General features: G+C 39.8%; 3 protein-coding genes and 2 long non-coding RNA genes across 9 annotated transcripts in view; 2 read left to right on the top strand and 3 right to left on the bottom strand.

The window, feature by feature from the left end:
* The first annotated feature begins 1,171 nt into the window (after nucleotides 1-1,171).
* On the top strand, nucleotides 1,172-60,918 carry RASGRP3 (RAS guanyl releasing protein 3). Of its 3 annotated transcripts, none has more exons than XM_027641680.1 (17): nucleotides 1,172-1,339; nucleotides 30,225-30,417; nucleotides 31,921-32,023; nucleotides 32,645-32,707; nucleotides 33,824-33,955; nucleotides 35,256-35,403; nucleotides 37,398-37,571; nucleotides 37,979-38,095; nucleotides 38,386-38,661; nucleotides 45,338-45,415; nucleotides 49,338-49,454; nucleotides 51,662-51,777; nucleotides 52,552-52,699; nucleotides 56,189-56,225; nucleotides 58,715-58,840; nucleotides 59,310-59,674; nucleotides 60,182-60,917. In XM_027641680.1, exons 2-17 carry the CDS (start codon nucleotides 30,348-30,350, stop codon nucleotides 60,188-60,190), a joined length of 2,079 nt encoding a protein of 692 aa, XP_027497481.1. In that variant the 5' UTR covers nucleotides 1,172-1,339; nucleotides 30,225-30,347; the 3' UTR covers nucleotides 60,191-60,917. The 3 variants fall into 3 exon arrangements, with proteins under 3 accessions (XP_027497481.1, XP_027497482.1, XP_027497480.1); XM_027641681.1 differs by lacking the exon at nucleotides 1,172-1,339 and adding an exon at nucleotides 12,700-12,810 and having other exon boundaries at nucleotides 49,341-49,454; nucleotides 60,182-60,918; XM_027641679.1 differs by lacking the exon at nucleotides 1,172-1,339 and adding an exon at nucleotides 12,700-12,810.
* Nucleotides 60,919-68,250: 7,332 nt separating this feature from the next.
* Nucleotides 68,251-86,151, bottom strand: FAM98A (family with sequence similarity 98 member A). The gene is made up of 9 exons (XM_027641546.1): nucleotides 86,055-86,151; nucleotides 85,752-85,830; nucleotides 82,718-82,866; nucleotides 81,029-81,163; nucleotides 78,022-78,206; nucleotides 75,732-75,812; nucleotides 74,305-74,421; nucleotides 71,613-71,780; nucleotides 68,251-70,109 (listed from the first exon to the last, which is right to left on the bottom strand). Exons 2-9 carry the CDS (start codon nucleotides 85,802-85,804, stop codon nucleotides 69,363-69,365), a joined length of 1,635 nt encoding a protein of 544 aa, XP_027497347.1. The 5' UTR covers nucleotides 85,805-85,830; nucleotides 86,055-86,151; the 3' UTR covers nucleotides 68,251-69,362.
* Nucleotides 86,152-86,431: 280 nt separating this feature from the next.
* LOC113946232 lies at nucleotides 86,432-88,497 on the top strand. Its single transcript, XR_003527358.1, has 3 exons — nucleotides 86,432-87,298; nucleotides 87,847-87,996; nucleotides 88,396-88,497. It is a non-coding gene; the product is annotated as an uncharacterized LOC113946232 (long non-coding RNA).
* On the bottom strand, nucleotides 87,640-88,400 carry LOC113946233. Its single transcript, XR_003527359.1, has 2 exons — nucleotides 88,292-88,400; nucleotides 87,640-87,853 (listed from the first exon to the last, which is right to left on the bottom strand). It is a non-coding gene; the product is annotated as an uncharacterized LOC113946233 (long non-coding RNA).
* A 7,127-nt stretch (nucleotides 88,498-95,624) lies between the features above and the next one.
* ZNF318 (zinc finger protein 318) overlaps nucleotides 95,625-118,451 on the bottom strand; it is a 29,064-nt gene continuing 6,237 nt past the window's right edge. The window contains exons 3-11 of one of the 3 annotated variants that reach the window (XR_003527355.1): nucleotides 112,705-113,338; nucleotides 110,076-111,500; nucleotides 107,591-107,690; nucleotides 106,545-106,831; nucleotides 103,126-103,329; nucleotides 102,550-102,649; nucleotides 101,405-101,523; nucleotides 95,991-101,018; nucleotides 95,625-95,682 (exon numbers count right to left, since the gene is read on the bottom strand). Coding sequence is in view for 1 of the 3 variants with exons in the window: in XM_027641217.1 (XP_027497018.1) it covers nucleotides 98,349-101,018; nucleotides 101,405-101,523; nucleotides 102,550-102,649; nucleotides 103,126-103,329; nucleotides 106,545-106,831; nucleotides 107,591-107,690; nucleotides 110,076-111,500; nucleotides 112,705-113,338 (5,539 nt within the window). In the remaining 2 variants the exon portion in view is untranslated. Of the gene's footprint in view, nucleotides 95,683-95,716; nucleotides 101,019-101,404; nucleotides 101,524-102,549; nucleotides 102,650-103,125; nucleotides 103,330-106,544; nucleotides 106,832-107,590; nucleotides 107,691-110,075; nucleotides 111,501-112,704; nucleotides 113,339-118,451 lie in introns of those variants that run through there. The other 2 variants (XR_003527356.1, XM_027641217.1) reach the window with 2 other exon arrangements.

Genomic DNA, 118,451 nt, shown 5'->3' with positions numbered 1-118,451 from the left:
AGCAACATCTATCTTTTAAGTCTCTACCTTCCCCCTAAAATAATCACCAATCCCAAACCATACATTAGAGTCTTCAGTAAGCACACTGCTATTCTGTCATGAAACTAACATTATAAAGACCAGCAGAAAGGTTTTTTACGGCTATTTACTTAATCTGTACAAAGTGAAGGAAAGGCATGTACCTCAGATAGTGGAAAATGTAGGGAGAGGGCAAAGAGATAAAAAGAGAAGAAAGTACCATACTATATTCTCTTCTTGACTGAGTATAATGAGAAAATGGTTAACTGCTTTTTTCAAGCTTGACAGAACCTTAGAAGATTTATATGTAATTTTAAAACTGAAAATAATTAAATCTGAAAGTTCTGATTAAAAAAATCAAAATAATTAATTTTTTTTCTCAAATTAATTCATAAAACATATTTGAGGATTTTGGCGTAGTTGCTATTCAACAGCTATAGCTGCACAGCCATCCTCATGGAATACATGCATGACGATCCTATTTTCCTGAATGTAAACACACTTAGTTTGCTTAAACACTTCCAGTCTGCAGGGTAAGTTTCACTAAGGAAGCAAGTACTCAGATGAAATGATGATTCACAGACTTTAAATATCATTCTTAAGCATGAAAGATTTGCACCTCCTATAAGATATATTTTGTCTTCTTAAAACATGTTAGCCACCTTTGTCCTCTTTTCTAAGCCAAAGAATATCTTTGGTCCAACTCACCAGTTTCAAATATTTAATCAAAGTTGAATACTTAGAGGAAGTAATAATTACTCAAGAGACTAAAGCCTATTGCTACCCTGTCTCTTCATTTTTTTGTAGAGTACAAAAGATGACATCCTAGCATGTTTTTGAAAAAGTATTTTCCTCATGAGAAGAGAACTGTGCCTGCAGAGCAATCTTTCTAAATTCTTTTACTTATATTAGTGGGGAAGGGCAAAAAACCCTAAGATCTTTCCTTTGTTTAAATGCATTTCCTGCCTTCCTTACTGCTATAGACTGTGTTGTGGCAGTCCTATTTATAGTCCAAAGAAAGGAAAAAGCACCACTGGAGGCAGGAAAACTAAGTTGGGAAAGAATAGAAGGAAGTGTGGTTGCCATTTAGCCAAACAATCTAGAACTAATTGAGCTCAAAAGAGCCCCAGCCTCAGTGAAGTTGCTGGGAGTGAACAGAGCACAGTCCTGTTTCTCTCTTCAGGGCCCTGCCAGGGCTACTGAGCATGAGGGTCAGGTACAGGACACTGTTGGGCAGCAAATAACCTCAGCATCTCAACACTGTGAGAAGAACCCTTTCAAAAAAGGAGTGTGCTGAAAGTTGGATACCTATCAAATTAAGGTAAGTGTCTCCTTCTGGTGTTTCTGCTTGCTGCATGCTCCAGGTCTTTTCAACCTGGTAAATGAAAAAAGAATGGGCTTTGGAGAAGGAATGGCATCTGACTTTTAGATAAAATTTGGTAGGATGTCTGATTTTTAGAAAAAGAAATCTGAATTCAGTTACAGATTCCTCAAAGTTTTCTTAAGCAAAAGAAGCTTTTGTCATATATCCATAACATAACTTTGCTGTTTTTCTCACTTTTGTCATATTCATCTTATAATCTGTGATTAAGTACTAGAGAAATGTTGATGGTAAATATATACCCTGAAGGAAAATATGAAGTCAACACTGCATTAGGTTAAAGATTTAGAAACAGAGAGAGTGAGGGAGAAGGACATGTAATATATATTTATGTATATAATCTATAATGGAATAATTTAGTTTTATGAGGTACATTTGAAGGTAGAAACTTAGCCAGAATTAAAGTACACGAAAGTTTCTATAGTGTTGGAATTTATTATGCAGGTAATTTGTGTGTGTGTGCATGCATGTACATAGAAATAAAATACTATACATAGATACCCATTTATATTATGGGGTTTTGCATTGCAATATGACATCTTGCCATTCTGAGGTCTAATTTAAACTGACAATAGAATGTGAGTGGAAATTTTTAATCTACTTATTTTCAGATAATATACAGTTATACTATCATGACTGCATGTGTAAAAAGCTCCATTTTAAGACAGGTCAGTGTATAGAGATGATATTAATTCACTGAGTTATCATCAATAACACAGACTTTTAAGAGGGAAAAACTGTGTTTGATTTCTTCGATTTCCAGCATGTCCTTTGCACTTCTAACAAAGGAAATGCTGTTGTGATTTGAAGGCAAGAGAATAGAATCTGTAGTATACTAGATTCAGGATTTCATCATGCAAATTCTATCTTTGAATGATCTATGAGAATAACCTTTGTATTAGTCTCATTTGTGTTAACACATTACCTCTAAGTATATGCCATTCAGATTATTCATTTGTTATTCAGATGTTGTTTAGTATTAGTGGTTTATGGTAAAAAGTTGCTGGTGAGTAAAAAGGAAGTGTGATGTGTTGTTATTCTACTGTATCCCCATAGGATGCTATTATGTTTAGAGTCTCCTATTGTGACGATAGCAAGGCAGGATGTCACCCATGTAGGTGAAAAGCTGCGATAGGACAATTGTAAACAGCAGCAGTCAGCTGAAAATCTGATCCAGGGAGGTGCCAAGCAGCAATTCCAATGAAGCAGATGTTAGTCCATGCCCATGAAAAGGATCAGGCCTTTCTTTGTCTGGTTTCAAAATACTCAGTTATTTACAGTAATTCTCAATTCTAGGAGACTATAAGCCTATTCTTGTGAAGAATTAAACACCCAAAATGGTAGTAAAACTAGAAGCTTGTACAGGTATTTGCAAGAGAAAACTCTTCAGACTTCAATTTCAGTAACTAGCATAGCATGCTCTCATACAGGTAATATTCCTTGTCTTCAATCTCAGTTACTGATTCCCCTGCACAAAGACTGAGCACAAACAAGCAAACAAAAAGTCTTTTAATTTAAAAATTTAAATTAAACTGTGTAACCATCATTTTACTAGATGAACTTTTGTAAAACCCGTAGGCTGGAGGGAAGGAATGGAGGCAAATCTGCAGATCAATACTCACCCAAGCAAAGAAGCATTTAAATTTCTTGTGTTAAATAAATACAATCATTCCATGAGATGTCAGTTGCACAGCAACTGCAGTACAACTCAACAGTACACACTGTAACATTCAGATTTATTTAGGTCAGCAGCACTCACCACATTATTTTGAAGGTTGGTATCACTGCACGAATGTAGCAAAACAGAGATCATTCCTTAGCTATAAGGAGAAGATCATTTACAAATCAGCCAGTTACAATGTAATTATACAGGAAGAGGTGATTAAAAAATGTACTAATGCACTTTAACATTTCCTATGGAAAAGATATTATAGTTACTACTCAATAAATACCTAATTAATACTATTAATAAACATACACATAAAATGACTTGTTTCTAAACTACAAGAGTTCACATGTTCATGAGTTCAAAGTTTGCAAACTGAGAGATTTGTCCTGTTCATTTCAGAAGGCCTTAGAATGAAATTTACACCCCTACACCTTATAAAATCTTACCACCTGCTAAGACCTAACTACTCTGCAGGAGATTCTTTCTATATAAATGCTTTTGAGTGTTCACAGGTACTAACAGGGTTGCAATTATTAAAGCTCCATGCTAAAAATTAAATATGAGAATTTGATATATCAGAAGGAAGTTGTGGTTCACAGGCTTCCTGATCTGACATTATGTTGCCAGGTGATATAAAGAAGTCTAGGGTTGTCAAATAAATGCCTCAGTCAGCTGTCACTAGTATGTGAACAGCATGGGCTTCTTGTTCCAGGAAAGCTGACTGACTTAAAGAAAAATCACATGACAAAAAATAATGCACTTTGGGTGACAAGCCATGCCATGCTTTCATGAAAAGCTGGCTCAGGTTTAGTAAGATTTATTATTCCTCATGCAATTGCTCTGGTGTAAGTATCCTAATTTCTCCCTAAGCCCCTATTCCACTTTACCAGATGCTCTTACAAGGAAGCCTTGTCCTCCAAGTCACGGTCAGACCCGCTAACATTACTGGAAAATAAGAGCAGAGATTTAGAAGTATGTCTGTTTGGGGCAGTCAATGCAAGTACAGTATACAGTTGTCTCACTCAAAAAGCTGAATTAGGGAGAGGGAACATAAAAAGAAACCCAGTTAAAACACATTAAGAAATCAACATTCAATATTGGACAGCATCAAAATAGTCCTACAAAGAGAAGGAGCTGCTCAACACAACAGAAATGTTAGTGCTAAAACATCATTTCTTTGATAATATCTAAAACACCCAGCTCATAACTATGTGCTGAATAACATCCTGACTCATGCAAGTGTTTATGCAGGTGCTTAAATTTAAGCATATGAGTAGACCCATTGATTTCAAGCCAAATTATTTCACCAGGCTGATAAAATTTAAAGCCTGGCAGATCATCTAGTCTGACTTCAAACACAGCATGTTAATTCTACTATTCCTCTTATCCAAAACTCAAAAGCTTGTCTGCTTACAACAGAACAATATGGATGCATTATGTTCAAGATCAAATTTTAAGGGGAAGATCATTATGTTCTGCACACATGAGTAGTGACCCACAACAAGTGAGAATTGTTCAAGTTGACACAAATTCCTTGCCTCAAATGGGAATTAGATGTTACAGGCTTTGAACCAACTTATGCACAAGGGTGAAGGTCAGTGTGTGTGTGGAAGATGGACTGTTTCTCCCAGAAGTCTATGTGCTATCAGAAAAAGCCATTAACTTTATTTTGGTTTCTTTCCTACTCTTTTAGTAGACTAGAAGAGTACTGTTGTGTAAGCAAGGATGACTAAAAAAGCTGCTTTAAAATCAATCTTTATGGCAAAGTGCAGTTATATTTTTTGCCTTCAGTTCTCTCATTTCCCAAAGACCATGTGCAAACTGTGGTACAAAATAAGGAGCTGTTGTTCAGAAGCAGAAAAAACACAGATATGTTAATCAAATGGAGACATACAGCAAAAATTAATTTTTCAAATCTCTTATCATCCATTGATGGGAGTTCAGACAGTTCAAAAAGACTTACTGTTTGAACAACAGACAAGAGAAAAAGTGAGAGACTTGACCTGGGACCTGCGTTACAAGGATCAGTTATAGTGGGTTTGTATTGCATGAACGCATAGCAGCAGAACAGTGTTACTGAAGGATACTTACAACATACAGTCATACTGAAAAACAAAGCGGGAGGATAAGAGTGTCTTGGAGTACAAGTCCTCCTTGTCAGTAACCATGTAGGTATCTTCATGTCTTGGGTTAGCACAGAAAGTCATGTTGGCTGTGAGTATTTTTTACTTTATCTTCTTCCTATTTACACTGAGTTTCAGGGTTGGTAATCTCCTTGTTACTTATTAGTATAGTATTTCCTGGGAAGCAGAGGGGTACCCCAGGGGAAGGAGAAGCCTGTCCCAGCTTACCATAGAAGGGGAAAATGGCAAACACTGTCTCTCATGTAGAGGTAGATTCAGTTCTCAGTTCTTCTGTGAACTTACTGCAGCAATTTGTTCTCATTTCTACACTGGATATCATCTCTGAAAGGATCCTTCCCAACCACCCATTTAGTAATGGTTGCAGACCCGTTTATCACAATGGCTCCCAAAGAGACTGTGTGAACTCAAGCACCTGCACAGTGCAAAACACAACCCTGCTGTAACAGTTCTGTAGTGCAGGACCACACATCTCCCAGAGAATGAAAATGCAAAGTGCCCAGTCTGTTGCCAATATTGCAATGAAGTTATGCCACGTGGTCAAGACAGTACAAATGTGGTAAACAGCCGGAGCAGCTACAGTATGATACGAAGTGTTGAGGGCAGTCTGCTTGAGCAGCGTGGTTCAACCATATGCCCAATAATTCAACTGGGGAGACCGGGGGGGAGGAGTTTAAAGTCAAGCTAACAGATGTGGCATTGTCTCACTAATTGATTGATGACAGTTTACATTATGAAGCTGTAGGTTGCTTGAGTTAGAGAGCACAAAAATTAATGTGTACAACATCTTTGTTTAGACAGCTCAGTATTCTTAGAATCTTTTATATTCTAACACACTTTATTTTTCCAGCATGGTACTTTATTGTTATTTTGGATTATTACTGTAGCACGATTATCTTGGGAGGCTGGAGACAAAGATAAATCTTCAAAGATCAGCTGGCTCATTACTAAAGGGAAAACTGAAATAGCATTCAACCTCAACTGAACTACAAAATATTCTTTGTAATTTCAGAAATGGGAAGAGGAAAGTGAGTGGATCAATGCTGAATTCTTCTAAGCTGCTTGACATTCCTCCCAGTCATGGCTAGTCTCTTCTTTCTCTCTCAAAACAAGGAACCTTCATACTGCCTTCATATGATGCTGTGGTTTTATACTGCAACACAGCCTTTATTTCCAGCACATCATTCTATTACAGTTCTATTCGTTCACATCTATACTATTAGAGTAAGAAGGTAATTGTCTTAAGCAATGATTGAAACCAAAAATAAGATAAAAAAGTAGGATCATGTCCTCATACCATTAAGAGACATGAAACTGGAACTAACAACAGAAAAAGGCCCAGATTCAAACAAGAGTAATAAATCCAGCAGTTATATATAGAGACCTTGGCCCCAAGGGGCTCTGTCGCACAAAAATATTAAGTGTTCTGACTATAATAAGCAAATCTCCTCACAACTAATGAGCATAGAGGCAATAGCTTCTCACTCATCTTTGGGCTGGGTACTTCATAGAGCACAGAAAGCACAGATAGATCCAAATTCACTCATCTCACAGTAAGCTTGGAAGCATGAATCCTGGGACCTTTGCATGCAATGCATCAGATTTCAGACAGGCTGCTTGATAACACAGGCAAACTGATAAACATTCTGTGTATTGGACTTAGTGGAGATCCTGTCTGACAGTTCTATGAGGTTAGGCGTTTGTGATCTGTGCCTCATTCTAGAAAGCAAATACAAGCCTAAAGTGCTCCCTACAAGGGAGTAGTGCATTAATTTTTAATATTTTGATGGAAACTGTTAAAAAAATTTTTATTTTTTTTCTAGGGAGAGTAAGGAAACAGGGCTTGTTTTTTTACTCTTTTCTGCGTCTTTTACTTGATTCCATTGTTTTCACTCTTGTAATTTCAGTGCAAATGGACTATGTTAAGCTGCAATGTGGAATGTATTGCTTCAGGCTGATACTCAGATACTCAGTATGGGCTAGTGCTGCCTCACTGAGAAAAGACTCTCAGAACCAAGAACCACTGTGACATCAGTGGTGGCAACACGTTCATGAAAATTAACAAAACGGAAAAAACATTTTTCACTATTTATGTGTAATGCAAATTTGGCAGAATAGCATTCTCTCTGATGTAAGTTTTGAGTGAAAATCATAATCAGAGATGATTTCTATAAGACAAACTGAAAGTAGTCGAACTTACAAGAGAGAGGAATAAAATACAGAAATCTAGCTACTTTCTGTAAAACAGAAATCAATCCATTATAAAACATATGTTCACTGACTTGAAAACTTTCTGTGCAACTATCATTTCACTTAATGTCTGAGAGAAGATGTAATGAAGAGCTCTGAAAAAAACGCTAGTATCATACCCTTGGTCACTTGTACGCATTTGTACCAGCTGTGGAAAAACACATACTTCCTGGAGATTTTTAAATGGTAAAGTAATTACTGATTAGTTCAAACTTACCAGATGCAGAAAAGAGAACAAACTGAGAGCCGCTGTACATTTATCATTGCAGCAATGCCCTCTCTTTGATCAGCACATCACTCACCATGAGGATGGCTGGAGAAAGCTAGGAAACAAATCTCTTCTAAATGCCCATGTCTGTTTAGCAATTTTTAACTTCAGACCAATCAAGACAGTATTGGAAAAAACAGCCTTTATGACAGGTTTGGTTTTGTGCTAACTGGTGATACTGCATCTAGGTCTAGACTTACAGTAACACACTCTTCAAGCTCTGTTTCTGAAATAAGCATTTCCACCCTGTGGAATACAGCTACTCAATCTGGTTGATAATAGACAGTGAATGGCTTTTGTCCTTTGGTTTTCTGGGGTTTTTGTAAACAATCGTGAGTATATTGTTACTGCCACAGAAGAGGTCCTTAGCACCTGCTTTGACTGCATGGCATAATTTAACCCTATGTCTTAGTAAAGGAGATGCCACTACTCTTAAGCATTCACAGTGCGGAATAACTTGTATTTGACAGTCCACCTCTGTACTTCAAGGTGAAACAAAACCAAGTAAAGGGAGCTGGAAATAAAAATCAGTGTCGTCTTACAATAACAGTAACAATTTTAATAATTAAAATTTCTTACAAATGTTGATATAAGGAAGAAACTATAAATTTCCAGCTTCTCTATGAATACATAGGCTCCACCTATGGTGCATAATTGCTGATATAAAGGAATGACTGATTTCAAGGGTCATACCTAGGGATGCCCTAATTCGATAACTTATCTTAGCTCTTGCTTTCTTAACTATAACACTTAAGGGTGTACCCTTAACTATGAAAGGGGAGGTACACTGTGCATTTGCAGTACTCCTGTGCCCCCTAGAGCATTATGTTGAAGAACTTGGGATTGACTTACACTGCAAAGGATGTAACATAGCCTATGGATGTTTAAAACTGAATTAATGCAATGTAAGGTTGAAAGCCTTACATGCAGTATTTTCAGCAAAATTTCCTATTTTGTATGCCCCTATATGTCCTTTAGCTGGCAACTTTGTGTATGAGTTGGTGGACTATTTATAGCAGTTCTTATAATTGCACTTAGGTATTTATAAAACATCCTGTCTTGTGAGGGCTTCCATGATCTGCTTTCATTCACCTGTGCTGATAATGAAGGCTATATAATATCTGGGACTGTGAGGCAGACCAGTAAATCAGGCAGTTTATCTGTTAGTTACAGGTTCCATATATTCTAAAAGGCTGAAGTCAAACTGCAATGCAGCCATTTAGGAAACAAATGGCTACACACTTGCAGTAAATATAACCTGATATTTTTGTCCCCTAAGAGTCTTATCTCCTGTTACATAAACTCCAGAAGAATATGTTAACAGAAAAAAGACATTTTCAGGCAACCAACAAAACAGCCATCCATAGTTGCCATATGCCGAAAATAACTCCATAGTCCAAAAATCTGCACAATATCAAAGCATTGATGTTGAGATGAGCTCTCTATAAGTGATCAATTTATAAATGAATACACCTACAGTTAATTAAATTACAGATAAGCACCATATAGTATGTCTAAAAAAAATAAGTAAGAGAAACAACAGTTAAAAAGAAGCCATGAAATACAGCCTCTCCTATAATAGCAAGAGGATCTGGATCCATTTATCCAACATCGATAAAAGCAAAAAACTTCTTAATCTCAACCTAAACCAAAATGGGCAACTGTTCCATTCTTTAGTCCTTGAAACTTTTCTAAAAGCTACCCATACTATTTGACATTAAAAATTTAATCTTACATTCACATATCCCTACCACAATTCATTGCTAACTGTACTAATTTTTTGTTGTTCCTTTTCAGTATTTCTCCCAGCATGTCTGAGAAAAATATAGATTCATTTCTTAATTTTCATTTGAGGCATTAATGGCCACATAGAAAAAAATGTACTCTTTTCAATCCAGTCTTCAATTTTTTTCTCAACAGAAAAAGAAGGCAATATACTATTGTGCACCAAACAGCAAAGCTTTTGTCATAGAGAAGATACCATCTGATAGGTGTAAGACCACAACATTTAATTCATTACATCTGCGTTAACTACCTTATCTTCTTTTGTATGTTGGTATTTCTCCAAGTAAGGAAAGGACAACAACAACAAAAAACCAAAACCAAAACAAAACAAAAGAAAAAAACCCACACCACAAAACTTTTAAGACCTTCATTTTCAGGACTCATATCCAGATTATTTCTCTGTTCTGTTTCATGATGGCTTAAAACTGTCTGTCTAGCATGAGGGTAGATAAACTTTTTCCCACATAAACCGCAATCAGTTTATGGCATTTTTTACTGAGCCATGAAAAAAAATTTATTTGTCTACTCATTTCAGAAAGTACAAAGGCTCCTTTTCTCTTTAGGGAGTGTATCCCAAGTTGTTTGCGGAATACTGTCATTCAGTCATTATCAGCAAATTATGTTCCTGTGTGGAGCATAACTACCAAATAAAAACAAGATAGCTATTCAATGCAGACTGATGACATTGTACTGTGTGCTATTTCAAATGGCCCAGGTACTACCAGTATTTAACCAATTTTATTAAAGGGTCCTGATAAATATAAAAGAGTACAGTTGATACTGTGTTATCAGAAAAATGGATGAATTAACAGAAATTGTATTTGTGAACTGGTGGATTGTTATGGAACACATTTCAATCATGTTTTCTTCAGTATCAGAAGGGAGTCAATTTCTAACAAAGTTTATAAAGAAATTTAGAAATAATTTTAAAGCTGCATATAAAGTTCTGTTACCCTTGATCTCAATTACTTTTAGGGGAAATGAAATGGCATTTATCAAAGACAACTCATTTGATCAATTGGCGATGCCCTAAAGCACAGTAAGTACCTTCTCCTTTCTCTGAGCAAGGCTGGGTGTTTATACCCTGTTCTGTGCCCGGGGGCTGCTTGAGCTTCCAACTCAGTTCTGCCAGGGCAGGTCTCAGTCCCTCTTTGGAATTGCCTTCCCTCTAGTGACCTAAACTTAAATGAACTCATTGCTCATGGGTTTATTTCTGATTTTTAAATTCATAGTTTCTACAACCTCCACTTTTAAAGCCCCCTCAGCAAGCCCCTGGGTCACAGCACCCCACGGCCTGTGACATCCTCTTTGGAACTTCCCAGGACAGCCATAAGGAGCAGCTTGTTGATATCTTGCCCAGCAGGTTGTGCACCATGACAAAACGGACCCACACACCTGCAGCAAACATCTGCTATTTCCCAGGCATTCCTCCTCCCTCTGTACGGACCCACTTACCCACACAGAATGGAGGCTGTGCTGAGCTCAAGCCTCTCAAGCAGGAGCCCCCACCTCAGGGCCCCAGTGCGAGGGTTCTGAGGCGACTACAATGGGGACCTGGGGACTGCTGGGGCTACCATGGGTCTGGCCGTGGCACTCGGGGCCCCTTCACCTCTCAGGATGCCAACGAGACCCTCCAACGAGCTGGGTACATCCATGCCTGGCTGGGTTGTGAGAGTCCATTTAACATGGAAAGTTTATCCTATGAAAACATGTTTCCCCGGAGTACTGAGAAACAGGAGAAGCCTGCAAAAGCAACCATGGGTAATTAGCACGAGGGCTTCTTCCCTGCTCCAGGCTACGCTGGCAGCACTGGTGGCTGCATGGTTTTGTAAGCATGTGCCAGTTTATATAATATGAAGAACTGGTTTAAGGTCAAAGGAAGCAACGTGAGTTACCCTTTGTTGCTGCAGCCCTCATCTTCAGGGGTTCGCAGGCTTTCATCAGATTCTGACAAATGTGCTGCCTAGATATGATATTATATTTTAACAATTTTAGCAACAGACACGTGGCTCTGAGCAATTCCTCAAATGTGTTCAAATCTCAGTTGCAGCACTAATTGTGGGTCACTTTGTATTTCAGAAAAATACCCTATAATCCCTTTTGTAATCTGAACTGCGCAGTCTTGCAAGATCTGGATTGCTTACCAAACAATAAAATACCATTACTACATCCTATACTGAGGTGTGACAATTACCTGTGTCCTGTCAGTCTTCCCAATTTAAAGTACTGCTAGACTTTCAGCACAGTATATCCTATACGTGGGATGGGAATTTAAGAAATTCAGAAAATTGTGTTTTGCACCTTACCCTCAAAATCCCATAGACTGCATGCCTTTGTTCTTAAATATCTAAATATCTTTAAATATGTGACCAAGCTAAAGGGAATTAGGCATTGAGCCTAAGCTGAATTTCAGTAATGTGACCCTGGAAAATTCCACCAAAATCTGTTCCTTTCTTGACTTCAGTGTTTCTCCTTCATTTACCCTACATCTGGGAACATGGGGATAAGAATGCTTTCATTTCCTGTTTTGCTCTCTCTGTTTGGACTAATAGTTCCACCTCAAAGGGTCTATCACATTCTGACTATACAATGTCTGCCCCATGCTGCAAAAATGCTAGATAAGAAAATTAAAATGATCTCCAGTAGTAATAAGATATTCATTGCTCTACTGTCCAAACACAGAAGGTAGTAATGTTGCCCCTTAAGGAAGTACAACTAATCCCACAAAGTGGGATTGTTCACATATTTTTCATGATCTGTGGAATAATCTGGTCTTAAAGACACTATGAATACCACAGTATTTTAAATTGTCTTGCTCCCGAGGTTTTAGGATTTTTAGGTTTAAACTCCTATATTTAAACACAACAAAATGTGAAGTCAGAAACAAACCTGAAGTAATCAATAGGGATGTGTTTAATTTTCCATTTGTGCTGCCCCTAGTGTCATTTAAGGCTTATCTGCATTTGGTGTTAGTTGGCTAAAAAAAAACCAGGAAAACCCCCAAACCAAAAAAACACTAACAAACACCCAGAAGTTTTGGAGCACATAGTACCATGTTCCAGTCAAATGCTTTAGCAAAGGCTGCTGTTATGAAAAGGATTTTCTAATAGGGGGAATAATGATCTTCAGATTCTAACCTCCTGGCACGGTAGTGAGATTTATCAGGAGGGGCATGTGACTAGTTAAGACACACAGCCCCAGCTTGAAGGAAACAGCTGCTCATTTCATGCTTTAGCACTTGGCAGCTGGACAAGGAAGGGTGATGTTTGCATTGAATACCTCTGCAGAACCAGGCACAGTAAGTGATTTTCCCTGTTTTTGATTTTTTTTTCCTAAACTGCCACTGCTTTCCTATTTTCATCCTAGACCTTTCGTAAAAACACTTAAGGATAAGGCATATTTTTGAAACTTCATTGATGAGCAGTCATTCATGAGCAGTCATATTTTTCTGATCTGTGATTAACAACAGCATTGTTTTTGCTCTTGCAGGAACCAGGCAGGTACAGTGTTTTGTCCTTATACTAGCCAGGTAGGGAAAATGGTGCTTATTTACTCAGATGACGGAGTGAGGAGGCTGTTTATGACTGTATTTTCCTTTCTTGGTAGGCAGTGATACAACAAATATAGAGCAATTTCAGTGTTTGGCTTAAAAGAATGCATGTAAGGAATTGACAGAGGTACTTCCTCAAAATAGTGTGATTAATCTGAACAAAGTTGGTTGTGACTGGTTACTTTTTGAGGTTGAATGCAGAGATTTTTTTGGAAAGAAAAAGGTAGAAGTGGAGAAATACAGGAAGACAGTGAAGATGCACTTATTAAGATATTATTGAGTCATTCTGGATGGTAATGCGTAATAAGATTGTGAAGATTGAAAAAAATCCTCCCTAAAAACAGGGATGGAGTCTCCTACATATCTCCAAGTTCTTAATTAAATTTATTTTTGGACACTTGCATTTTCTGTGGTTTTGTTTCATGAATGATTGATTTCCCTGTCTGATAATTTTTGACTGTTACGGTCTGAAGTTTTCTTTTAAAATTGGAGTATGGGATACATCAAAAGGAACTTTTGATCAATTATTTACATAGAGGTGAACTAGGGTTTTTTGGATGAAGATTTATGCAGAATGCAAACAAATGAAGGAGTGATGGATCTTGATAGGTGATGAGACTGAGGGATGCCAGGTGCTTTGGGGAAGTTTAAAGCAGGACAGAGGTAGAGAGCAGCAGGGTCCTGTTGAGGAAGGTCCAAGCATAAACACTGCCAGGTTGCATGCAGTCCCTCCTTTAAAGGTGGGAAGAATAAACTTTATTCAAAGACTTCTCACATAAGAAAGAGAAACTTTATTTCTCTCTGAAAACTTCATTTTTTCTTTTAAACTGTAGTTTATGGCTTTGTCAGTTAATTCGAAATTTTATAGGAGAATGTCAACAGTTTCAATTATCCCAAATTTAGAAGTCTACCTAGCTTCCTGCCTGTTTGTGTCTCCAAGGGTAGACTACCTTCGAACCAAGAACTGAAGTACTATCAGTTATGGTTACACTGCAGCCCTCCCACACAGATACCATGCAACATCATGAATGGAGCAGGCCACTGGGTCCTGAGGTGCTTGGCTTTGTGCTCAGGAGCCCCTGGTCCCCTGGGAACCATGGCAGCAGTTGGGCCCCTCCAGCCTTTTCACATCTCCATTCCTTGTGGGGCAGAGAGAATAACTGGTCCACTGTTGCTTTTTATTCTGATCCCAGAGTAAGTTTGTTTTTTTTCAGAATAGTAGGCATTCGGCATTTTGAATACGACTATGCCACAGTGTGCTCGTTTCCAGACATTGTACTTTGTATTTGTAATGAGTGATCTCAGTTAAACAAACAGTCCAGTCAGATGAAAAGAACTGTTGAAGGAACGTGCTTTGAAACTAAGATAAACCACAAATCCACCAGAAAAGAGATGTAAGCTCAATCTATTCCTGCTGTAACTTCTTCTTCCCTGTCTCTGGCACAACTGCTGTGCCAGTGTTGGTGCAAAAGGTTGATGTAAAGCCATATGGTTCTAAATCACCTGGATTATGAGCTACCTCTTGTGCAGCTGATTTTGTTCTCAGGCAGCTGTGGTAATTAAGTGTGGTATATAAGGGGCAAAGTGGTGATTACATAGTAAACATTAGATAACTGCAGTGCTGAGCTTGTCTTCAGGTAATAATGTCTGAAAACACATTGTCGCAGTGGTAACTGAATTGTCTCAAAGAAATGTGGCAGGAAAGCTTAGTTTTGTGCCTCTATACTGTTGATTATTAAGGTCGCTTACAGACAAGGAGAAAAGCTCATCACTTGGATCTGCAAAGTGTAAGATAAACAACTCTGCTTTATTTACGACTTCCAGTTGTCATTACTGTGTCTAATTTTGAATGAAATTCAAGGCTCACAACTAGACTTTTAAATCCTCTGTCCATAAAATAAAGAAAACTTGATCAACATTACAAGATTTTCAAGGGTGCAATTGTTTCAATCCTTATCACCAACCTGTTTTGGTAGGAATACTCTGTTAAACACACAGTATACTTTGAGAAATGAGTGCATTACAGTCTTAAGGCTCTCCTCACTTTTTGGATTTTCTCATTAATTCCAACTGCAATATCTATTACTGCAGTACCAGTCAGGGAACACTACTGGGGCACACATTGATTTTGCATTTGATCAGAAGACACAGCCTCTGTACCAACACTCTTTTATATTATTTTACAATATCCTTATCTCATAAAAACACATGCTCAGCTTTTTAAATATACACACCCATTATGTTCATGTAAGTTGAGGCAGGTCTGCCTAGACATGAAGCACAATAATTAAATTTTAGCATGCTTTATTCAGGGAAGTGCTCTGCCCTTGACTTTCCCATTGATGAGTCTCAGTACGTAACAGAAGGTGTTCATCCTGGAATTTTTTTTATTACATGGTTGAGGGGATTGAGTAACAGCGTGAGCATTGCTGTCCCTCTGCAGAAGCTCAATATATATCCATATCACTGACAGCATTGTAAGGTTCCTGTTAAATCTTTTTACTCTGAGGAAAGGATCAGGGCAGCCTTACAGTTCTCTGAATGGGTATATTTCTGCTCTATATCAAAACATCTAGCTAAAAAATAGCTGCAGTTTTGCTAGCCCACCTCTCTGGTTGAAAATGCCATTATACAGAGGAGCCACTCCCAGGATGTTCCTGAAGAAAGAGAGGAAACTACTTTTAAAATACTGTAAGGGTACTTTTGTGGTTTTCTTTTTTTCCTAAGCTGTCCAGGCCCGGCTACAGTACATTTGTACAGGTACTTTAAACAAGTTGCACTGAATGTTTTCTGTTAACACATTTATGGTATGTTCACTTTTCACTGCTCAATTTGACAAACGTGTTTTCACGTTGGCCCATTGTTATAAGTCAGGAATAGCAATATTTTATACATGAGTGTTTGAATAAAAAGTCTGAAATAAATTCTCAGGTCTTCTGGGTTTTACTCTTTGTTGATTTTGTCTGTGTTTTTTCTATTCAATGTGAATAACCAGTGCAGTAGTACTTTTTCATTAATATGTTTGCTTATAACATACCTAAAAACCACCTGACCACGAGATTAGAGATATTGCGACAAGGGATAACTTTTCTCTTTTAATGAAGGTAAACAAGACTTGACTACAAGACTGGTAATATCAACAATACAAAGACTAATCCTGCAAACACATAGCTATTCACTGAGCTGAATTCATGAGAGGTCCCATCAGAAAGTTCAGCTAACCTCTGCGTGTGTACGAGGTCAGGATCAAAGTGTAGGAGTGTGGAAATACCCACAGGAGTGATGTTTACAGCTCAGCAGAAAACACAATTACCCCTGAGAACTACTCTGGTTGTTTTGGTGGCCATCTGCTATCTCACTTCTCTGAATAACTTCTCCCCTTGACCACATTCAAATAGGTGAAATGGTTTGACTCTCTCTACAGAGTACTCTCCCACCTGTGATTTATGCATATGTTCTTTACTAATGATTTGGAGTTTCTCAGGCTAGGGGAGAAGGCTTCAGCACCTCAAGAACCTGCCAGGCATAATCATATACGGAAAATTAGTGAAACCTGTGCTATTCTTGTTCAGATACTCTATTTTCTGTTCCCACAAACAGAAAATAACTGTATCATCTTAAATTAACACAAATTTAATATTAGTGAATCAGCAGAATGTCTGCTTTGGACTATGACAAAAGTCATACCAAGCTCAATATACAGTAGCTTATATATATATAGACATATATATAAAGTGTTATATATACCAATATATTTCCATATACAACTCCTTCCACTGCTGTTAAAACTGCCTCTCTTTTCAAACCCTTCTATGGAAACCTGTTGCAATCAAAGCAGCAGTGGGCTTGTGTGAGAGAGGCCGGAGTGCAGCAAGTGTGTGCGCAGGAGCAGGATATCCAAGATGAACAAGGATTTTCCATCATTTTTGAAGCATATGTTGCTCCCCATGCCTGAAACAGGTTGGTGGTTTTTGATGTAGAAATCAGTCTTAGAGGCTAGAATTTAAGTAAGTCATTCATGATATCATCAAATAGATTGAAGATGACTTATATAGGGTGTATCTGCATGCTTGCTAAACATGTTGATAAAGCTGCCTTTGACACATGACCATGCATATATTCTTTGTTGTGATGCTATACTCTTGTTCATGTTCTTTAAAAAGATGTAACATTTCTCCAGCTTAAACTCTGGTCTCACTAAATTGAATTTCCTTAATCTGAAATAGCATTATTACAGGTAGACTTCCACTCATAACCTGTATTTCACTTAGGCTCGCCCAATCTTGGTGCTGGTTATTGTAGCGTGTTTGTTCTGCAGTGACCCAGAATTTGAACCCAGAGCTGGTTCGGAAATTTCTGGTGTTGTTAGTGGGAAGTAAAAAAATCAGTTTATGCAAATACACTATTGATTACCAGTGGAGAAAATTACATCAGAAAATCCTTGCTGAATTAGGGCTGGAGTCAACTTACCGTCTGGATATATAGTGATTTTTGTCATCCAAATCAGAATAGCCATTACATTCCAGCCTTATCACACTGTTCATAAAATAGCTTCCTTAAAAGACTAAAAATAATCTCCTCTGCCAAAGACATCTTGCCTACTTTAGCTTGCTTACTCATGTTCTGCTTTACCAAATTCATGAACACATACTTCCGGGAACAGCTGCCACCCTTCCTAAAACTCTTGGTTTCCAGGCCCTTCCCTTATGACTGTCCATGTATTTTTATCTTAAGTAGGCACTGGGGCAGGAACTAGAATTCACTTCCCCCCCCTCTTCTTGAGTGAGTGCTTTTCCCCTTAAATTATAGTCATGCTCTTGCTTGCTTTCTCCATGTAGATCACTATTTCATGTAACACTGGTGTTCTGAGCATGGTAATTCTGTTCTGTAGTTTCAACCAAGATAATGGAAGATTTTAAATCCTTCCATTAATTGGAAGAGTTGATTCTGTATCTCTCATAGCTTTAAGGAGTGTTCAGAGGTCTTGGGAAAAGAGCTTGGGCATCGCAACTGCACCTATCTAGTACAGGCTTGACATGCTGGATGTGATTAAAGGATGCTTAACACAGAGAGAGGAGTTTCGTGTGTACAGATCACAAAAGAATTTAGGACTGACCTAAACAGGGAGCTTCTTGATGTTGCTGACTTGGACTTTAACACTGAAAATGCAGGAAGAGGTTACAAGCTCTAGGCAGTCACCTTCTAAGGTGACAAGGTGAGAAGTGAAAGGTCAGGCTGAGAATCATACCGATGGAGTCAGACCCTAGAACTAAAAGGGGGCCGGGATTGCAGAACTAAAATAAGAGAGGTGGTTTTCAGATTAATGTATCTTAAGGAAAAGCTCTTTTGCAATTTACTTCCTGTCTGTGTTTCAAAACTTGCTCTTTTTGGAATTCTTGTACTGATTTAACTGTATTGAATAAGAAATTGGGGTAAACTTTGACCTAGGCATGGTTATCTGGTATATTAGTGCTTATAGAAATATAATTTGCTCCTGTAAGTAAGCTTGAAAAGGATGGAACTGCTTTGAAAACTTGGCTATAGTCAGTCTTTCAATGTTAAATACTGGGGCAGGGAAAACAAGTTCCTAAGCCTCTATGTCAGCTTTTAAATCAAGATCTTCCCAACGCCTTCCAGCTTTTAATTACCTCTTCTTACTTGACCACATTTTTCACTTCATATTAGCTTTACTACATAGCCACATTGTTAATTTTTTAACAATTATTGGAGTTTAGCAGATCCTTCAAGAAATTCTGATGAGCTGCTTAAATTTGATAAATATACACTAAGGAGTAAATAGTTATGAGTTTCCTCTATAAATACAAAGCAAACAGGTTTAGGTGAATTTAATAACTGTCTTTCAAGTTGCTTGGGGTCGCCTGAACTGGCCACTGCAAAGGCATTATACTACCAATTGACTGAAAGGGTTTTATCTACACAGCTAGAAGTACACTTGGTGGAGTATGTGATTCTCAGCTGTTGCAGCCACAGCAGCTGCTCTTGTTGCTCTTCAAATAATGCTGAATCTTTGGCATACGTGAGCTTTAGAGAATTAGTGTTGTATCTTAAGACATGAGCGTTGCAAACTTAACCTATGGGTTTTGGTAAAGTTTGTTTTTCTGAAGTCCTATTGTAGCAGTGTGTTCCGTGGTTGTGGAAGTGGAATATTTGTGTAGCTGCAAGCCTGTGTTAAATATTCTTTCATACAATAAATATATAACTACCAAAATAATATTAGCAAAATAAAGATCAAAGTTACTTGTTTGATGTATTACTTATTAAAGCAGGAACTGTAAGATGCTTTTCCTCTTTTTTTCTTTGAAAATTTTTTCTACACTGCTCCTTCCCCTTTTTCAAGTTGTCATGCTGTTCTGTATATTTTTATATATAGCACCTTCTTATGTTACTCTCCTTTTAAAGAAGGCATTTAACTTGTTGGCTGCAGTGTCTTATTGTTAGGAAGGTATGTGGTTATTAATAAAAGCCAGTCTGTTCCAAAAGCTTGGATACAGGAATATAGGAATTGTGGTGACACTGTTCTCATATCCTGTACTCTGTAGACTTTTTGTACCATAAACAGTTTTAGAGGTTTGCTGTGTCTTCTTATGGTTGTACTAACCAGTGTGTGCTTCTTAGTAGATTGCTTAGTGAGCAAAGAAGGTTTAGTCAGCTCACTGGTGGTTGCTTTGTTACCTCTGAAAAAAAGTACAAAATCCAGTCAAACACATTAAAACCAACCAATAATCTCTTTCCTGTCCTTCTCTGTTGGAGGCTTAGCATTTCGAAAAACTCTGAACTGGCCTAAGAAACACTGTATCACTGTGTTTAAACTACTCTCTTTGCATCATTAAGAAATCTGACACTGCCGTTGTTTCACCCATCTTCCCAAGGGAAACTCATAAAAAATAACTACAGGTAAGAAAGTGTAGTTTCTTATGTATTTTGATGTCCAGCATCTGCTGACAGAATTTTATAAGGAAAGATACTGGTTCTCTCCTGATCTCCAGGTTGTGTTTTCAGTCCACCAGCCTTTTGGCACACCAGCTTGCCCATGAATCGTGAGTCGTTGATGACTTCTGCAGCTGCAAAACCATAGCATCACACAAGCCAGGCATCCCTGATTCATGTGAGTGTGCAGAAGACAGCAATTAGCATGAGCTCCTAGGATCACACAGCAAGTCTGTCTACTGTCATGCGTGTCTGTCAATGTTTTCTAGTGTATTATTTCAATTTGCAATCTCTCTTTAAAGAGTGACTGCTCTCAAATGAATGGGCAGCTACCACTAGGGATTGAGAAGGGTTACTGGCCATTAGCAACTGGTCCAGCCTCCCTCGTTGTCTGGGACCTATTAACAGGTCTGCAGGGAAATAGCAGTTACATGTGAAATATTTTCTATGTTCATCAAAGGGAAAACAAAGAATTATCTGATTAGAAATGCACCATAACAGCCAAATGGGAAAAAGGAGCCAAGGCTCTGTCCTGCCCCTCTGTCCTTTTAACTCTGTCTTACTCCATCTCAGACATCCAGCTTCCCATTACTTAAGTCTCTGAAAACCTCTTCCTGCCTTTATTGTTTTGCCAGTTGCTGCCTTCAATTTACTGCACTGATAAGTACTTCCCAGGCTGTAAATGTGTGGTCGAGATATTTCTGAAGCCAACCTATGTTTTGATTGTAGTCACAGGAGGAAAAGTCAGCTGAAAAACTGCTTTCACTACACGGAGAGGCCTCTCCTCACATGGGACAGGTATAGGTTGTGAATTCACGGGGAGAGATGTGATGTAATATATGGACTAACAGCGCCAAAGCAGAAAAAATAAACAGGCACTGAACCTCCCCTTTTCGAAATGTAATAGCCTTCCTTTTGGTAGATGTAAAGTAACTGCAGTTGTTCTTCAGTTTGGGGAAAGTCAGAAATCAAAGTGAGAAATCAGATACGGTCATCAATGCTGGAAATAGCAGGTAAGTAGGAGGTGTTGAATTCTCCCTACTGGTTTCTGTGGCTGCAAATAATGATTTTGTCTTACCTTGATACAACATAGCTGCAGAGATGGCCAATGAAAGAGTGTGTTTTAACATATTGCTTTTTCAGACACTTAGCTATAATCTCTACTGTTTGGGTGACCAGCACAAACTCATAGAGCTTGATAGGGTTGAGAAGCTCCATAGGTGCCTGCATTCCTGTGGTATAATTGTAAAAGGTGGTACAGATGTTTGCAGTGTGGCTGTCTGCCAGTGGGGAATAATTGGAAATTACAGAATTAGTGAAAAAGCTACTTCTGAGGAAAAATCAATTTGGAAGCTATAGGTTTGTCAGACTGATAACTTGATATACAACTTACTGAATTTGGATATCTGGGTTACATGCTCTTACATTTCTTCTTTGTCTTAAAATTGATCGAAAAGTGGTGTGAAACTGAAAACAGTGCTGACTCTTAAAATTGTCATAACTCTTGGAATATTCAACAATTTCAAAAAGTCAGTAACCAGGGAATATGCTAGTATAGAAAAATTTCGGCTTAGTTACAAATAAGACAAAATGAACTTTGTGTGGGAAAAGGTAGATCTCTCAAATGAACATATCAGAAGCTCTAGGTGAATAGGGCCTGGGATCTTTTAGTAATCTAATTAATAAGTAAATGTGATTTTTCTAGCTTGTCTTTAAGGGAATATAGCTGACTAATGTAAATAATAATAAAATATTAAAATATTTCATAACAGATATTAATAGCATAAAATAACATAACAGGTAATAAATATATGGGGGGGTTGTCTGTCATAAGTAAAGGGTTTATTATTTCCCCATATGTTTTTTAAAATAACTAAAACCCTCTTTTTTTCTTGTGATGGTCCAGCCTCACTAAAGGCATGTGACAGTGTAACCAGTCAAGAATACATGCTGATAAACTGGTTTTTTCCACTGACTTGACTAGATTAACAAAGCAAACTTACTCTTGCAAGATGCTATATACAAGTCTATGAATAGAATAAATATGAATTATGTTTTGCCAAGAGTTTCTCTGAAGGCTTATAGGTCTTCATAGTTAGACCATGTGAACTCTTACTGCTGTTGCTGTCCTCTCCCAGTGGGTTACACTTTGGTGCTGGAGGTCTCTAATATGTCTGAAGGGCAAAGATTCTCAGAAGAGCTGCATCCCCTGGTGTCATGCACATTAATCAAATGTCGTATATTTGTAATTTTATTTTTGCTTTACTGGGAATAGCAAAACAACTTTTGTGACAAATCCACTGAGAAGTATCGCTGAAAGTTTTCCTTCTTTCGAAAACAAACTAACGTCTTCCTTAGCTCTCCCTTTTAACCTGATGCATTCTGGGCAATTGTACTACCTTGACCCATAGAAAGTGGAAGTAAAATGTCAACAGCATAGTACATGGAATAACTCAAGGACGTGTGTTCAGATTTTACTGCCATTATTAACTGGAGTTACAGAGGCAAATGCCAACAAAGTAAATACAGGAAAAAAAATATAGAAGTGGATGGCACAAAGCTAGAATATGGTAGATAATCAGTTGCAAAAAATGTTAGAATTGCAATTGAGAATGAAACCTTTGTTGTTTTTACAAATCCAGTTATCAAGCTATCCATTATTTTAGGGGGGGTTATAAGTGAGGGGATTTTTTTTTCCTGTTATCTCTGAAATTATCCTGGTTATATTTCACAGAAAGAATGCTAAACAAAATGCTATCTAAGCAGCTCAAGCCTTAATCAAGTTACTTGATGATTACTAAAAGTATTTGGTCATGTGACTGTTCATTGGCATTCCTCATGATTTCTGTAAGCTTCTCTTTATGTTAGGTCAGCATGTATTGTACCCCACATGCTAATCAATGAACCTATACAAGATATTATATGACTCTGAGCTAACAGCTTGGTGGTCCATATGAGTGGATCTGTATAATCACTTGGTTTCTTACTCACAGCCCTATTCATTTAACATCTATTCCCACAGAACGATAAATGTTTAGGGCCTGAAATAGTTTAAAATACCCTTCTATGTTAATTGGGTGACCCATGATGACCTGAAAGTAAATATTTATCTCAGTGGAGCCGTCCTTCAAAATTAAGCATAGTAAAATACATTCTGAAAATTTGTAACTTGAATACTTTTTTGCTAAGGCACAAATACTCACCCCTTAGAGGCTATATTGGATGTAAATAGCAAGGTTTTGGCAGCAGAGGGGCTGCAGGCATGGCCTCTGAAGGAGGAGGCCAGGTGCTGCCCTGTGTCGGACACAGCCACTTCCAGCTGTCTTTGCAAGGGACCCAGCATGGCTGAGCCCATCAGCTGAGTTGGTGGCACCTTCGTAAAAACATATTGAAGAAAAGGCAGAAAATTCTGAGGGGGAGGGAACACAGAGAGAGCAAGGGAATGGAGAGGAAGAGGAAACTACATAGGGAATAACGAGGTCAGAGGACAGGGAGGTGCTCTGTGGCAGAGCAGGTACTTCCCTGAAGAGACCGTTGCCATTGGTGAATTCATGCCAGAGCAGGTACAGCTCTGAAGGGACTGTGGCCCATAAAGGACCCAGGCTGGAGCATAGGACAAGAGTGAGAAGGAAGGAGCAGCAGAGAGAAACTGCTGACTATTGACCCTGACCTCCTGCACTGCTTATTGTCGCACTGAAGGGACTCAGTGTAACCTGCAGCAATTGCAAGGGAGAAAGACAGGTGTCTGGAGTGAAGTTTAGCCTGTACTGTTTCCCAGTACAAAAATCAGTAATTAAATATTTATGTTAATAGTCAAGGAATTAAGTTTTACAGTGATTACACTGGCTTTTGGTTGGCAAATGAAATGGAACAAGTAAAACTTTACCTGTGGAGTCTATAGAGCTATAGAGTCACTGATTTCCCCTGTGCAGTGTCTGTTGTTAGTAAGAGGATTGGCTTTAGTCATCCACCAGCAGTGTATGCTTAATCATCCCCCTATCCTGTCCTTTTTGCAGACGTCCCACTCTGTTTAGTGTCTTCTGAAGTTCTCCTTTGATCCTGAAAAAGAGTGAATCTAAGCAATAGGGTGCAGACATTTGCTGTGGTTTATTGTATAACTACTATCTGAAAGTGTGTAGAAAAGGTGAATGAATATTGGGAAGTCACATCAGATGAGCCCAATACTCTCACGAGTCATTTTCATTCCTCCCCTGCCCCCTCACCTCCCTTACTTCATGGAGCAATGGTACAATCTCTCCCTTGTTCTGTGTCCTTGCTCCACATGACAAACATTATTGGAAGCCAGATGTGCTATCCTGCAGCCAGCTGCATGTGATGTTGGCGTCATGGACCGGGACAGAAGTGGCGGTATTAGGCTGCCTTATAGCCCAGTATCACTACCCTTTCCTACCTAGCACAGCTTCATCATGTGTCAGATACTGGAGAAACTTGATCATGTATATCACTTGCTCAGAGTTTTCCAGAAACAGATTGTTCATACATTAATAAATAAACAGGTACTGACCAGCTACAGAAAATACGTGATTCCTGGGAGAGAATAAACTTCAGGAACCATGCAGTATGCAATTTAAGACCTGTGTTGACTTGGGCCCAAACACGTCTTGATTGCACTTGTGTAGGCAAAGATGCAGCACTTACATGTTCCAGCTGGGATTCTTATTATGGTAATTACTAACTAATATATGTGGAGACTAATCATAAGAAAGGGTCTTACCACAAGAGCCTCCACTACAAGGTAGCAGGTGAACTCTGTCCTGAAAAGCTTGTCCTGGACATAAGATTATGATAGAAAAAGTTATAGCAAGGAAAATTACCCTTAAATCTTCTCATGAGACTCTTGATTTCTTCTCAGCTTCTTTTTCTGCATACTGCTACTGATTTGATTTCCCTGTTCAGCTGCTCACCTTTAGCACTCCTCCAGCAGCCAAGTGGTAGTTGTTTAATGTAAGCATTCAGTGGAGTGTTGTGTGGGCTCCAAGGAGGGGGAGATGAGGGAAGGTCTGACTTAAAGCCCCAAGAATGTCCTAATCTTGTAAAGAATATGAGTCTTGTGTGTGCAAACCTCTGGAAAGTTTGTGGATGAAGTGAGACTCATAGAGGTGCCTCTGTGTCAAAGTTGGACTGTTTGAGTGTGGTTCTATTTATTGTCCCTAAGTAGAAGGAAAATAGCTCACTTTTAATTAATGGGGAAAATACTACATATACATTTACTTCGGCCTTGCTAAAAAGCTGTTTAAATTTCATTTTACTAAATAAATATTACTCTGTATGTCAAATTTAAGCCTATTTAAAACCAAATTATTGGGTTAGCTTGAATCTGTAACCAATATAACTTGCTTGAAATCCATGTAAGAGTGCCCACACAGGGATTTGTACTGGCTTGACATTTTAATATTAGTTAAACTGCTGTAGCTTGTAGGTGTGGACGTCCCCTTAGTGGTCTCCAGCAGTAATAGTGATGTCTTTTGGTTTTACTAAGGACAGAAGACAACATTTAAAACTTGGCTTCATGCTGACACCCTGTTCATACCATTTGGTGCTTTTGCACAAGACCACAAGTTTGCTGGCAGGGTATCCTGCTTCTTCTAAAAACTAATGTATTACTCTTGACCACATCTGTCACAGGAGCTCACAGCCTAGACGTTTGTTTTAAGTTATCTGTCAAGACAGTCCACAATAGCACCATCTCAAGACTTTCAAAATGTTGAACAAAAAATGGAATTACACTGCACAAGAGTACTAAGGAAAGCCATCTGATTAAAGTAATTGTGTACATGTGGCAGTCAGGGCGATGGCAGGACTTGGAAGGGACTCTCTGTTTTGTAGTTGAGTCCATAACAAACTTCTAACTTCTGAGCACATCACTACAGATGTTTCTGTTTTCCCCCTTAGTAGGAATGTGCATCCCATAAAAGAAATATTTCATGAAATAAAGCATGACATGCCTAATACCCTCACTTGGTTCACAGGGATATTATGGTTGTATCTACTACCTAAATAAAGGGAGTCTCTTAGACAAAGCTGTTAACTTCAAGGGAGTGTTAAGGCCTATATCGACCATATTTCTGCTGTTGAATCCTTCACCCATTCCTGACTATTGCTCTGAAACCCCTTTCTGGCACTGGGAGGGTTACTTACAGTGGAGACTGTAATTTTAAGTGGCCTGATAAAGAAATGAGAATGGGTGACTGTGGAGGATTCTGTGCCTCCCGTGTCCTTAACAGCCTCTGTTAACATCAGTAAACCTAGTTGGATTTGTAATTCCATTATAAGGGAAATTTATTTTTCATTATAGTGTGCAATCATTCCCTGACATATTGAGTGAGTTCTGATTTTCTTTTCTAGCTTTAACGAATCCTCCTGAAACAGCCAGATGGCAATGAGATATTTCAGAGTTACACTGGGAAGCAGCTGGGGGCAGAGATTCTCTAGGTTATTCCAACTACGCCTTTGGAAATCAATTTTTTTAATGATAGCCACATATTCCAAATGTTTTTAATTCTTTATATGTAGAAAAACTCTGCTATGATTTTATTTTACTTTTATTTTTTTGCTTTTCTTGCATTGAACCATTGATGGAACGTAATTTATTTAATTTATGTGGATGACATTTATAATTGTATTTTCCTCATCCATCTCTGCAAGTGTGGTTGGATACTACTGTGGCACGATACAGACAAGTTGTTTATTGTCCTAGTAGAACAGCGGTGCTTAATCGTACAAATGATGTAATGTTTGTGGTTGGTGGAGTCTGCAGTCAAGAGATGTGATAGCAGGTTTGGCTCAGACCCAGTCAACCAGTTCTTCATCCAGTGGAAATATTTTATTCTTCTTTTAGAAGTACTATTAGAATAATACTCTGACCTTTAGGGATCAGATAGGCTGTTTAGAGGATAGTACTGTAGTGTCAGGACCTAGGTATGTGCTACTTAAGTAGTTGTCACATAATTGAAAAAAAACCAATGCAAACCTGCAATTTTGCATTGAGAATTACTTGTTGATTACTACATGGCTGTCTTTATACTGTTTTCAAGAGAAGACAGAGATGATACTCTTCTATGCTTTATTATGGAGGATGGTAATACTTACAAAACTGAAAAGTCAGATCAAATCTTTTCCATTCCTACATTTCATGTTCAGCAATTTTCAAGGGATAGACAGAAAATGCAATAGCTTTTCTCCATTTTATTTTTAAAAGAGCTGATTAAAAACTATTTTATTTTTTTCTCTTGAAAAAAACACTAAGTCAGATGAAGCTAGATAGCTGGCTCTGTGAAAATCATGCCAGTAATTTAAGCACTTGGAGGATGATTTTGGGATGGACAAAAAGAAAAAACATGCCCAAGGTGGGATTCTAGCAAAAGTTAGCTGCCAAAGTGCAAAGCTGTGATCTTGAAAAACCCTACTCAGCTGCTGGCTAACTCTCAAAGTAAGTAAACCAAGCAAATACTCTACTTACCTTTTTTTCCACTTTAAATAAACAATCTTGGAAAGAGACTGAACCTAGGGTAACCATGGCTCGTGTGGCCTGACCAGTAAATTAGAGAGTCGTATATCTCTGGTTCACTTCAGAAAACTTTAGGTTTTGCATGATAGCCCAGCTCTTGCAGGAAGGGTTGAGGCTGCTCAGCCTACCCCCAGAGCTAGCTGTTACAATGCCTTCTGCTACAATGCAGAGAACAGGTTCAAAGCCGAGGACCAGAGCCTAGGTGTGTACCCACCTCCCCCTTTTTCTTAGATGAGTGCTCTGACTGCTTACTGACGTGTGAAAGGATTAATTTCCCCTCAATTCGTGGCAGGTAGGAGCTCTGTGTGATTTCTGGAAAAACAACGTTCTATCAAGAAGTGGTTCTGCACCACCAAGTTCAGAGGAAAGTGCTTTCTTCTGGCTAGGAGGAAGGGGCAGGATTTAATGCTTGTACCTCTCTGCTTTAGTTTTCTGTCGGCTGACTTGGCCTGCAGCACTGTGTGTGCACTGGTGTATAGAAACTCACTGTTCAGTGAGCTGTGTTTATGTCCTCCAGGGTCCTTCTCTCAGCTTCAAGGAAAAGAGCGTCATGCCTAAATCCATTGTTGGATGGGATCAGAAAGAACCTGGATGTAGGAACACATTGAAAAATAATCGCATGGAATCATAGAATTGTTTAGATTGGAACAGACAACTTTTAGATCATCAAATCCAACTATCAACCCAGCACTGCCAAGTTCACCACTAAACCATGTCCCCAAGTGCCACATCCACACGCTTTTTAAATACCTCCAGAGATGGTGACTCAACCACTTCCCTGAGCAGCCTGTTTCAAAGGAAACCCTTTCTGTGCAGAAGTTTTTCCTAATATCCAATCTAAATTCCTCTCCTGGTGGAACTTGAGACCATTTCCTCTCATTCTGTTGCTTGTTACCTGGGAGAAGAGGCTGACCTCCACCTCACTACAACATCCTTTCAGGTAGTTGTAGAGAGTGATAAGCTTTCCCCTCAGCCTCCCGTTTTCCAGATTAAACAACCCCAGCTCCCTCAGCTTGTCCTCATAAGGCTCGCATCCTTGACTGAATGGTATATTTTGAAGGTCTTTCATGCAAAACACTGCTGCATACTTAGAGCAACCTCAACACCACAGGACTCTGAAGTTGGGTCTATAGATAAATATTCAGTGCAGGACACTTTTCCAGGTGCTAGGATGCAGTGCACTGTACTGCTAGAGCATCCCTGACATGTCAGTGGTCTAAGTGGATCAGATGAGCAGCTTCCATATGCCAACTCTGCCTAGGGGGTTGAGAGACTTCACTGATGGAGCTGCAGGCCAACCTCTGCTGTTTGGCCTCAGCACCTGGCAGCCAGTCTGGGCATGGTGAGCTCAGTAGTGCAGACCTATCCTGAATGAGCAGCAACTTCTCCTCCTTCTGGGAGGTGGAAGTTGTGTCAGAATATGTTGGCCCTTCCTTTTGCTGAAGAAGGAGCATACCTGCCCATACCGTGGGTGTGAGCTGGTGGCTGAGGTGGCAACAGCAGGGCCAGCAAAGCTGCCATAGCCTGGTGTCACTTGGGTGGCTGGACCACAGTGGTGTTTCCAGGGTTGCAAGCTGAGAGAGACCTAGCTCAGAGAGCATTGTGCTCGTTTGAAACATCAGCCTTTGGGAGGGGTCAAGGTGGGTTAGTAAAAAGGATGAAGGATGCCGGTCCTACCAAGACTGAGTTTGCAGTACAGGGTCTGTGATATGGTGGGTTTGAAAAGTTTGGTATTCGTGGATGAATTAAAGCAGGTATATTGTTCATTAGTGCTTTGTATGACCAACATTAAAAAGTTAATGTTACAGGCAATGACTTCTGAAACTGAATTTCCCAAACTCCTGTATTGTTTCACTTCAAGGACTCTTTTAGTTCTACTCTTGGGTTTTTTTCCTAGAGAAGATGCTGGATGTACTTTTTATTGTTTGTCACATTTCAAAAACTTGTTGTGGTCAGGCACTAGGGCGGCTTAGTCACAGATGGACAATAAAATACTGATTTCTTCTCTTTTTTAAATAAAGCCTGTAAAGTTATTACTGAAAACTTGTAACAAAGTATTCTGTGCATGGATGTTTGATATTTAAATGCATAGAAGATGTACAGTTAAATTTAGAAGTTTCTGTACATGTTCAGTTTTCAGTGACTGTTCAGCTACCGCGGGAAGATTTATTTTAAAAAGCTTCAGGGGCTGATCTTCAGGTCCTTTAAAAAATTGCCTCCTAGTTTAATGTTTGCTATGAACTTCATTAAACACTTATGCAGTCTGTGCCAATTAAGACCATTAGCATTACCATGAACCAGTAACCTTAGGGGAAAAAATGGTTATGCTTAAAAACATAAAAGCAGGGTTATTACAAAAAGTGACTTATCAAGTGTAAATAAGAATGACCTGAACAAAATGTGCGTCATTGTATGTGCATGCCCTCATTTACCATCTGGTTTCTGTTTTATGACCCTAGCTGCGGATTTATTTTGTGCTAGTGGACAAACAATTGGACAACACTTAGAAACACAAGTTGGAATGTAGGAAAAACTTACAGCAATCTTTCACATGCTCTGTATCATGTGGGGAAAAAGCAGTTTGCAGAAAAGATGAGTTGAACTGTAAATATTGCATCCTGATAAGTCTTCCATATAGTTGTAGAACATATAGTCATATAATTATGATTTTTTTTACTTTCCTCAGATTTTCATTGAAGTCCAACTAAGAATGCAACCAGCAAAATAAAGCGAAAAATCTAGGCATCTGAAGAAGCATCCTTCTACTTGGTGAAAATGTCTCTTATTTTTTGACAACTATTAAAGGACAATGGGGTCAAACACACTTGGGAAGTCTGCAACATTAGATGAGCTTTTGAACACTTGTATTGAAATGTTTGGTATGCTTTTTCAATATTTTGTTTTCTTGTTCTTGAAATTAATCTCATAAATATTGCTGTTCTCTAATTTAGCCAGTCTTTCTCTTGGCAAACAACATTTCTATTCTGCAAAATTTTCCATGTTTCAATTTGTCCCAGAATCACACAAGCCAGAATTTTAATCACATGCATACTGTATTAAATTTTCTTAATAAGATAATGCACAATGGTGGGTATGGTGGTTTTGAAAATGCTGGCCTTCACCAAGAGAAATGTTTTGTTGAATTATTCAAGGAGTTATTTCTGGCATTGATCTTTCTTTCTGGCATTGTCTTGAGTAGTTACACAGCTGTGTTTCTGACCAGTCATTTTTTCAAAGGTTTTCTGAATTATCATGCAATAATTGGCAAAAGTATGACTTAAGGCTCATGTAATCTTTTTACTCTTATTAAAATGCGATGTACGAGGTCTGAGGGAAAGTGATGAAAAAGACCTTGATCCATAACACCATTAATCATGATATATATCACATTGCAGTCAGATGAGTTCATGGATGGGCTTAAATGCTTTGAAGTAGAACTTTGATTCACAAAGCTACATTTAGGTTGTCTTGAGATACAGGACAGGTCTTGATTGGAATGAGGTATTAATTTTTTTCCTGTGTGGAGAGAAACAAGTATCTAAAGGTGAGAGAGATTAAATAATTGAGGGATGGATAGATCTTTCTACTGACTGCAATGAACCCCCAAATATCCACTTCTGTAGACCACCATCAAACTTGTTGTTCTAGAATTTAATGAAAATATTGACAGAGCCCATACACTTGTTGGCTGTTGGAAATAGTGACTCGTCTTGTAGACATACACTGTTGACAAGTGTAGTCCATGTGTAGTTCCTGTTTCATACATCATATCATCTACAGTCTTCTAATGACAGACAGAGAATAATCTAACATTGCAGATGTTGGGGAAGACTAATGGTAGTCCAGCCTGCCAGGGAATAACCCTTTGTGTAGTTTCAGTGTCTACATTGCAAAGACACAAGGGTCTCTGTAAGATAGCTGGAGATGGGACCCTTGGCACAGATATGAGGTGCTTTGCCATTGCATTCCTTGATGCAGATTCCTTTTTTAACAATTTAATTGTTAACTTAAAGCTATAAAGCTGCAATAAAATAAATATTGGAAGTGGGTATATATAAATCATCTCCCCTCCCTTTTGGTGGGCTAATTTTGGATCTATTCTGTAGATTACTGGCAGTGTCTTTATATAACATTTAGCATAGTGCTGTCCATGCCCTGTGTTTTTAGCTATGACCAGTTATCTACACTGTTTAAATAACCGTCACTGCATTCTAGCAATAGTTACTGCTAAAGGAGCATTTTTGTGCTTTGCTTTTTTTCCTGCCTCTTTGGTAGATAACGAGCCAACATTTTAACTTTTTATCCCTTCTATCTGACTCTGCTTGAAGAATAAAAGCTCCCTTCTGTTATAATGTGGTTAACTCATTGTTTCTCTTTTGCAGATGACAAAGGAAACCAGTGCTCCAGCCATTTACCAAGAACCTTTCTTTTAATGCATCGTTGGTATCTGCCTTCGACAGAGCTGGCTGGCAAACTCCTGTCCACATATCCTTTAACAAAGTGTTGCAAACCCACATTACATCATCAAAAGCAGATTGTTTCTGTGACTGCATGTAAAAATATGTCCATTAAATAGTGACAAACAAGGTTTAGAGGTGAATTTTTTTCAGCCTAAAAGATGGAAGTTTATGAGCTTCTTTATGCTACTGCTTGTAGAGTTTTTCCATATGTACAAGAATATTGATTCATACTTTGCATTAACTTTGAATAACTGCAAATATGTGGCCGAGATAGCTTTTCAAATGTATCACAGCAGGCTGGAAGTACTATGAACTATGATTGGTATCTAAGCACTTACATGTGATTTTTACCTCTTAAATCATAAGTATTATCATATTTGGTTAGCCAGAGCTGGCAAGAAACCTTTCAACAGGATATTCAGAATAGTAAAATAGAGGCATTTTTGCTAGGGGAAAAAAGTTGGCAGCCAGAAAACAGTCTTTTTCCCTAAGATGCTGTGAAAGTGAATGAAATATCAGAGCATACTGTGTTTTTTTCTAGAAGAAAAGATACTGGGTTTAATTCAACTGGTTTAGTGTCAGTCTCCAGTGAATAAAAACAACATTACTGAATCAAGGCACACAAAGCTTTCTTTAATTAGCATACATATAGAGAGGCCAATGGGGAGAACTGCAACGAATTCAGATTGAAAATCTGCTACTTCATGAGGTAAATGCACTTCTGGTCCTCTAGCATTTTGGTTTTATGCTTCTGCTAATACTATCAACGTAATTTAGCTTGTTTGTGGGATTTTTACTTGATCTCTAGTCTGCAGTGAAGAGTGAATTTCTATGTGTTGAAAATAACTAAGTTGAGCCATCCAACTTTTAAAGACACGTAACAGCATTGAGCTAAAAAGCTGACTGAAAACTTGTGCTGTGATTTATCTGGCGCATAGATGTGATATCTCTTAGAGGGAGAGAGGTTCAATGCTACACAGAGGAGAGACGTCTTTTGCCTCCAGATGTAATCTAGTGTGGGAAAGGAAGATTGTTTCTGGACTTCAGTTCATGCAACCCCTACATAATTTATGATGACAGGAGTGTGTTAGTAATGCCAAAGTTGTTACAGGTTGGTTGTGTTCTGAACCTTTCACTGACTGCTCTGACCTTGTTTCTGTGGGAAAGCTTTCATGTGTTAGGCTGTTCTTGTGTAGGAACACTTCCCTGTAAAACAGAAAGCATGAATTTTGAAGTTAACATGATATAACCTGCTTCCTTCAAACAATTCCTCCCTGAGAGGAAAGGGGAGAGGAGTTATGAAGAGCAGAACTGATAAAGCCTTTTCCATGCCCTCTTAAAGCAGAGGAGGCTTATATGGTTTACATGTAAGCTTACATGGATTACATCTGGTTTACACAGTTATTGGGGTAGAATTGCCACTCAAATTCACGTTTTCATTTTCATTGAAAAATCTCTTCTGAGCAAACAAAGTGTCTCACTTGAACAAGGGCTAAGTGCAAGTGTCATTTGGGTGTTCTGACAGCATGAGTTAAGACATTTTTGTCTTAACTGTGAGTCACCTGAGACATCATTTTAATTTTGCATTTCAATAGAACGCTGCTTCGTTGTGCAGTGGTAGGTTAATTATAAGATAAGGTGACTTTTGCCACTTCAGTGTCACAGATAATTACAGAAGCAATAGGATGAGGTAGTCTGCACTCTGCCCAAAGACAAGTGGGTCTGAAATGTGTCCTATGAAATAAAATGTATGTATATGTATGCAGCCACTGAACGTTATGCCTAAGTCCCTGGGCATCTCTTAACTGCTGTCTATGGATTTCAGATACTGGATTTTGGAATTTCCTGCGGAGTTTAACTTGGATCTTGGGCTGATTCGTTTGACTGAAGAGTTTCGAGAAGTAGCCAGCCAGCTCGGATATGACGATCACATCCATCTTATTGATATCTCCAGCGTGTAAGGATGTCATAAGCTACAACATCTTTGTGTCTGTAACAGCAAAATTCTAGTTCTGTGCAAAATATAAAAATATTAAGGGCCATCTTGATCCTGAAAAATCAAAAAAGTAGTTGCAAAATATATTGTCTTTAAATCTGAAGCTACTAAAAATTTGAAATTCTAGTTACAGTTTCACTGTAAAGAGAAGACTCATCTATGTGTAAGTTTTTCATATAAACAGGAAGTAAATTATTTTCCTGACAAAGCTAGTGCCAATTAAGTGATTAAAGTTACTTTTTTTTCTATACAGAATAACAACTAATACAGTGACTGATATGCTGTGTAAATCTTAGATTTTCTCAGGGAAGCTTTTTTGTTCTTTCATCAGTAATCTGTTATTTTTTTGTAGTGGCTTTCTGTGTACTTCTTTTCTATGATTTAACTGGATAATCTTTAGCATTCAATTTTGTAGCTGTATTGCAGCCAAATGATTACACTACAATTTCCTTGACATTCTGAAATAAAAGTTACCTTTTAAAAATCACCAGGTAGGCTTTTGTATCTCACCTGATATTCTAGATTTTCTTTTAGAATATGACATGTGTGTGGTGATTTTTCTTTGTTGAAAAATGTCCTAATAACCTGGAAGGACAGCACTACTAATGTCAGTGAAGGTTGCAAGACTTCCTTCAAGAACAGTACCAATGAAATCACAGGAATATTGCCTCTTGAATCTTTATTTTAAAATATTGACCTACTTAACATTAAAAATTAACCATTTTTAAGGATAACATCCTTCTGCTATTTGAAGTGCTTTTACTGTATATGGGTAGGAATTATTCCATTGCTTGCAAGCAAATGATTTGCCTTTTTCCACCCACTTCTTACTGTTTTGTTAGTTGTTTGGCTGTTTCTGTTGTACCATTATTTCAGGGACCTGTGATCTTACAGAGTGAAAATTAATCCTTGATGTTATGCAATTATATTTTTATTCTGTATCAGAATTTGGTGTGAACTGTTCTGGTATTTCCAAAGCATCTTTAATTATGGCTTCCTATACCATGGGGAAAAATTAGTTGTCCTTTTGTTGTGCTAGAAACCTGCTATTATTTATCATTTGCAGTAGTGCATCCAAAACTCTTTGTTTTCTGTTGTGCTCCTGAAAAGATCTTACTCAGAGTGTTTGTTATGTGCTGGATGTCACAGATCAGAAAACTCATGGTCTGTTTATTGGTAATTTTACACAAATATGTTCCACCTGTGGGCTACACTCACCTATACCCAAACAAGATTGAGACTTTTACCTATTCTGTTGCAGTCCTTCCTATGACTGGATGAGAAGAGTTACACAGAGGAAGAGGATTTCCAAGAAAGGAAAAGCCTGCCTGCTGTTTGACCATTTGGAGCCCATTGAGCTAGCTGAACATCTCACTTTTCTGGAGCATAAATCTTTTAGGAGAATTTCTGTAAGAAGCCTACAGCTTTATCACTTGCAATTAGGAGCCTGTCTTCAAGAAGTGTTCACGTGCTTTAACATTTATGATTTTTTTTTTCTCAACATTCCAATGTAGTAAATCTTCATAACCCCTCATATGATGTACATAGCCATGGCTGCACCAACACTTTCTAGACCTTTTTCATAACTGATGCTTTTGGTGACAAAAGCTCATTTTGTGGAGATATTCTGGGCAAAAATTACTGATAAAAGCTACAGTAGCCATGTCACAGCAATTGATTAATAGTATTGTCAAAAATATTAACGTGTTTTCTTTTTCCCTTTGAAGGAAATAACTAATTACTGTTCAGAAAACAACAGAGTCTTTGCAAAGAATATTTTAAGAGACTGAGATACACATTGTCCTTCTGTAGTCTCTGTTCACTCCCAACCACTTATTCAGAAACTGTCCTTTCATCTGCCAACTTCAGGTTGGGAGGAATCTCAGGAGGCCTCTAGGCCAACCCCCCGCCCAAAGCAGGGTCAGCTCTGAGATAGACCACGTTCCTCAGAGACTTAGGCAGTTGGGTCTTGAAACCCTTGAAACTCTGCAAGAACAGAGGCTGCACAACTTCTCTTTCCTACTTCTACCATATAGGCACTGAGAGAAATTCAGGTACAGTTGCTTCTTTTCACATAGGATTGTACATGGACAAGAGGCAAAAATGGATGAAAATAAAAGTAGAAACTATAACAAAATGAATGTGTAAGCCAAATGCCAAAAAAAAATGCTGATTTCTGCTGGTAGATATCCATATGGAAGGGTCACATGATGCCACTGTATTTGGTGGCAAATGCAAACAGTAAGTCCTCAAGATGACAAATGAGATTTTTTTGAATGTGTTTAGGAGCATGAAAGAAATTGAACTCCAAAGCTAAGAAAAATATATGAGGTTTTTTGTTTGTTTTGAGAGAGGAAGGAAAAAGAGATCAATGAAGACCTGAGACCAGCCTAAATAGAATAACTTTTGATGTAGTTTAATAATGTTCAAAGGTTAATTACTCTAGACTTTAAATCATGGGAAAACACCCTACCATTATCTGTGCAATGCTAACCTCGAAGAAGGAGGGAAGGACAAGAAAAAAGGCATGGATTTCTAATTAGATTTAAGAAATGTTTCAATTCTTTTGGAATTCCAGAAAGAAAACTCAAACTTGCAATGAATTTTCTTTTTTTCTTTGCTGTTTCTAGTTTGTCTCTTAATTCTTTAGCTTGAATTTTGCTGTCTCAGAAGTTTCTCTGCAACCAATGAGAGTTAATTATTCTTGTACTACTTGTTCTCTCAAAGATATGTAATTGTAGAACGTGATTAGTCTGAATTCTGTCTTTGTGTTTATCTATTTAAAAAATAAATGGAGAAGGAAGGACAGTGTTAACTACAACAGTAAACATTTAAAATTATCTGAACACTAAAATACTGTTTATCTGCAGCTCTGAGACAAGCATCTGCCCTTGTATGTCCTCTAGCAGGGTGGTTTTGATCAGCTAAGACCAAGAATCCCATCTTGCCTGGCACTGCTAGCAACTTCCTACTCAAGCTAAAGTTATGTCATAAGCTACTGCAAATCTCTCTTTAAGGGACAGTTGAAAAATGTTTTCTAGACATTTAGGGAAATTTAATTCTTGGGAGCCTATAGAGTATCATGCCTTGAGGATGTCAGAATAAAATGTTGTGCTGAGTAAAATATGGGAAAGAGGAAAGCAGCAATCATGCTCATTATGCATACACAGGTTTCTATATTTCCTGACAGGCAAACAAGTTGTGAGTTGACATTTAAGTAAGAAATGAAACAAAAAAACAACAAACAGCTTTTAAGAAAGACCTGTTGTGCAGTGGGGTCTGATGACCCTGAGTCACGGTCACTTTCTAAATAAGAGGAGCTTTAAAAAGAAAAAATGATCAAAGTTTCAAATTGATTCTTCTATTGTCTGCCATTTTACTGAAAATGCCTTTTCTCTATTAGTTCACAGACTACCAAAGCTATGTGATCCATGGCTGCTTGGAGAACAATCCTACTTTGGAGAGATCTATTGCTTTATTTAATGGTATCTCCAAATGGGTCCAGCTCATGGTTCTCAGCAAACCAACACCCCAGCAAAGAGGAGAAGTAATCACAAAGTTCATCAATGTTGCACAGGTAAGTCTTGCATATGAGTATTTTTATTCCAGTATAAAGCAGTAATATAAATAAAGATTGCAGTAAACAAATTAGCTGATGCTCTTTGTGCTGTCTCCTCAGTGAATAGCCTGTTCAGCATCACCGAAGGTTATTTGTTCAGGTGTGGCATGTCTGCATTTTTTAACTAGTAGACGTAACTATACAACAGTTTTTCTTTGTTGTATGTTAGGTGGCAACTCTCACTATTGTGTGTTTCTTGTTGAGCTGAGCTAAGTAAAAACCAAAATGCAGAACTGTTCTGTTGCATCCCCTGATTTCTGCTTTGGCCATGATAGGTTGTCTCCTTTAGCATGTTGTGTGACACTAAATAGCTGATACATTTATTTCCTTAACTTTTAAATATGCATGATCAATCTCTCCTGCAGAAGCTCCTTCACCTGCAGAACTTCAACACACTTATGGCCGTTGTGGGAGGTCTAAGTCACAGCTCTATTTCTCGCCTGAAAGAAACTCATTCTCATTTGTCTTCAGAAGTCACAAAGGTATGGTGAACTCCAGAATACGGACATATTGAGCCTAATATCACCTCTTTGAGGTCTAGTGGGTTCTGCACTGCAGGTGTCTCACCAGCACAATACTTGGATCATGGCAGGGCATCCTAAAAGGTACTTTGGTTGCATTCCTCTCAGTGGAGCAGGACAAGCTTTAATTGCCTGTGCCAGAGAGGGAAATAACACTGTCGACAGCCTGACATGAGATGTGCTCATTGAAAACAGATTAAGGGAATGTTATGAATGCTTTCTCAGAGACTTACTTCTCTGGCTGTTTGTAGGACTGGAACGAAATGACAGAACTGGTCTCTTCCAATGGAAACTACTGCAACTACCGCAAGGCTTTTGCTGACTGTGTTGGCTTCAAAATTCCTATTTTAGGAGTCCATTTGAAAGACTTGATTGCTGTCCATGTCATTTTCCCTGATTGGATAGATGAGAACAAAGTTAACATAGTGAAAATGCAGCAGCTTTCCATCACCTTGAGTGAACTGGTTTCCCTGCAAACTGCTTCTCATCATTTAGAGCCTAATATGGATTTAATTAACCTGCTAACCGTAAGTATTGAACATGTTTCAATTCACTGCTGTTATTCAGATGTTGAGTGTCAGTAGGAATTTCATATCTATAAAGGTAAGTGCATATCATTATCCCAGTTTTGAAAAAGAAAAGGGAGAGAATTCAAAACAGAAGCAAGTTCGCATGAGAAGTTAATGAAGTCAAAGAGAGTTACTGTACTATGTGATGGCTGGAAGCACCAATAGTGTTGTTATAAATTAATTATTTTAAGAATGACAGAAAGAGGTCTGTATTTATGTTAGAAGAAGCAAAAACTAAGTTCTGACTACTTAGAATTGAGTCTTATGTCTCCTGTGAAAGAGTGGGTGACATGTTGACATGGACACACAAGTGAAATTTCAACTTGAGCATCATTCTGTTCTTGCTCCCCTGTGCTTTCCATGTGACACAGTACCTTTCCTATCCAGTAAATAAAATGTTCTTGAATGTTTCTAAACAGCCACTGCAACTCCTCCTCCTTTCCCCTCCCTTTCCCCCTTGTTAATGAGGACATTTGAGGAGGTTTGAAACTTGCATGCACAAGTTAAAAATAAGAATTTGAATGTCACATTTTAAACCAAAGGAAAGCGAGATCTCAAAAAAGCTGTGTAAAACTTTTTTTTTTAACTAAAACAAAAAATGCCATTTTGAGAAATATTACACTTTATTCCAAAACGTATTGAAGTGTGGAGCCTGAACCCTCAGGCCAAATCCTGTTCCTATTGAAATGTAGTTATTTTAGCACTGGTCTCAACTGCAGCAGTGTTTGATTCAGCACCACAATTTGGTCAGGTCATGGGCAAAACCTAGTATCTTGGAATTAAAAATAAAACCTGTGAAACTTGAAGAATAAATCATACTGGTTTTTATAAAATAATTGATCTTGCAAGCAAATAAAAGTTACCTGCTCACCTGAGAGTAGTCTGAAAAATGTCATGTTAGATAAAGGCCTTTCTTAATATGTCATCAGTTCATGCTGTTTCTGTTCTTGTTATTTAATTTTGTCTTTCAGATCTCTAATCCATACAAGAAAATTTATTTGCTTTCCTTAAATCACTGTAATGCTTCAAAAAATAAACTCAGAACTAAACAAGGTCTGTGTGTAAATAGGGCAAATTTGAGAATTTTTCCACTGTTTGTTTTGTTGTATGGCATGAACTTCTTGAGACCATGTTTTTTCTCTTTTAGATGACAGAGAAAAATCTAGATCAAAAGCCAGGGAAATAATTTTATTATCTCTGAATAGCTGTTACCAAAACAGTCAATGTCTCAGTGTTGTCCCCCACTTCCTGGGGAGGTGGGAACCAAATTCCAATTTTTCCTCAATCACGTCACAGACTGGAGGTGACTCTCATTACCTAACTCATTATAGGTAAATGCTTTTACTGGAAGTCACACTGGGAGGAGCCTTGGATTTTTTTCCTTCCATACCTTACTTCAAAATACTCTAAAATATGCATATCTAGAAAGTAAGCAGTGGTTATAATTTGTGATGGGTTTATGCTGGAATTGATCAGGTACAGAACTTTACTCTATGGAGTCTGACAAATATGAATCTGAGCTACCAAGTTGGTGTGGATATACCCATGGCTTCATTGTAATGAGGATCGGGAAAATTTGGAGGAATAGGAAAACCTTTCTCCAGTTGCACCCTTTGTGGAACAAGTCCTAATCCTGGTTAGCTGGGCAGGGAAGAGAAACACCATATGTTGACCACTGCAGTGCTCCCTTAATTTAAATTTTAGACTATAAAGGCAGACATTTATTGTCTTTTTTTTTGTTTCTTTACTGATTGAGAGTTGATTTCTTGTGACAGTCTTCCCCTTCCTGGTCATTTCTTACAAACTTGACTGTGAGTTGGGGGGAAGTGGAACCTCAGGCTTTAGGGAACTGAGCAATAAACTAGTAAGTCCAGAAGGGCAGAAATTAGACAATGTGAAGTGAGAGATGGAAACTGAACTGCTGCTGCCACTTTCATTAGCTGTTCTCTCTTTTTGGTGACAGGCTGCTTTCCAAAAGGAGCAGAAACCCTGAAGGTTCATATCCATCATTGCATCAACCTGAGTTCATATAGTATATCTAGTTTTCCTTTCTGAAAAAGAAATATTTTTCTTGGGTTTTTTTGTTTTCACCAAAATGACAGGGATCTTATTTGTATTTTTGTATTTAATTCAGTGTATTTCATTTACCACGAGAAGTAGTTGTGTACATGATGGGTAGTTCAGCACTTAAGATGCTCTGATATATTAATTCATAATATAACTGCTGGTTTTGTTATATTTGAGCCATTCTGATTGTAATAAATGAAGTTGCATGATGCAATGTTGATTCAAGACCTGATCATGGGCTAGAATTAACTTGTTCTGCTTTTCACCTGTTAGCGTGATTCCATGGTTGTACCTTTATGTGATGATGGTGACAGCCACAGATATCTAGGTAGACAGCTGTGGGTGTTCTAAAACCTTTCCAGGGTAATTCTCTCTTCATATTAGTCACTGGAAGTGTGGTTGTCTATCAAGTACATTTGATAGTGTGGGAGTTTTAATTTAAGATGGTGACTTCTGGGAAGGAAAAAACTCGCATTTTTACAAAAAGTTCCAGAGTTTTGGTACGTATCATAATATGAATATTCTTGTTTTTCTTCCAGTATGTAGGTTTTGTCCTCATCTGTGCATATGAATACAATACCTTTCTTTTTTTTTTACAGTGGTCTCTCAAACAACATAAGTCCAGTAATAATGGACTTACATAGTAGATTGAATGTTTCTGTCTATCTTTTTGTTAAACAGAACGTTTTAAATTAGAGGCTGGAGTCAGAGAAAGAGGAGAAGTAAAGGATTGCAACCTAAACTGACAACTACTGACAACTAAAAATAGTTGACCTTGCTACGTGTAAACGGTCTTTTAGCAGATTTAGCCTCCCTTGCTACCAAAGTCATCTTGAGTTTTCAGAACCTGAAGAATTAACTATTCTTTTTATTCCTAGGTCTTCCCTCTCTAATTTAAACTGTAAAATTTTTTCACATCTTTGCCTTATTTAGAGAAACTCCCTTTCAAATCTGGTAAAGGCGTCTAAATGCATAGATTGATTTTTATTTGCATGTGAATTGGCTGACCCAACTATTTGTTCAATTCTGCTGTTTTTCCATTAAGCAGCTTCTATCTGGGCAAGCTTTTAGTAGGTGTCTTGTCCTGATAAGCAATGTGTAAATCTCTTGCCTGGCCTCCCTCCCTTGCAGTGTTGCCTTTTACACCACACTTAGCAAGTGCTAACAGCCTGGCCTATGCTTGCTTGACAAGTAAATCACTGGGTGCTGGTTTGCTAGTCCAACAATTTGCACAAAAGGATTAAATAGGCCTGTGGGGAAATGCCCTGTTTCTTCTCTTCCTCAGTGATGGAGCCTCATTTGCTCTGGGGGAGCTGATACCTTTCAAGTGGTTTGGAAATGGTGATTGGAGAACCTCTGTTAAGAGCTATGAAGGGAGAGCTTGACTTAAAAGCTGGAGTGAAAGCCTGATGGTAAACTTCAGGCCACCTGGTCAAGGGGCTTACAGCCATTTTTCAGATGCTATTGTGTGTATAGACCAAAAGGGTGAATGGGAAACAATAGGTCTCTGGCTTCAGTGGTAGCTGCTGAACGATCAACGATTTGGAAAGTTGATCTTCTCTAGTCTTAAATGTCTGCACACAAACTTAGAAGTCTGCTTCCCCCCATCCCCAACCCTCTCCACCCCACCTCATCTTGTTGGCATAAAAGATCAGCTTCTGTCTCAAAGAATTTTAGTTTTGAACAAGTGGCTGAAAGAAGCCAACATTTTGCATGGAAGTTAACATGCCACAAATAAGGGAAAAGTTTGCTGTATGGACAGCAGTGACATATATACCAAGTTTGCCAGCATAGGAGACTGCAAAAGCCAAGGGAAAAGCAAGTCCTCCCTTGTCTTGTGTAAATAAGTCTGTGTTACGTGGGCAAGCAAAGTAAATGTGTCACAACTTAGCTGCCAGTGAGCCAGAGTATGTTACATGAAGATGGACTCACTTCTTAATGCCTGCTTGCTCTTTGTCTGTGTGGTTATTCCTCCTTTCTTGCCCTATTGGCCACACTCGCTCCATCTCCACCGAGTTTGTACTTGATTCTGTACCACTCTCTGGAATTCAAAACATGGAGCTAAGAACTGGTAAAAGAGGACCTAGCCATGAGCTTGGCAGTGCAGCAGAGAGGAATAACAGCTCTAATGACATTTTTGTCATTAGAAAACTTATTTTTCATAAGGATGCTTAAGGGATTTCCTTACCTGCTCTACAGTATTTCTATGTTGTTTTTATTTCACAATGTGAATAAAAGCCCATGAGTAAATGTTTCATCACTTTCTGCAGATTGGATCTCAGTCTCTCAACTAGACCACAATGTATTTATACTAACTGTGGTAGAACTTATTTGGTGCCATCATTTTCCCCTCACTATTTTTAGGTCTCAACAGCTATTTATCAAACCCTTTCTCAGAGTATATGCAAATGACTGGAAAGTCCCAGTCATTTGTACAGTCTAGTGAAGAGAATGAGAAATACCTAAACAATCAAACTGAAAGTCACCGCCCCTAACTTGTGTTCAGTAAGTTCCACTTAGAAAAAAAAAAAAATCATGTATTTCTGATCACTCCCCTACCCTTCTCAATCCCCTCAAAATTGCTTGGAAAAAAATAGGACAGCAATGGAAGTCAAATTAGAATGAAAACTGCCACTCGCTGAAAAGGTTGTCCCAGGAAAACTCTTATTACGGTTTATGCATCAGAGCAAAATGGTAAACAAAACATAAAATATGTGCTCATGTAACTGCATAGTCATCATGCTTGTAATTTTTTTGCTAACGTATGAAAGTTCTGAGCTAGACAACACCTTGTCCACTGTGTGTTTACACATCGTGCCTAATGAAGCTGTAACCACTGCTTATGAGGTTGCATAATTCAGGGAAGAGGAGATACAAGCTTGTCAGTAAATACTGATGCATTTCCACTCCCAAATCCGCTGCCTGTTCACCTGCCCTGCTGAGAAAACTGTGCTCTTTCATAGGAACAGGACAATGCCTTTTGAACTAGCAATTCTGCTCTCAGTCCCAGCCTGACCTGATAGTATCACGTGCTCCAATTGAGTTCTGCTTATTTTATACCACCAAGGACCCTAAGAATACAGTCACTGAATAACTAAGTACATGAACAATAATTGTTACAGCAGCTACTGGTTCTATGTTATCTTTAGGACAGGCCCTTTCATAACCCTGTGGCAGCAGCATGCTGGATGGGAAAAGGAACCTGCAGGATGCACAGACTTTTGCTGTGCCCGTAACCAAATTACAAAGCACAAAAGCAGCATAGTATTACAGCTAGACAGAATTATTAATTCAATCTCTAGACATCTCTAAAGCCATGTGTTCACTCTGGGAACCTACCTGGGGAAGGGGCACAGGTTCTGTCTTACTCATTGCATAAAATTCTGTCTAAAAATACTTGGTTCCTAGAGTTCCTAGAGTTGGTTCTGCAGTACAGTGTTGCTGGTCCTGCTTTTTACTTACTTGGTACTTCCAGTTCTTTAAAAATAACCTTCTATCACAGTTGTTTTGTCAACTGCAATTCCATCTGCCGGCTCAGGAACACGCTTTTAACAGAATCTTTGCTTAACAGGGGATTTGTAAGGTGGATGATAACTTCAAATCATGTCAATTACTCCAAAGCCAATTCATGTAGGCACGTGACCACAGGAAACATGTAATGTTTGTTTCCTCTCATTGCAAAACATTAGCTGCAGTACTTTTCTCCTTCATCACTCCAAAAGAGGAGGAATTTATTGCAGACCTGCACCAGCACAAGACCCCCATCTGCCAAAGTAAACCAGAGAGATTCACCCTACTTAAAGCATAGTTATGCCCCTTCTTTTTTCTCAATAAATCTTCTGGGTGAAGAATGAGAATACAGAAGAAAAATCTTTCATTTATCTAAAAATACAACCTGAAAAGCAATTTGCCTTACTTGCTAAGAGGAGATCAGGAGCAGGCCAGGCTGAGCTACATGGGATTGGTCCTGCTGGAGCACCTTGCTGCATCAACAGCGGTAGCAAACCCAGCTTGCCTCTCATGGGCCTGTGTCAGTGCCCTCCCTGTGTTCCAGAAAGGACTTTTTGCACGGGCTGATCTCTGCAGAAGAGCTGCAGTGCTATAACCCTTCTTCAGGAATAACATTTGACTGGAATACGACATGAAATCCTTCCAGCTTAGCCCCTCTACAACTATTTTCCTGAAGTTTTCGCATTCAACAGGTTATTTCTCTGAGATACCTCATGACAACGGAGCTGCTAGAAGAAAGTGGTTTGCATAAGGGTGGTCTTTGGGGCCAATGTCCCTCTTTGTATAAGGTCGGCATGCAGCCCCCCTCAAAGTGTGAGGATGAGAGTTGTAACAGGCCTCGAGCACAGTACAGACATGAGCAGCAATATGTGTGTTATGTTAGCTCTGAAAAAATCTGCTTTTGCAGCAGCTGCATGCAGCTTTGGCATGTATACTGAGCTCTGAGTAGGAAAACTTTTTGTTTAGCTTCAGAGGAAGGTATAGCTCTATTTACAAGCCTGTCATATTCGACCCAGTCTAATAAATAATACTGGTTTTCCCTCTTTCTTGCACATAGCTGTCTCTGGACCTCTATCACACTGAGGATGATATCTACAAGCTCTCACTGGTGCTGGAACCAAGGAACTCCAAATCTGTAGGTCATCTTTTACTACATTTTGACATACTGCTTATTTTGTCTGCATGCAGTTGATTATTTTTTTAATGATGGTTAATGTGTTATTCATATTCATATAAAGTGGGGTGTTTTTTAGTGTATTCTATACAAGTGTTTTCTATATAAGCTTTATGGTTGTATAGAAAATACAGTTATTATTTATAGGTTTTAGTGCACAATGGGAGAAGTAGTGGAACATGCCAGACTTCATTATTAATTACTTTTCAACAAAACTTCTGCAAGTCCTTGAAAACAGAGTTCTGCTTTAGTTATAGATATCTTTTGTAACATCAATTACTTATTGTGTGACTCTTAGTTCATTTACTGGATGACTATGCACTTGTATAAAATGACACCAAATTAAAAGATTTGTTTAAGATAAGGCAAATAATTAGCTGTAATATTTTAAAACTGTGTGTTTAGGTATAATCACGTGTATCTTGGACTCTCAAGTAGTGTTCAAACACATAAGAATAGATATTACTCTTTTTTTTTTTTATGTGCAACTAAAAATAATACTGCATTGGCACCATTTTCTTTATTCTTCATAAGTCTGAGAATACAGATAAATCTCATAATTACTAGTTGAATTTCACTTAAAGTGTTATTCTTTCTTCCACTGCCAAAGTTTGGGAATTTCTCTTCCCTCTGAGCATCTCATCAAGGCATTAACATTTTTATTACCTATCATATCCAGCATATATTGCTCTCAGGCTGAGCTCTCTCAAGTCTGTTACCAGTAGAAACTGAGGGTGGCTAGAAGTGCTTCACAGAGTGTGAGAGCAGAGTCCAGTAGGCTGAAGTCATGCATTACAGTGCTTTGTAAGGTTTTGAAGTATTCTTAAAAACAAACAAGGAAGCAGAATCCCTTAATTTCCAAGTACAAGGTTTCTCTGGGGTTTAAGATAGTTTATCATTCTTGGAGACCAGTTTGAGGACTATGTGTCCGCAAATGATGATGAGCAACAGTTAATGAATATTTCCATGGCCAGCACTAGCTCAGATTGAACACTTGGAATTTCGTTACTGAGTCTCCAGTCATTTTGGATATGATTTGACCACAACAGTTCCCATTTATTGCAATCATTTTGGATCCCTCATGCTCTCATTACTGCTAGTAAAGTTGAAGTGTTACAGCCGTATGCTGCAGAAGGACTAATGTGCCACTACCGTAAATGAAGAAAATTATCATGTTGCTGCTTTGATCTCCAGCCTGAGCTTTAAGCAGACAAAAGCAATATAAACAGTACTGCGAGCTTTAACAGTACCAAGCAATTGTGGTACACTTCTGCATAGGGATCAATGAATAACCAGTGACATTGAGCTGTTGCAGCACCCTGATGGGTAAAAAGCTGCAGCTGAATCGACAGAAGCGGGAGTATTTGAAGCATACTTCTCTTTGATGGAGTGCCAAAGCACACAAGCTATATTAGAGGGGAAAGAATCTGTAGAGCTTTTGTATGTGGAAAAATTTGTCAAAGGCAACGTGGCAGCACAGATATATCACTCCAACTGCTCCTTGATTTATTGTTATATGGTACCACTCCCACGCAGGTGCACAACAGAGGAAGTGCCTCATGCTGCTGCAGTCATTTTCAAGGCAAAAGTGGAGCTGATCCCTTAGCATACAAGTCTGCTGTCAACAGGGACTTGAGCAAGATCTTCTTTCTGCTAAAACCGTGAGGAGAATTTCAGTCAGTATAGCAGCCTAAAATAACACTGAAGAATGACCACCAGCTGTAGTATAGCATCTCCCTGTTACAGTGTCCTGCTTTTCCCTGCACATTAGTGATTTTCTTGTTGGGAGTTCCTACTAGTACATCTGTGGTCTACAAGACAACTCTGCCCGGTGCAATTACGCCACTGAAGACACACTTAGATAATTTTTTTATTTTTCAATAGAATTTATGTCAATACCAAAATACACAGATGAAAATACTTTCTCAATCTACAATCCCATTATCCCTGTGTTCGTGAAACAGATGGAAGATACAGTGAATCACAAACAGCATGAACAGATTCAGTGTTTCTGAACATTCAATAAAATCAACTTAGTAGTATCTGGACAGCTGGTTAGCACCTTTCCTCATAGCATGCATTTCAAATACATAAATAAAATCATGGCTGTTCATATAAGTCTATGAGTGAAATAGAAGGAACCAACATTTCTCTTTGGGTAGTGGGCGGTAACATGCAGTTTTCATTGCAAATTGTAAAAAAACCCCATAAAAATTGAATGAGGCTTCAAATGAAATATCCCAGAAGAAAGAGCAAGGCTCCAGTGGGTTCAGACTCTTTCTGCCACTGTGCACTGAGACCAGCAGGTGATAAAAGCTCTCTGTGAGGACTTGGTAGTCTAGCACCATGCTGACACTTTTGATACAGATGCTTTGAGTGTCATCTCTAAAAGACTGCTGCATTTCTCCATATTTTTAAAGCAAAAGCACCTACCAGCATGTTGGTCCATCACTGTGTGGTGACATTAATTTTTGAATTAAAATATTCTGCCAGTGCTGTATTCTGCCAATACAGGTTCACTGTATTTCTTGTTGCAATAAATTCTTTTGATATAGGTATCTTTTATTCCCAGACTTACTTGTGCACATTTGTATGGGTCAAAATCCATTGAGGCACTGATAAAAGCTGTTCTAACAATTCAAAAAGGAAAAGCCAAATTAATAAAGCAACCCACTAACAAATCCTTCTTTTCTTTTCCAACCAAATACAGCTGTGACCATTTTCCATCTTGATGTCAAAGCCTACAATACCATTGTTATACACAATGATAACTGTAACATCTTTACATGTCTTGTCTCCCTCTCAACTCACACCAATTTAAAGGGCGATAGATGAGACCCAGGTTCTTTGCTCATCAGCTAACACCGGGGCCTTCTGAGACTGTGGACTCTCTCCCTTCTGATCCAAACCATGCTGAACTTTTTCTGCTTGACGCTGCTTCACTTGCTAGATGGCCAGTGGCAGATGCAGAAAAAGGCCAATACGCCTTACAGCTTTTTTCATGCTAAATGATTATTTTTGAATCCTTACCTGAAACTGTGTTCAGGTTTGTCGTACATTTTCCTCTTGAAGAAGCTGAGCTGTATGCCAGAGCTACTCCCAAAGCACTGTAGTGGTGTGGAGGGAGTTGAGCTGTGAGTTCTGTGCATCAAGTGAGCTGTCAGCTACTGTTTTGTCAAGACGAAGCTGTTTTGAAAATAAAATAGTCTGGCTGGTGTTATCTTCAGAGTAAGTCAAAGGTTAACCCCTTTCTACTCAGACTGTCTAAATGAATTAAGCTGTGCATCCTGGCACATCTCAGCTACAAAACAGTGGGATTGCTGAGCACAGTGCTGCCCCTGTTTCTGCATCCTGCTCTCTTCTTGGTTCATCACAGAGCAGAAGCATTAACTTATTCAGTCTATGGCAGTCCCTCATATGATTCTTGGGCACAGTCCCTCTGGCAGGGAGTTGAGGGCAGGCTGCGTTGGGGTGGAGAGTTCCTCAGGGCTTTACTGGGAAGGAGAAAAAGCAGGTTTCCGGGCTTGTCCATTTCTGATGCTATGTCCAGAGACCCTTCATCCTTCCCTCTTACTCTGAGTCTTGTTGCTGTTGAACTGCCTGGAGATGCCTGTGAGGAAAGTCTGGGTTTGCTTCTTAGTTCACTGGGTGCTGCTGCTGCTTGTGGTGTAGCTGCGAGGTGCCACAGCAAGCCCAGCTGAAGCTGTTAGTGGAGGCAGGCAACCTTCTAAAACCTTGACCAGTGTTTTGCTAAGCACATTTTTACAGCACGGGGACTCCTGCAGTTTGTGGTTGTAGCTCTGACGTTTAGAACTGCTTTTAATGGGAAATTGAACTTCTTTATTCATATTTGAAAATCCTTGCGTTCTGATCCATCTCTCAGCAGCCTACCTCCCCGACGACCCCTAATAAGCCAGTAGTGCCACTGGAGTGGGCATCTGGAGTGGTACCAAAACCTGACCCTACAGTCATTAATAAACACATACGAAAACTGGTGGATGTAAGTATTTGGCATAATATACTGGTCAAAGAGAACAATGGCTTTGATGTTTTCATCATTATAATTAATTTCAAGGTTATCAAGAAGTTGTTATGGTTGGGGTGAATTTCAGACATGTGACAACAAATTTGAGCCGTTACTGATACATTCAGAAATATTTATTTTATTCCTGTAATCATCAATGGGATTAGTAAACAGGTTTCTGGATGCAAAGGAGCAGACTTTCAGAAGCAGTCAAAATGTTGCTGCTGTTCAGTAGGTTTGTATAGCAAATATAAATTTGAAGGACAAAGTTGAGTTTTTTCCAGCTTTAGCCATCCACTTCATGTCTCGTAACAGACTACTGGAAACAAAACTATTCAGAAACAAGGTCTCACACATTAATAGGTCCAGAGAAATTTTCCAGAAACCCTAGTTTTGATTTTTAACATGCTGTTATTTGACTGTCCGGAGCCCAAATGATGATGATGCATATTACATATGATAAAGATAGCATTGTCTTGATGTTACTTTAAAAATGTGGACGTGAGTTCTTGCAGATCTTCCAGATTCAGTTTGGAAGGTGATGTGTTGTGTTAGCTAATGCAAAAAAACCCAAACACTACCAGAATCCTTTGGAGAGAATGAGTGCTGCTGTGTTGGTGTATAAGGGACTTTTAGTGACGTGAGCAGCACGTAGACATATCAGGAATGTGTTGTAGATAATGAAACAAGATTTCCTTCTGCTTTTTACAAATTGATAACTAAGTCTGAGAGGAAGTATTAAATTCTGACCCCGTCTGTGTTACAGATCATTAATTGGGGTTGTGTTGTTAACATAACTTAAACAAAGTCTTAGTTCTCTCACTCAGATTTCAAATATGTCTTGTAGTTTGCTTTCTGTACATGATCTTTTTTTAAAAAAGTTTAATTTTTCTTTTAATGTGGGATGCCAGAAATGCATATGCTGTTCCTGTATTGCTTTTTTCAGTGCCATATGTGTTGATAAAAAAAATCAGTCCACATGCAAACCTCTCTTTGATAGCTTGTTTAAATAGGAAGTCTATCACAACCCCTTAACCTTTCCAGAATGGCTGAGTGGGGGGTTGTGCTTGTTCCTATGGTTGGGGGAAATTTCACAATTTTGGCCTGGTTCAGGATATATGATCTTGAGTTTGACAGGCTTAAAACATGGTCTGGGGCTTTTACGGGTACTGCTTACTAAAGGGCTCACACCACTTTGTACAGCTGTTTTTGTTTTGCCAATGTTTGCTGTTTACTAGCTGCTTTGAGTTGTGCTTTAAGGCGTTGTTTTTATTACAAAAAGTGTTGAATGCTACTCGGGTAGCTTTGGTTCCTTCTTAGTGATGCATTTTTGAAGTCTGCCAGTCATTGGTTACAGGTCTTTTGATAGATACTTAGAAATTGGTTTAATTGGGTTCTTGTTAAAATAAGGATAATGCAAACACCTTTCAGAGGTCTCAGTAAATTAATTTAGGGTTTTGTCAACGAAATTTTAATCTAATGAGAGAGTTTGTACTTCACGATATGTCTTTCAAATAGTCATGTTGACTTTGACACTCATGTTTTTCTCATTAGCATCACACCACTGTAGCTTTAACACCCCTTGCACATCTCTGCAAACAGTAAGACAGAACGTAGTAATTCTTCAGCAGCTAAAGAAGGTTTCCATCACTTTATGTGACCTTTTAAATTTGATCCTGTGTCTGTTTTTACTTAGTGATGAACTGGAGTGGGTTGATGGAAGGGAATGGTTGTTAGATCCAAAGTGCTTGTGATCTGGAGGTCAAAGGATTAGTAAACAAATCGGACTGAAAGAGTACTGTGACACAGTAGAGATGACCAACTAGTAGTGAAGTCAAAACCATCTGCAATACTCATGGGAAAGCTGCTTTTGTGTTGGTGTTGTTTTCTTTCTTTCTTTTCTTTTTTTTTTTTTTTTTTTTTTGTGATTAAAATGTATACTTTAGTGACATTTCCAATAAAGAAGAAAAATAAAGCAAGAACAATTATGTGTGAAGAGCTGTGGAGGACCATCACTAGATAAATACTGAGGTCAAGTTTTCTTTAAAAATTAGCCACTTTTTCCCCAAGAGTCCAATAAATATGGGTGCATCAGAGCCTTGTAATTACATGGTTGAAGAAGCTGTTACAGATTCAGGATAGGCTAGATATTAGTACAACAATCTTTTTTTTTCTTTTCCCAGTCTGTCTTTAGGAACTATGATCACGACCACGATGGTTATATTTCTCAGGAGGACTTTGAAAGTATAGCTGCCAACTTCCCCTTTTTGGACTCTTTCTGTGTTCTGGACAAAGACCAGTAAGTTTGGAGATCTATTTAGGTGGTTTGGTTTTTTTTTCCTCAATTTAAAAACTCATGGAAACCAAATATTTAAGAAACAGTGTCTCTCAAGTTTCTTGTGTCTGACAAGATCACTGAAGGCTGAATTCTGTTATCATTTAAATTCTTATCCTGTAGTCAGTTCTTTAAGTCCATCCAGGTTGGAGTCCCACTGTACCTGGTACTTTAAAAATAATTTATGTAATAGCTTAATGAAGAATTCCTGCTGGGACTGGGTCAAAACCCTAAAGTACTGCTAAATTACAGTGAAAATTCTGTATCCAGACCAGGTATCAGACTGATGAAACAAATAAGTTGTGTACAGGAACATGAGTGTATGTAGCAGAGAGAGGGTAATAAATATTCTAGGAGTTACATATAATATATATTTCCTAGGCAATTGGGCTTGATAATTCTTGTTGTCCAGAATGTCTGGCTGTGAAGGCTTCTGGTCAGAGGCATAACCTCTTGGTCTGTGTGAGCAGTAAGTCAAAATCCTTCATTTAATAGCCTGGCCTGTGCTCTGATACCATGAACAGGTGAGAAAACAAGGTCTGAGCTGTAAGTTCAGTGTTTGTTGTTTAAAGAAAGATAAGAACCACAAAGGCTCTAATGATTTTTTCCTGCCAGGACTGTTGCAGCTCTTTCAAAGAATGTGCTTTGTGTGGTGCATGCTTTCTGCAATGAGAAAACTCTGAAATGTCCATGCATTGAGCAGTGACAGGTCTACTCTACTTTTTATTTCCCTAACAGAGATGGTCTTATAAGCAAAGAAGAAATGATGGCTTACTTTCTGAGAGCTAAATCACAGTTCCAGTGTAAAATGGGACCAGGGTTTATTCATAACTTTCAGGAAATGACCTATCTTAAACCAACTTTCTGTGAGCACTGTGCAGGATTTGTAAGTATGTTTTTAATAATAGTATATATTAAAAACAATTTTTATCCTTTAATGTAGATGGGGTGAAACTGGCTCCACACATTGCTAAAGTCCCTTGGCCAAATAATATCTCATGTCATTTAGAAGCACAAAACACATACTCATGTTTTAGCTGTGCTATCCAGTTCTGATTTAGTTGTTTCTGAATACTGGCATTTGTAAGAATTTCTGTTGCGGGGGTGGGGGAAATAAAATTACATTAGTTAAAGGATATTAGAGACTATACAAATGGCTTTACTTGGTTTATCTTAAGTTCTTTAATTTGGCTTGATTTCCTTTCTAAACAAGCTCGAGGGAAAATGGATGTCTGGAACAGAGGATGTAGATGAGGCAAAAGCCACTCTTTCTCAGGAAATTGCACATGGCAACATAGCTATGTTCATAATTCTCCAAATGGCTGTAGCAGCCCTAATTTTTTCTCTATTGAATTAACAGATCTAGTTGGTAAAGAAATCAAAAAGTACTTCCAACAGTTGTATACAATAAGAATTTTTTAAATTTATTTTTTGGGGGTCTTTATAATTTGCTTTTCCTCTCAGCCATGGCTTACCAGATGCCACTTATTAGAATGTTCTGTACGTAGCTGGGAAATGATTGGTTTTGTGGACATTTGTGTTGCTTGTAAACCTCCTCTGAGTTTTCCACTTCAAACCAAGTATATTAAAGAAAAAGGAACCTCTATGATAAAAAAGTTACTTTAATGGACACATTCACCTGCAATCGAATGTCCACATTTTTCTCAGCTAAAGCAATAAGGGCAGAGGGCCCTGTCCTCTGCTTACATGTGGCTCACATAACAGGGTGTGAACTCAGACCGTGTCCCTGCTCTCCAGAATGGATCTGTCTCTGCTATCAGTGGCAAAATCTCCAGCTTTATTCCATGAACTTTTCCACTAGGCAATATTTCTTCATGGTTGAAAGTAACAGCGATAGCATTGATAAGTGCAGAAATGTGCATCCTTTCAGACCGGTTTTGGTGTTCCTGCTCTTGTCCATGCTCCCATCTTCCACTCGCTTCTTTTGCAACATGTTAGTCTTGTCCAGATTCTTGTGGTCTCTGTCGCAACTGGTGCCACTGATCAAGGCCATGGGCAAGAGGGAATTCCACGTATTTCTGCTATAGCTGCCAAAGCTTTGGAGGTGACATGGCCAGTGCTGATTCAGGAGTGTGGTGGTGGGCTCTGGAGCTGACAGCTCCAGCAGACCAAAGGGGCAGGGCCAGTCACTGGCCGGAGCCTATAGTGTCAGGCTGCCTGCAGCCTTGGGAACACGTCATTGTGTTCATGTTTGGAAGGCTTCCATAACAAAGCAAGGCCTGAGGACTGCCCTGTAACATCCTTTCCACCAGATATTTTTCTCCTGCATCAGTTTGCTAATTGGCCATTGTTGGATTTTTCACGTCTCCCTGATTACACCCAGTGCAAGAATACAAATGAGTAAGGGGTTGTACAGGAAATGGAAATAAGGTCATTTTTCCTGTCAACTCACTGAAGTCATTGGCATTGTTCTGTGGATGAGTTGGACTGACAGGACAGGAACCGACTAAAAATCTGCTGCGTATTTGTTGTGCAGTTCAGTGCTGCTCATCTGCAGGTGGAAACCTAATTTCAAGCTGATGCACTGATTCACAGTCAAAATAATCTGCGCTGACTGTGCTGCAGGATGAATTGACATGACAGCACAATGCACACAATTATTAAAATGATATGAACTTTAAAGGTCAAGTTAAACCTAATGCCATTAAGCAGCACAAAACTGATATGCCCATGGCCAGTCTCAGTTCCGTCCCACAGCTTGAGTTGCACCACATGGCAGGGTAGGTGACCGGCCATCCCCCTAAGCTTTATGATCTGAATTTGCACATATCCTCTTACCTTGGAGCTGGCTCAAGTCAACTTTGCAGCGGAGCTGCATTAGACAGATTCAAAACTTTAGGTCACAATTCATGACATGACACTTCAGCTAAGCTTTCATTGTGGTGTGTAACCACAAGAATGATGCCATATTTGAGTAGGAGGAAGGTACAGAGCTAAGAAGGTGAGGAAAAATCTCTTTGGTGGGAACAGATTAGAGCTTAAATTAAATAAATAACAATCCACATCTTTTACAGTGATCCTGTAAAAGAGACCTGGGAAAATAGGTCATTGCTGCTCTTTCAAGAAGGACTAGGGTACTCCACTGTCACTGCCTGACCACAGCAACTGCATTCACTGTGTATTAGCAGGAGAAGAACAAGTAGCAGTCTTTCTGTGGACCCTTTCCACTGTTGTCCTTTCTGTTCTTTTGTTCACCATTCTTCCACCTTGTCTAATCCATTTTTACTTTCCTCAGGACCTCATTTTTCCTTGCAAATTCTTTCGGGCAGTATATGGGATGTTTTTTCCCCCAGAATCTTTCCGTTCTGTTTATTTTACTCTTTCCTTTGTATTCTGAATGTTCTCCAGCTCTTCTTTTTGAACCTTTCTTTAATGACTATATTCAGGCCCTGCTCTCTGTGCATGGATTCTTATAAATCTGTTGAAGAGCCACATGCAGTTTCAGCTGCCAGGATGTGCTCACCCTCCTTACTAATGTTTTGAATGAGTTCAGGAAAAATAAACACCACGGTCCCCAGTTTTTTTCCTTTAATGTTAGAGTTAGAAAAATTGCCCTTTCCTCTCTCTGCCTCTCAGAGTGGAAATGCTTGTTTTTATAATGCCATGGCTGTAGATACAGCATTTCTGAGCGTATAGAAAACAATTTGCTAGGGAATTTTCATACTTCCAAGCAAACCTGCTCATGTTGCAGTGAAAGTTCCCCAAAAGTGGGACCACGCACACACACTGGCCCTCAGAATTTCAGTATTTGGTTGTTATGTATGTCAATACAGCTTCTGAGGGGAGGCAAAGATGGAATTTAGCGGTTTTTCTGCCTGTTTCATTCTTCAACTGATGGGGTTTTTTTTAATGGGAAAAGTCAGGTGGGGAAATTATATTGTTATGGCTAGGTGTGCTGGGAACCAGTATGGGAACTAAGAACCTAATTTTTATCCCCAGTGGCATTTTTGTCTGCTGTGTTTGAATGTCATAGGTCATTTATGTATCTAGAGAATGGATGTACTCTGGCAATTCTCCTGCATATAACATTAAGTGAGCCTAGAAACAGACTGTGCTCTACTGGTTTCACTAAGCTTGATATGATGGCAATTTTTCATCCATTCCAGGAAGCAAATGTCATCTGTGTCTCTCCTCCCCTGGTAGTCCCATTACTACTAGTAAGTAGCAGAAGTAAGGGAGAAGCCACACAAGTCTTATCACAATTAGAGGGGGAGGTCTGTCTAACAGGAAGGGTGTTAAGAGCAGTTGTATCCTGTTTGTGCTTTTGTAGCCATTGGTACTTCCTCATTGTGACCTTGTTTTCCTTCCAGCTTTCTTTTCTGATTCCTTGACGTTCTTTTGTCTTCCTTTGCAGCTCTGGGGTATAATCAAACAAGGCTACAAATGCAAAGGTAAATAAATATTACATGGATTTTTTTTTCAAGCTGTAGGTGGTGGGTTTTAGCACAAGTCATTCAACCATACCTTTAACTAAAATGACATATGGTCAACCAAATCTTGCATCTACACTTGGTATTGTCCATGAACAGTCACTGCTGGTACACTATGAAGTGTATGTTCTTACTGCATTAGAGAAAATAGCACTGAGTAGGAACACACAAGTTCTGTGAGCTAAAGATCCAAAGCAGCCACTGACTCCACGAGGTGTCACTTTCTACCAATGAAGACCCTGCGTCTTGGAAAACTTGGAAAACACTTGGAAAAAGAGTGTTCTCTTCTAACACTGAGACATCCTAAAATATATCCCCTGAGATCCAGGTCAGGGAAAAGCCTGATGGCAACACTGTTTCTCATGTACATCAACGTGCCTGTAATGAAGTCTTAACTGGCCTCGCGCTAGTGACTGAGCTAGAAACAGAGAAATATTTAATTCCTAGACTGCCCAGCAGATCTCAACACAGAATTTTCTCCAGACATGCAACTTAAAAAAAAACTCCTAGAGCTCTTATGTCCCTCTCCCTTACCTTCATGTTGTATTTCTTACACAAATCTCATACCATATTGAGAAGGTCAGACCAAAAAGGACACTTTAGTAGTCCTCATTGGCTTTAAAATCCTGGAACTATTTATTTCTCATACAGCCCAGCTCTGGCTGAAGGGCACTGTTGTAGCTGCATCTCAGTTACTCACAGGGGAACATTCACATTGGGGCTTCATAGTTATATTTGTATGTACTCTTTTCCCTTGGTCCTACTTCAAGAATGATTAAGAATTCGCAGTATTGGTTTTTAAGACACATCGTGTTCCTGTCTCTCTTTCCATCCGTGAAACTCTCTTTCAGAGACAGGGGTAGGAGAAATGTCAGTGGCTAAATCAACATAAGTAATTCAGCTATTCCTGATCACTGTCATCTGCATAGCTTCAAAAGGGCTGGTTGCACTATGTAGTTTTACTAGTAGGATGAGGGAAGGAAGATAAGGTTTTGTCACAGCAACCTGTAAACTCAGCTTGAGATCTGAAAGCTGAGCTCGTCCTGCATCACTGCCTGTAACAACGGCCCAGTGGAGAGTGAGTAAAAGTGGTTCTGTACAGTCAAAATTATAGGCAATGGAGCATGAAAGTAAGAGAGCTGAGCTGCTGGCTCAGATCTTAAAGTAGTCAAGCATAAGGGGTGCCTGTCCTTTGTTGCAGCATCTGCCAGCTGTTCCATATGCAGCACTGAAGTGTGGCAGCCATTAGGGACACTTTTGGCCTTTGAGCACAGAACTGTTGTCTTCTATTTGAACATGTGACACTGTGCTCTGACACAGCAGGGAGAGGGAGTTCATCTGTTCAGGTCTGCTGCTTACCCCAGCACTGTGGGTAATGAGATAAAGCTTGACTGTGTGGTCTGCAAATGACAAAAGAGGTCCTCCACATCAAGAAAGATTTTTGTTGTATCTGGGCGGGAGGGCAAAGGGAGTGTTACCTTTAGGACAGAGAAAATCACAGTTGGACAGGCACTGCTGTATTAGTCATATGAACAAGGTGATGGCAGAAACCAGAACTCTCACCCATCATGCTAGAGCTCCTGCCCTGAGCAAAATGGTTCTTATAGCAGAGTTATAAGCACAGTACTTTGGCAGTGGCTCACTGAGAACAAAACTGGCCTATAGAGGAGCAACAGAGAAACAAGGAAGATGGAAATTTTCAAACAACAGAAAGGGACAAAAAGGAGAGAGAGCCTGTGTTTTGGGCACATCCTCCACCCTTTGGCCATTTCTTGCAGATGAGATCCATACTGCCGTCACGTTTCAGATAATTGTACCTAGTGATGAGTGTATCTCTAGTGATGCAAATCCCAGCAGAAGCTAGGTGTGCAGGCACTCAGCCATTTTAATCCAGGTGGATGATACATATCCAGAGAGCTTATTCTGTGGTAATGTTGCTTACTGATCTACTTAGACTAGTTTTAACCTACAGAGGTCTACACTGACCTCCAGGTGTCCTTCCAGAGGCTCGGGGTACGGACACTTGAGTGTCTTCTGATCAAGCATGTTTATTATAATGGGCCTGCTGGATCAAATAAAAAACAACCAAACAAATAAACCCCCCCTTTTTTGCAGATTCGTGAAGTAGAGCAGAAGTTTTATGCATGGCATACACATGATCATACCAGTGATTCCACATTTCTTTCCTGAGACTAATTTCTGATTAAAATATCATCCCCCCTCCTCCTTTCTGCTGCCATTTTTCTATTAATGGTTGTCATGAAAATGATCCATTTTTTTGGCAATGCCCTTCACACCAAAGGATCCATTTCTGTAGCTCCCTTCACACCTTCTGTCAAACTATTTGTTCCTTCAAAGTGTCTTCTGGTATCTGTCTGCTAATAGCCCTAGGGGATTACCAGATAGTTATGGCTTTCCATTTGGTGACTTGACAATTCCTTTGTTTACAGATTGTGGCGCCAACTGTCATAAGCAATGCAGAGACCTGCTTGTGCTGGCATGCAGGAAATTTTCCAGAGGAACCTCAGTAGGCAGTAACCATGGCTCTCTGCCTAGCAGTCCATCTCTGCCTCCAGGTGAGGCCAATTTTGCTAGTATTTTAAACCATTTGTGGAATCCCCTCTAACGGCCAGTGTCCTTCCTGCCATTTTTAATTTTTCCTTTGTATCAACACCCAGAGTAGCACGTGTACTTTCCACTGCACTATGGCTTGTGTGTAGTGCTTAGATTACAGCATCCCTATCCTCCATAATGGTACCCCTGTCCCAGCTGAAAAGAAATGAAATTGCACTTCTCATTATTTGTCGCTTAGGATCAAGGAGACATAGGGCACAATTCTAGTGTTGCCTTACCCCTGAGCATACAGATGGTGAGAGAAAAAAATATGTTCACACAAGGCCAGAAACAGTTTCCAAGCAGCATATGTATATTGCTAATTACACTACTGCTTACTATAGTTACCTCCCTGCCCCATGCTTGAGCTACCCTTTTGTAAAGATCTTGAAGCCGAATATTTCAAATAAAGGATTCCACCCTCTCTTTCAGTCCAAGATGAAGTATTTGAATTTCCCAGTGTTGCTGCAGAACACCAGGACCTTGATGGCAGAGCTATAACTCTAGTCACTGGCTCTTCACGAAAAATCTCAGTGCGACTGCAGAGGGTGACCACCAGCCAAGCAACACAGACAGAACCACTCTGGCATGAGCCAGGCTGGAACGACTCAGGTTCCCATACTTTCCCCAAAATGAAGTCCAAATTCCATGGAAAAGCTGAGAAGAACAAAGGCTTTGCGAAGTGGGAGAACGAAAAGCCCAGCACACAGGCTGATGTAGAGCTAGAAGCCGAGGCCCCACAACATATACAGGATCACAATGGAATAGAAACCCTGCCAGAAAGACAAGAATCTGAGGTGAGTTCCAGAAGAAGCCAAGACAGTTTAAAATCTGCTACAGTCTGAAGTCTCATAAGGTTATTTTATAGATTTCAGGATGCTTTTTCATTCAAATTTGTCATTGCTTCTTGCATAAGTTACTGTCAGAAGAATGCTGAATCATCCACAGCTACCTGTTTTCTTCACTGCAGTGCACATTTACTGTAACACTGTAAGTGGGAGTTTGGTTTTTGGTGTCAGTATGTGCTTTTTAGGAGTTGAGTACTTTTCATTTTGAAAATCATTAAAATAGCCTGGTGGATATGTTGCCAAATTCTGTACTGTTGTACCCTTGCAATGCACAGTTCTGGGGTTCATGTTAGATTCGCAACAATTACCATTCTGATAAATATAGGGGTCTTGGATAGGGCAGCATATTAATCTGATTTCTGTTGTTGTCACCCATAAAGTTTATAATTCCATAGCCTCAGGTTTTTATTGACCTCTTCTGCCAGCATGTAAATGCCTATTTCCTTTTGCTTACAGGATAGCTGATTGCTCACCCTGAGGCACAGAAAACTGAAGTTGACAACTGTAATACAGCAAGCATTGGTGGACTGTCACAGACCACATGTGGCCATGAGAAGTGTTCCCATACCTCGTACTTTTAAATCCAACCATTGCCTGTTTTCTTAGCTGAAAGGTGTTATAGAGCACTATTTATTTTCTCACGAGTAAACCATTTGGATGAACATTGCACAGACACAGCAGAATGGATCTCTGCGCTCAGTGTTTTCTTTTGTATGACTTCTGTGGAAACTTCCTCTACACGCCAGTGAGGATATATTTGGCCCCCTTTAAGTGTACTGCATCATTTCGGTATGTCAGCCAGCAACAACAATGGTGAGGACAGAAGCCAAGCATCTAAGTTTGTTCAACACTCCTTTCCAGAGGCTTGCAATGATAATTTAAGGAAAGAAGTAGGTGTATGTTGATTAAATCTCAAATGAAAACCTTTCACAAAGTCCTCTATACTGAAATTCTTTGCGCACCTGGGGTTTTGAAATTTGGCCCTGTTTATGTTGTTACAGTGAATGCATTTGTGTTCAGCATAGTGATACGAGTTGCCAGACTGGGGATCCTTCAAACAGGCAGCATGTGGCTGAGACTGAAGGAATTCCAAGACACTATGTGTTTGTCTGGTTACATTGCAATAGAGAGGGGTCATCTTGCCAGCACTGGTTATGGTAACATTAGCATGCAATAAACACTTTAATTTTAAGTGTGTGTGTGTGTATGTATATATGTGTATGTGATAGTTTTCTCTGGTTAGCAACCTGTACATGTTAAGACTAAATGTACTGAAGAGCAACCTCCAAATTAGCAGTTCGCTAATGTAGGATCTAGCATCTGAATCTATAATGGTCCAGGAAGCAGGTTTGAAGTTGCCTTTTGCAGAAGCATTAAGTTATTGAAGGAGCACAGCCTTCATCTGGAAAAAGAGAGAAAACCAAAATAAAACAGCCCAAAATCAACCCTGAAAGATACATTTCATATTGGCACACGTGTGTTAGTCTTCTTACCCTATCTTCCCACAAAAACAGGGCAGAGGGGCAGGGAGCACACGCTCTGACTAAAGCCACTCAGTTATAAAATGTCCTACAAAATTTAAGTTATTATACCCTCATCAAGTTATAAGCTTTCAAAACAAGAGAGTAATTTCACAGACTTCCCTAACCAAATCTGACAGCTGCACTCCTCTGTGGTAATTTGACTAAACTGCACTGGGACTACATGATGCTTGCTCAGGTTTGCATCTTGAATCCTGCAGGTTTCATTTGTTTTCCAACACAACCAGTAACAATGGTGGGGAGGAAAAAAGATGTAAAAAAATAACACGCTTTGATTGTTTTAAACTCAAGAGAAATAAGCGCTGCAGGAGCACTGATTTCCAAAGTAGGATGAAGGCCAGAAGCATGCTTCACTCTTACTGCTCTGGGTAAAGAACAAGCATCAGCAAAAATATGGTCTTTATTTCCTGACATGGGTCAGGTGACAGGTCACAACTGGCTGACCGCACAGCTACCGTTACAGCACACGGCTTGCACACAATGAAAATTATGTGGTAGAGAATTTGAATAGAGAAATTTGGTTATGATCCAGGCTGTTGATGGATCTGCTGAGATAAGCCTCTTAATGCTTTATAAATGAAATGTTCATGTGCAACTTCATTCTTAACATCACGTAGTTTTGACCAGTGTTTAGTCTGTAGACCTCAGCCTGTATCTTGCAGGCTTTTAGAAGTTAGTTGTAGCTCTTAACTTATTGATTTAACCAATAAATCTCTTGCAAGCCTGGTAGCTTCAGTCAGTTAGGCACTTTCCTCAGCAGCAGTTGCAGATCAAGCATAGACTGCAGGCTCATACAGTTAATCCTTCTAAAGCAAAATATGGCAGCTTCCAAGGAGAATCACAAAATCATTTAGGTTGGAAAAGACCCCTAAGATCATCGAATCCAATCTTTGACCAATCACCACCCTACAAACTAGACCATAGCTCTAAGTGCCACATCCAGTCCTTTCTTCAACACTTCCATGGATGGCGACTCCATCAATTCCAATGCTTAACAACCCCGTTCATGAAGAAATTCATCCTGAATTTCAAGCACCTGCTTCTGCTGGAAACCCTTCTGGCATTTAAAGAAGGGGAACACAGAGTGTGTTGCTGACAGTAAGTGTTCATGGCCATTGGAAAACAAGAAAGACACAAGGCAGAAATACAGCTTTTTGTTCACATACACCATCCGCCTTGCCCAAAAAGGAATAGGTTCATCATAGACAATGTAATAACTTACTAAAAAAAGCATTCACAGGCTGTTTGCAGCAGAATGCTGATCTCCCAGCTCCACAGCAAGCACCTGAGTAGGGAATGCTGACAGGGCATGAGCAAATATTTTAAGAAGTTGATATTAGATGTGCTTTTACCTGTGAGGAGCACTGAATACATAAAATTAAAAAATCTTTTTCTCTTCTTATTTCAAGTTGGCATCTTTTTCTGAACATGGTAAAGACTTTTCTTCACAAAAACAAGCTTAGGTCCCCAGTTTAGGCAAAGGAATAAAGAGTTTCTTGTTCAGAGCCTTTGATTTAACAAAATGCAGAAAGCATCAGCCATCAGAGTTCCTGCCTTTGCTGGTCTCGGTGAAATCCTGTGTGCTAGAAGTAGAGCAATTCCACAAGTTTGTCCAGTAGAAAGTCCATCATAATGACAAGAGTGCTGGATTAATGAAGCAGCTAAAGTCAAATACAATCCCAAATTACACCGGATATTTCCACCTCATCCATTCTCTCCTGTCTCAGGATCTTTTAAGAAACATGAGGGGCAACAGAGGGGTTGTTTAAAAATAAAACAAACAAACACCAAACAACACCACACAGTGGAAAGAAGGAAGACTATGTCAAACTTTATTTACAGGTTGATCTGCATATGCCAAAGAATACAAACAATAAGAGTAGGTGAAAAATGCAAGTGCTTGAATAGACCCTGTAAGAGATTATTTGGCTGTTTGACCCACACTAGGACTTTCTGTGCTTGTGTAAAACGTCTGTAAAAGCTCATGTTGCATACAAGGGAGTTTCAGCTTTGCTTCCAACTTTGTAGAGCAGCCCTGAGTGCTTCTCAAAGAGTCACAGGGACACCTGGCTCCCTCTGAGTGAAATGCAAAGTCAGGTTTGAACTGCAGCTCTCTCCTCTGTTCTGGATCTCCACAGAGTCTCACCCTTCTCGGCCCCCTGCAGCCCTCACCCCCCTCTCAGTCTTATCCAGCTTTTAGACTTTAAAAGAATGAACCCAGCTTTACAAAGAAACATCTTCCTAGACAGAAGCCATCTCCTCAGAGGCACCTTTCTCAGGCAGCTGAAGTCTTGGGCGAGAGGGAAAGAATAAGTTTGTTGACCAGAAGTAGTCTGAAACATGGATTTTCCCCGTCTGGGAAAGGTGAGCCATTTTCCTTTCAGTACAGAAGATAAGCTGCGCTGCAGTGCAAGTTTAGTTGCCAAAAATTTTCCGAAATTAAACAGCCTGTCACCTCTGTGGACTGTTGTTCAGGGACTCCTCTGTGGAAGCCAAAGTGAAAGCATGTCCTATGCAGCCCCAAGGTCTTCCTCATGGGAAGCCCGGAAACCTTTAGCTGAGATAGCCTGAGCAGCCACAGGAGGGTCCTTGCAGCCTTGGACACTAGTTCCAGAAGCTTTAGGCATCTGTATTGAAAATAGTTGCATGTGAAGGATCCTGGACACAGGCGGGGGGGAAAAAACCAACAAAAAACCCCAACAAAACAAACAAAAAACCTGAACAGATGGTGGGTGAATGCAGGGAAAAGCACACTGAGATCTCTCCCTGTCTATGTGACACTAAGAATCTAAGGGGATCCTGATGGAGATCAAGCAGAGAGGGGAAGGAAGGAAGGACGAAAGGAGATCCAAACGCAAATTTGGAGAAGACAAACGAGTTTGTTGTTTCATGATCATTCTAGCCAAAAAAAAAAAATCTAATCAAAGTTTGCTTCATTCAGCATGAGCCTGCTAACTGATGGGCCTCCATACAGCACCAAAAATAGCTCCGAGTACTTCTCCAGAGAGTCTTGACAAAAGAGCTGGTCACTGCAGAAATGGAGGTGACTTTGGAAAAAGTTTTTGAGTTATCAGCACTGATCTGAACCGGATTTTCAAAATAAGCATTGAAGCCAACAGGCTAAATTCACTGGAAAATTTGTGTGCTGAACCTCAAAATGCTGTTTACAGCTGCTGGCAACCTGGTCCTAGGAGACAGAAAAGCCATCAGCAAAAGGCTACTGCTGGAGCAGTATGAAATTTAGCCAAAAAGTCTGCTTTTTCCATGAGTTGAGCTAATGCCGGAAAGTTTAAAGAGTCCTTATCACCTTCATCTCTGCTTCACGTGTGAAAAAGTTATGACCTTCCACCTGCCCACAGCACAGGCAGACTCCCTCTTTCTTTGGTTTTACAATAGTGTTTTCCTACTTTTTGTACTTGTTTTTCTCTCCTCTGTTGTGGGAAAGACCCACGTGAACAAGAGGGGAAATTACTGGACAATAAAGGGGAAACAGTGACACTGACAGCACTCAGTGCTGTAAAAAGCACAAAGTAAACACAAAGGAAAAATATTTTTTTCCCTTCTAGCCTTGTTTGTTAAGCCATTAGAGGTGTGACATTTTCGGCCAAAGAGGGGAGAAGGCAATATTTACAGTTGGTAATAGCACTTGCTTTTTCAGTTTGTGTCCCTTTGAAAAGGCATAACCTGAACCAAGCAAGCACGTAAGTATTTTTGAGCCTACACAGGGGAAACACCTCGGTGTACTACTCCGCAGTCACAACACTGGTCTGACTCTAACCTAAGGGCATGCTAGGAGGCTGATAAAGCAAACTTGGAGTTTAGCATGAGCCAGCTTGTTTGGGACTGCTAAATCAAGCCTAATACCTTAAAAATATATAGATACTTCTGTAGCATTCCTGTTGTCCATGGAAATCAGAAGGTCAGAGAGGAAGCAGAATCACAAGTTTGACAGTCTTTAGCAGCAACACCTGGACTCTTTACTGGAGTCCTAAATACAGCAGAACTAAGAATAAATCAAGTGCAATGAGCAGGTATTTCAGAGTGCTTGTTTGCTGGTCTTTGTTAACCTAATGGGGAGTTGAATTAACTTCTAGTAACCTAAGAACTGACATGAGCCTTTTGGACACCCCAAAGAGTCATCAGGTCTCAGTGAGAATCCTCTTACTCCCCACTCCACTCTTCCCACTTCAGCAGTTTAATTTTCATTTCCTAGGTGCATAACCTCTTACAGGGATTACTATTATGCCACAGGACTTTTCAAGCTCCAACCACTTCTCATAATTATCTACTGACACGAATCTCGTTTCCCTTCTTTCCAGTCCTATCTTAGATACTTGACTGATAAGCATTTAAGTTCTAATTAAGCCAGAGGTTGGTTAAGGCACTTGCCAGTTTCATCAGTTCAGATGCAAACAGTTTAATGGAGACAGAAAGAGTGTTAAGGCAGGTTACCCACATGCTCTGGCTGAGAAATCTAAGCAGTATCTTGAGGAGCCTCTCTGGAGCCATCAGCCATCACGGCACATCATCATGGAGCTGCACACTTCAGGGCTTTGGCTAGGGAAGTAGAGGAATCTCATCAAGCTACATATTACCAGCCAGCTAAAGATAAAACTACTCAGGGAACAGCTACAGGCCAAAAGGCTTTCTGGGGTAAGTGATGTATGGTGCAAGCTCAACTTTATCCACTTTCCCTTGTTGAGGTACTGCTGTGCACATAGTAAGGAATAAATTCTTATCCATTCCTTAGACCTGCAAGGAAAACCCAACTGTGACCACAGTGAATATGGATCATGGTATTCTAGGTCCCATACTAGTACACCTGACGTGGGAAGCAAGTGTATCCCCTGCTCCCAGTAGTTATGTGACTATACAGTGACAATATCTGAGAGAGGGTGATAATAGTGGCAATGGAAGGGCAATGCAAGTGAAGCCTTTAGGAAACAAAAACTGCTGAAGAAAAATGGCAGATAGAAGAAACAGAACAAGATGCCTACAGCTTGTGGAAGAAGAGTGGCAAGAACAGAACACTAAAAGGAGGAACACTGTTCCCCCTGTATAAATGCTTGTTTACTTAATTGCCTTCTTTATCTGCTGGAGTTCTGCTTTTGATCATGATGCACAATGAAATCAAGCTTGTATATCCAATCCACCACAGCCTAATAATCTCTGCAACCCATCCCTCCTCTCCCAGCTTCTATTTAAGAGATTTCTTCTAGTGTAGCAGGAATCATGTTTGGAAAACAGTAAATATCAGAGTATCATACAGGCAATAACAAAGCAGTGACTGTTTTCTTTCATTAATCAAAGCTGCTCTCTCCACATATACAAAGCTTGTTTTCTCTGGGGAACAAAGAAGTCACAGCACACTAGGAGGAAACAATAGAGTAAGGAAAAACAACAACAGCTGGCAGAAGCAAAGTGTTTTCTTTCCTGTTGGAAAAGTAAAGCCTCATGTTTTGCCACCTTCTGATTTTTATTATTTTTTTAACTTTCCCCCTCAAATAGCATAAAGTGGGATTCGGTTTACCCCAAGTCCTGGAAGAGGGAGGAGAAGTAACATATTTTGATGAGAAAAAAAGCTATCTAGAATGAGGAAGGGGAAGGTCTATGCTCCCACCCCAGTATCATGTCACAATGTGCAAAGGTGAGACTGTTCACTGCAGCAACAGCCATAGCCTTGCAGAGGAACTGGCAGCTCTGGCACAGAAAAATCTCTGAAGGTGCTGATGCAACTCTACTAGGGGCTCTCTGAAGAGTCTCCGGGGTTCCCTCTTGCTAGGAACAAGCTTACAGCACTCTAATGCATTGACAGAAAACACCAGCCTATTTGCAGTGAGAAGCGTGAAGAAAAGCAGAAGCTGTCACCTTGAAGATATTACATTTCCAGCAGAAGGCTCTTTTAACTCTGTTAGTCTTTCTGCATTTACCAGTCCAGGACCGACCCAGCTGTAGGAATCTTAATTGTTAAAAAAGCCCACTAATTCTTTTTGCATGAATTCAGCTAGTCACCAGCTAATGCTCACAAGGTATTACTCTTCCACAAGGAAGATACCTTCTTGGAGCACGCTGCTGTAAGAAACCATGAATACCTTTGTGAAGCAGCAACGTTCACTTTTAGATGCTCATAATTTGAACGGTATTACACAGAGATAAATCTAGATCAGTGATCCTCAAAGACCTAGATTCAATATAGAAAGCTTTTCCCTTGTCAGGCTTGTTAAATTTGTTCGAAACACTAAAGGAGAAGAGCCAATAAGTCAGATTCCCAAATGCCATTCACAGGGACCTTTGCCTCCAACCCATGAATCACTAGCAGCATCTAGTGGCCTCAATAAATTAAACAGGAGATTTTCAGGTTGACCGTGGAATGAAATACAGGCAAATCAGTTCTAAGCAATGTTTATCAGCTTATTTACACGATTATCTTAAGTTACAGCAACACCAGTTTTACACGGATTTCCTCAAATACTTGTGCAATTACAGTAAGCCAAGGAACTCCTCCTGTCTGTATCAATCTGGATTTAGCCCCAAGGACATGTCAGGTAGACTCTGCCATCAGCACAGCCTCTGCTACAGTGATCTGAGCACAGTAGCAGGAACCTACATTTCCACAAGGCTGGTGAGTATCAGGAGAGTTCCCAGAAGCAGCATACCACATTCACACAGCATGCAGGAGCATTACCTGGGAGAGAGATGCTCACAGTCTAAGAATAACTTTACACATCAAGAGACAGTACTACATGCTGCTACCCCAGTTCACAGGGAGGAACAGAACAAAACTCAGAGCAATTGAAAATCAGTTCCTCCCATATGCTCTTGTTCTGACAGCTTCTCAAAGGACAGAATGTACAGTACAGCTGGGACAACTACAAAATCTAAAACAGATTAAAATGTAAAAAGATGAAGCAGACAAACCCCCATGAATTTCCAGCTACTGTAGTAACTGCTTCTTACTAAATCAAGGAAGAGAAACTAGCAAAGTGAACATACAGATACTTTTATTGCTCACCTTTTATACAACAGCACACCTTCAGCCATTTCCTTTCACAGCTTGACAACGTTTATGTACACAAAAAACCCAGCAAGAAGCATTATGTGGCTTTCAGTAAAGAAAAAAAAACCCCGAACGTCAGAACACCAAACTCAGCCAGGTTTTGTTTTCTGCAGCAATAATAAAAGGGCTTCCTCCAGGCAGGAACTAATCTTCCCAGGCCGTAGTGCATTTCTTTGAAAAGACAACCCCCAAAACAAATTGCCCTAGATTTGCTGAGCCAGTGGTATTAACTTGCAAATAAAATAAACTTCAGTTTGTAACTTCTTCTAGCTGATTTCAAGTAAAAATTAGGTTTGGAGGAGAAGCAACTTGTTTTGGATGGATGCAGGTCAGTTTGAATTGCTACACCTAACTACAGGCCTACACACACTATCGGTTCACAATTTAGCTTAGTTTGAAATGATCTTTGCAGATTTTGGCGGCAGTCAGTCTTCAAAATTGAGCGGGTGGGAAAACTTTGTTTAGCAGGAAATAAGGCTACTGAACGTGGTACCCACAGTAGAGCTCATATAATAGACCAAAAACCTGTTCGTCAGAGGGAGTTCACGGTGTGTGCACGCACGTCCGTGTAATGTCACCGTGACTAGAACAAGAGGTCAGCAAGTCAAAAGGCAATACTCCAAACCGATATTAGAACATGTAACTGAAAAATTACTTGGGGCAAAAAAATGCAGAAATTCTATTGGGTATTATAATAGACAAATTTGGCAGGTCTAAATCAAAATGGAAGGCAAACACAGCAGGCAGACTCAGAACAAAAGTGTTTTGAGCAGAGGGAACCAGTCCAACTTCCAAAAAGCATGGCTATTAGTCGATGTTTAGGGTGCAGTGAGCAGTGAGAATGCCTTTAATTCAAACAGATTGGAGGTGGGTGGGGAGAATACACAAAGTTGTACTTTGCTCAGTGGAAAACATCCCAAAGAGATTCTACCTGCTGTGTACAAATCTGTACAAACTAATTCAAGCAGCAATTAAGTAAGGCCTCTGAAACCAGGTTTCTGTTATGTGAGCTCTCCTGAAGTGTAAGTTTTTAGCAGCCTCAGCTGGTGAAGTGTCTTCCTTGTCCAAAGCCAGACTGGTTATACTGATAACCTCCATGCTGGAAGTGCTGCTCAAACTGCCCTCCTTGATTAAAGTTCTGTCCACCTCTGCCCCCCCAGCCGCCTCCTTGACCTCCACGGCCACGACCGCCACGGCCGCCCCTTCCTCCTCCACGCCCACCCCCTCGGTCACTGTGGGACCCACCATCTTGGTATCTGTTGTCTTGCTGGTAGCCGCCACCACCACCCCCTTGGTAGCCACTTCCAGAATAAGACGACGACTGGTAGCCACCATAGCCTCCTCCTTGGTAGCCACCACCACCACCATGGTAGCCACCTGTTTGAAAACCTGCATCTCTGTAGTTGCTCTCCCTGTAGCCACCATCCTGGTAGCCACCACTTCCGCCATCTGTCCAGCCTCCTTGAAGCTTGTTTCCTCTTCCACCTCCTCTGCCGCCATGATCATAACCACCACGTCCTCCTCGTCCCCCTCGATCATGGCTTCCCTGTTCATGACCTCCTCGCCCTCCATATGAGTCATAGCCTCCTCTTCCTCCTCGATCGTGACCCCCATGGTCATAACCTCCTCGCCCTCCATAGGAAGACTCGTAGCCACCTCTTCCTCCTCTGCCACCGCCTTGCTGGGAACCACCTTCTGGTCTTTTCTGCCATGGTGGCATCTCAGGAGGTGGTGGTTCAATTTCATTGGGCCTTCCTCCTCTGTCAGGCACTCTGCCCATTAGCACCTGCAAAGGGAAGGGAGAACTGTGATAGGAGTTTTAACACCTCACAGAAGAGTCCATTTACTGATACACACCACAAACAGCAGCCACTCTGCAATTTTTATACCCAGAGGTAAACTTTTGTCTGTCTGAACGTGACAGAACCCTGTCTCCAGTAAATAAAAATTAAACAGGGATTATCTAGTACTTGAAGCACTGCTAACAAGACAAGTCAGGAGACCTGTGTTTTTTGTTCACAGAGCAGGCACACCAGCACGGGCAGTACCAATACAGTCGCTCACCTAACTGCTTACTAGTGCAGACTGCTAATCTCAAACAAGCATAGGGCAACACAGGCTCTCAACTAGTGCTCTGACTTGCTGTAGAAGCCATTGGTTTGATAAACAGGGGGTAAAGAATTCAATTTTTCAGTAAGAACATGCAAAAACTTACACAACAATAGACAGATGTCACACAGCACTAATCAGAGTTGAGCAAGGCTCTACAGGTCTCCAGCTGTTCAAGTATGGTGTGATTTAAGAATTTAGCAAGACTTAGAGCAGGACATTTGCACTGCTTCACATTTTAGAACAACATAACAAAAGAACTTCAACAGAAGTATGCTACTTTGTTATTTCATGTTACTGTCTTGGAAAACATTTAATATTGATAATGGAGATAAATTAACAGAATATGGATCACCAGCAGGGCAGTATTGCGTTTCTAGTAAAACATACATACAATCTTATGATACAGTCACACCTGTCTTACCACTTAATTTCTTACACTCCACACTCCAACAACACTAAAAAGATGCGAAATTATTTTGGGGTGGATGGGCTGTTGTCAAATCAGCACACCACTATTCTCTCCTAAATTACAGCTTTACCTGAAACACAGTTGGTACTCAGAAGGTGGAAAAGCATGCATCTATATCCACAGTTTTTAAAGCAGCAAGTACACTGCTGTACATAGCTACTGAGCTTCATGTTCTGCATGTATGCTTTTGTGAGCCTATTACTGTAAAATCATAACTTTTGAAACAAAGCAAGTTGTTTAGTCTAAATCATGTTCCTACTATGTCATTATTAGAACTACATCCTTGATTATCATCTATCTGTGTACCCATGACAATCTAACTTGTGGGATCCTTGCTTTGCGATCTTAATATACTCTATTTACATAGACCAGAAACATAGTTATTATGTAGGTCTTATTTGAGACACACTGACAGAATTAGGTAGCAGCAGTGTAATGACTTCAGTAATTCTGATCAGACAGAGCAGGTCTGCTCCCACTGAAAGTAATAAAAGATATTTCAGCGATCTTTTACTGCCCCAAAGAAGGGGCACTGTAAACCTAAACAGCTAAAATTCCAGTATTCATAATGCAGTGATGCATAGTCTGGAATTTCTTATCCTTTATTTCCAAATTCCACTTAGTATCCTAAAAAAAAGTAGGATGTATTACTACATTAAAGTTACTTAAATATTCCTAACAAAACAAACCATTTGTCACCAAAGGTACCTTATTAATGGCACATGCAGTCTTCTCTCGGATGGACCCACTGCTTGTTCTCATAATCTTTGACAGATCTTGCCGAGCTGCCAAGAGGTTTGCTATGGATATAGTGCACTTAGTAGATAAGAGGGCACGTTTTGGCTGGTAGACTTTAGCCAGTTTTTCTGTTTGACTCTGTTGAAGAGAAGAAAAACAAAGCCCAGTCAGCTAAAGCAATAGGACACCTCACCAAAAGAATCAAATCAGCACTGAAGAACTAGTCACTACTGCAAATAGAACAAAGAATTAATATAAAACCAGTGAAAACCACTTTGTAACTAAGAATTCCTGCAACAAGGCTAGCATTTGTCAAATTAATTTCTAAAGTAAATAGGAAACACTATTCTGACTGAACTGCCAAGGCACCAATGAGTTGACAATTTTAATGACATATACAAGCAGACTGCATTATTTTCAGGCAGTCAAATACAGACTAGAAGTGTGTCATATAATTGTATGAACTACTGCTAATGTCTAGAAGATATTGAAAGTGAAACACATCTGTGTTTAGCCTCCAGACCTCCTACTGTGCCTGCACCCTGACCTGCACCCATTCCAGTTAGACCATAGCATCACCCCATCTCCAACTCTGTACCAGCAGAAAAAGGTTAACTCTTTCCACTCTTCATTCCAGTCAGCTTCTTCTCAAAGACAAAGCATCAACACGTACTGGTAGAACTAAAGCTTTCAAGTGCTTGTTCTAATTCAGTCCATTGTCTTGAAAACTTAGTGCCCAAACGAGGAATGAGATCCTACACTCAACTTTGCCTTGTATGCAGTCTCTCTTTCTCTACTGCCTTTCAGTGTTAACCGTTTTGGCCTTTTTGAACACCTCAAAAGTTTTTTAGCTGACAGACACAATAGAAATCTGTGCTATCAGCCATGAGCTAATACACCAGTTACATCTCTCTTCAGTTATCAACAGAGTGTAATGTGGGATGCAATTAGGATAAACCAGGTTGTAATCCGAACATTTTTTTGTCTGGATCCCAGATGACAGAAGTGAGGATAGGCAAACCAGGTTTTCCAGCATATCTCAACAGGGCAAAAAACTCAGGAGCACATTTTAAAATCCTAAAATCCTATTTTCCAGCTAAAGACAGAAAACTGGAACATGACATTGGCTAAAGATAGGAAAAGCAAAAGTATTCACCAGAGTACTAGTATGTTTTTCCCTAGTAAGTTTGACTGAGCTCTGAGCACAGTGTTTTGGTGCTATGATATTGTTTTAGGTGAAACTTGAAATTTTCACTTAAAACCCCCCTAATAATAGACCACAAAGTGGGTTTCTTTCTGCTGTTTCTACTATCTGGAGAAGTGGCTATTTAGTCATACTACTGTATTCTGATACTTTTCAAATAAAAAAAGAATATGGTACCTCATGCTAGAAGTTACTGTTAAAATAAATTGTATTGCATGTCTGGAATACTATAGCCACATTCTTCAATTCTGTATTGTTATTTTGTTATTTTTGTCTGAAAAAAAAAGATTTGCATTTCAATAGATATAAATGTGTATACACAATTTGTGGGTTTTGTGAAAAGACTTCTTGAAGCTAGTCAAGTTCAAAAGCATCTAAAAATTCTCCTAGGAAAAAAACCCAAACATGCATGGATATGGATGCCAAAGTTATAACACAATTAGAAGTCCCTGTTTTTTAAACATAATCCATGCTTCTACTCATTTTTATTCACTATTAAAATACTCAAACAATCAGCTAGTTCTTCAGTCATCTACTAAAAAACCTGACAAATACAAGGCTTAAGAGATATTACACCAGTAGAAGTCCTACTCAGGTGACAAAACAGAAAAGGGGACAGGCCATAGTTTATTACTAAAGTACCGTTGCTTTTTGATTAAAAAATTTATCAAGAAAAACAACTGATGACTCTATGTGTCACAGTTTGGCACTAATAACTCAATCTCAAACACTGTCAGCAGCATAATTAACAGCATGATAGCATATCTGTTTTAGTCCTAGAAAATAAATTATATGTACTATTTTTTAAATCTTGTCATTCTTTTTCACTATGAAACACGGGAACTAAGGAAACTATGTAATTCCTTTTATAGGCAGAATATGTATTACATACTCAAGAGAGAACAGATCTCATGTCACAGCCACTTGCACAGTTCAAAGACAAAAGAAGCACATAAAATATTACCCTGTCTAGGAGGTAAGAACAAGTAGTGCCTTAGCAGTTTTTTTCATGTGCATCTGTGGAGCTGTGCTTGCAGACACACTTTGAGATAAGGAAATCTGATCACTGTGGACAGCACAAAGTAAGATAAGGGATAGTCAATAGGAAGATGCTTTTCTACCATCACACAGAGACAGCATTTAATGGTTCACATTATGGTACTCTGAAAGCACATGGCTGGATCACTAATCTTCTCTATTCTTTTCCCGTGGTTTTGGTGTATAGTTACACACCATCTTCTCATTATACATACTGTTTTAAAATCCAACAAATCAGTTTTAAGTAAAATTTTTTTAGTCATCTTACATTGTCATAAACTTCTTCAGAAATTCTAAAGAAAAATGGACAACGCCTGCAATTATTTTTTTACTCATAAAGGATGAAACGATGCAGTTTTCCAGAGATACTTATTATAAAGTGTCACCACCAACCAGGACTTCCCAGCAAGCTGTTTGTACCTTAGCTCTATCTGACCAGCCAAACGACTGCACAGTAACATCCAAACGTTTGACCAACAGTTTTCTTCGGACTTCGTATTCGTTGACTATGGCTTGATTAATTGCTTCAATTTTTTCCTGAAACAAAAATTTGCAAACATAACCTGTAGATTACAGATAAAATGTTTCTACTTACTAAATTATGTGGATGAAAGAGAATACGACAGAGACAGTATGCAGGGCTTAAGACTGCAGTTATCTGCCTTGTCAAATGGACTCACAGTCAAGCCATGCCCGCTGATGCAATTTTCCTGAAGGCTTCAAAGGCTCTGCTATGTTCAGCCTTCTACCATTTCTAACACCACAGATGTCTTTTTCAGAAGGGCCATAAAAACTGCATACTCTGCTAAGGCATTTCTCAACACCAATCAGGACAGAGAAGTAAAAGTGAGAAAATACTACAGGCATTAAGCTGAAGCAAGGCTGTATGTAAGTCCTAGGGACCAGAGAGTCCCTGCCTCCTTAAAAAGTAATAAGGACAAAGATAGAGGAAAAACAGTAAGTGAAGTACCGTAAGAGGATCTTGATTAAAGCACAGTCTGCATACAGGCAAGGCAACAAAGTGCCCTACAGGGAAAAGCCATTACAAGAAACACACCTGGTAGCACACAGTGTCTAGTCAGAGCAACAGGTGAGATATGCATCATTAGGGAAATAATTTATGTACTGACTGAAGCCTGTCTCGACGAGGGTGCTGGGGCCCACTTTCAGTCTCAAAACAACAGTTGGAAGAAAGAGAGTGTTGGGAGTAGATGAGCTACAGCCTTAAGCAAGAGACACAAGAGAGACTTGCAGTCTCGCAGCAGTAGCCACAGCTTTGTGCCAGTGCAGTAGCAGTGCTTAACCCAGGCACCATCCTGCAAGAACAGCAGGTGACAAATTCCAGCTGGAAGCGACCTCACCTCTGCAGCCTGGGTGTACAGCCCCTCCTAGCTCCCACCTGTATACTCACTGCCTCTTGGAGAGGCTATTGAGGAAGCAGACTACTCCAAATGAGAGAAAGAGAAGGAAATTATGGACAGACCCACAAGCTGGCTACAAAGAAGCCAAAAGAGGGGATGTGACACCATCTCGGCAAGGTTAGGTCACACAGACAGCGCTGGCAAAGGGCAAGAGAGGAAGGTTTAAGTTACTGCATAAGCATGCTGGTCACCATATGTAAATTGCCTTTATTTTGGAGAAGTTTACCCTGCGTCTGGACATACAGATTCATGAGTAAGATTTTATCAACTGATGAACATTTATTGTACCAATATGTATGTTATACTGCAAGAAACTGTCTTCTTCTCTTCAGAAAGAGAAAAATCATATTGCAACACACAGAATCAAGATCAATACTTCGTACACCCAGAAAAGGGCAACAGGCTCCAATACCTGCAACTACTCACCCAGTGAGCTGGTCCCAGTTGTTTCTTCAATAAAGGTTTTCCAACGTGATTAGGTGGAACCTTTGCTAGAGTTTCCTTCAGCTGTTAGGAGACATATAAGAATATAAGCATTGGCTAAAAAAAATAGCTTCTCAAGATTCAAATTAAAGGAGAGGACTGTTGGACAGTCAAAGGTACGACAAGTTGTTTTCTCTGTTCCAGAGAACCAAGCACGCTTCTTTTAGAAAGCAACTATTTTTATATTTCTGGTAGTCTCAGCTATAATTATTTAAAAATTAAGAGAAGGGACTATAGAATAGATCTACAGATAAAACAGAAAGCTACCATGAGGTACAGGTCCTTTTGAAGGCAGAGGGATTATTCTACACGTCATCTCTTTAATTTAGAAAATCCTCCACACTTCTATCAAAAAACTGTATTAAGATTATGTGAAACATAACATGACTAAAGAAGGACCTCACTTTACAGTCAAAAGGAGAAAATCTTTAATACAAAAATTTAACTTCCATTTTAAAAGTTTGGGCACAACTTAGATAATCTATCACATCTCAAAATTTCTGAGGACTTCAGGGGTAAGAAATGAAATAGCAGTGACAAAAACTTGGACCAAAGTATTGGAAGAAAAACCAAACAAAACAACTTCACTTCTGTTCTGCTGCAAACCACATTTTTCAACTTCCTTGCTGTTCATTCCAGCAGTTGATTTAAGACTTTCAGTGACCTACTTTTCCAATGCTGCTGAGCCAAATTTATTTAACTTGAAGATTTTAAACCTAAGTTCTTTCAAATAGCAGAGGTAGCAGTTCATTCAAGTATCATCAATTTCTTTTTTTAATATGGTGGATCATTAACAAACAGAGTCAATTATACAAAAATCCTACTCCAAACTGTACAAAACTTTAGGAGACTCTCTTTTTATAAACATCATCTTACAGTCAAGAGCAAAATATTCACCCTATGTTAAGTTTTCACATTTTGCTTAGTGATGTATTTTGAATTACAAAGTGAAATTTAAGTTGTTCAGCTATTAGTCAGATTTACTTTCTCCTCAAATCCTACCAATATTTGAAGTATGTGGACTGTAAACACTGCACCTTATATAAAATTTCTAAAAACCCTGTAGGTTAGAGATTCCTGGTGTATTTTATGAAGCTATTAAGGACTGTTCAGGGTTTTTTTGATATGTAATTGAGATAACATTCACTTAACCTTACAAGACAATGTAGAAGAAAAGTGTATTAGTAAAACGTAACAGAATTCTCAGATTAAAAGGATTTTGATCTATTTGGTATCTTGTATTTCTATAGTTTCTTTAAACAGCAAAGCTTGCTAGCATTGTTCATTGTTATGAATATTTTCTACCTTTTATAGAAAATGGAAGTACAGATTTCTTATGTGTCTATTTAGTACCCACGACAGTGCCAAAACCAGAAAACAAGCTGCTTCCATTCTACAGCCTCGACTTCTGATGGAAAACCATCCTCCTCCTCCTGTCAAACCAAACTAGTTTCTTGCAAAGAAATGGAACACTATTTCAGTTGCTTGGATTTGTTTAAGGACAATGAAACAGGTCAATCAAACTCAAAGTATTTTGGGGAGCTTTACAATCATGTCTGTTCTTTAAACAGGTTTTCTTCTGCTGTTCTGCTCTACCCTACTTTGCAAGTCCCTAAACTCAACTTAAAAGCTTTCTGTCTCCCACCCTTGGTCTGTGCACTGGACAGTCAGTACCATTTCATTTCTCTGCTTTACAAAAGTTACTCAATCAAAAGTAAATTTCTTTTTAAAAAAAATTACAGTAGCCTGGGGAACACACAAATGGTAAAGAACAAAAAAAAATGGAATCACAGGAACTGATAAAGCCATAGGGAAAAGGTGAAAATTTTAGTTACACTACCTTTTAACATAAACATTTTTAAAACATCAGTTTCCTGTAAAAATTAGTCTAGGTGTATTTCTTGGAAGATACTTCTTTTTAACATTCTTCCTGAGGCCTAAGCTCAGCATTTTTCACGTCTTCTGCAAAGAGTGATGACATTAAAACCTAGACCAGTCACCTTGGAAGGCAGTGATACAATAGTCCCTGAACTTGTGCCTTGGCATGAAAAAAGCCTTTAAATTAATTTTCAAAATCCTGACTCTTGGCATACTCAGTATAACATAATAACTCTCCTTCACAATTCCAACACTGGAGTTTCACAAGAGACAAATCTCGCCCAGGCAGCAGAACTATTTTATGTCAAAACAGTAACATCATAAATACTCCAATTTTCCTTTATTTGGATCTTACTTTTTTTTCAATTCCACTGAAGAACTGGAACATCGTTATGTTGGCGGGAGGCTTGGACATGCCTAAAGCAATACATATGCCTTTTAGCTCCTGAAAGACTTCACTGCCACCTCCTTCCTGGGCTTTTTTAGGAGGGGCATTCACACACAGCATTCTGGCAGCTTCCAGTTCTGAGATGAGGTATGCTGGGGGAAGGAAAAATTAGATCTGAGCATCGGATATAGCAGAGTTAAAACATTTTAGAACCAGTGAAAACTCAAGTGCTTACAACCAAAAAAATGTGTAAATGGTCTGTTTTAGATAGAGTGTGGGCTAGAACTTTTGTATCCACAGAACACTCATATTTCTAATAATCACTGAGTCCAATGCTAGAAACACAACAAACAGGGGACAGGTTTAGTACAAACCAACAAAAATCCCTATGATTCCAGCGGGTATTAATCCCAGAGTTCAAGAGAACACAGCTCTTTTCCTTCAGGCTTAGCCCAGCAAAGATAGGAAACAGAGAACATGGAACCAAGTCAGAGGAGTGACTGGGATATGCACTTTAGGAGAGGCAAGCAAGCACTCCTTGAGGTTCTAGGAAAGAAAGCAAGCAAACGAGTAGAGAGAAGTGAAATGTTGAAGGAATCTCCTCGACTTCCCCAGGCAAAATGCAGAGCGGAAAAATAATCCCACTTAAAGTTACTATTGAGAGTTCAGGTTTACAATAACTTCAGAAAGGAAGGCTTTAACTGATGAAAATAGAAACTAGAATGCCTGCAGTTCTCTTCAATATCAGAACTGCAAGAGCCTATTACCACATTAGAACTCCTTTATCAAACAAGAAAAAAGAAAAATCAAAATTACAGTTTCTGAACATGATATAAACCCAAAATTTCAGCATCAGGTATCAGTTACAGTGATATAAACAGGTTTTTTTTGCAGTTGTCACAATTTTAAAGTTTGAATTTTAAAAAATGCACAGGTTTAACCAATACTTTTACCATGAATCACACTGACTGACCTTAGCAATAACATAAATAAATGTTTCTAAAAATAAGAATTGAAAAACAGATACTGCAGAGAGACTTGTGAGCAGGGAAGTAAACCCATGGTTATGCAAGAGCAGTTTACTACTTATAAAACTGGGACAGATAAAAAGATTAAGAAAAGAATACAGCGTTTTAGTGATCTCTAGAATTTCTTCAAAATTTCTAGAACGTCTTCCGCTAGACACAGAACACCTTATAAATTAGAAAATACTTAGAATATATAAAGCAGTGAAAAATCCTTTTTAAGTTCTTTCAACAGTACTTCATACAAGTTTTTCTTATATTGAACTTTCAATTATTTACACTCTTTTCAGGCCTCCTGAAAAAAAAAACTAAGAGCAGAATTTTGTTTGAAGAATTCAGAGATCACATCTAAGCTACTTTCAACCTCCTCTAACAGTGACTGAAATTTTTAACTCCATCGCTGTAAGACAGATGTTCTTCAGACAGTGAGTCTTTAGCAGATCTTTTCTGAACCAACTCGAAACTTTTTATTTTTGCAGACACCAGTACTTAATATTGTATTCTAGCCATGCTTACACACCAAGGCAATCAATCCGAACTACTTATATTTACTTGGTGCTTTTCCCTCCCAGCAATTCTGCTACATCTTCCAATTGGCATAAACTGTGCTGCATTTTGTTAAAATGCAAAATACCCTGGCATTTCATTACAGAGAGTTATTCTGTTTCTCCAGAAAAATACTGTTTTATGGCTCACATACAACAGGAAAACTAATAAGTTTGCTTAATGCAGTTGAAGAAAGCTATGCAACTATCATGGTACACAAAAAAGGAGTCTGGCACTATTGGAATTTCACATTTGACAGTAAACACAGCATTCCTGCCAGATGGGATACCAGAGTTCAGCTCCTGAACATGGCCTTATATTACCAAAACGTACATCACAGAGGACCTCTGGGATAAACTGTGTGTCACAGACAAGCCAAACCTACTGAATGGCTTGGCTTACAGAAAATAAGCTGAAGGGCCAATTGTTGGAGCTACAAAACATCCTAAATGCAACAACTATCTCACTTCATCTGACGTTTTTGAACATACTATAAATAAAAAAAATCAGATTAAGTCTACTCATCTTTCTCCTACTGTTGAAATACAGGAATCTAAACTCTGTAATTTCTTACATCTCAGCTGAAAGCAGAACTACATTTGTTTTGAAAGGTTATAGAATCAGCAGCAACTGAGGAAGCAAATAAAACATTATGTTAAAGATTAGATTAAAACCAGTACTACAGTTTCTAACTCTGACACTTTAATTTTTTTTATTTTAACGTGAATCAGTATTATTCAAGTAACCAAATCATTTCTTTTCCTCTAACATTTCCTAGGCAGAAATTAAACCAACTCAGTCATTGAGATCCACTGGGTGGAAAACAGAAGAAATCACCACCGGTAATATTAATTTCCTTTCAATCAGCAGAAAGCAACACTCAAGCAATTTACAAAAGAAGAGGATGAAAAGAACTGGAAACTGGGACAAAACATTTTCTCTTTTTCACAACAATTACAATTGTTGTCAGTGTAGGAAAATGCAAGTCTTGTTGCACCTTGCAAGTCATCACACTGGGGGCTCCAAAATGATGATACATCTGATGATAGTGGTCATTTTTACAACCATTCTAAATAAAATTCAGTTGCTAAATTCTGGTAGAAGTCTTCAAATGATTCCATCTTTGGTGTACCTTTTGAGAAATAGGTCAGGCTTTTTCCTAGCAAATGTGAAAAGGTTAATACTCAGAATATTTTCCATCATATACTGGCTCTGTACTGACTGATAAAACCAGAAGTGTGATATTCTGATGGTGCAAATTACAGAAAAAAATAATGCATATTTTTAGGTAACTACATTGTGGCACATTGTGGTAAACAAAACAGTATCTCATTAAGTGTAAGAAACAATACTGTGAATCTTGCACAAACCCAGATCTGCTTGCAAGCACTCTTTTAACTTACTAAGCAGCAAGAGACAGTTCTTTTGATTATGAAGGCGTTTTGTCACATCTCCTGATGTTAATGATGCATATGGACAGTTCATTTCAGCCAGCAACCCACTCATTTCAAGCTGAAATTCTTCTGCTTCATTTGGACCTTAGAAAGAAAAGGACAATAATTTGTATACAGCTAACATATATGGGGCTATGATTAGAATTAATTAGCTACTTAAAAAAATACATGCTTTGTTCCAGTCACTATTTAATATTAAAACCTTGTTTTAATGGAAGCCAAATGCATTCTTTAGGTTCCTCAAAGACACACCACAACCTATTTGGAACTATAACATTCTTCATTATTGTAAAATTACATTTCACTGATGTAGTTTTCCCCCTACAAAAGACAGGTACTAACAACTTCTACAATGAAATGTGACACTAAAAAAGTCAAATCTTACAGGCATACTTTAAATATCAACTAACTCTTCCCACTACAAATGTATAAGAGTTCTGACAAAGTCATAAATAATAACTATGGTTTATAAGTTCTCCTTATGAGTTTTTACTGCTTCTCCCTGTAAGATCATGTTTGTCAACGTTTTTTATTTCATACCAATACCTTTAAAAATAATTAAGTCACATAAACCAAGCCTTTGACTGATATTTCTGTCAAAAATTACTGAAACTAATTTGAATTTGTTAAGTAAAAAAATAGTGACTAATGAGAAGTAACACTTTTTATCTTTTGAAATGAGACTTCAGCCCCAAATGCCTGTTATTTACAAACTCAAGGCACACAAAATAAAGGCAGGACTTGATAGTGCTCAGCCAACACTTTTCTACTGCCGTGTTTAGAGAATTTGGAATAGGTGTTAGAATACTTCTGGACTGTATTTTTACACAAAACATACAGGAGAAACCCTATACTACTAGAATAGGTGAGATGCTGTATTGTTATAGGGAAAGGGAGTGAAATACATTCAAAGAAGAAAGGATGAACATGTCAAACACAGAAAGAAAGAGGAAAAGAACAGATGTTGAGGTGAAAGGCAGCAACCTTTGGCCACTGAATAAACAGAAAGTTAAGCTCATAAAGGCATTACGAGTTAATATATTAGATATTAAGAAATACAGGTTATCATATAAATTTAACAATTTAATCTATAGAATGGCATGACTAGTTGACCAAAAACAACATTTTTTTGAAAACTAAAGTTTGCATCCTCCACCAAAACAATAAACAAACAATTTCAGGCTCCTTCTCAGAGTTTTTCATGAAGACAGAAAAATCATAGTATGCACAGCATTAAGGTAACCAAAAATGAAAATGTGGTTATTGTAGTCATGAGAATGTTACCTTGAACTGTAGGTATTTCTTACATAAAAATTACGAACAGAAGCATTGAAATAAAAGTGTTCTCATAATCTAATAAAACCTCTACAAGTATTAATGTTTCCCTAAATACATCTAAGAGTTTTAAAAAAACTCTATGGTGGAACAATTAAAAGAAAAAGCTAATTTCACAAGAAAGACTGTTTGATCCCCACTGTTATTTCAATATCTACTGGCTGCTCCTTAGGGAAGTTTGAGGTGAAAAATATCCAAAATCTGGCAGCATGCAGACAATACTCCTTGGTACAACAGATACTGTGAGCCCAAATCTTTACAGCACACAAGAACACACATTCAGTGCATGTTTGTGCTACTTACTGTTTGTTGCCTGCACATTTTCCTCTAGTTTGCAGAAGAGCCGTAACTCAGATACCAACCAAGCACAGAGTTTGGTGAACTCGGGGGAACTGGCTCCATGAGAGACTGCCTGAGCCAGCGCTCCGTCGTCTAACAGTGGACCTTTGTAACTGAAAAGTAAAACAAAAGCAATGCTTATTAATGTTTGCTGTGACTAATGTCCTTTGATAGATTTATTTCACGCTGCACACATACTGAGAGTTACACCCTCAACACGTCTGCAGTGCTGAACACCTGAAGGGGCGGTGTTCCTGCACTGAACTGCAACAAAAAGCACACTGAAAACACCTGAGTAAACTTCAGTATTTCCGTGTGCATCGGCCTACTGCCAAAAAGATTGTGTCACAAAAGTCATCATCAAAGGTTTCATCCTCGAGAATGTTATACTTCTCTGCCTCCATCTCTTTAGAAAGATGTTACTTACAATACAGCTATCCAAGGCAAAAGCAGTTTCATAGAATCATTCTCGAACTCTACATACTGCTTTACAGTATGCAGAATAATTACTGCTGAACAAGTCCATCCTCTCTGTCATTTCCTATCATGTACTAAAGGGTTGCCATGCAAAACAAAGCCTTTGATACAAATGTTACAAAAGTGATCTCTATAACAATATCCTCCTTTGAAAAATCACCTCCCTGAAGGGGTACAAGAAAAATAAACAGAATTAGTTCTTTGCATAAACAAAGTAAGCCAAAAATCAGACCTAATGTAAGAATGTTTACAGATCATATCTTAGAAGACATAGCTTTCAGGACATCTGTTTGTCGATAATCTCTCAGGGGAAGGAGGAAGAGTAGGAAGAAGACTGCCTTATTAACCAGGTGGAAGTACAAAGTCAGAATTTACCAGAGTATTTTTTTAAAAAATGCACAATATTATTCTGATATACTGCACCCAAATCAGAAAGACATCCAAGAGTGCACATAACCAACCAAAATCCCTCTTTGAAACTCCTGGGTAAAGTCACTCCACTACATCAAAACAGTCCAGTGAGTCCAGGTGACCCTTAGCAAACTCAGGAGTAAAACAAAAATCTCTGAGAGTGCAAACTGAAATGTTATTCTTCTCACTCTGCTCTCGTCCTTAATGTCACATACAAAGGATGTGGCCTTCCCTGTAATGGTCTGTTACTTCATCCAACTCAAATGATGCAGCCACACTCAAAAATAACTTTTACCTCACAGAGCAGCTTGACTTGAGAGTTAACCTACTAGCAGCTGGTGGAAAACTGTAATCTGATGTATTACAACCCTACTCCATGACCACAGTAGGCTGGACACTCCCAAGAAGCTGATTAGAGCAAGTTTAAGACCCATCCCACAGACGTTTCAGACCTACACATGTACAGGAACATCTGGGGCTCAAAACAGAAGCATCCAGTTATAGATCAAAGTAGAAGGGAAGTGATGACAACCCTTTTGCTTTGGCAGGATCAGGATTTAAGTCACTGGTCATGTCAGAGGTTCCTTTTCTACAGTTTCTCTTTGACAGATAAGACATCTTGACTGTGTTATCTCTGATAATTATGACTCCATCTACACATCTATCTGGCCAATAATCCAACTTGCAGATTCCTGACTGCAAGCAGCTTTTTCCTTCCTTTCTCGCCAATTGCACATGTTCTGGAGCTACATTCCTCTTTTGGTAACATTGTGCTATCTGGTCTGTTTGCTTTTCTAACAGTTCAACAAACTGATTTACAAGGCAAGAGGCCACTACCTGAACACCTTGAGCGCAATTACAAAAAGAAACAGCTCTTTGACATGAAGAGCTATTAAAAAAAAAATAATCCAGTAATATATTAGAAATGTCTTCAGGATCTGATTAGAAAAAATAAACCGAACCATGAAGAATTGTGGAGGTACTGCCAAAGCATAAAACCTCAAACAGAGGTCTTTCCAGACACCAGGAAACAGAAGCCCTTCAGATAGATGCAGCTGTTTTCCCAGTTGTTACCATTACTGTTGAAGTTTCATGTCTTTTGTCCTCCAATTTTCTTTTCAATCTTTGCTGCCAATCTTGGTTGATCTGACTTATCTGTTCGCCTGCTTTCACTGTTCACTTTATTTGTTTATGCTGAAAATTGACAGCATTTTCTGTCTATAATTGCAAAGAAGGGGAGCACAAATCACAAGTCCTTCAAGCCACTGATATCCTTCTTAACACACAAAACAAAACAGGAGCCAATCACAGTGCGTTCATCATGTCACAGAGACCTTTTCACACTTCAGGCACAGAAATACCTGCCAAAACAGAAGCCTATTTGTCAAGCTTTGGAACTAGCATCACCAGCTTAGCCTGGAAATATAATCTTTGTTGGAGCATAATGACTCTAGCCACAAAGTGATTTATGGGAACGTGGCCAATATGAGTAAATACAGCTGTTTGCACAGAACCAGCAGCAGTGTAATTGTAGCTGCCTTTTGAACTCTCAACAGCTTACAGACATGGGAGCTCACAGCAGGGCATGTTCTCCGAGCTCTCCCTTTCATATTTATATAACTTTTACTGACTGTGACAAAGTAACAGGTTTAAACAGCAGAAATTTCCTGTGCTGTATTATACTAAAAAAAAAAATGTAAAGGGGACAGATCCTCTGTCACTTGCAATTCTTTTCCTTTTTTTTCCCCCAATATAAACGCTTAAAGCTTTCTTCTTGTCTGACATCTTAAAGGGCCTCTTTATCCCTTCCCACCCTCAGCTAGGGCCGCTCTGTCCAACAGAGGGGTTACCAACGAGACGGCACCGCATGGATCAAGGAAACCCCCACACAGGGAGCCGTGAAACGTCCGCCAAGGCCGCAGAGCTGAAAACCGGCCCGTTTGGCCTTTGGGGCACCATCACCGGCCCGGTTCGGGGACAGCTCTGACGGAAAGGGGTCATTCCAGGCGCTGCCCTGCGCCGCGGCCCTGCGGGGCGGGCAGTGGCGCCGTGTCCCACGCCGGGGCCGCCCTCCCGCCCTCAGTCCGCACCGGGAGCCCGGCACACCTACCCCAGGTCCTCCAGCGACTCCAGCACGTCGTTCTCCAATAGCTCGACCTCCATCCTGCGGCGGGGCACGGCGGGCGGACCTGCGCGACAGTGGCACTCAGCGCCACCCGCACCCGACCTCCCGCCGCCCGCCATCCCCCCCGCCATCCCGTCCCGGCCCCGCGGGGGGGAGCTCAACCCTCACACCCCGCCTTGCAGTGGGGGAGCCCCCAGTGCCCCAACCCCTCTTCTCTTTCTCTTGCTGCTCCTGCTCCCCCGCTCCACCGCCCCGCTGCCGCCCCCGCCCCGCTCCCTCCCCACGCACGGCGCTCGCAGCTGCTGCGCCCGCGGCTGCCGGGTTGGCATGTCAGGGCGGGACCGAGCCGGGCAGGCCCCCGCCTCGCGCTTCAGCCGGCTTCCCTCGGGCCGCCGCCTCCGTGCCTGACCGCCGCCGCCTGCTTGCGCGCCAGGCTCCGCCTATCCGGCCAAGCCGCGCAGTGTTGTGAAGCTGAGACGGGGGGCGCAAGGGCGAACACCGGGGTGTCTGTGTGGGACAGGAGCGCGGCACGAGCCAAGGACCGCACTTCTCTGTTCAGGCAGTACCGCGGGCAGACCCGGAAGGAGAACACGCCTCTCCCCACCGCGGGGCCCACGCTGGAATGTGCTGCGGCGAACGGCGTCGCGCAACGGGCGGGAGGACGGGGCGGCGGAAGGGTCAAACCGCGCCACGCAGCGAGAGCGCGTCCCCGCGGGGTCCCGCCGGGACCACAAATCCCGGCATGCCTCGCGTGTGGCGAGGCTTGTCGCGGGGGGTGCCCCTGGGAGAATGACATTGATAAACCGAAATCGTTTCAGTTCAACTAATAATTTGGATCCGCGGGACTCGTTTCTCCTTGGGCGGCGCCTGTACCCCGCGCCCCGGCGGCGCAGTCTGCAGTGGTGCCCCGCTGTCCCGGTGGGGACGTGGTGTTCGGGGATGCCGAGGGCTCCGTGCTGGCAGTGAAGCCCATCGAGGCAACGCGCTGCCAGCGGTTTTTTAAAAATTATTTTAAATTCTGGGGCAGAGGAGGGGTGTAACAGCGTTCACTTCTTCCAGTCGCTCAGCTGCCAGCATCTTCAGCGGGAAGGCCGTGCACGTGGATACAGATCCATCATTACTGACAGAAAACTTAAGTTACAGGGTTACAGGGGACAATTCTGCCTGCTCTGCCCAGCTCTGTCAGGCAGCCCTGCCCCCCTGCCTGAGATGCAGCAGTCCCGCAGAAAGCACATCAGTACTGGAAAGGAGGCATGGATAAGAAAGCAGGGGTTTGTTCGGATGGCTGGGCCGTGCCAGGAAAAGCCAAAAGCAATCCCAGTCCCTCACCGGCAGTGAGCGGATACTGCAGGAGAGGAGTCCTGTACTTCATGAAATTGCCCTCGGCAGGCATAAAGAGGAAAAGCTGCGGTCAAAGTACGAAGCCTCTTGTAGCCTCAAGATACGTCGGAGGATAAAGAAACAGTACCTCGAAGGAGTAGAAATTCTTCACTAACAGACAGCTCAGTCACCAGTTCTGCTACTAAAGACTGGTCAATCTATACATTTATGGGAAAACTACCTCCCTAAGACTAAAATCTTAATGTGAAAGAAATAATATGGCTTTCCTCTGTGTATTTGCTTCTAGTTGTATAGTGGCTGGTAAAGGGTAGCCTTAGGCTACTTCAATTTTTTTAAAAACAAAAAGAAATTAAGGCTTCTGACAAGCTGTCTTATCACTGCTGTTAAGAATTAGCTGCTTTTCCTCTAGTCCATTCATTTGGAATTTATTCAAAGCATTACCAGGTTTTTGCCTGGGAGCCTTGCCTCGTGGGTAATCTAAGTTGGGGGTTTGGAGGATTAGATTGTTTCCTCACAAATTCAACACTGCTGCTGAAAGTTTGTGACTTTGTTGGTGGTGGTGATTTTGATTATTTGTTTGGTTTTTTAATATAATGGTTGAGTTCACCTTGCTTGCACAGCTGTAAGTGTACAAAGCAGCGCCGTATGTCCAGTCTGGCCCTGCTCCTCAGTTGCTGCTGCTTCTGGTCTTCATAACATTTAGCCCTTACTTCTGAACCTTCTTTTTTTCTTCCCACAGGCAAGGACTAGGAGCAAGCAGTACATGAAAAAATTCATTTTCTTATATGGACATTGTTTCTGTGTCCACTCCTGAATCTGCACATGTTGAGAAGCGAGGATTTTGTGCTAATTTCAAAGGAACATTTGCTGTCATCTACATTTACTGCAGGTAAATGCCATATTGACATGATGATTCAGATAAGCATAGGCAAGGGATAAGGGTTGTATTCATCTTGGCACTCAGCTGATGACATCTGCCTTCTGAAAGAAATAAATAGATTTCTCTTTCATTCAGTTGTGCCAACACTGCATGGTAGGGACAATTTGGAAGGCATCTTCTCCCATTTGCATCACTTAGTTCTGCAACTGCATCACTGTCCTTTCTGTGCTGCGGGAACCAGCAGTCTCTTGAAAACCATATGGATCTTGTGGCTGGGGAGAACAATTGGAGGTGTGATGCTAACCTGGAGCAGGCAGCTACAATTTTCTCCTAAGGACAGGGAAGAGAGCTTTGTTTTGTCATTCTGTGTCTCGTCAGTTGTGATTTTTTCTTTTCCTATCTATGTAGGGTTTTTCATCACCCAGATTTTGGAGGCATGAGAGGTGTGAATGGCAACTGTACAGCATCCTGGCCCTTCCAGAGGAAATCCATTTCAACATTGGACAGTTACTTTTTTGTTTGGCATACAAGTGCTACTTGAACAAACTAATAATGTCCTAAGCAGTTTGCTATTGTGCAATGACATCACAGAACTCTCTAGAATGGTTACTTCTGGGAGCAGCAGCCGCTCAGGCTGTTGGCTCACACCAGAGCTGTAACTGGGGTAGATTTCCATGTGCTACACAAAGCTCTGCAGACTTGTCAACCTGCAGAACTGAGCTCAGCTCTCCTCATATTTGTTCTCTCCCTCGTCTGAGTTTGCTACAGCTACTTCCCTCCTCACTCAAAGGGAGCTGTAGGTCTGGGAGTTGATGTGTTTCTCAGGCAGCTTCACAGCAGTGTCCTGGCTGGAGCCATACATGACTGCCTACACTGTACCAGCACTGAGAAAGCCATGTAACACTAATTTCCCCTATGGGAAGAAGCAAACCAGCCCAGGCTGCTGCTATCCTCTCCATTCAGGAGTGGACCACTGTAAACCCCTTCTGGCCCCCTTAGCCCTGGAGGGATGTGGATGTGTGTGGTGGATATTGGTCAGGTGCTCTCATGCTGTGAGACACAGGTTAAGGAAGTTGGCAGCCTGTGTGGCCTGGGGCTCCACAGCCCAGAAGTATTTATTCTGAGAGGTGTGAGGTTTTCTACTTGCTTGGATGCCAGCTGTCATTTAACAAAGACAATTGGTTTCCTGTGTATTTGCCTTTTGTGATTGACTGGTTTTGGTGTGTGGGATGATGTGAGCTCTGACTGAAGATAAAGGAGACTTCCTCCTGAGCAGATTCTCTCACATCTAATAACACATAAGGCTGCAGCCCCTCTGCACCAGAAGAACCTACTGCCAGTGTGGAGGAAGCTTGTTGAACTTGCCCAGGTCACTGAGTTTGAAGACATACACCCCCTGATGGTTTAAACCTCACTTCCATAGGAAACTTGGCCAGAGACAACAACCTTAAGGCAGGCTTTATTTCATTACAGCCAAATTATTTTCAGTGTTTACACCACCCCACCTCAGGTCTTGCCTCTTTGCTCTGTGGTTGTCAAAAATCCCCATGACAGAGGCATCTTGAAATTTGCACTTGTGGAAAAGCATGAAACACACTGGAGTGTTACAAGGTGCAGAGTGTGCATGTTAAAGTGGTGATAATCACCAAAATCAAATTTTTTATTGATTTCTCTGAGGATGCTGTAGCTTTTTCAGAGTGCTTGGATGCAGCAGAATCCAGTCACTGTGTTGCAGCTAAAAGACCACTGGCTGCCAGACATACAGCTGTATTTGCCAGGTGTGTAGGAACGTCAGTTCTGGGTCAGACCATGCTCTGAGTAGCCTGTTGGTAGTATAACTAAAAGCAGGTACCACAGGAAGATCAGGAGCAGGACAGTGGCATAGGACACTTCCCTTAATACTCTTCCAGCTTCTGACTACTTTCAGCTCCCAGACTCCTAAGTCCTTACTGCTGTGCTGTAAGGTTCTGCCCCAGTAGAGATGAGAGGGCACCAGGACCAGTTTAAAGGGTGGACTGTCTAAGGCCAGTTGTTGAAGAAATCCATAGTCTGTGTGTGCCTGTGTCTGTGGGTGCAAGCAGGTCTGAGTGCCAGCAGCCTGACCTGGTCGTGGGCCTTAAGGTCTTGCATGACCAGGTGTCTGCAGCTGGAGAGAACAAGGATCTGGGAACGGCTATAGGATAAATGAGCATCCCGTTACTGAGGGGACCTCTGTTGTTTGTCGTGATGTATGTTCCACAACAGACTTTCATTCCAGAGAGGGGAACATGATTATGGCATTGATCCTCTTTCCGTTTTTAGAAATGCTGTTTTCTGGTTTTATGTGTGTTCATCTGTGTGGCTGGCCATGTGCATACACCCAGACATGTTTGTGTGTGTGCCTACTGGGAGTAAACACTCAGCCTTGACACTGGCTGGACCCGGGGAGATGGAGATGCAGGCAGCTTCATAGCTGTCAGGCTACCAGGTTTAGCATCTCCTGCAGGCAGGAGGTAATTTTTGCTAAGGAACATGGTTAAAATGCAGCCTTTGTGTGGCAGTTAATTATTTCATCAGCTATACTGTCCCAAGTTCCTGAATGACTTATCAGCAGAAATGCATGCTTACTGTATTTTCTAAAGTAGCTGGATATCTGCTACTCTGATGTTTCGAATACAATTAAAGTACAGGTTGTCCCTTCTAGACACAATGTTTGAATCCATCCCTGGATTACACCTCTATCAGCCAAAGGATGTCAGTGCTATGGTAATTAGTTTACTAGTCAGCCTCTGCAGGAGCAAATTAAATAAGGAGAAAGGGAGATGATCTACAACACAACAACACGCTCAGAGCTGACAATTCAATACTTAAGATTATCCTGATGGGTACGACTTACCAGGCAGCACTGCTAGGAAACATGTTAGCATTGTGTGGAGAAAATAAGTATTTCTAAAGTGTTAGTCCCTCAGCAGCAGCAACAAACTAGTTTGTGTTTTTTCATCATGTATAAAGCAGGATGACCCATACTGTAAAGCAATCCCTCACACATTATTTTCTAGAATAATAAACAGCTATGATAAATCTCTGCACAAAAAAGCAGGCTGTCTGTTGTTTGTCTTTATTCTTTTACGTGTTTGGCAGCTGCTGTCAGGACATTTTTTGTTAGTGAAACACAGCACCGTCTCCCTTCAAGTGAAATACTTGCAGAAAGAAACAACAAGACATTTCTGTGAACACATAACAAAAAAGTTTGCATGAATAATTTAACACGGTAGCTGAGTTTAAAAATAGCTAGAAGATTCCAAATTAAGTATAGAGACAGGAGCTTTAAAAAGCCCTTTTCCCTACTTTAAGCAGCTCTTCCAAGTGATAAAGAAACTACATTACTGCAGGGCCATAAAAGCCAAAGGAATCAAGAACTCAGAATCCAGCGCCCTCTCTTGCCACTATTAATACCTCAAAGTAGCCTGTCCTTTTTTAATTCTCTTTAGAAAATAATTTTTAAACAAACAGCACTCAGGAATCAGTGTTATTTCATAAAAGTTTAATGTTTGTTTTTAAAATAACACTGTTTAATCAAGATAAAGGAGTCCACACATACAGAGTCTTCTTGGATGCTGGCAAAAAAGCTTAAATTACAGACATACCCGTGAACAGCAGGTTTAACCAGTAAGAATATAGAAAAAGCCTCACTGATTAATCACATTAATAATAATGAAAAGAATGTGCCCTCATACCAAAGGGGAGAAGATACCATTCCAGTCATGCAAATCTGCACTCACCTTCTCAGAACAGGTTTACTGAAGTCCAGCAATTTCAGATAACATTTTCTTAGTTCCTGTGGAAAGTAATCAAAAGCCAGCAAAGACAATGGGCTTTTTACAGCAAACTCTATGTTCATCCTAAAATTCAGTTTGCTGAGCATTTGTCAGGTTCAACTGTTACATTCCCAAATCTGAGGCCCTTTTAATCTTTTAATTACTTCCCTCCCCTCTGCATCAAAAGCTTTCTGGAAGAAATTTGGCAAGCTGTAAGAGACCAAAATGTTAATGGCCATTTGCAAAAGCAGCTGCTTTGCTGGCTCTCTGCAAGGTAACAGCCCAGGTGCAGAGGGGGTGCACACCCACAATCAGAGGCTACAAGCCAGATAAGGGAGAAGGCTGATGAGAAGCAGACCCTGTGGAGGTGGGATAGATGGGGAGGTATCAGGACATTTACATTCACATGTAGGCTTGAAGGTATTCATCCCTCCTCCCATGAGCCATAACTAGCTGACGTGAGAGGCAGCTGTCATGTCTTAGAAGGTGTCATAAACCATCAAAGACCCCTGAAGCACCCCCAGACTCATTTCTGAGGCCTTCCACCTATCCTTTCTTTTCCTTATACAATTTAAGTGTTATTTTTACACTTCTATATTGCTATATTTCTACAGATAATAACAAAAACAGTTACATACTTCCTTTCCATTGCAACCAAAATGTCCTGAAATAAACCTGCCATATATATATATATATATATTTATAAACACCAGTCGTTTTGCTCTAACCCACCCCAAGGGATCTATTATTAACAGGAACCTCAGCTACTCTGCCTTCAGGGGCGGGTTGTAACATAAGCTTAATACAAAATGAAAACAGCTGTTATTGAACATACTGTGAATGTAGGTAGTTCACAGGGAGAAAGGATTTGTAAGAAGTAGAATAACTAAAGGCAATGTATTTGATGCTTTGGTCTACGATGCTAACCATACAAAGCAGAGGGTTTCATCTTAAAAATTTGAACTAAAACTTTCAACTTGTAAGCCTTTCTTGCATTCTGAAGCACAAATGCAACTCTTGGAGAAATAATTACGGGTCATTTAGTATCCTGGATGATCTTTCTTCTGTAGACATTGTAGACAGCTTGAAGCAGGTTGTCCATGCCTGTATCTTATTTCAAATGCCAGACAGATCCAATGTGAATGATGAAATACTACAGCAAATGCAGATATGGGATTTTTTTTTCACCCGGCCAAACTGAATCCATAGCGTGACTTCATTGCACTGAATACATAAAATACATGTGTGAATTACTTTTGTAATCCTATCTTGGACAGTATGTCTAAAGACACAACAGAGATATACTAATTTTGAACCTCTCTCATACACTTGGTAAAAAAAATATGTGTGAAACTAACTGGCAAAGGACATGAAGTTTGAACAATACCTGGGAAAGCACCATCTTAAATGGGTTTAATTGCATTAAGCCTTCAGTTCTTAGGAGAAAATGGAGTGACTGATATTCCTTTGCTAATTGACTTTGTTCTTTCTTTTTCCCACTAATCAAGCATGTCTAAATACCCATCTTGCAGTTGCCTTGTTATGAGTCCTTCTCTCATCTATTATTTGGCATTTACATTTAATTTCGTTTTTTCATCTCTTGACAGGACATGAATACACTGTAACATGAGTACTGATATGAGTACCATACCTACCATTTCTTTACCAGATAGCTGTTACAGGGCTTTTCATATTTTTCACAGCTACCATGGCTCCTAAAGACTTACTGTTTCTATATTCATCTAAAGTTTGTATGCAAATTAAACAGGCTGGTATACCCAGTGATTTGTAGCATTAGGTTCTGGCTAAAACTCTCCCACAAAAGCAGTTTCTTGGAGAAAAATTCTTTTTGATTAAGAACTGAGAACGTTACCTCTTGTGTGTGCTTTACTGTCTGTAAAATGAAGATTCTTCAGTCAGGCTGCTGGAAAAGGGAATGCTGTTTCCCTCGAAGCAGCTCTGAACTCAGGTTTTATTTCCTGCAGGTATTCAACTGTTCTCCACCACCTGCCTGAACAATTCTAATGGATCTGCTCTCTGCATCCCCAGTTGATGGACAACTTCATGGGAATTGTAACAGCAGCTTGACTCATTTTACCAGAGCCTAGAACTGCTAACATATGGTAATCAGCCTTCTCATTGCAAGCAAGACAGCCCAAGAAGAGGTAAAGGTGGGATCGGAAAACAAACCCCAGAAACTAATTCTAAATATGGAGCCTCAGATTTCTGCTCCAGGGCAGAATATAACAGTCCACAGCTACATTGTTTTGCTCAAGTTAGTTACAACCATGAATACCTCCCTATCGGCTGAAAACAGGTGGTAGAAAGGATAGGCCAGCAACCATAATCTGCGTATCTCTCTTCTTCATGCTAGATGGAGGCAGAGGAGTCTAGTAAAATAGATTTTATGGCTGCTTTATACTCCCACAGTGGTGGCACATAGGCGGTGTGCACTTAACCGTGCAGCAGGCAGAAGGGGACTGAATTCTGTCTCAGAGAGTGATTTTGATCCCATTACGTTTCTGTAATGTTCTGAGAGTAATAAAATAACACATCAAGCACCCCATAAAAACCTGTCTCATGTGATTTCTTCTGCCCTTTGCACTAAAGAAATACAGTTTTGTCATGCTTTGGGTTGCACTAGTTTGGTAGATGTTAGTGTTTGGGTTTTCTTTAACAAGACTTCTGTTATCATTACTTACTTTCAGTAGCTATTTCTGAAAACTGTTTGGGGTTTACCAGGATAAAAAAATAATTGGCCTTTGCCACCTTTTCCTACTGTTTCCATGAGCAAAATTAAAGTTCTCTGTGAAGCTTCTCTTAGACAAGAACTGGGTGTTTATTTCCTTGGCAAGAATAAAGAAATTGTAGAATCATTAAAGTTGGAAAAGACCTCCAAGATCATTGAGTCCAACCGTTAATGCAGCACTGCTGTGTTCACCACTATACCACGTCCCCAAGTACCACATCACATGTCTTTTGAACACTTCCAGGGATGGCGATCCTGGGATAACTCTGCCAAATGGCAGAGACCTCCTATCTTCATCTACTACTTGTACTTTTTACCACTATGACAAAAATACATTCAGAAAAAAAACTACTAAGAGAATGATGGTTTATGCATTTCTTCCCTGCTCACATGCCATTTAAAATTCGAAAACAAACAAATAATCCCCCCCCAAACCCTTTCTGTTGCTTAGTTAAACCTCAGTCAAGGACACGATTCCAGCAAGCTAGAAGCAAGACTCACCTGCCCAAGAGACTACCCCAGACAAAAAACTGACTGTATTTATCTAAAACATTACTTTTGTAAATATATGAAGGCTCCTTCTCCTTTCCAAATGCCTGTTCAAAGAAAGTGGAAGTAGTATTAAAAACCCACCTGGACTTACAACAGTTTGACAGGATGCCAGCAGCTTTTCTATGGCTCTTCTTCCACTGCTTCTTCATCAAACTTGGTTTTGGAACAAACTTTATCCAGGAGAAAGGCATTTGTGCCAGCCTCCATCATGGCAAACTAAAGGCTGAAGCATCAAATGAAGGCTTAGAGTTGTCTTTTGAAATTACTAGGTATTTGTGTATGGTTCAAAGTAGTGTAAAGATAGAAACATTCAAATTATGATTGTTTCCTCCCTATCAGCAGCTTTCAAAAAAACCAGGAGAACGGTAATTTCTTATGCTTTATGCAGTTTTTTGAGAACTGGGTCAGGAAGGAGAGGTAATGCTGTATTGCACCATTCAAACACACAAGTAAAACCCCATTAACTCACCCCTCCTCCTGAGGATCTGGAAGAGTCCAAGGCCAGCCTAGAAATTAGGCTTCCCAGTCAGTGCACTACGCTACAGCTCTGCCAGCACAGGGGACCAGTACAGTGGATAAATCATTTACTGCATGCCTCTGGAAACCACAGGAAAAAAAAAAAAAGAAGAAAAAAAAAAGGAAAGAAAAAAGAAAAAATACATAAATAAAAATATATGCCATTTCATGAAGTAACAGTGTTAATGCCTCTGTCTGCCAGTCTGCCTAGGTGTCCTCACCTACACCACCTTTTCCTGTCCATTAGTGGTTCAAGGAGTACCTTTTACTTCTTCCTCAAAAAAGACCAAATTAACCTTCCTTCCAGGAATAAAGAGCCCGATTTTCATTCAAGGATAGAACAATTATTTGAATAAAGGGCACGAAAGGAAGTACTATTTAATTTATACCATAGGAAGGTTCAGATCCTGGAAAGCTTTAGACAAATACGAGGTAACAATTCCCAATTTCTCCTTTGCAAAGCTCTTGCTTGCCCTTGCTGCTAGCTCCTCTCAATTCATGGCCAGCCAGGTTCAGCACTGACCACCACCACTACTTGTAGAATCAACTGTAGGAGAGAACAGAACAAGGATAATAGATTTATATTGTCCTTTCCCCCAAAATAAAGTTAATTAAAAGTACGTCCCACACAGATAACACAGCACTGAGTAAGGTTGTCTAAAAGACATGATTGTCCAAATTACTTGTTTGCCATTGCATGCACTGAGACCTTCATGAAAACCAACCTGCAAAAGGAAACTAACCAGAAAGCATTTGTGTGTTCCATAACAGCACCAGTAAAATGAAGAACTGTAGAAAAATTCAGCCTTCCCTTTAATATCTCCTTTCCCTGCACTGATATCCCTCAATACCAAGGCAAGTAAGAAAATCAGTTCCCCTCTTCCTCTGTGAATTTACAAGGGACCAGGCACTTCATTGAAGAGAATGAAAAGAAAATAGGAGGGGAAAATTTAGCTGTCAAATGTAAACAAATAAACTCAGGTATATAATAAAAAAATACAGAAGAAACCCAAGAAATAACTACAAAGGACTTTTTTATAAACCAGGATTTAAGCAATCTCTCACTTAACAATTCCATTTTAAAGCTACTGAAGTATGTCAAACCTTGCTCTTTGTTGACAGCAAATAGTTATCTGATGAAAGTAGTGCAACGATACTAAAAAAGATTTCTTATATCAATGCAGTAACTGCTTAACATCATAAAACCAGACTTTCTCAAAACTCTCTTCCCTTAATTACTTTTTTACTGTTGACTTGACCATTTATAATAGATTTCCAAATTCTGCTTAGACAGTTCTTACATTTCTAGTATGAAAACCACTATAACAAATCTGAAAAATGGTTCATACCTTCTTCACACATAGTCATGGAAACCGAAGAAAAAAGGTGATTTTGCCCCCTCAGGCGGTCCACATGCAGGTACTAATTACAAACCTGTGAGCTCTGCTGGGGTCCTCGCCTGACACCCCACCTCAAGCTTTGCATAGTGTTTAGGACTTCAAACAAACTTCTACTGATGATGTTGAAAGTAGTTCTTCCATTGACTTTAGCTGGGAACAAATTGGTTTTTTACTGAGCAGGCTAATTGTGGAGTATCTTCACCCTCTACAATTTCTCAATTTTATCAACTACTACAGGAGTCAGAAACAAATTGAAATAAAACACTTTCCTTGAGTTAAGGAAAAAAAAGAAAAACAAGAAGAAAGCCTTGTTGACCTCCATATGTTTATTTTTTAAACAATTTACAAATAAAAATGTTGTATTTATCCAAGCAAACACATTTAATACTTTAGTCTTTAACAAGCTATACAAATGAGAACCATCACACTAGAGCTTTTGATAGCTCAAGGACCATTCAGGGTAGGCATGCATGTGTCTGTATCACATGAAGCGAGTCCAATTCCTGATACCAGGGTTCTGATCTTCTACTTCTTCAGAGCTGGTCAGCTGCTAAATGATTTAACACAAATAGTTACTGGATCACAATAGAACGAAAGAAAGCCTATTTCAAATCATTTAAGTGACCTCAATTTGTCTGGTCCAGGTGTCAGGCCACAAAGCCTTACCGATTAGTCTTCTTCTCCAAAAGCCAGTCGAACAGATTTTCTCCCCTTGCTTAGTGAAGTGGCATCCACACATGTGCTTATACAATACAGTGAAACAGCTTAAGTACAGATGTAATACAACAGTAATTACAATTCACAGAGACAAATAAACAAACAACAAAATCAACTCTAATCACATTCTTGCATTTTAAACAACAAAGTAAACAAACCCAGACACTGCAGTTCAAAGAAATTTTCAGTTTTAGCTCTTCTGCAAGTCTCCATTTCCTCAAGTTCTAAATTGCTGTTCTTGAGCTTGTCCCAGCAGCTGGGCTACTCATGATGCTACTGACACAAACAGGGTGAGCTGGAAATCATCCAGGAACGGTCAAAGAATAAAAGCTCCCAAAATAAAGAACAAAGACGCACGCATTATAAACGAGATTCCATTTTAATAGCAGAGTGTAGAAAAGAAACTGGCAAAAAAATTCACATGAAAAAACATTTTACATAATTAGTTATGTACAGAATAAAATATGTTCTGCCCTCTGATGACCTAAATTTCACTTTAGCCAAGTCCTACCACAGAATGCAAAATACACCCCAAAACTCTCAAGTGGAACAAAAAAAAAAAAACAAACAAAAAACATATACATAATCCCAGCTCTGGCTCCTCAAATATTGGGACTGGCTGGGTTTACTTCAACCCACTGGGCTTTCTGCTACACTTTCAGAAATTCCTGAATGTGTTGTAGCTTCCAAACTACAGTCAGCAGCTTCTGATTGCTCAGTCTTCTTGCTATGGATAGTGCATCCTCCCTTGTCTCCTGAGCCACCAACCTTTCCATGTGTTTCTTTGAGCCCAGGAATGAAAGTTTCCATGCACCCAGAAGACTGACTTTCTGTGCTGCCTCCGTCACAACTCAGTGACAGCATTTCAACAGTGCCAGCTTTGCTCTCCTCCACTTGCAGAGGTATCTCAGATGTGGCAGAAATGCCCTGCATTTCTAGAACTGGCATGACCATCTCTGTAGTGTCACTATTTGAGGTCTGTGATCCAGGCTGCAGTAGAGCTTTTTGAGAAATCTGTGTGCAAAATTTATCTTCCCGACTGTCAGAAGTCAATGTAGCAAAATCAGTAATCTCTGTTTCATTCACTGTTTTTTCAATGCCCAGCTTTTTATGTCTACTGGACTCCAGCCTAACAGATGCAATAGTTTCTAGTTCTGTGACTTCCTCTGTATTCTCATTTAAAAGTCCTGCTGTATGGATGCTGAAGCATTCCTGTTTTACCTTATTGTCTCCCAAACTGAAATCAGTGCTTTTGAACTCAAGTTCTGCTTTCTGTGAGGGAGTTTTAATGTGTTTCACATCTCCTGATGATCTCTTGATAAAAAAATTATCTGATCTTGCATCAGATCCAGTGTGTTCTGATGACTTTTTTTCATTTTCAGCTACTAATTCTAGATTGGATCTGAGGTGAACAATATTTGAGCAGGTATTGACTAAGCATTCAACTTCCTGCCTCCGGTTTTGAAATTCTGAAGCACTAACTTCATTAAAACCAGATTTTATCTCTACATTTGGAGTATCTGATAGATCCCCACCACTTTTAGAACAAGACTGGGTTGTGATGGCCTGTTCTTTTCCATTACTAGTTCTGGAAGTGTCCCAGAGCAAGTTTGGACTATCAGATTCTGAGCAAGTTCTACAGTTATCATTTAACTTTTCTTCTACCAAATGAGAATTCCCCAAATTTTGAATTTCATTCTGTATTTCAGGCAAAACAGTCTTTGGCTGTAAGCTATGCTTAGGCTTTACTGCTTTTACCTCCCAGTCCTTCATCTTTGCATCTTTCTCCAAGGTACTAGGAACATTTATGTTTGTAACTGCAGTTTTATTTCCATCCTCCTGTCCAACTTTCTCTTGGACCTCAGTTTTCTGTACATCACAGAATTCCTGACTCCCTGCCTGCTTTCCACCTCCTGTATCAACAAGTCCAATTTCTACAGGCATCTGGATACCAGAAACAGTTTTTATTTCTGGCAATTCTGTGACAGATATTTCTGAGAGGTGAGCCTGAAGTGGTTTCTTGTTCATTTCAGCCTGATTCTCACCAGGAACCAAACTCCCTGTTACTTGATTATTACACTGCGAAAAATCCACATTCTGAGAATCCTCTTTCAAGGAGGATGAGCTACTGTTTGTTCTAGGGTTTGCAGATAAGTCTGCGGGTTTTGTTAGGTTAGAGTTTTCTCCATTTGGAAGTGCAGAACTTGCAAGCTTACTGTCAGCTGAACCCTTTCCACCGCTACTGTAGAAAATATCATAGAGATCTTTAGCATTGGCTGTGGCCAAGCAAGAATTTCGTTTTTCTATCTTTTTTGCCTGCTCACTGAAAGCAGTTGAAGGTGGTGGTGGTCTCACAGGCATTGCCAGCATTGTCTGTTCACTTTCAGACACACCTGGAGCTACTTCATCTGCAGGGATGAGAACTGCCTGCTGGACTGCTGGTGGAGGAGGATGTGGAGGTAGTCTATCTGAAGTCTGAGAAGATTCAGTTTTTTCTGCTGCTTTCAAATCCTCCTCTGTCCCTTTTAAAATTACTTCTTCTCCTCCAAAAGCTTTTGAGATGATATCCGGAGGCAGTAGAAGATCAGCATTCGTTTCTTTTACCACTGGCAGTGGTTTGGTGGTAGCTCCAGAGGATTTTATGGATAAAAAGGTGTTCAGAGGTGCTGGTTTACTAACTGTTGCAGTATTAGACTTCCTGAAAATCATGGTGGGGACTGGTAGATTGGGTAAAACTTTTGCTGATGTTGGTGTGGAAACAACTGGTATCCATGGGCTAGTGTGTGGAATAACAGTTTTCCCAGACAGCTTGATTTCAATGGGCTTGATGTGGGATTTCACAGACTGACACTTGTTCTCCTCTTTGTTTCCTTCTGTATTCTCCTCCTTTGGAATAGCTGCTCCTGGGGTTTTATCCTCTCTCTCAGTCTTTTTCCAGCTGAATTTCCCAAAGGAAGTTTGGCTTGGTGATTCCTTTCTATATTCCTCTTTCTTTTCTTCTTTTTTCTCCTCTGTCTTCTCTTCCTTCTTTAGCTTAACCATGATACCCATTTTTCGCCCAGAAGAATCTATTTTGCCTTGAGTTTCATTACTCCCTTCTCCAGACTCTGGGTTGCTCTTTACTTCCTCTTTCTTTACTATTTTTGGGTTTTTCTCATCCTTCTCTTCTTTCTGTTTCTCAACTAGTTTCCTCTTCAGCTCATTTTGCCGTCTGCGCTCTGTTTCCAGAACTACAGCCAATCCAGCTTGACGGTCTAGATTTCTCCTCTCTTCATAGAGTGGGTTTTCATCTATGTATTTCTGTGGGGATAAACAGCACAATTTTAGCCACTGTTTCCATGAAAAATAAATAAATAAATTCAGCTCTGACAGTTTTGACCTGTTCAGTGAGTGCTAAGACACAAGAGACTTCTTCCAATCAAGAAACTGAGGTGCTACAAACTCCACATTCTGTGCTTGCAGCAGAGCTGTCACTCTACCGAAGACACCATTTCAGCCTCAGGCAGATAAAAGATTAGCCTCTATGCAGTGATGTAGTGAGAAGCTCTGTTTATTTAGTTTAGTAGAATGTAGTGAAGATAACCAAATACATATATTCCAAGGAGTTAAATGTCATTCTTCAGGAAAGGAAGATGGAACAAGTAGAAGCTAGAGAATGTCTTGCTTCTGGTACACCAGTTACCAACCTTATATTTCTCATTGTGGGGATGACTTTTCACATGCTGCTCTGCTGAGATTTGATCTCCAAAAAATTCATGACAGAGCTGGCAATAATATCCAGTGATGGGAATCAGAAACTCAGAGCCTGAAAAGGCCAAAGAAAATTATCAGAGAAACAAAACTTAATAAATGCCAAGCTCTTAACAAAGTCAGATAAATATATCAAAGAACAACAGCAAAATCTCCAGCAGTGTTCTTTTTGGAACAGTTAATGTTGCTCTCCTGGACAGTTACAGTATAGGAAACACCACTACCAGGAACAAACATCTAAAGTGAAGAAGTTGCATTACTACGGTTCAAGAAATTATTTAGGTGCTCTCTATCTGTGTTAAGGCAATCCACTGTTCAAGCAGGTTAATATTTCCTACAGTCTTGATCTATTTTCCATCTTTGTGGTATAGTCTGCTCAAATACTAAACACCTGGTTTATAAAAAGAATATGAGTATTTTCTTTGAAGTTCAGCAAGACTTATGCCTACAGAAGCAGCTACAGTTATCTAACATGCTGCACATTCTTCTTTAGTAGGCACTACTACAAGTACCCAACAGATAATTAAAATGAGATTGATGACTGGCAGGTCTATTTAGACATTCAGATTTTAAATCTTGCATTAATTTTCAAACCCCTTACAGCTCCTCCCATATGACTTTCTCAGATTTTCTGTACCCACACTATACCAAGTACTCATCAGTCCTTTTTCAGGGCAAGCTCTGCTAAAAATGCACTGAACAGAAGAGTCTATTTGCAAGACTATGTGGAGTACTGCACGAGATCTGCCCAAACACGGCAAACTCTTGTGGTCATATTCTGAATTCTAACATGTTAGCAAAAATCACTTCAGAACTACACTGGAGACTAAAAAAGTCACTTGGTATTCAAAATATAAAACTAAACTCTAAAAAGAATAGAAGGCACCACACTATATTTTCCTATACTCCTTCTTCATAACCTTTTCCACAAGAAAAAACAGGAAATTAATTAATTTGCCTTTTATCTAACAATACAGTGCTCCTATGCCAAGGTAAAGGTTTGAAATTCCTTTCTCGGAGCAACTGGAACGTGCTGGAGGTCAAAGAGGGATGATACCCAAGTTAATAAAAACTAACATACCTTTGGCAGGAACCGTTATCTTATCGATGCGTTTTATGGAGTCTTGTTTGGTCTCACTCTGGGTCTTCGAAGCCCAAGGTCTGTTGTAAGGATCCAGGGTCTATTTGCACAGTGACAGAGGTATATAGGCTCATGTATTACACTAGCAAGGCAAGTACACTTGTCTTTTTCCTTTTTAACATCCTTTTAGAACACTGAACATTAAAAATCAATGTGCAAATATTTACAGGAATTATTTTTCCTCTCCTTCCCCTCCCATTTTGCAAGTTACAATGACAAAATAACCTGTGAAAAGCATACAATGTAAATGATCGCAAAGAACAGGTAAACATATGAAACACAAGTGGCAAACCTGAGAAAACTGAACACAGGCCCCATTTACACTAGTTGGAACACACTGGTAGCTGTACAACTGCTCAAGTCCAATATTAGGGGAAAAGAATTTGATAAGCAACTTCTTGGGTTCTTTATAACTACTTCAGGTTCTCTTGTAAAATGTAGTTCTGTGATGTATGTTTTAGTGTTAATATTTATAGCAACATGAAATGCACTTAGTGAAGGAAGCCTGCAACATACCTGTCTGTGTTTCTTATTATGCATGTGTGTGAAAAAGTCAAACATGGTCCCGCAGATGGTATTGCAGTCTTTGCACCAGTGGTTCCCTGCATCATAATATTCATAAATATTGGCCAACTGGAAAGGATGTTTGGAGGACTGTGAAGAGGATTCTGCTGGCTTCGGGCTTCTACCTCTGGATTTTTCATTAGTAGGTTTTGATTCCTAAATTGAACAAAAGGAAACACTTCTCTAAGACAAGGCAGGACAGACATAATGCTCTAGAACTCAGAACCTGCCTCCAGCAGAAGCCAAACACACACACAAAAAAAAAATATATCACCTTTTCAGTGCCCAGGCTAATTCCACTGTTTCAGAGAGCTGGTATTGCCGATTAAGATGCTGCGTGGCTGCAGTGAAGAGTTTCCAATAAGACTCCCAGATGTAATGCTGGACGGTTGTAGGTAATCAAGGAACCAAATGAACAAATTCCCTATGGCATGCACCCTTCCCATTTTATTGGTTTCACATAATGATCTGAATAGTTCCAATTTACTGTACTAGCCAAACAGTGCCCAGAAGATCTAAAATGGTTCCCTTAAAAGCATCCAGAAGTTACTGTAAAAGTAGCTTCGATGAAAGCAGAATGGAAAACAAAGTAAAAATTAGTTGACTGAAAGCATTTAATTCAATCAGCTTTATTGGATTATTTGAGTGTTCCTGAATTCTCCAGAAGACTCGTTGTTTAGTAATAATAGAAAGATGGTATTTTGTTAATGACCTAAGCATAATAAGGTGAAGGATCTTGTGATTTAAACATGTGATGTTTGCACTTACATCTGTACAGAAAGACACCATACAGTGATACACAAACATTTCAGGACTCTAGCCAAAATTAATACTAAACTAACACTTGTACAAAAACCAACATTCCCTGAAATAGACCACGAATAAGCCCTGCTAATTTAGATTATGTTAGTACTAGATGCATTTTGAGTTTTGAGTTATATTTTCAATGGCTGAAAGCCCATCATGTTATCATTTTAACCTGCATGGCAGTCTGGAAAGAATAGCAGGTTAACTTAGCAGACTTGAGTTGGTTGCATGATTTCCAAGTTATTCACTATCAGTGTTGAACAAATTTACTTAAGGGGATTCAAAATTGTTAAATAACATCTGCCTTACTTGAAATTCCTTACCACCACCCCACACAATATACACTGTAAATCAAGAAATGAAGAGACACCTAGGCCACTATGCACTCCACAGATATCCCAATACAATCTAATTCTTGGTAGCAGAGTAGCAAGTGACCCAGTGATTATCTGCACGTATTCTGTCTGCCAGAACACAGCAAAGCTGACATTCTCTTAAACAATGAGATCAACTTATGATCTGCAGGAAGTGCATGGAAGGCTGTTCATGATGTCTGAGAAGCATCAATGTTAATGTTATTTACAGACATACGCCCACCCAATATATCCTATAAAAATACTATCTCAATCAGAACTTTAAAAAGACAGTGCTTCTCACACAGATAGGTGACAGCCAACTCTTAACTCCAGTTTGTGCTTTACCCAAGCTCAAAGATGCTTTTATAATTTGCTGCTATCTAGAGCCCAGACAGGGTGATCTGTCTGTTTAGCACTTCTGCATCGACTATGGAACTACAACACACAGACACAGGTTCAGCAGCAAGGGACCAAAAGGCACCTTGCAAATAAGCAGAAAGGCAGATGCTTTTGCCCTTAGGTTGGCAGAGTCAACCGATCTCAGTGCCAACAGGCCTTAACCCCCTTTCTTTTCATGAAAAAAAAGTTAACAATCAGAATTACAAGTGAATCTTAGAGATTAAAGGCAGAACCCTATGTGCCTACATATGTCTGAAAATATTAAATATTCCTGTCCAGAGCTCAGAATTTTCTACATTAAAATAAGGAACTATGAAAAGGAGATCAAGTCATTATGGGGTTTGGACAATACAAACAATGCAAGTGAAAATAATAAAAAGTATATTCACACATGCCATGTCCCAAGAAAAGAAAGCAATATAACTTGATGCAATGTCGGACTTAACAGACATTGTTGCCTACTTTAGTTTCACAAAGTGGTGACTGAAGCAAATGATTTGCAAAAGTAAGTGGACAGTAAACTTCAGTGATATTTCAAGAAACAACAAAATCAAAAACAAAAGCAAGCCTTTAAATGGAAGATATCTAGTTAGAGTGCTCTAAACCAGACCATCATAAATCATAAGTTTACAGGATACATAGATTTGAGTGACCTTGCAGGAAATACAGAATCACAAAATGGGTCAGGTTGGAAAGGAACACAGTGGGTCACCTGGTCCAACCTCCCTATGCCGGCAGGGTCATCCTAGAGCACATGGCACAGGATTGCATCCAGACAGTTCTTAAATATCTCCAGTGAGGGAGACTCCACAACCTCTCTGGGCAATCTGTTCCAGTGCCCAGTCACCTGCACAGTAAAGAATTTCCTCTTCATGTTCAGGTGGAACTTCCTGGGCATTAGTTTCAAGCATGTTGCTTTTTGTCCTATTGCTTGGCACCACAGAACATATCCTGGCTCCAGCCTCTTGGCACCCTCCCTTTGGATACTTATAGACACTGATGAGGTGCCCTCTCAGTCGTTCTTTTAAGTCTTACCCTACTAACATTTTCCTCTCTGTAAAAAATATATACAGTAAAGTCTACAAAAAATGCATCTACAATCTCCCATCAGCTATTTCTGTTACGTATTTGAATAAACATCTGAAAAGTGGGATAATTAATTTTCCGAATATGTGCATAACCTTTCAGATGCTGGTATCATACACTACTTCCAAAGCAAAAACTATCTTCTGGAATGCAGTATGCCTGTTTTGGTACAACCAGCCTCAGCAGCACAGACTGTGTAAGAGAGATCATATCATGCATACTGACATTTCTTAAGAGAGAACACGTAGCATGTACAAAATGATCATGTTCAGCTGATAATCATATGTAAGTCTTGAGATTTGTTACTATCATTACCCAGTGAGAAGACCAACATGTTCCAAACTTGCAGAGAGCTTTGCTGCTACAAGCACTCCTCCTTGAAAGGCCATCCCAGAAATGTTGTACAGAAAGAAAAGTCTGTCCTCCTGGTATGGCATTGAAACCAAACAGCTAAAAACACTCATGATACTGTTCAATCCAACCAATGCTTCAGCAAAACCAAGATCAAAACCAGTAAGTGATAATAAACTGCACAAACCTCCGAGGGAAATTATAAACACTGATACACTGCCTCTCATCTGCACCACCATCAAAGCCAGTGTATGAGATGTGGTAACAAATGATATCAAATGATCCCCCAGTAAATGTTTGGGACCAGGTATCTCCCCAGTGCCCTCTTCTCTTAGTGGGAAAATCACTAGCACACAAGCCATAAGACTTTACCTTGTTGGAGGAAGATGTTTTCTCCACACCTTTTGCATTTTCTGACTTGCTGTTCTTTTCTGAGGAATCTTTACTTTCCACAGATGGTTTCCGGGGTTTTTCAAATATATTAATCCCCAGGATTTGTGCTACTTTGTCAAGCTCAGACTGCTTCTTGTCAGCTGCATCAGATTCTTTATGCAGCTCTGCAATCTCCTTCATAATATTCTCTTGTAGTCTGTTCACCTCAATCAACAAGGGGTCTTTGTGTCCATCCTTCTCACGACGTTTTTTCCTCAACATCTCTCCTGAGCCAGTCAAGGAAGTTGAAGAGTCAGAAAGGCAACAGAAAAATTGACTTAAGATCTGTACAATTCCAGCAACAAGTAAAATACTAATATAAAATATTGCAGCTAAATCTTGACTGTAAAGTTGTAAAGATGGAAGTGACTCTCAGGTACAGCACCACTAAATCTGCATGATCTGCCTCTATAAGGACTGCTTTAATATACACCCTAACAGAGGCACCATAATCCTCAAGAGTATCTATTTAACAATCACTATTTCCCTGGGTGACCAAACAAGCAAAAGTTAAATTGTATATTCTAACCTGAAAATATCACTTTCCAAAGGTGAGGCAAATTAGTGTTTACTTGAACTAAATTAAGTTTTAAAGACAAATTTAGTTCTGCCTAGAGAGGATTTTTCCATCTCCAGGTAAGATTCATGAGAAATTGAAAGGCATGATGACATCTTCAGTTATTATTTATCATTTCTTAAAAAAAAGCACTAAAGTGCACACAGTGAAATTCAACTTAACAAGCTGCCAAAGAAGATGCAAGAGCAAGTGTTTGCTTCAGTGTAACAGCCAAATTTTGACACAATTAATTTTAATATAGTAATTAGGTCACTGCTTTCTCAAGAGTTTTGCATTGCCAGGAGTATGAAAATACTGTTACAGACTATTATTATTTTGGTCTTCACTTCTCCTGGAAGGCACCAGGATTTGTGACACATGCCAATCAGGAAAAAAGATACAGGGGCTGCAGGGCGGTTATGCACTTTACCTTGCTGTTTACGAAGCCTGTCCAGTTCAGTCTTGAGATAGTAAAGCTTCTTCTGCCGTGCTTCTCGATCATTCTTCAGTTTTTCTCTCTCTTCTATCACCTAAAAAATTGGAAGGGATGTTCTTCTCTTCCCAAAACAAGTTAATCAGTCTTGCAAGAATGGCAGCAAGACCTCAGTTTGCCAGACACAGAATACTGCTCACTGTTCTCAAAACATTCTCAAGTATTTTAACACAATAAATTCACCTCTTCATATGTATCTGAAGGTAACAATATAGTGTGGTCACGCTTCAGCCCTTTATGTAGGTAGTTTTTTATCTTTTGGGCAGTGTATTTCCCAAAACTGGTCTGTTTGTTGCACCACTTCCCAAGGCAGAGGCTCAGCTGACTATCTTCTAGAGAGTGAAGCAAGATCAATGCTAGATGGCTCTTCAAAACTCATGTAGGATCTCTACAGCTAGCATGCTCCATCAGCTTTCACAGCCCTTCACCTTGCCTCCTGCTTTGACTCTGGACAATTTTAGCTATTGTTTAGGTTTCTGCTTCAATCTGATCATAACTGTCCGAAATGAAACACTAGGATGAACTTTGTTTCTTGCTCAGTAAGGTAAACTGTGGCATGAGGAGCTCAAAAATCCATGTTTCACTGATTTTCATTGATTCTCACAGAAGGAAACAAAGTAATATGGTAAAATGAAACCTGAAAAGTTCTTTCAATTCCTTTTCCAGCTTCATTTTTCAAGAGACAAATCCCAATTTTTACCTTCACAGTGCTCTTAAAATTTACTACATATTCCTCCCTTGAACAAACAACAAGTGGCTCAAGGCTTTGACTTCACTAGACAACCACTACTACTATGGCAATGTAAATGTTGCCAGGATCCTTCCTGAAGTAAGCCCTGGAAGCAGTTCTACCAACACAGCTAGGCCACATCTTAAACACAGTAAGCTTTTGTGTGCTATTTTTTTTTATCCCCAAAACACCATTCTCTCATTATTGGTTTTCTGCAGCATGGGGGCACCAACTGGAGCATGCAAGTTTTTATACTGCAAGCCAGCCCAGCAAAAAAAACCAGTGCACTAAGCCCAAGTCAAAGATGTCTGTAGTGCAAAGTCCTAGAAGTTCTACCAAGATGCACAGACGAGCTACTAGGGTGTCAGAGCAGGAGAAAACCACACATCTTTAGCCAACAGAGTACCGAGTTTCATTAAGTACAAAATTTCAGCTGAAGAAATTATTCCTGCAAGCAGTAAAAGCTCACTTATTTGCTGATGTAGCGCTTTGTTTAAGTGAAGAGAAGGCTCTGGGAAGACCTTACTGCAGCCTTTCAATACTTAAAGAGGGCTTGGAAAAAAGATGAGGACAGATATTTTACCAAGGCCTGTAGTGACAGGACAAGTGGCAACAGTTTTAAACTGAAGGAGGGTAGATTAAAACTAGATATAAGGAAGATTTTTTTTAGAACGAGGGTGGTGAGGCACCAGAACACACTGCCCAGAGAGGCTGTGGACTCTCCATCCCTGGAAGTGTTCAAAGTCAGACTGGATGGGGCTTTGAGCGACCTGGTCTACTGGTAGGTGTCCCTGCCCATGGTAGGGGGTTGGAACTCAATGATCTTTAAAGGTACTCTCCAACCCAAATCGTTCTATGCCCTTATTTTAACCACAAAGATGGAGAGGACATCAGTTTGAAAACACAAACAACTTCTGGGAATCTTGCAGTTCTTTTACACTTATGTAACTACAGTTTCCTATTTTAAAATACATTCTGTCCCACTACTCTCTAATTATTGTACAAACCAAGGTAACAAGAATATAAAAACATTAATACCCATAACCTGAACTAGTGTCAGATGCTCCAAATAAAGAACAATTTCCCTTAAGTTCTTCTCATTTTGTGATTTTTGTAAGAATTAATATAAATGTAGAGTGAAAACTGTATGTCATGGTGAATTATGATATCTTTTAGTATGTATTTAAAAATGTCTAATATAGGTATAACCATGGTATGAAGCCTCCTGTTTCAGTTTGTGCCTATTGCCTCTTGTCTTGACACTGGACATAAGTGAAAAAAGCCCAGTTTCCTTTTCTTTTCACTGTCTCTTCAGGTATTTATACATCTCTAGATATCTTCAGGTATTTCAATATCTAAAGCTCAGTGGAATAAAGCCAAGCTGTGGCCACCATGTAATTTCTGTGCAAGATTTTGGCTGGTTCAAGAAACTTCAACTTTGTGTTTGATTTCATCTGTTCTGCCATAGCCCACGGCATACAACTTTGAGGGATTTAAAATACATTTTTTAAATTGTCACAGATCAATACAGACAAATGCTTAGAAATCTTTAACAAAAGTAAATTTAGTCAAACTGTTTTTAAACTGGAGCCACTCATGAAAAAAAGAAAAGGTGCACCTGAAGAGGAAAAGCTTCCACCCCACCCATCATGCAGTGCAACACATTTTGATGTGTTAGAATACGTAGCATACCTTCTGCTTTTGAGCTGCCCGATTTTTTTCATCCGACATCCTTTCTGTGGTATTTTTGAGAGGGTGTGAAGACAGACGAAGGGGCGCTTTGGAATGAGAAGGAGTAGTAGGGACTTGAACGAGCACAGAACCATCTCTTTTTACATCAGGGACATCCTTTCCCAAGGAGACTGTCTCAATCACCCGGAGATTGGGACGCGTGGGGTTCGCTGACATGGCCATTGTAAGAAGACCATGAGCTTCTGGCAGCGTAGGATTAGGCTGCTGGGCAGGGGGGTACATGGGCCAGCCAGGAGCTGCATATGCCATATAATGCCCATATGCATCATATCCTGGAGGAGCCATTGTGGGAGGTGGATAGTTTTGGGGCATTTGAGTGGGAGTGTAGTGGGAATAGGTGGGAATTTGGTATTGGGAAACAGAAGTAGGTGTAGGCGGCAAACTAGGAGGAGTTGGTGGAACTGAGGGAATGAGAGAGACAGAAGGAAGAGGCTGTTCTGGTGCACATGGAGGTATATCCTGTCCCACTGGCTTGTTCTTAGTATATTCTGATTTCTGAAGAGAGGACACATCTTTGGACTGCTGAAAAGAGACTGGAGGTGATGCAGAACGCTGCTGGCCTGACTCAGGAGAACGAGTGTCACTCCGGCTGCGCCGCAAGTCCCACGGGTCCAGTCTGCGACTGTCTGAAGAGCGACGATCTGGAGAACGAGATGCCAATTTTTTGCCGTGAAGGCGTTCCTGGGTACGGACAGCCAGTTTTCCAATTTCAGCAACACCAATGTCAAGCCCGATGGTTTTGAGTAAGTCGTGGATCTTTGCATACTCTGCATTTGGCTCTTCTAAAGCATCCAGTTTGACAGCTGGAGCAGGAGAAGGAGGTGGGCTCATTTTCTGGACTATAATCTCATTGCCACAACTCACTGGGGGCTTCTGAACAGGGAGAGATTCAACTTTGGTCTCCTCATCTTCATCACCATAAAGAAATTTCTCTTCATCCTCAATGTCAGGAAAGCTACGCCTCCTCTTCTCCTGAGCACTGACAGAATCAGCCATCATGCCCAGAATTCGGGAGAAACCACTGCCATCCTGACTGGCCCTCTCGTGAGGTAGCAGGAAGTCAGTATGGCGATCGGTGGGCTCTGATTTGGCTTCTACCTTTTCTTTGTGACTTAAGAAGCTTCCAAACTTCTCTTCAAACGTGAAAGTGTCTTTAGGAGGCCCAGAAAGTGGGCTCCACTCATATAAACCTTCATGCAACTCCTTGTTTGTAGACTCCACAAGAGAGTCTTTGTTAAACCGTTTGAGAAAGTTCTCCACTTCAGAGGCAAAAGGAGCCACATTGTTGCTCTGGGGCAAAGATGACTGACTAGAAAGAAGAGGAAGATCCTTGCTTGGAGCCGGACTGCTTGAAAAGCTCTCAGGCTGAAAGAGAGAGAAGGTACTAATTACTATGAGGCCTTCTGAGGCGACTACGCACCTCACAGAACAAACAAAGGAACATGTTAATTTCTCCTTGAGTTCAAGCTGAATAAAAGAGTTAGAAAAGACAATATACAGTTCAAAGAGAACACAAACAGAAGATTACAAAACAAGTTGCCTGATGATTTTGTAAGGACATGTCCAGCAATGAATGCTTATCTCAGAGAATACACAAAATCACAATTTAATTTCAGAAATTTTTTGCAATCAAAAAACTTTTAAATTGAAACTCTGTAACATAATTTTGGATACGCTTTGAGTTTAGTCACAGTGGAACAGGCTTTCAACACCTTAATACCATTAAAAACAACTGCACTGTGGTTATTCCCAGTCTTCTTCAAATATTCACAATCAATGGCATGTAAATAGCATTTCCAACAATAGGCATGGAATGGGATCCTCAGGATTGGAATACTCCTGAGATAAACATGTCACTGTCAAACCAACACTGATCAGTACAACAGGCAAATCAAAATGATGCGTTAAAACACTAGAAAAGTCAATTTATCACAGTGGTCACAGCCACTTATCTTTCCATTGTTCTAATTTTGAGACTCAATTGGTATTGGTTGGGCCAAAGGGGAAAAAAAAAGGAAACTCCAAAGATGTTCTCAGACAGAGGTACTGGGGATGCATTAGGCAGTTCTCTTAAGTCTATAACAAAACAAGAAAGAGACATTGTGACAGACAAAGAGCTTCAATCAATGTCCTGACTGCCTATGGTACTAGGAGTGTCAGCTTTTCTATAAAAGCTAGCCCAGATCTCAGCATCCTGGGTTGAATTTCCACAAAGACATTTTATTCTGCCTCAGATTATATATATATGATTCTTGATTAAATGCCTTCACCATTAAAGTTTCTAATGCAATTCTAACTTGGCATCATCATGGCTGGGCTTCGCGAACGAAGATTTGGGAAGGGCTCTACCCACGTTTGTTGCAAGTGTGTTGGTGGCTAAAAAGGCCAATATGAGACAGGCACGTCCGGTTGCAAATTCTAACTTGTATAGGTCTGCAAAAAGACAACTGTCCTCTTAAAGACAGGAAAATGTAAAGATTTCTGTTTTGGAAATCAAATTAACATTCTGTATCATAAAGTAACTGTTTTGGAAAGTAAAAACATATAGACAGACAGACAGAGACAAAACCTGAATAGAAGACTCTGCTTCCATCTCCACTCGTTTCTTCAAAATGGATTTTTTGGGCATGGGTGGGATTTCTTCAGGCCTGTACGTATACCGAGGCTCAGAAGTCTGTAGTGTGTTAGTCAAGCCAGGGATCACATAGCCACTGCCTGAAACATCATGATTCACGTTTCTGCTACGCTCTTCTTCTTCTCTTTTCCTCCTTGCCCGGTCAAGCTCTCGGAATTCTTCATTCAGGTATGATGGGCTCAGGCTTCTACTATGGCTGCGGCTTCGTCTGCGATAGTTCCGTGTTCCTGATGAGAAACCCTGATGCTCTCCACTCACACCATGCATCTTCTCATCCTTTTCGTACCGTGGACGCTTTATTTCTCGTCCCCTGTCTTCTGGCCTTAGTGAGTAGGGGGATCTCCTCAGTTTGTCACCATCTCTGTCAGATCCACGAGGCAGCTCTTCTCGACGGCCATAATGTGGACTGTAATCTGAACGGTGCTGGAAAACATCTCGGCTGCAGTAGTCTTCATCATGCCTCACAACAAAGGGACTTGAGGGTTGATCTTCATGCGATGGGTATCTCTCAAGGCCTCGAGGACATGTGAGGCCTCTAGTGAATATTGGACCATCGGCCATATCATCCCTGCGGAAGATAAGCACAGAATAAACATAAGGACTTGAACCAAGAGTCAATTAAGCCTTACTCCTACTCGAGGATAAGAAATTTCCAAATTGGTTTCAGAATAACATTTCCATCACTAAACAGAACCAACACTGCACGTATGTAAAAGGCAGGGTAGAGAGGAAGACTTATTTTTAATGGTACTGTTCACCTGCAAACACAGTGGTATGAACAATTCAACTCATACTGCAGAACAAGAGCCTTGAAAAATTGATAGGATGGATTTATTTCTGTGAATGTGAAAGACTACACATTTTTTAAAAAAAACTTAGTATTATATTTCAGACCACAATCCCTTTTCTCACTTCTCCCAGCAGGATGCCAAGGTCAGATTTCATATGAATTATTCAAGATATAATTCAGTTTCACATCAGCAAGTGCAGCCAGATCCTCCTTTTATCTTCAGCTGTGGACAAGGACCACAAATTCTAGCTACATCTTCTCTTACAACAGATCTGTAGACGGGACTGTCACTAATCACATTAATGGCTATACCCAAAAAGAAGCACAGTTTCTGATATTTATGAACAAGGGAGAATAAGTGTTACAGTATCATTCCTTTGTGCCAGCCCCTGCATTATTACAAACAGTGGACATGCAACTGGCACAACACTAGAGTAACCAGCTTCTTCTCTGGGAGTATTTTCCTTTGGACCAATTCCTACACACACCTCCAATTAGGGGCACTGTTTTAACTAAGGCCTTTTTCTCCACCCCTAAAAACTTCTCTGGGACTTCTTTAGAGCAGGCAGAAACAAACCAAACCACTTTAAATTTACCAGCTGCTGGCTAATTTTACTCATTCCTATTTCAAAATCCAGCAAGATCCTTCAAGAATGGGAAGAAAATGTGCTCCTTAAGTGAAAAGAATGGGACAGAAAATGCTTCCCTGAGTGATCAAGATATCCACTTGAGACAAACTATGTATGATGGCCTGAATCCTCAAAAATCACCTCCTCCTACTCAGAAAGGTCCCCCCATAGATCTGAGAGAGACAAATCAAGTCATGCCAGAAGACACCTTCAAAAAAATCCGCAGACAAATTACGGCCCCAGTTTTTAAATCAGACTAAGGAGTAACAGACATGCACAGATAAGATTTTTTTCTTCAGTATTTTTATAGTTTATACATGCATATTTAAGAACAAAATCAACACAAAATTTCACTTCATCTCTAACCTGCATCACTGCAAAGCATTTATTAGATACTTTTTCAGTCCTACACATAAAGCAAAATTGGCATACACCTCTACCCACCATATTAGATGATATCTTTCCAGTTTCCAGCAAACTACCCATATTCACCTCCTTCAAAAGCACAAAAAATATCTAAAAAGTAGCTAAAATTAAATTTCATACTTAAATGTTGTTCACAACCTACATAAAGGTATGTCTATTTCCACTGTCACCTTTTCTGAGAGCCTGCTAAACCTGTACAAGCTGCATGAACAAACCTGGTGGAGTAGTAGATGTATTTCACCATACACCTTCAGCTAATTTTTGTGCCAATAAAATGACTTAAATGCATGCCTGGCAACTGTCACCTACAATTCAAATACTCTGACTGCAGTGACAAAGCAGAAGGAGTATTTAATCATACTTTGGAAAGAAAGGAACAGCAAACCTACTATATTTACAACTAGAAAGATGTTCCAAGTATACTCTGAACAGCTAAGACGCAAGTTTAAACCCCAAATATTAAATACAGGTATGAGAAAAAGGATTACTTGCCTTACAGGAACTATGGTATGTCACTTCATTGGTTTGGATACTTTCAGCCAGTAACGTCCACTATGGGCTATTGCATCCTTGAGACAGGATACAAGGTGGTACCACTGTGATCATCTGTGCTGGTTTAAAAGTTAACCAGCAGGGGAAATGAACTCAACTCAAAAGAGAGACTGTAAGTCAGAATAACAATTTAATAAAATAATACAATAAGCACAACTACACAGACAAGCAATTGGTATCAACCCACAAAACCCAAATGTACAACCTGGCACCCCAGGGCACAAACAAAACAGTGCTCCCTGGGCCCCCCCTGAGTCCAAAGCAAAGGGAGAGGGGAAAAAACCTGCTGGTGGGAGAGCTGCTGCAGTCCAGCTAAAAGTGGTGATTGTAGTCCAGCCGAGGGTGGTGGTGAGCTGCAGTCCTCCTCTGGGTCCCACGAGTGGAGAGAGTGGCAAGGTTCTGAAACTCCAGGTTTATATATTCTCCAGCTCAGGCAGCAATGCTTAGCCCCTCCCCCAGAGTGGGGAATTCCATAAAAGGGTGTGAGGGTGCTCAGTCAGGGAATTCCACAAAAGGGCATAAGGACAGGAGCATGGGGGTGGGCACCTCGCAGGCCTCTACTGACAACAGTTTCTGGGAAATGGCATGGAGGGCTATAGAATACACAGTTTTGGGCTACACCCATCCAATGATGAATCGGTCCCAGCTGTTCTAACTAGGACACCATCCCAATTCTTTCACCAAAATCCATGAATTACTGGAATTACAGTTTCAGAGAAAGAAAACAGACTATAGGCTACACAGACATGATGCCTCAGAGAACTACAACTAGTGTAAGGTAATTTATTTTTTGGCATATTTATTCACATACACGAAACCAGAAATAAATAATGTTATTTTGCCGTCAGCAACCAACAGGACTCCACTTTAACAGTCTTTAAACAGGAAATCAGATGAGCTGTTCACACTCAAGCCAACTGCTACTTTTGACATTACGCTCAAAAAATGCTATTTTAGAACACAGTTTAATGCAGACCAAGTGTCTGCAGGCATACAGTCTATCTTTTGTATTAACCTCAGGTGAAAGAATTAGTGGGATGCTCTGTGTAGCTTATGCCAGCTCACACAGTAGTAGAATGTCTTAAAAATACTGAGAGTGGGAGAAGTGGAAGACAGGGAGAGGGATAAGATTTATTCTTCACTTTATAAACTGAGATTCTGGAAGACAAAAAAATACTACTCTGTTGAAGTAGAAGACTGAAGCTGCTCAGATGACGAAGACCAGGCCAGCAGCATTCAGGATGCCTACGCAGACACGTGCAGGAGGCCAGCGGCCCTACAAACTTGGGACAAGTTCTTACAGATATTCTAGAATGGACCTGTATGTGAACACACACTCTAAGAAACTCACCTCAGGCATCCTGAAAATCCACTGCTGCAGGAGACTCTAAAAGCATCCCTGATTTCCATTCTTTGGTATTTTATTTCCTTTATAGCCTAATGAACCTCTCTACCATCCCAAGGCCCTATAACTTATGGAGAATAATTTGTCGAAGTGACTGCTTGAAATCTCTGAGTAGCTAGCAAAAATAGCTGACAATAACTAAATTCAGAATTATTTTTTATTAGAATAAGAACGTACCACATGCCAAGTAAGAACGTGATATGACCAGTATTAAATCCAATGATGATTCACAGTAAGGACCACTTTAAAACCAGTGATAGATATAAAGTCAGTGTCCAGGTACCAGAGCAGCCTCTCAGAGGGGAAAAAATACATGATGAAAAATACTTGATAAACAGTGTATTTAACCCAATACCAAGTGTCTTTTGAAAACAACCAAAATGGCTAGCAGTGAGGAAATTTGAAATTCAGAAGCAGTACCTATATGATTTAGGAAAAGCTAACGGATGACTAGATTGTCACACACTTTAGGCTGCTGGACAATGGGCATCACTCAGACAAGTGCAGGCAGCACAGACAGATTAGACAGAAAAGAAAGGAAATGTAACAACATGAAGTTCTTGCATACTTACACTACAAATACATAGGAAGTCACTTAAAAATTAAAGTCTACATGGTCTCACTTTCTCTTATTCTCATTCTGATTCATCTGTCACTTTTATACCTTCTCTGGAGTTTATTCTGATAAATTTTTTTATATCTATGGGCTCTGTAACAGAAAAAGTGAAAGTTCTTTGTGACTTTTACTCTTAAATTAAAATAAACTCCACTATATCTGATATTACTTCTAACTGTCCACCACAAAACAGGTTAAATATAAAACCTCACCTGAGAAAAGGAAGCAATGGGACAGACCCCTTGCCCCCAAACGTTCTTAATTTGTCACAGAAGTGTCAGTTCTCCTACACTATATACCAGTTCCTTCTCCTTCCAAACACAGTATTCTCCCTGGGCATACGCACTCATTTCATTCAGAAGATTGCAGACTGCACAGGGGATTTACAAATTGAACACCGGTCCCAGGAGAACTGAGGTAAAGGCATAAAAGTGGCAGTACTGAAAACTAAGCTCTCGTTTGGTTTTCTACACCTGCTGAAACTTAACTTTACACCTGAGAAAGACAGGAAATTCACTTATTCTGGTCACTTCCCTCTCTCTCTTTGTTTCGGTTTTTTTTTTTTTTTTAACAGTTGGTGATATTTGCATCAGAAATGAAAGTGATAGTTGGTTTTTTTTGGCTGGATGCTTATCCCTGACCTGAAACTACAAATGTGCTCTGGGGCACAAACCATGCCATATGTAGCTTCACAATTCAAAACAAAGAGAACTATTTTATTTGCACAAAGTTTTCTGATTTTATTTCTTTTGCCAGATTATACCCCTTCTCCTATTGGAGGCAAAAATTTCCAAACAGTATCTACTAATATTTATACTTCACTGTTCACAGCAGTATTTTTAACACAAAAGAAGTCTCTTCATTAATTGTTTCTCTCCAATTTCAATCAAGGGACCCTAAGAATTCTAACACTTATTTTATTATGTATGAGACTGTCTGACTACATTCAATTCTCTTCTGCAGGGTTTTTAAAATTAAAATAACAATCTTCTTCAAGCTGCTCTAGAGCTTTTTTATAGACTAGTCTCGAAAATTAGGAAAGCAGATGATTCCTCACAATAAATGAGCAAGTTGAAGCTTTACACTGTCCTTATACTAAACAACCTTCCTTTCAGTAAGGACCAGGTAGGTTTGTAAGAAACAGAAGAAGGTGGCTGAAGCAGTGAAATATCAAACGTAGTGTCTCCCTGTGACATCCAACCTCTTAAGGGGAAGGAATCACCTAAGGGTGGATGTCAGAGACTGAAATGGTTAATGATTTAT

The sequence above is a fragment of the Corapipo altera genome, unplaced genomic scaffold (genome assembly GCF_003945725.1).
Source record: "Corapipo altera isolate COAL_440 unplaced genomic scaffold, ASM394572v1 48b, whole genome shotgun sequence".
Lineage (NCBI taxonomy): Eukaryota > Metazoa > Chordata > Aves > Passeriformes > Pipridae > Corapipo > Corapipo altera.
Note: the sequence above shows the minus strand (reverse complement) of the source record. Positions and strands in the feature narration are given on the sequence as shown.

Excerpts from the sequence above, each read along its gene's own strand:
- RASGRP3 (XM_027641680.1), top strand. The coding sequence starts at position 30,348 with ATGGGGTCAAACACACTTGGGAAGTCTGCAACATTAGATGAGCTTTTG. Across the intron at positions 32,708-33,823 it reads AAAATCTGCTACTTCATGAG|ATACTGGATTTTGGAATTTC; the intron begins GTAAATGCACTT and ends TATGGATTTCAG. Across the intron at positions 56,226-58,714 it reads ACAAGGCTACAAATGCAAAG|ATTGTGGCGCCAACTGTCAT; the intron begins GTAAATAAATAT and ends CTTTGTTTACAG.
- FAM98A (XM_027641546.1), bottom strand. The coding sequence starts at position 85,804 with ATGGAGGTCGAGCTATTGGAGAACGACGTGCTGGAGTCGCTGGAGGAC. Across the intron at positions 78,207-81,028 it reads GAACTGTCTCTTGCTGCTTA|CATACCTCATCTCAGAACTG; the intron begins GTAAGTTAAAAG and ends TCCTTCCCCCAG. Across the intron at positions 70,110-71,612 it reads CTGCATGTGCCATTAATAAG|GTGCTAATGGGCAGAGTGCC; the intron begins GTACCTTTGGTG and ends TTCCCTTTGCAG.